Consider the following 111,022-nt stretch of genomic DNA (forward strand, 5'->3'; position numbering starts at 1 on the left):
ATTTCAGGATAGTCTGAGAATTACCACATGGCAAAAGGAAACGTCATAGACGTGAGCGGTTAATTGAATGTAAAGAGTTACAGATCAAATGAATCAAAAGACAGGAGAGGAAAATGGGAGGTTCACATAGACAGGATAACAACGTATTGAAAATCCAAAGTTAGAGCACAGACTCACTCCGGAGGAGGAAAAAAACCCAGCATGCAGTGTTTCTCATTTTTTGTTTGGTGGATGACCTTTGAGAGAGGTGTGTCTTTTGTTTCTGGGTCATTTTCAAGCCAGCAGTGCCCCTCAGTTCAAACCTGGATGATCTGAAAGTCACAGCAAGAGAAGAATCAGTATCTTGCACATAGTAGGCATTCAGTAAACATATTTGGAATGAAGAAACGAAGGGTTTTCAGGACTTAGTGTGTGTGCATGAAGCAGAAAAACAAATCAGAATCATTCAGCTGCAAAGAAGAAATGGCCTTATAGTACATACACCGCAACTCACTGGAAACCCCACTACTGACTAAAAAGATGAAAAATGCAGCAATGACTCTCTGGTTTTCTTTGGCTTATAATTCCTGAGAGCTGTTTCCTTTTATCTTGGTTTCTTTTCAAGACCAGAATGACCCTCTGAAATTCAGATCTGGATAAAAATGGTTTCTTTTCAAGACCAGAATGACCCTCTGAAATTCAGATCTGGATAAAAAAGAGATTAATGAGTTATGGCAAAGGCAAAAAACTTGAGGTCTCTCAGCTCTTATGATCTTGTCCATGACCAGCTATGAAAGCCAAGACCCCATGGGGTAGTCTTATTTTTATTCCACTTTTCTTCAAAAAATTCCAATCATGATGTCTGTGTTTAACAGAGCCAGGGATACTTCTCAACAAAGAAATATCCAAACCTTTACCACTGTCATCTCCCAATTGCATGTTGCTATTTTCTACTCACCAGAGTGCCTCTCAGGTCTGTTTAATCTAGATGTGCAGTGATAACCTTCCAGAAAAGAGCTGTGAAAAGGAAGACCAGCCTCTAGATCCCCGTCTTGGGCACCTTCTCCAGGGCCTGGCTACATCGCTGGTCTCTTTATCTTCAGTCTCTGCCTGTCCCTGATTATTCACATGCTTGTGTTTCCCAATCCTAGAAAATACCCTTCCATTTGGCTCTCCTCCACCAGACTATGTAAAGACAAGTTTTTACTTTGTATTCCAGCTTTTTGACCTTCCTTCCAGCAGCCTCTCAACCACAGTAATCTGGCTTCCACTCCCACTGTGCTAAAGACAGCTGCTTCTGGAAAAGGTTACTGAAATCATATGAAAGATAATATAGGAGGTCTTCGTTGAATTCCTCATCCTATCTGAATTCTCTGTAGTGTTGGACTCTATAGAGTACTTCTTTCCCGGCCTCTGAAATACTGCTCCTCCTCCTTATACCTTCCTGAACAGTTTTTTTTTTCCTCTTTTCATTCACTCCTAAAATTTTGCCTATTGCTGAAATGTTGGTACTCCTAGAGGGTCTACCCTTGAGTCTCTTCTCGTGCCAACACACTCCCTGAGTGATATAAAACTGATCCCTTAACTTCAGGTACTGCCTGAAAATTCCCAAATCTTCATGTCCAGGCTGCCTCCACTCCTGGAGCTCTTAAAAACAGATGCACAGCAGCTTAATTAGAAAACAAATGATCTAGGGACTTACCTGGCAGTCCAGTGGTTTGATCCCTGGTCGGGGAACTAAGACCCTGAATGCCAAGTGCTGCGGCAAAAAAAAAAAAAAAAATCCAGTACAGGAAAATCTTTATCCATTTCATCTCCACTAATCCTGACATTTCTTTGCTGAAAAATCTAATAGGAGGTGAGTCTCCATGCAGACACTACATGCCAATACCCCTTTCAGAAGATAATAAGATGGTCCTGAAGTCAGCTAGAAGAAAGCAGAGCTAGAAGTACCACATTTGAGTTTGGGGGAGGGAGTTTGAGTTTTTACTCATTTGATACCCAGACTGCAGCTGGTCCCCAAGTCCCAGCCCTCCCTATGTATGGGGAATGTAGAAGACTGGGAAAATGCTCAGGGGAGAGGGGCGACCTTCTAGGATCCCACACACAACAGTTCCAGAACTGATCTTATCCGTCTGGTTATACTCCGTTCTAGTTGAGAGTATCACCTTTCGTAGCCCAAAGGGAAACCTATGTTATTGGAGACTCCTCCTCTTCAGCAGGGCCCCTTTCAGCTCTAGGACAGAGCTGTCTCTGCAGAAGGGCTCCTATCTATGCTGGACTCATCTCCCACCATCTCCATACCTCTGCTCTCTACCCCCAACTAACCCATATGTGACACCCAGAGGAACCTGGTTGCACAGACTTCACCTCCTTTTATTAAAATCTCCATGCTTTTTTACCCTTCTGAGATCCTTTGCAACCTAACTGGACCTGCTTCGTTTTCATCTCTGGTGACTCCTTCCCTCATCCAAGCAACAATGGGCTCTTTGTCATTTTTAAACATACCATACTAAGTACTGAGTGCCAAATATGCCAGTCACTAATCCATAAACTCTGGAATACACTGAACATAAAAAGAAGGTTCCTGCTGTCACGCGACTCACGTTTTAATAGGAAGAGCCAGCAAATAAACAAGATAATTTCAGATAGTAATAAGGTGCTATGAAGACAATGATACAGGTGTGTGTGTGTGTGCGCGCGCGCGCGCGCGCGTGCGTGCGTGTGTGTGTGCGCGTGCGTGCGTGCGTGTGTGTCAGGGGGAGAGATGCGGTTAGCTATTTTAAATACAGTGCTCAGGGATAAGCTTGACAAGGTGACTTTTTGTTGGATGATGAGAAGGAGCCAGACAAGCAAAGATCCCATGTAGAGTATTTGGGGTTGTTTGACCAGCATGTGAGAAACGCTTTGAGGTAATAATTAGTTTGGCAGTTTGGCATGTCCAAGGTTCCAAAACAAAGCAGGTTGGAACTTATTACATACCTAAGAAAGGGGACAATGCCCTAGATGAGGTGGGACCAGATCACATGGGGCCTTATAGGCCATGGAAAGAAGTTTGTAAATTATTTTAAGAGCAACAGGAATCTATTGAAGGATCTTGAGTGAAGGACTGAGGAGCTCTGATTTACCTTTTTAAAAGATTCTGGCTCTTCCTGGAGAAGGGGTTTTTGATGGAGCAGAAGTGTAAGCCTTCAGACCAGTTCCATGCCTTCAGGCTTATGCTCAGGCCATTCCTAAATCTGGAATGACAAGTTTTTACTGGGTTCCAGGGTCCCAGTTCCTAGGGCCCAGGGAGCTGAGGAAGTGCCCCTTACTCTCAGCTCTTTCAGCCCAGGTCAAGCCTCGTTTAGCCATCAAAAAGAGATGGACAGGTGTCTGCTAATATCTTTACCTCATCAACTCCTCAGTGATTCTAAAAGACCGCTCTATAGGCGCTGGAGACTCTGAGGAGTATCCGACGAGGCCCTCCCCTGCCCTTGATGCTGTGGGATCACTTTTTTCAGTTCCCTCCTCCGTTTCCTAACTCAGAGAGCAAGTCTCGATCAAACTGTGATTGGAGTCCTGGGGCAGGGAGGCCCATGGGTTGGCGGGGCAGAAGACGTTTCTTCCTAAGATGAACGGGGCCACCTCGCAATTGGTAGCCCTGCCTGAACCAGAGCCACCAAGAAAGGGATGCGCCGCTGGCGCCAAAGCTGGATACAGACTACAACTCCCGGCAGACCCTGCGCGCGAACTGCCGATCCCTCCGCTACCAATTTGCCCCGCCGGCTGTGTCCACCGCTGCCCCCCAAGGGCCAAGTTCAGGTGTTTTAGGCCCCGAAGTCGGTCTTCTTATGACATATCCGGAGAGGGCCGGCTGGGAGCCCTGGAGGAGAAACGGACTTTTTAGAGGAGAAACGCGGATGCAGACCATAGAAGAGACGTCGTCCTGCAGCTCCCGATTTTCGCGCGCTTTTCGCGCGGGTGGTTGTGGGTAGCGCGCCCAGGAGGGAGAAAGGAGCCGGGGGGCTGTGACCGCGCCGCCCGCCGGGCCTGAGGGGATGGACGAGGACGATCCCCACGCCGAGGGGGCGGCAGTGGTCGCCGCGGCCGGGGAAGCGCTGCAGGCCCTGTGCCAGGAGCTGAACCTGGACGAGGGGAGCGCGGCCGAAGCCCTGGACGACTTCACTGCCATCCGGGGCAACTACAGCCTAGAGGTGAGCGGCGGCAGGTGGGGCGGCGGGACCGAGCTCGCCAGACCCCACCCCCGCCCCGCCCCTACCCCACCCTGTGGGGCGGTGGGAGTTTCCCCACCGGGAAGGGTCTCTGCCCTGGCGGGCGCCGAGGAGTGCGAAGCTGGAAGGGAGGGTATAGATCCCATTTCTCCATTTATTTTGAGGCGGGAAACAAGTCCGGAAAAGGAGTGGCTTTTCCAAGGTCACACTCCACTCAGAGGTCGTCCCCTGGTCTTCAGACCAGCGCCACAGACGTCTTGAGACTGCCCTTAAGTCCATTTGAGAAGCAAATACCATAACGATAAAAGCCGGAATGACTTGTGTGCCAAGACACCGCTGCCCAGCGCTTTAGATGTGTCGTCTTACTTGGTTCTCTCCACAACCCTTTGACTATGTTCTGTGATCCCCATTACACAGATGAGGAAGCTGAATCCCAGAGAGGTTAAGCCCAAGGTCGCCCGGTTAATGGTGGAGCCAGACTCAGTCTAAGCCATAATCTCTCTACCCTGCCGGCCCGAAATGTGGGTTACTTTTTTGCCGTATTGCCGCGACACAGCTATTTCATCAGAGCCAATTGTGCACACAAGGCTTATCTCTGGGCCCCAGATTCCTCCTCTCTCAGACGGGGATAATTAGATGGTCTTGACGCTAAACACAGTGTCTGTCTCTGAACAGAATAAAATGTAAGCTATCATTAGATTTTCCCCACCATTCTTGCGTTAACTTCTCACAACAGCTCTGTGACACGACAGGGCAGGGAGTATTAATCCTGCTGTCCAGGTATCAAGACCAGGAGGGTTGTGTTGCCCAGGTTCGTTCTGCTAATCATCGCAGAAACCCAAACAAGCATAAGCCCAATATAGAGGTAGAATTATGATGGAATATATTTGCAGTGGCCTCATGATCAAAAGTTTTTGTGATCTAAGAGGAGTGTTCTTCTGACTCATCACCCAGTAGAATAGTTAATCGCTGAGTTCAGAGGCATGGAGTTGGAAATTTGGAGTTGACTGTGTATGTGTGTGTCAGTATATGAGGGAGAAGAAGAGAGACTCTTGTTTGTCTCCAGGGTAGGACTGGATAGACTGGATTAAGGACAGTCATCTGCATCTCGGGTGACACGACTGGAAAGCTGAGGAAAGGAGGAGAAAGTAAGGGAGATTATAACTTACAGCCTCTCGATTGAAAACACACTTTTTAGAAGCCAGAGAAAGCGTTTCTGACATCCCAAGTCTTCATTTAGTCTCTCATTGAATGCGCATTGCTGAGTGTAGACTGTATTGAAGGCATTAAACTAGGCGCCTCTTTCAGATTCTTGAATATGCCTAGCTTGCTCCTAACTTTCTCCATGCCAGTCCCTCTGCCTGGAAACTTCACTCCCCACTCCAGGGAAAGTTTAAGAGCCGAATCTCCAGTTAGGCAGAGTTGATCAGGATATCTTAATGTTTGACTTAATTCACAATTGTGTTGAATTAAGATTTTGTGTTTATTCTATCTAAAGTGTTTTATTTTCCTCTTCTTTGTTGCTTTGTTTTTGGTGAAAGGCATTTTCATGTATCTACTGCTTCCTAAGAACCCCTCTGCCCAATCCCTATCCCCTCTAGTCTACCTGACAAGCTCCTGATTACCCACCCCACTTCACCCGTACATTTTGGTGATTTATCACCACTTACTACTTTTGTCTCCCTCTGTGAACCCTTCTGTGACCCCCCAGTCAAAATCAGTTGCTCACTACACTATATTCTCCCATAACACTTTATTTTCAATTCTTAAAACGTGTATCTCACCAGTTATAGGTAACAGTATCTGTTTCTCTTAGTTCTACACTTGGAGTTTTATAAGGTCAGAGTGTTTTTGTATTTTGAAGGCCTAGTATCAAGAAACTAATTTAAATACTATAGGTGCTTTTTATTTTTAGAAAAAAAGTCAAAGTAGTAATTTTGGTTCTTAAAGTTTCTCTATATTAATCGTGTTTTCGTCTAGTAGCCTGTATCCAAAAGCTCTATAATACTTGGGTGTTATACCCACACAATTCGTTAATCAAGGCTTCTAAAAGTATTCAACCTTAAGCTTACCTGCCTCAAGCAATTAAGACTTTTCACTACTTTAGGGCAGGAACACTGGGTCTTAGATTTATTAGTAGCTACCAATTTCTGCTCACTCCTTTTGGATTATTGCAGGAAATCTTTATTAGTCATTTTTATTCTGCTAGAGTCTGGTCTTAAAGAGGATCTGCACTACAGTATTGTGTTATGGTATGAGATTTGTGGCTAGTTCTTAATTTCATGTAAAGCTCAGCAATGAAGTCATAAAGTGAATCTAGCTTCAATAGCTCAAGTCTAGTGTTGAATTCTCAAATGTCACCTTTTTTGTAGCATTGCAAATTGAAATATCTGCTAAGATAGAGAGCCATACTTAGACTGTTTTAAAGATTAGGGTAAATAATTCCCCCAATTTCTACCTCACAAAACTGACAATCTCCTTTATGTTGAACACGATAGGTATTAGTTTTTATATGTGTGATTCTTTTGCCATGATTCTACTCTGTTCTTTCCTTTTCTCTGCCTAAGTGATTAAAAAAGAAACAAAATGATAGAAAGGAACTTCCACATCATCAAAGCCATGACTGGTGTTATAATACTGAAAAAGCTAATGCTGAGAAATTGAGAACTTTTTCAGTAATATTAGATTTGGGGTATAGATGAGAGATCTATATTTAGATTAATATCAATTTACCATGTTACACAGGACTGAGAGTAAGGAATTTTATACCCATTTTTGCTACCAACTAAGCTTTCTGACCTTGGGCAAATAGCCTCACTTCTCTCGCCTGTTAATACAGTATGAAAATTAGACCAGATAATCCTAAGATCTCTTTTGAGTCTAGAATTCAAGTGTTCTAACGAAATATATCCATTTTGCTGTTTTATCTTTTGCCTGCCAGGGAGAGGTTATACACTGGTTGGCGTGTTCGTTGTATGTTGCTTGCCGCAAAAGCATCATTCCCACAGTTGGGAAGGGTATCATGGAAGGAAATTGCGTTTCACTTACCAGAATACTACGTTCAGCTAAATTAAGGTAAAGCACTTTGATTTTTCAAACATTACTTTATAAGTCCTGAATTTAACTTTAGAATTTAATTTCTCTTCATTTTAAATCATTTAGTTTCATCCCATTCTAAGGTTTTTTTTTTTTACAGTTCTCACATTTTTTTCCTAGTTCTCACATTCTTTCTCTGACTTTCTTCCTCAAATTCTAACTTCAACCAAAGGCCCTGTTCTAAATCTTTTTTTTTAATTGAGTTACAATTTATAAGTCATATAATTTACTTACTTGTACAATTCAGTGATTTGGGGTATTTTTTACAGAGTTGTGTAACTATCACCACAGGCATTACAGGCATAGAGGTTTTGTTTTTGGGTGTTTTTTTTATTTTGGCTGCACCATGCAGCAGGTGGGAACCTGTGCCCCCTGCATTGGAAGCATAAAGTCTTAACTTCTGTACTGCCAGGAATATTACTAAGTCTTTTTATCTATGATTTTTTCCATTAATATTTTAAGTTTGAGAATAATTTGAAGCTTTCAGAAAAGTTGCAAAAATAAGAAAATTACAAAGACCATCCATACACCCTTGACCTAGACTCACCTTTTAGTGACATTTTACTCCATTTGCTTTATCATTTAATCTTTTTCCCTTAAATAATATATTTTCCTCAACTACTTCAATTTAAGTAGCATCCATTATAGCCCTATACCCCTAAATATTTCAGTATGTATTTCCTTAAATATCTATAGTACAGTTATCCACGTCAACAAAATTAATCCTGATACAATAATTTTCTATAATCTAACATCTCTATTCTAGTTTTATTACTTGACGCAGTAACGTTTTTTCTCTTTTTCGGCTATTCTGGGTCCTTGTTGCCGCTCGTCGGCTTCTGTAGTTGCAGCACAAGGACTCCTCACTGGGACCACAGGTGCCAGTGCCTGTGGCCTCAGTAGCTGCAGTGTGCGGGCTTGGCGGCTTTATGGCACGTGGGATCTCAGCTCCCCAACCAGGGGTCAGACCCATCCCCTACGTTTGGAAGGTGGATTCTTCACCACTGGACCACCAGGGAAGTCACTAATTTTAAGTGACTATGTAGATCTTTATAGCCTTGGGAAAATATGCATCAAATATTGCTAAATCATACTGCAAAATACTGTAGAAGTATAGATTCATACATATACCTGTAAAACTAGAAGATTTTTATTGATTTACCTGTGTGCCAGATATTATGTGCTAATAGTTTACATATCTTTATTCATTTAATCCTCACAGTAATCCTATCAAATAAATCTCATTTTAAAAATGAGGAAGCCAAGTCACCAAGAGGTTAAATTATATCCAGTGGTTATATACCTAAGTGGCAGAGCCTCTGAAGTCCATGCTGTATTACTTATGTATCAGTAAACAAATATACATTAGTGTGTCTTCTCTTAAATTGTATCTTTAATTCAACTTCAGTTTACAAAAAAAAATTAGCCTAAGCAATTTCCAACTTAAAAAGAAAGTTTCATGTGGGAATTCCCTGTCTGTCCAGTGGTTAGGACTATGCACTCTCACTACAAAAGGCCTGGGTTTAATCCCTGGTCAGGGAACTAAGATCCTGTAAGACATGAGGTGCTGCCCCCCCCAAAAAAAAGTTTTATGTAAAAATTTGTTCTGCTATTAATAGTGTTAAATATTAGTATCTGTTTTATAATTTGAATTTTAAATTCTTAATAAAGCAGCTGTCTGAGCCTCATTAAGTAGTGAGAAGTAATTTTTCCTTATTTTTTACAAGTTTTTTAGTAACTTGTGATTTAAATCAAGATTATTTTCATTCACTCATAATTTTCATATTTATTAGAACCTGAATGAAAAATTACTTTTCGTAATTTTAATTGAAACATTGATATTAATTTTTTACAAAGTAATTTTCTTTTTTGCCTTTTGAGTACCCTTAAAAATAGATGGTGTGCCACTATTGGGACATATGTTCCATATTACCATCTTTTCTCTGTACTTGGTTTTTGCTGGCAGGGTGAGTCATAGCTCCCAGTAAGCCATGCAATCAGCAGGGTAAGCAACCAGTACATTTACAACCATTCTGTCTCACAGCCATTCTGTTTTTCACTTTCAGTAGAGTATTTGTTAAATTATGTGAGATAGCCAACACTTTTTTTTTTTTTAATAAAATAGGCTTTTTGTTAGATGATTTTACCCAACTGTAGGCTAATGTAAGCATCTGAGCATGTTTGAGGTAGGCTAGGCCAAGTTGTGATGTTCAGTAGGTTTAGGTATATTAAATGCATTTTCAACTTATATTTTCAACTTACAGTAGGGTTACAGGTTATATCCTGTAACCCCATTTGTAAATCGAGGAAGATCTGTATACACATAAATAACATAAAGAGAGATGGATGACAAAGCAAATATGCAAAATGCAAAATTGGTGAATACTGTTGAATAAAGAAGTTCTTGTATACAATTCTTGCAACTTTTCTGTAAGTTTGATGCTATTTCAAAATAAAAAAGTTTAAAAGAGAAAAGGGAATGCTTAGATACATTTATGGCACATCCATATAGTGGAATAAAATCCAGCTCTTAACATTATGGAAGGACGTTCATGTGAACTGAGAGGAAATGATCTCCAAAATTATAGGAAAAAAGAGAAGTATAGAATATCTATTGTAGGTAGTATTGTTTCATTTGAGTGGGGAAAAAGTATTTAATTAGGTGTGTATTCATAAATACCCTAAAAAGTTCTGCAAGGATAAATAAGAAACTAGTAACAATATAATTGTGATTTTCTCTGGCTCAGTAGTAAAGAATCTGCTTGCAGTGTAGGAGAGCCAGGTTCAGTCCCTGGATGGGGAAGATATAATTAGTCACTAAGGCAAAGTTGGTTGCTTTAGTGGAAAAAAACTGGGAGGGAGGTGATGGACAAGGAGAGATACTTTCCATCATGTATCCTTCAGTACCTTTGAAATTTTGTAATTATGTACATTACTTATTAAAAAAAGAAAAAAAACTGTCATAGGATAGTATGATATCCATCTTTGTATAAATATTTTTGCCTATATCTTTGACTCTCTCCTTAGATTCTCATAAAAAGCAATTTTTGGATGAAAGAATTGAGTGTTTTTAAGACTTTATATTCATGTTGCCAAGTTGCCTTTTGGAAGGTAATTACTAATACTTCTAGCATATTTCACTGTATCCTTTTTGGAGTAGCATTTTTTTTTAACAGTCCTGTTGAGATATAATCCACATATCCATTTAAAATATATAGCTCAACAGTTTTTAATATATTCACATACTGACTACAATTTTAGAACATTTTCATCACCCCAAAAAAGATACCCTCATACTCATTAGCATTCACGTGTTATACCCCCACTAAATCCCCTTCCTCTGGCAACCACTAATCCACTTTCTGTCTTTTTGCCTATCTTGGACATTTCCTATAAATAGAATCATACAGTATATGATATTTCTTTGTGATTGGCTTCTTTAACTTAGCATAATGTTTTTAAGGTTCATCCATGTTGTAGCAGTATCAGCATTTTATTCCTTTCTATGACTGAATAATTTTCCATTGCGTGGATATAAACATTTTATTAATTTTTTGGTTGATGGACATTTGAGTTGTTTCCACTTTGGACTCTTATGAATAATGTTGCTATGAATGTGTACAGCTTTTTATGTAGACGTATTTCTCATTTCTCTTAGATGTATGTATAAGGATTGCTGTGTCCTGTGGTAACTCTGGTTAACCTTTTGAGGAGCTATCAAGCTGTTTTTCAAAGTGACTGTACACTAGTCATTCTATGAAGATTCCAATTTATCCACATCTTGTCAACACTTATTATCCACCTTTTTTTTTTTAAGATTTACTTATTTGTTTATTTATTTATGGTTCTGCTGGGTCTTCGTTGCTGCACAAGCTTTCTCTAGTTGAGGTGAGCAGGGGCTACTCTCGAACTGTGGTATGCGGGCTTCTCATTGCAGTGGCTTTTGTTGGGGAGCACGGGCTCATTAGTTGTGGCTCCCATGCTGTAGACCATAGGCTCAGTAATTGTGGTGCATGGGCTTAGTTGCCCTGCAGTATGTGGTATATTTCCAGATTAGGGATCAAACCTGTGTCCCCTGCATTGGCAGCAGATTCTTAACCACTGGACTACCAAGGAAATTCTTATCGGTTTTTTTTTTTTAATAGTCAAGTGCCCATGAAGTGCTGTCTCATCATGGTTTTGATTTGTATTTCCCTAATGTCTAATGATGTTGAGCATCTTTCATATGCTTTTTTGGAGTACTGTATTCTTTGTAATAGATTTTCAATGAAACAAAAACTTTTGAAAGCTGTGAAGTTTACTTTGTATTTTAATTTAGTTTAAAAAAATCACATTCATAGTTTAAGTGATATCAGTCCTGGCAATGGCAACCCACTCTAGTACTCTTGCCTGGCAAATCCCATGGACGGAAGAGCCTGGCTGCAGTCCATGGGGTTGCTAGGAGTCGGACACGACTGAGCGATTTCACTTTCACTTTTCACTTTCATGCGTTGGAGAAGGAAATGGCAACCCACTCCAGTGTTCTTGTCTGGAGAATCCCAGGGACGGGGGAGCCTGGTGGGCTGCTGTCTATGGGGTCTCACAGAGTCTGACATGACTGAAGTGACTTAGCAGTAGCAGTAGCATTAAGGCTCTTTTGTTTGTTTTCAAACACTCTGATAAACTTTGTTCCAGGTTCAGTTTAGTTCGTTTCAGTCACTCAGTTGTGTCCGACTCTGTGACCCCATGAATTGCAGCACGCCAGCCCTCCCTGTCCATCACCAACTCCTGGAGTCCACCCAAACTCATGTCAGTCGAATCAGTGATGCCATCCAACCATCTCATCCTCTGTCATCCCCTACTCCTCCTGCTCCTAATCCCTCCCAGCATCAGAGTCTTTTCCAATGAGTCAACGCTTCTCATGAGGTGGCCAGAGTATTGGAGTTTCAGCTTTAGCATCAGTCCTTCCAAAGAACACCCAGGATTGATCTCCTTTAGAATGGACTGGTTGGATCTCCTTGCAGTCCAAGGGACTCTCAAGAATCTTCTCCAACACCACAGTTCAAAAGCATCAATTCTTCAGCACTCAGCTTTCTTCACAGTCCAACTTTCACATCCATACATGACCACTGGAAAAACCATAGCCTTGACTAGACGGACCTTTGTTGGCAAAGTAATGTCTCTGCTTTTCAATATGCTATCTAGGTTGGTCATAACTTTTCTTCCAAGAAGTAAGCGTCTTTTAATTTCATGGCTGGAGTCACCATCTGCAGTAATTTTGGAGCCCAAAAAAATAAAGTCTGACACTGTTTCCCCATCTGTTTCCCATGAAGTGATGGGACCAGATGCCATGATCTTCGTTTTCTGAATGTTGAGCTTTAAGCCAACTTTTTCACTCTCCTCTTTCACTTTCATCAAGAGGCTTTTTAGTTCCTCTTCACTTTCTGCCATAAGGGTGGTATCATCTGCATATATGAGGTTATTGATATTTCTCCTGGCAATCTTGATTCCAGCTTGTGCTTCCGCCAGCCCAGCGTTTCTCTGGGCTCTGCATATAAGTTAAATAAGCAGGGTGACAATATACAGCCTTGATGTACTCCTTTTCCTATTTGGAATCAGTCTGTTCCATGTCCAGTTCTGTTGCTTCCTGACCTGCATATAGGTTTCTCAAGAGGCAGGTCAGGTGGTCTGGTATTCCCATCTCTTTCAGAATTTTCCACAGTTTATTGTGATCCACACAGTCCAAGGCTTTGGCATAGTCAATAAAGCAGAAATAGATGTTTGGGATAGCAATATGTACATTGGATTTATATGAGAACATATTAGTTACGGCTCTTATTTATTAAAAAGAAAAAAAAAAAAAAAAAACAGATACCAGCTACCAACTTTGGCTCTCTTAAGGAGAAAAAAAATGTATTGAAAGAATATTGGATAGCTGACAAAGTCTTTAGGATAACTTAAGAAATTAGGCTTAGAAAATGACCAGGAGAAAGAGAGGCTGGCTACACAACCAAAAAGCGTATCACAGAACCCATCTAATAGGTACACAGCTTGCATGGCCAGCAGTGCTGTCCCTGGATTTTGGCAATGTTTTTGTCCCTAGGAGCTGCTATTGAGCTCCATAAGAATTTACCACTTCCTCATTTCTGTGCTGTCACCTCCAGATTCAAAAACCAAACAGATATATATGATTAAGGACCTCAGGTTTTATGCCTTCACCCTAAGTTCCAATGCAGCTTACCGTTCTAGTAGAAAATCCTCAGACAAAGGAAAGAATAGAATTTCACATGCTGAGCATCCCTGTCTCCAACAAAGTCCTCTATAAGAGACTATAATTTTGTCAGCCAAAAAAATTTTAGTAATCTAGCTTTTTTTCTTTTTTTGCTGCTCTTGATAAGAATCTTTTAAAAAGACTCAAATTCTTAGATTTCAGTCAGCATGTCTGGAGTTTGAACTTCTACAGACAACTAACTGATGATTTCTTCCACCACCTTTAAAAAAAAATTACATTCATTATTCTGTAATATCACTAGACACTTAAATGAACTTTAACACTACAAAATTTCAGTCCAAGACCATACTAACATGGGAACATAAAAAAATGCACTTATAATTGTATAAACCAGAAATGTAGAGCCATAGTCCATTAGGTGATTTTTCTGGGTATGTTCTACCTTCTTAGGTATATATTGATGTTTGATAGTAGAACCACGTGTTGTAACACAAACGCTTGCATTTTATTCCTGCCCTGTAACAGTCTGGTGCTTTGTGATCAACTTCCAGAATCTAATATTGAGACAGGCTGTCTTTCCTCAGACTAGTTTTTAGTTTTGTGAACTCATCAGTCTGTTGACTAACATTTACTTTGTAATTTATATGCAGAGTATTGTCTAGGTACTACAGGGACTAAAAGAAGTAGATAGATACTGGAGAGGGCAATGGCACCCCACTCCAGTACTCTTACCTGGAAAATCCCAAGGACTGAGGAGTCTGGTAGGCTGCAGTCCATGGGGTCGCTAGAGTCAGACATGACTGAGCAACTTCACTTTCACTTTTCACTTTCATGCATTGGAGAAGGAACTGGCAACCCACTCCAGTGTTCTTGCCTGGAGAATCCCAGGGACGGGGGAGCCTGGTGGGGTGCCGTCTATGGGTCGCACAGAGTCGGACACGACTGAAGTGACTTAGCAGCAGCAGCAGATGGTAATACCTGCATAGTCAAAGATATTTTATGTATTGACTGTTAAGTTCTCACAGTGATTCTGGGAACCAAAGTAATTTCATAGCACTTGAAATGGGGTTTTTTTGTCTCTCTTTTTTAAAAAATAAATTCAGGGATTTTAATGTAGATTCTTAGGTATAAGTAGAGTGTCTCCTTTTCTTACCATTATGTGGATTCATTTTAAATTTGCTTTTTTCTGTTTGTTTAGTTTAATACAGTTTTTTAGTAAAATGAAGAAATGGATGGACATGTCAAACCTGCCACAAGAATTTCGTGAACGTATAGAAAGGCTAGAAAGAAATTTTGAGGTGTCTACTGTAATTTTCAAAAAATTTGAGCCAATTTTTTTAGATATATTTCAAAATCCATATGAAGAGCCACCAAAGTTACCACGAAGCAGGAAGCAGAGGTGAGACACTTTATCCTCATATAATTGACATAGAAATTATGATACAAACTTATTAAGGGCATTTGCATTTTAAAAGTCAACTTTTTAACCCCATTTAATAAACCATGGTTGTCTGTCCTTTGTGAATGGGATTTTATATGTAATTTGACTGCTACTTGGTGTATTTGCTGTTTCAATTTTTAAGTGACAAACGTAAAATGATATTTAGTAAGTTAGATAAAAAGTACGTTCCCCCCGCCCCTTTTTTAGGAGGATTCCTTGCAGTGTTAAAGAGCTCTTTAATTTCTGCTGGACACTGTTTGTTTATACTAAGGGTAAGGTGACACTTTCACTTGCTTTGTATTTCTGTTGTGGGAACTCGGTGCTATTTGACATGGAAGGTTCCTGGGTTTTATGTCTCTTTTTTCTTGTAAAGGTAATTTTCGTATGATTGGAGATGATTTAGTAAACTCTTATCATTTACTTCTGTGCTGCTTGGATCTGATTTTTGCCAATGCCATTATGTGCCCAAATAGACAAGAGTTGCTAAATCCATCATTTAAAGGTGAGACCTTATTTATTTTTGAAAACTGATAATCAGTTTTTAGAAAAAGAGTATTAAAAGTTGATCATATTCTTTTTTCCATCCATTGGTTCTTACACCCTGTCAAAGTAGGTTTACCATCTAATTTCCAAACTGCTGACTTTCGGGCTTCTGAAGAACCTCCCTGCATCATTCCTGTACTGTGTGAACTGCATGACGGACTTCTGGTAGAAGCCAAAGGAATAAAGGAGCATTACTTTAAGCCATATATTTCAAAACTCTTTGATAGGAAGGTACTGTACTTACATTTAAATGATTCAGCTCCTGTGGGTCAGCAGTAGCAGCCTCCAGGAGAAAACCAGTATTTTAAGCAAGTTCTTAACATTATAGTACTCGGGCTCAAGTTCCCAGGTTTCAGCCTCTGCTGTGATGCAGTCCTGGCCAGTGATTTTCTGTGATGTGCAGAACTGAGCTGTGGAAGAATGTGACCAGCCGTATGTCCTGTTAACTAAATGCACAGCCAGAGGCATCTGTAGGAGGTTCTGATAGAGAATTAATGAAGGACAGACATCAGAGTAAGCCTAAGGAAAAGCAGGAGGTCAGAGTAAGCTGGTTTATTGCCACAATTTGAATACTGTTTACACAATTTGTTATTTACTAAAAGTAGGATGATATTTAACAGCTGTAGCTTTAATTCCATACAAGTAGAGCAAGAGTCCCTGAAAGGATTAGGTCATCACTAACTGGGTTCTTCTCTTACGTATACTTTTGTATCTAGTCTTATCTTTCAATAAACAAATATTTATGTGCATATACACAATTTTTATATTTCTGTGTGTGTGTATATACTCAAAATATCTCTTTCTAAAACTTTAATCTCCAGCAAAGTAAACTTTAAAGGAACTGAAGGATTTTGTCTGTTGTGCTCTGTAGAAACGGTGCACTCCTGGGTATGGTGACCATACATCTTGGTTTGCCTGGGTTATCTGGGTTTTGGCTGTTGGTGTGGCATAATTACTAGAATGTCTCCTTTTTTCACTTCAGAAGTATCCTGGTTTGAACAGTGGTTCTCTTGCCCATGGGCCACAGACCGTTTATTTGGCCTGTTTAGGATGTTTTACATTTTTATTTTGTTCAATTTTTAGCTGACACATGAAAACCTTTTATGTGAAAATTTTTTAAAAATCAGAATTGGCAGTGTTGGTAACTACATAGGTAACGATTGTCAAGCTCAATAATGGCTACCTCTTAGGACAAGGAAGTGTGCTTTCTGCCCTCTTCATTTATATATGTTAAACTCTGACCCCTGAAAGCATTTGAGTTTACAATCCCTGATGTTTGATAATCTAAGAATAGTGTGGATACACAGACAATGTGAATAACAGTGTAATTTTCCTTTCTCACCAGTTGTTGTTGTTAGTCACTCAGTCGTGTCTGACTCTTTGTGACCCCATGTAGCCTGCCAGGCTCCTCTGTCCATGGGGATTCTCCAGGCAAGAATACTGGAGGGGGTTGCCATTTCCTTCTTCTCACCACTAACAGTAGCTATATTGTTTTCATATCTTTTGCTTGTCTGACACATACCATCATTCAATAACTGTTAGTTTCCATTCTTTATAAACAATCTTTAAAATTGGACAGCTTTCATCAGAATCGTTTGGGGAATTTGTTAAAACTGCTGCCGTAGTTCAGGCTTTGAGATCTGTCAAGTCTGCCTTTTTAACAAGTTCCCCTATATGATTGTTATGTCACTAAAATTTGGAAACCACTGCTATGGGTAGACTAACTTCAAAGTATTTTGAAATCCTGACGTTAAATGTTTTTTAATATTCGCATACTAAATAGGAGGTATTGGTCTGGAAAAAAATGTTTAATAATTCTGTTTTGTGTTTGTGTGTGTTAATTTAGATAAATGTAATGTTCTTGTGTGTATGTTAATATGCTTACTTACATAATGTCACAATGACTTTTTCTTCCCAGATTTTAAAGGGCGAATGCCTTCTGGACCTTTGCAGTTTTACTGATAATAGGTAATTATCTAGTACTAAAAGTATCAGGCATATCATATTACTGTCAGTAATGATTTGTTACAGTTGGTTAAGGGATATGTTGTATCAAGTTAACAGCTCCAAATTCAAATTCAGGTTTCTTCTGCATTGGTGGAATTCAGTGCGTGTTATTGCTAAGCCTTGTAGTCTTAAATTTATTTTCAGAAACCATTGGCACTTAAAATATCTGCTCTCCTGAGAAACTCATAAACAGACCCAATGACTTCTGTATTTGAGTTTACATTCTTTCACTAATCAAATATTGGCACATTCAGAATGTACTTATATTTCAAGGCCACACACAATTGTTTCCTCAATGATCAGACCTTAATTAGGTTCAACTAGTTTTCAGATTAAGTACAGATTCTTTTCAGTCACCTTGCAAAGTAATTTATTGCCTTTTATGTGAATGTGAAGAATGTTCATGATCAGATAGAAACCTCAGATATTGTTAGATGGGCAGAGTTAATAAAAACTAAAAAGTCATGAGCTTTTCCATGCTATGGAGTCAAAATCTATAAGATAAATCCATTGTGTAACTTAGTTGTATCATAGGAGCTTAAAAGAATTCTCTTTTCAGCAAAGCAGTGAACAAGGAGTACGAAGAATATGTTTTAACTGTTGGTGACTTTGATGAGAGGATCTTTTTGGGAGCAGATGCAGAAGAGGAAATTGGAACCCCTCGGAAGTTCACTGGTGACGGCCCATTAGGGAAACTGACAGCACAGGCTAATGTGGAGTGTAACCTTCAACATCATTTTGAAAAAGTAATATAACCTAGCCTGGCCTCAGTCTTGAATGGTCTTTTTCTGTGTGTGTGTGTGTGTCTCTACTAACAGCAGAAAAGTGAAGAAAGTGAAAGATGCTCAGCTGTGTCTGACTCTTTGCAAACCCATGGACTATACAGTCCACGGAATTCTCTAGGCCAGAATACTGGAGTGGGTAGCCTTTCCCTTCTCCAGGGGATATTCCCAACCCAGAGGTCGCACCCAGGTCTCCTGCATTGCAGGTAGATTCTTTACAGCTGAGCTACAAGGGAAGCCCAACAGCAGAAGCATCTTTCAAGTTAAATCTTGAATTTCTTCTACTAATTCATATTTCCCATGAAAACTTTAAAGAATAATTTTCAAAACTATAGCATATAGTATTTAGGTCATTTCTTGCTATTTTTCATATTTGGGTATTTTCCCAGAATGCCTGGATTTTCAGTAGACTGTGTCTTTGGATGTGAAGACATACTTTTTTCCTGTTTTTCCTTTGTACCACTTTAGCTGCTGCTTTCTTGCTTTAAAATTTGCTTTCCTACCATATGCTTTTCTCAAACATCAGCCATATTATTCTGGGTTTGATTGTTTATAGCCAAGGCTTAATTCTCTGTTTATGTGTTAGGTGGGTTAGAGTATAAGGTCTGCTAGAAAACTCATAGAAACCTAAGTTTCAGTCCCAGCACTTCCATTACCTTTGTCAGCTGTTTCCTTGCATGCAAAATGAAAATGTGCATGTTATATTTCAAATGAATGTTATGAAGATAATGAGATTGTAGAGAGAAAGCACTGTGGAAAAGTGTTATTCACAGGTAGGATGTTATTAGCATAATATTGCTAAAAATGTGGTAGGTAACCAGAAGAGGGAGAAAAAGTAACCTACTAAACATGAATAGAGAGGATGGTATCTGTACTAAATTAAACATGTAATTTAGTAATTTTTAATGTCACATATTTTTCTTTTCTGTCAGAAAACATCATTTGCACCTTCTACCCCACTGACAGGACGGCGATATTTAAGAGAAAAAGAAGCAGTCATTACTCCTGTTGCTTCAGCTACCCAAAGTGTGAGCCGGCTACAGAGTATTGTAGCTGGCTTGAAAAATGCACCAAGTGAACAACTTATAAATATTTTTGAGTGAGTATGATACTATTTTTTTCCAAGTTTTCCTCTAATTTTAAATTAGATTCTGTAGTTCATTCTGTTTTCAGTACTTCTGAATTCTGGAGATAATGGATATACATCTGACAAGTTTTACTGTACCATTTCAATCACAAAGTGTATTGACCTAAAATCAGGTAGAAGTACTATGAAAAATTATATATAAATTTTACTTCATATTATTATAGACTTTGAAGATTAAACGCATCTTAATGGTTATGTAGCTCTAACATTCCACTCTGGTAACACCCCTAATTTATGCATTACTGTTTTTGTTTTCTTTTTTAAATGGATTCAATCTAAATGTCCATCAAATGGAAGACTGGTTACATATTGATTGTACAGCCATGAAATGGAATTTTATGCAGTTGTTGGAAAAAAAGAGACACATTTTATAGTAAAGATGATAAAATGAGGCCAGACCAGAGAAACTTATTTCCTAATACCTAATGAAATAACAGAATAATAAAAATCAGCAAACTATCAGCAGCAACCAAATGAAAAGAAGGATATTATTTCATGCTATAATTTTCCAAAGCGATGGTCAAGAAAGGAAATGGATGCTCCTAGTATGCCCCACCCCCAAGAAGCATTAGTGAAGGAAAAGGGTTTGTTAACAGGGTCTTGAAAATGCTCATTGAGTGAGTAGGCAGATGGGCAAAAAGTCCTATTAATAGAAACTCCCCAAGTGAAAGTTCCTCTATACCACCAAGATAGCAGCAGAAATATGAAAAATCCTTAGGGCCTTCCATTTTCTGAGGTTCCTACCTGATTTGTGGTGAGATCCTCATAAAACTGGAAGGTATCCCTGACCTAGGTATAGTGAACCCTGGAATGGGGATATTTAACTAAATCTCAGAAGAGAAAGCAAAGCCCTGGTCTTCAACAAAAGCTGAACCTAGCACCATCTGTGTTGTACTCCCAGTCCCCAAACCTCAGTCTATAGAGAAGTGGACAGAACATTCATCCCCAGCTTCAACCACAGCTCAGAAGATAAACAGATGGCAGGGAAGGTAGGAAGACTCATAGCATCTGACCTACCCTCATAGTATTTGAATAAATAGATCTGGACCGAGCTGTGCATTTAGCATGAACGAGTTAAAAAGAAATGGCAAAGCAACTATGCAAACTTTTTAAAATCAGTACACTTATTTATTTGGCTGTGTTGGGACTTAGTTGCAGCATGTAGGATCTTGAGGCATTGCAGTACATGGACTCTCTAGTTGTGTGTGGGCTTATTAGTTGCTCCATGGCATATGGGATCTTAGTTCTCTGATTAGGGATCAAATACTGCAAGACAGATTCTAAATACTGGATCACCAGGGAAGCCTCTGTGCAAACATTTTAAAGCACAAGAGAAGGAAGGAAGAAAATGTGGAATGCAAAAGACAACCTGGAAATAAATAAATGGAAAGACATTTCGTGTCTATGGATTATAAGATTTAATATTGTTAAAATGTCCACATTGCCCAAAGCAATCTACAGAATCAGTACAATCCCTATCAAAACCCAATGACATTTCTTATAAAAATAGAAAAAAAAAACTAACATTCATAAGGAATTTTGAAGGACTTCTAATAGCCAAAATAATCTTGAGAAAAAAGCTGGAGAGCTCACACATCTTAATTTCAAAAACACATTATAAAGCTATAATAATGAAATCAGTATGATATTGTTATAAAGACAGACATGTAGACTAGACATGGAATAGACTAGCATCCCAAAATGCAGCTTCATGTATATCATCAACTGATCTTTGACAAGGGTGCCAAGACCACACTATAGGGAAAACTGGATATCCACATGCAGAAGAATGAAAAAAGACTCATTTACATATACATAAGTTACTTTAGATACCTATTATAGGTGGAATCATGTAGCATTTGTGTTTGGCTGGATTCAGTTAGTAGAACATCTTCAAGGTTCATCCATTTTGTAGTATATAATAGGATTTTAAGGCTGTATATATATATAGAAATATATATACAGCATTTCTCTATATATTTCTATATATAGAAATAATGGAATATTATCTATTATATATTATTTGCATAAATAATGGATATTTTGTATATATATATATGTGTATGTATATATACACACACACACAGTTTATCTATTCATTCATCAGTGGACCTGTAGGTTGTTTCCACATCTTGGCTGTTGTGAGTAATGCTGCAGTACACTTGGGTCTCTTTGAGATATCTCCATGGAAAAAAATGAAGATGGGATTTTGTCTTATGCTTTATACAGAAGTTGACTAAAAATGGATTAAAAACCTAAACATGAGACCTGAAACTATACAGCTAGAAGAAAAAATTGGTGAAAAGCTTTGCAACATTGAAATAGGCAGTTATTTCTTGGATATGACATCAAAAGTATAGGTAACAAGCAAAAATAGACAAATGGGACTACATCATACTTAAATATTTCTGTATAGCATTGGAAATAATAGGATGAACGGCAGCATACTGGAATGCTTGCTTGCTTCTGCATGCTGAATCATGTCTGACTCTTTGTGACACCAAGGACTATAGCCTGCTAGGCTCCTATGTCCATGGGATCATCCCGGCAAGAATAATGGAGTGGGTTGCCATTTGTTTTTCCAGGGAATCTTCCCAACTCAGGGATCCAACCCGTGTCTTCTGTGGCTCCTGCATTGACAGGCATATTCTTTACCACTGAGCCACCTGGGGAGCCTTACTCAATTAAAAAATAAAAGTGTTAGTTTCTTAGTCATGTCTGACTCTTTGCAGTCCTTTGGGCTGTAGCCCCCCCAGGCTCCTCTGTGAAAATCTCCAGGCAAGAATACCGGAGTGGGTTGCCATTTCCTTCTCTAGGGAGTCTGACCCAGGGATCAAACCCAGGTGTCCCACTTTAAGGGCAGATTCTTTACCATCTGAGCCACCAGGGAAGCCCTATACTAGAATAGGAGAAAATAATTGCAAGCTGTATATCAGAAAAGTTAGTAGCCAGCATATATAAAGAACTCCTACAACTCAAAAAAAAAAAAAGGCAAAAAACACTTCATTTTAAAAGAGGGCAAAAGACTTGACATTTCTCCAAAGAAGACATACAAATGGCCAAAAAGTATATGAAGAAAATTCTCAATGTTATTAATCATGAGATAAATGCAGATGAAAACCACAGTGAGATATCACCTCATAGCCATTAGAAAGACCACTATCAAAAAAACAGAAAATAACAAGTGTTGATGAGTATTAGAACTGGTGTTCTGTTGCTGGGATTGTAAGTGGTGTAGCTGGTATGGAAAATAATATGGAGATTTCACAAATAATTAAAAATAGAATTTTTATTACCTAGCAATCCCACTTTTGGGTATATTTTCAAAAGAGTTGAAAACAGGATCTCAAAGAGATATTTGCACACCCAAGTTCATTGCAGCATTACCTACAAGAGTTCTAGAGATCTACTGTAATGTGTACATAGCTAACAAAACGTACAGTTAAAAATTAAGAGGGTGAGTTTATTATTTGTTTTACCACATAATGAAATAAAAAAGACAGCCTAGTTTGAAGAAAATATAACTCAAGAAGCACAGCTTTGTATTAGAAGAACGCAATAAGAACAAAGTGTTTTTGCCACGTATGCTACCTGCCTTTCTACACATGATGCTGGTCCATTTGAATATGGGATTGAGAATTCTGAACCCTATGCTTGTTATTTGGCTTTGGGCAAGTCACAGTCTTTCTCATAAACTTGGATTTGTCATTTCTGAATTAATACCTGTATTCTGTGGTTGAATGATAGGAAGGTAACAGAGTTAATATAATAATATAAAAGTAACAGAGTTAATTGCTTCTCGCCAGATATCTTCCTTTTTGATGCTACATTTTTTTTTTAACTTGTTTTGATTTTGGTAAAAATTACATGCAATTCATTTTTACACCACAATATATACCTAAACACTGCCCCTTATCTAGTTTTTTAAATCAGGTTTATTGAAGTATAGCTCAATTGGTAAAGAATCCACCTGCAATGCAGGGGACCCCCGGTTTGATCCCTGGGTTGGGAAGATCCCCTGGAGAAGGGAAAGGCTACCCACTCCAGTATTCTGGCCTGGAGAATTCTATGGACTATAGTCCCTGGGGTCTCAAAGAGCAGACATGACCGAGCGATTTTCACTTCACTTTACTTGAAGTATAATTTATGTATGAGAGTCATCTTTTTTACTGTACAGTTGTATGAGATTTGACAAATGCATACAGTTGTATCATCACCATGATGATTAAGACATAGAAGAGTCCCTCCAAATTTATGCCCCTTTATATTCAGTCCCTACACCATCCCCAGCCTCTGGAAACTGTCCTTATAGTTTTGCCTTTCTAGAATTTCATATAAATAGAAGCATAATATAGAAGACATAGACTCCACTAATGTTGAAATTCTAAAACAGTATGCCAAATGGTTATATTTAAAGGCTGTAGACTAGTTTGAAATATCCTATGTTTATATATCCAGGTTTACAACTTAAAATAGGACTTTGGTCACTAAAATCCTGGCTAATTCTTGAAAGAAGACATGTTAGTAGTCTGGGGTTTTTTTCCTGGTTATTAGATTCCTTTTGTGTTTTATAGGTCTTGTATGCGTAATCCTATGGAAAATATTATGAAAATAGTGAAAGGAATAGGAGAGACTTTCTGCCAACACTATACTCAATCAACAGATGAACAGCCAGGATCTCACATAGGTAAGGAGACAAAACTGAAATTGATACAGCATTGAAAGTAGACTGTCCCAAGAAAAATAGAAATCCAAGTTTTTCCTTCCCTGTAGTTTTTAATATATCAGATTTAAGTTTATATAAATTTTGTTCTTTAGTTATTAACAGCTACATTTCATTTTAGCACGTTTTCTTTTTATTTGCCCTCATAGACTTTGCTGTAAACAGACTAAAGCTTGCAGAAATTTTGTATTATAAAATATTAGAGACTGTAATGGTGCAGGAAACACGAAGACTTCATGGAATGGACATGTCAGTAAGTAAATTCACTCTACCAGCCGCTGGCAAGTTCCATAAATCCTAAGCCTGGAAGCTGTGTGTTGAGAGGCTCTGTAGTTCATTGTAGGTGGTTCATGGTCAGCAGTTAATGGCACATTTAGCCATAATGACATATTAATTGGCCTTCATTGTCTTTGGCACACTCAGTACTAGCCACCTCTTGGCAGAAATGTGGAACATGTAAAATTTGTTTTTGGTACGCCATCATCATCTTTCCCCTTCAGGTCTGTTGTTTGTCTTTCATTCCTAGTTAACTAATGTTGAAACCCCCCCACCCCCTGCAACTATTAATCCAAGTGATAACTTAAATATGTGGCCATACCTCTCAGGGGTTTTTAAGGAATAAAATGTTAGCAGCTTTTTTTTTTAATTGCTCCATTTTCTTTGGACATTTGATGAAATTGGATCCCTCTCTCCAATAGCTCAGTAAAGAAATTTTTCTAAAAAGTTAATCCTAGCATGTGATCTTTGTTTCTTCCTCCTCCACTCTCTTGTCACTTTTGGAGCCTTCTGACCGTAATTTCCAGTAAGAGCAAGTTGATGTTTGGGGGTGCTGCTTTAACTGTTAAAATAAAATTTCTTTGTGTTTGCACCCTGGAAGCTTTCTTCTGTGTTGGTTCCCCATTTTTACTGGATTCCATGTTTTTATTTTTCACGATTTACTAATATTTGATGGAGCATAGGCTCCCATAATCTCCTAAGAAAGAAGTAAATTTTCAGCTTTTTATTTTGAAATAATTATAGATTCACAGAAAGTTGCAAAAGTAGTACAAAGGATCTCATGTATTCATTTGTCCCCAGTGGTTACATTTTATATAGTATGATACCAAAACCAGGAAGTTGGAACAATGTATGTCGCTCCCTTTACCATTGTATCACATGCGTAGATGAGGTAACCACCACCAAAATGAAGATACAAAATTGTTCTGTCATCATAAAGATCTCCCTCATGTTACTCCTTTTTAAGTGACACTTGCTTTCTTTAGCCACTAATTTGTTTTCCCTATCTATACTTTTATAATACTCTGTGAGTTCATTTCGTTTATATTTGTTGAGGTTTATTTTATGACACAGGAATGGTTTATCTTGGTGAATGTTCTGGGCTCTTAAAAAAAATGTGTGCTGTATTTGGGTGAAGTGTTCTGTAAATGTCAATTCTGTCTTTTTGGTTAATGGTATTGTTAAATTCTTCTATATCCTTGCTAATTCTTGGTCTAGTCCTGTCAGTTAGTGAGAGGAGATAAGGGTATTGAAGTTTCCAAATGAAACTAAATCTATCTATTTCTCCTTTCAGTTCTGTTAGATTTTTTTTTTTTAATTCATATATTTTGAAGCTTTGCTGTTTGATGCATAGACATTGAGGTTACTGTCTTCTTGGTGAATTAATCATTTTATTATGACAGAATATCCCTCTCTTGAGTCTGGTAATTGTCTTTGTTCTGAAGGCATCTGGCTGATGTTTATATATAGCCACTCCTGCTTTCTTTTGGTTAATGTTTGTATGATATAAGCATATGTAGTTTTATTGTGCTTCACTTTTTTGTGCTTCACAGATAGAGAGTTTTTAATAAAAGTTTGTGACAACACTGTGTCAAGCTTGTTGGTGCTGTTTTTCTAATAACATTTTCTCACTTCATTTCTCTGTGTCACATTTTGCTAATTCTTGCAGTATTGCAAACTTTTTCATTATTATTGTATTTATTATAGTGATATGTGATTAGTGATCTTTGATGTTTTATTGCAAAAAGATTACGATTCATTGAAGCCTCAGATGATAACATTTTTTAGTAATAAGTATTTGTAAATTTTTTTTAGACATGATGCTATTATACACTTAATAGACTATAGTATAGTGTAAACAGCTTTTATATGCATTGGGAAACCAAATAATTTGTGTGACTCACGTTACTGTGGTATTTGCTTTATTGCATATTTATTGCAGTGGTCTAGAACCTGGTATGCCTATATATATTTTTCTACTCTTTTACGTTCATTCTACCTGTATCATCCTTTGAAATTAGTTTCTTGTAGGCAGTGTATAGTTGAGTCACGTTGTTCTGTATACTATGTCAGGGTCTTTCTTTTAACAGATATTAGCTTGCATTTAATTGTTTCTATGTTAAGGGCATAAATCTACTATTTTATTTTTTGTTTTCTGTTTTGTTGTTTGTTTTCTTTTTCCTACCTTCCCATGGATTACTTTGAGCATTTTCAGAGTGTATACCTTTGTATTAAATTTTTTTTAGTGGTTACTCTAGGTATTACACTATACATACATAATTTCACAATCCACTGTTATAAACATTTTATTGACTTAAGTGTGGAAACCTTACCTTGCTTTAAATTTCTTTTTCAAAACTGCATGAATGTTTTATTTTAAACTCATACTTGATTAATAGTTGTCTGTATATAGGATTCTAGATTGACAATCATTTTCTTTTCTGATTTTGAAGGCATTGCTCCATTATCTTCTAGATCCCAGGATTGCTAATTAAAAGTCCAGGGGCATTTTAATTCTTTGTCTTAGTACGTGACCTGTTTTTACTTTCTGGAATCTCAATATGGGAGTCTTTCCTTGAATGTTGGATTATTCCTCAAATGTTAGGTTATACCCTTGTCTTTCAATTGGAGGAATTCCTCAAATGTCTACTTTTTGAATGAGTCACTAAAAATGAGACATTAATAAACCCTTATGTCGATAAAACAGTTTGGGTCAAAACTCTTGTGCACAAGAGTGAGAATAAAAGTCCAGAAGCCTCGAGTGATCATGTAGTATAGGGACCCTCAACTGTTGGTGTCTTTAAAACTTATCTGGAGTATTTTGACTTGTCTAGAGAAGTATCTGCTAATCTCTTGCCTGGCTATTGGTGTTATGGAGCAGAACACAGAAGGGAAAGTTGGTCTCAAATTCAGTCTGCAGGCTTTCACCTAAAACCACAGTCTCTTCTATACCTGGTGTTCTGAGCTCTGATTCTCTCTAGTTCAGTTTTTGTAGAGACTAATTCTCTAGACTAGAGGCCTATCATCTGATTCCTTAGAGTGGATGTTGTGTGGGAACCTGAAGAGTTCTATGTTAATACTGTGAACTTGCAGATCACCCATCCATGTCAGCCCCTGCCTAATAACCTCTACTTTCCATTCTGCCTGTGCCTTCAGTTGCTGTGTTTTTCTCAGGTTGTATGGAGCAAATTCACTTAAATGTCTCTAGTCAGGCCCTTATGTTTGACCATCCTGCTTTCTGCTGGGTAATTTGTCATTCTTTCATCCACCTTCAGTTTACATATACAGTTTGTGGTTATAGGTAACTCCTTGTTTTATCCTAGGTATTTTCTATTTCTTATTCTCTTTGTTGATTTGGAGTGGTATTTTTAAGAAGGATGGCAAAAATACTATTTATAAAACTGAAAACTTATGTTAAATTTTAAACTCAGTGGTAAAATAGGACTTTATCTTCTTAGTAAAATGTTTCTTTCTCTGAACTTCTAAAAAGTCTTAGCTGTGATATACTATACCTTTGATTTTAGTGTTTGATTAAAAAACACTGCCCTCATGTTGAGAAAACAGGTGACACAAAACTCATGTAAGTAAAGGAGCCAATTCTTATGTTTGTCTCTTTGTGGGAATATTAATTATTTTATTATTTGCTCCAGTTTCAAAGTAGATTTTTGTTTATGCCTCATTTACATTTAACATCTACCACTGACCAAGATTATATCTTACAAGAAAACTCTTTTATCAGTTTAAGAACTTGGAGTCTTATCTATATTAATCTAGTAGAATGGAATATGCTCTTAGATAAGTTATAATATGATTTATAACTTACGTAAGTTATTTTTTCTTGTTTCTGTAGTCCTCTTTATATAATGGCAGAGGCTAAAATCCTATTAAACTGTGGTCTTTCTCTTCCCCAAGGTTCTTTTAGAGCAGGATATATTTCATCACTCCTTGATGGCCTGTTGTTTGGAAATAGTGCTCTTTGCCTACAGCTCACCTCGTACTTTTCCCTGGATTATTGAGGTTCTTAATCTGCGACCGTTTTATTTTTATAAGGTGAGATGAGAACAAAGTTTTGTTAATGCTTTGCCTCACATAAACATTCTGTTTGTATTAGTGATGAAGAAGTGAACTGTAGTGATGTCTGGATAATATTTCCAGAAGTATTCTGAAAACATACTGCTTTTGGGGTGGAATCAAGGACAAAGAAGAGAGGGAGAGAGAATATCAGTAAACTAAGCCTATCTCACAGCTTCAGACATCACTGAATTGCAAGTATGGCCAGGAACTAAGTACTTAACTTTGAGTTTTCTGTATTATGAATGAAAAATCATAATCCTGTTAAATAGAGGCATGATGAAGAACAGAAATTCTTTTCTCCTAGGAGAAAGAAAAATCTAAAATTAATCACACTCCTTCCCCAAATTTGAGTTAATTTACTGTGGAGAAATCTTACTTCCCCTTTTTTTCTGCTGAAACCTTTTTCTTCCCTTTTTTTCTGCTGAAACCTTTTTCTTCTAAACCACAGAGGGCACAGCTACAGTAACACTTAATGTTACCTAATTTCTGAATTTAAGATTGATGCTATTATTATACTTGTTGGTGTGGTTTAGTTAATATTTTGTCACCTATGTTACTTTCAAACTTCTGATTATGGAGAAGTTAGTTTGGGACTTCCCTGATGGTCCAATCCAGTGGTTAAGACTGTGCTTCTACTGCAGGGGGCATGGGTCAAGGAACTAAGATCCTGCATGCTATGTGGTATAGATAGATAGATACAGATAGATAAGCAAGCAAGCCTAATGTTGTAGAAATGCAGACCACTGAAAAGCTTACCCATTTGAATTGCTGACTGTGGAATTTAACTTCTTTTTAGTTTTGTGGCGAAAATTGCTTTTCTATATTTAATGTTTATGTGAGTATTTCAGATTTTTCCATTAGGAAATATATGTAGTTTTATTTGAGGAAAAAGTTTAGTTTTTGCCCTCACCTAATAGAAATTCATTTTTATTTGTAACACCCTTTTTTTCATTCTAGAAGTTAAATACGTTAGTTTTTTAATCATAAATAATACTCCCTGAAGAAAAATGAAAAGTATATACAATTGTAAATATTAAAATCATACATTATAATCCTAATATAAATGATAATTGCTGTTAATATTTTTGTATATACGCTTTCAGAGTTTGCTCTAGATGTTTATTCTTATTGAAAGTTAGTTGCTCAGTCATGTCCGACTCTTTGCAACCCCATGGACTGTAGCTGCCAGGCTCCTCTGTCCACGGAATTCTCAGGCAAGAATACTGGAGTGGATTGCCATTTCCTTCTCCCGGGAATCTTCCCGACCCAGGGATCGAACCCAGGTCTCCCACATTGCAGGTGGATTCTTTACCGTGTAAGCCACCAGGGAAGCCCAAATATTCTTATTAAAATGTAACTATAGTGTATAAAGGCAAATTTCCTTTTATATATGTTATTCATGAGCTGTTGGGAAGAATAGTCTGAGAAAGGAAATCGAATTCAAAATAGCACTGGCTTGGAAACCCAAGACCTGACTTCTACTGTTGGACTATTGACCAGTTTTACCTATCATTGCTTCAGTTTTCCATATACAGAATAAAACATGAAAACCAGAAATGTATGTGAAAGTATTTTTAAGATCTTTAAAACTTCTTTATAAATTAAAATATATTAATAAGCCACAGAATTATGATTCAAAATGTTCTTGGTTCTGTCATTAATAAGACCAGAGCTAGCCATACATGTAAGCCTGGTCTAGAAGTGACTACTTGAGACCATATTACTTTCTCTGTTTTCTCTTCCCCAGGTTATTGAGGTGGTAATCCGCTCAGAGGAGGGACTTTCCAGAGACATGGTAAAACACCTGAACAGCATTGAAGAACAGATTTTGGAGAGTTTAGCATGGAGTCATGATTCTGCGCTGTGGGAGGCTCTCCAGGCTTCTGAAAACAGAGTTCCTACCTGTGAAGAAGTGAGTTAGGGCAAGGCTAATAATCCCATCATTTTATGAAATCTCTTTATTGAGACATGATCCCATACTGTATAGTTTACCTATAAGTATACAATTCAGTAATTTTTAGTATATTCATAGATATGTGAAATCATCACCACAGTCAATTTTGAAACATACCACCTCAACAAGAAAAACTTTAGGTATCACTTCCCTACCACCTGCACCCCTACAGCCACTCGCACCTGTCTTTTTCCTGACCCTAGGTAACCGGTAATCTACCTTCTATCTCTATTGATTTCCCTTTTCTGGACATTTCATGCAAATCATATAATATGTGGTCCTTTGTAACTGGCTTCTTTTATTAATATAGTGATTTTCAAGGTTCATCCATGTTGTTATATGTATCAGCACTTCATTCCTTTTTATGGCTTAATAATATTCCATTGCATGGAAATATGTGTATATACACACACACACTGTTTTGTTTATTCATTTATCAGTGGATGAACTGGTGGTGTTTCCACCTTTTGACTATGGATAATGCTGCTATGAACATTCATGAACAAGTATTTGTATGGACATGTTTTCATTTTTCTTGAGTATATGGCTAGGAGTAGAATGGCTGGTCATATACTAACTCTAAGTTTTTGAGGAACTGTCAAACTGTTTTCCAAAGTGGCTGCACCATTTAACATTCCCACCATCAGTATATAAAGATTCCAATATCTCCACATCCTCTCCAGTGCTTATTATCTGTCTTCTTGATTTCTAGCAATCTTAGTAGGCATGAAGTATTATCTCATTGTGGTTTTATTTGCATTCCCTGATGGCTAATGATGTTCAACATTGATTCAAGTGCTTATCAGCCATTTGTATATCGTCTTTGGAGAAATATATGTTCAGATCCTTTGCCCATTTTTTATTTGGGTTGTCTTTTTAATATTGAGTTATAGGAGTTCTTTACATATTTTAGATATACTCCTTTATCTATTATATGATTGGTAAAACCTTTCTGTGGGTTGTCTTTTTACTTTCCTGATGATGTCCTTTAAAAAACAAAAGATTTTAATTTTAATGATGTCCAATTTATTTATTCTTAGTTTTGGTATCAGAGCTAAGAAATAATTAATCTCATCATTTAAAATTTTTCAAATACAGAATTTCATAAAGAATTAAACATTTTTCATTAGTAGTATTTAGAATAAAAAGATCAAAAGCTTCTGCCTAATACACTCAAATTGCACATTGAACAGTTTGGTATCATGAGAAATTGAGTTTTCTCCCTCCATCTCTGTGTTATTTTTTGACTCCTGTCTACATCCTTCTTTGCTTTTTTGTGGCTACTTATACTTCAATTAACCATCTTGAATTTTTCCCTAATCTCAAACTACTAAAAGAACTATTTAAGACTAGGAAGAACTGAAAAGAAAATGATTTCTTAAATACTCTCTTCCATGCTTCTGTTGTCTTTACAGCAGACTGTGGTTAATTGGACAGTCTTCAGTATTCATCAATTTTTCTATTACAGGATCCATTGGGGAATGAAAAAAACTATGACCTTGAAGGAAAAGGATTTGAGTTGAAGCCATTTCTTTAATACCTAGTAGTAGTTTCTCCTTAGGCAAATTTCACATTTTGAGCCTCAATTTTCTCAGTCCCTAAGTGAAGAACAGTAGTGCCCACCTGATAGGTTTACTTCCAGTGGTCAGTAATCTTAAATGATATAAGGTTAAGTAAGATGAACTCTTTACATAACTTAATATTAACTATTGAGCATTTTATACAAGTTGGTATATTTTGTGACGAGAGAAAGAAAGGGAAATAAAACAGTAAAAAAGTTAAGACTTTTTTCTTACCCTTTCTGTTATGTTTTGATCAGTGGGTTTATCTGTATGTAAAGCAGAGGGGCTTTGTTTTCTTCAGGTTATATTCCCAAACAATTTTGAAACAGGAAGTGGAGGAAATGTACAGGGACATCTTCCCATGATGCCAATGTCTCCTCTGATGCATCCAAGGGTCAAAGAAGTTCGGACTGACAGTGGAAGTCTTCGAAAGGGTAGGTTGACCATTGGTAAAACAAAGGAAAAATAACAAAGACTTTTTTTGTTAGAGAAAATTTCAAGTTTTGCCCTAATATGTTATTAAGAAACCAATTTTTTTTATAAAGATTTGAAAGGGGAATAATGTTTATGCCAATACCCTTTGTGGCTATTTATATACTTTTTTATATTAAAGTAATAAGGTTTCCACTATGATTCTGAATATAATTATTTTTTTTAATTGCAATATCAGTTATTATAGAAATCATATTTTGGCCTTTTTATAAATACATGCAATTTTTCCTCAATGCTAATAGAAAACTACTTAAACTAAGTACTCATCTTTGCAAATGTGACAGAAGTTATATTCTTTCTCTATGTGTGACTTGATATAAAAACGCCTAAAGCAGAACAAAGAACTTGTTGGGATACTTAAGTTCATTTAATGAATTACTTATCTGTACTCTTAAAATAGTTATTTTGAGCCTTACTGTAGGAAAATTTTAGTGCATTCTTCTTTATTTTCTCTTGTGATGTACCAAACTGATGTGTGTATCTTCTGGACTATATAACTCTTTAAGTTTTAAAAATCAGTTGAACCCTTCTGACCACAGAATATCCCTGAAGAAACCTCAGATGAATAAATATTCAGGTTACTTAGTAAGGTAGCTCAAGAACCATTTCTGAACTATAATTGTGTGTGTGTGTGTGTGTGTATATCTTGCTTTGCATGTAGTGTAAGTTCACAAAAATATGCAAGCTGTGCATGCAAAACAGTCCTCATTAAACTATAGGAATAATCAGGACTGTTTTATGACCTTTAAAAAATTGTCAAAACTAAAAACTTCCTTGCTGTCAATTATTGGTATTTATCAAAGAAGTGAAAAAATAGTAAAAAAAAAAAAAAATACTTAATATATGGTTGGTTTAGTTGCTAAGTTGTGTCTGACTATTGAGACCCCATGGACTGTATCATGCCAGGCTCCTCTGTCCATGGGATTCTTCAGGCAAGAATACTGGAGTGGGTTGCCATTTCCTTCTCCAACTTAATATATACTATGATTAAAAACTTTGGAAACATTGAGAATGGAAGTGTTTTGTTTTTTAAAAACTTAATAATGATGCTTGCCACTTTCTTCGTATATAACTTGTGATACTGAGTGAGCTTTTTTCCTGTGCCTTGGTGAATTTTCATGTTCCTTTCACACTAAAGGAACAGCTTTCAACACTTTTATCCTTTGCTCTTTGAGTGTTGTGAGATTTTTTTTCCGAGTTCCTTTAAAGTGAAGTTTTTTGCCATTGTAACTTCCTGTTGGATGTCTTCATGCTGTTCATCATAACAACTTTGCATTTATATTAATAAGTCTCATCTTCACACAGTTATTCTGGCTGTATATCTAATCTCTTGAACAGCAGCAGTGTCAACATTCTTAGGGTCAGCTATTCTATAATTTCACTGACAATTTTAATTTCACTTTCAGCATTATTACTCTTCATTTCTTTGTTGCACTTTTTTTTTTTGACAGTTCCCTCTTTCATTTATTTTTGTAAAATGTGGATTTATCACTGGGAAACAAGGAGGCGAGGTAACTATATGCTTTATGCCCTACATGAGTTGAACAGCAGATTTGCCCTGACCCATGACTGACAGACTTTGAAAGAAGTGACAGGATTGGTCACCAATCATGATGCACATCTATTATTTACATAATGATTTGTGGGAAAAGTTTGTAGTTTATGCAATTACAGTTAATATACCATGGCAACAGAAATTTGAAATTTGAACCTTTTTGTTAAGGCTTTTGTTAATTTAACTATGTTGTGGTAACTGAAATTCATGTATACTTTAACTGTACAAAGCATGAACTTTGTGTGTAGCATATATGTATCTGACTATAATTTATATATTTATGTTATATGTGTGTGTGTTACCTGGAGAATTCCATGGACAGAGGAGCCTGGCAGGCTACACTCCATCGCTTTGCAAAGACTTGGACGTGACTGAATGACTGGCACTGTGTGTGTGCAGCCTAGCTAGAGATCTCAGAACTAAGATCATGAAGAATGGTCACTAAAATGATTTTCTCTCAATGGTGGGATTTTAAATGTTAACTTTTTCCTTATAGTTTTTGGTGTTGTTTGAATTTTTCAGTGAGCTTTTAAAACCTGAAATATAATTCACATACCATAAAATTCACCTTTTTAAAGTATGCAATTAACAGGTCTGTAGTAAATTCACAAGACTATACAACCATAGTTGTATATATGCCATTGTATACATGCCATCTAATTACAGAACATTTTTATCACTCCCAAAAGAATTCCTGTATCCAATAATCACACTTTATTTGCCCCTCTACCAAGACCCTGCAACTACTAATCTATGTCTCTATGGATTTGCCTATTGTAGACATTTCATATAAATGGAACTATATAATATGTGACCTTTGTGATTGGTTCTTTTTCAGGCATGTTTTCAGGTATATATATGTTGTAGCATGTGTCAGCACTTCCATTACTCTTTATGGCTAAATAATACTTGGGTCCAACTCTTTGTGACCCTGTGGACTATAGCCCTCCAGACTCCTCTGTCCATGGGATTATCCAGGCAAGAATACTGGAGTGGTTGCCATTTCCTTCTACAGGGGATATTCCTGACCCAGGAATCAAACCAGCCTCTCTATGTCTCCTTCATTGGCAGGCAGATTCTTTCAATACTGAGCCACCTAGGAAACCCTGAGCAAAGGTTTTTGAGCTTAATATGCATTACCCGAGAGGCAGGGTTCCCAGAGATGGGCCATTATGGATAATTTAAGCTTATAGGCAACATCCCTTTAGTGACTAACCTGCAATAAAGGTTCCTTCCTATTATATGGCAGTGGGATTTTGCAGTGAAGTGAGATTAAGTTCAACTCCTAGTACAACAGAGAAAGTAGGAACTTAACTGATGGACGTTTGGGTTATTTCTACCTGTTGGCTTTTATGAATAACACTGATGTGAGCATTCAGGTAATATATTATTTTTATAATTAGAAGAAAAAGTTATTTTCTTGTAGGGGTTCATGCAAGAGAGTCAAATAATAGAAAATCCTTAGAAAACAATAATATTGAGCCTTGACTGTAGTGGGGGAAAATACAGTTTATTAATTTGTATACTTACTAAATTTTTATTGAATGTCTACTGCAGCTTTTCCAATACTGTGCTAGGCAAAGAATCATTTCAAGGGGTTTGCTGCTAACTTGGTGGTTATAACATGCATTTTCCCCCTTGAAATGTCAGCTCTGAACATTCCTACTTAGCTTCAAGGACTACATCGGTTTTCTTAGAAATAAGACATAAAGGTAGACTTCTGTTAAGGGCAATGGGCTACAATAGAACTTCCCACTTGTTTGCTAAGGCTGAAAGTCAGAGCTGCTTTCATAACCCCCAGAATTAAGAAGAGATTTTTATTAAACCATAACTATTTCCCCAGTTACCTCAGAAATCCAGAGAGTTGTCAAATTATTACCAGAGGTGATTTTTCTACCTTATAAACATGTTTTGAAAATAGATGACATGGCTGTTACACACTAATGCCTCAAATTAAACAGTCATAACACTTCTGCTCATCTTCATCTTTTAGTGGGTTTGTAAAAGATGATTCTGTGTCTACTAAATCAGAAAGCCACAGCTACTGCCTTAAACTGTTTGAAGTGTAGATATGTGGGAAGAGAGAAAATTGTGAACCAAATCACTGATTTTTCCTTTTTATCAGGAGGGGACAGAAGTAAGTTGGACTACTTTTCTAATTTAACAGTCACTGTATTCTACCTCTCAGCTTCTACTTTCCCCATAATATTTTGGTTCTTTAACATAGGCAGAGGTTTAAGAAACTAGGGAGGTTAGCTATTGTAATTTTAAGATTTATTTCATTCTTCTCTCTCCCACTAGATTTGATATTGCATGAGGACAGAGGCTGTTATTTTAGCATAGTAACTCAGTATCTAGGGCTTCCCTGTTGGCTCAGTGTTAAAGAGACACTGAGTGTCTGTGCAGGAGACACAGAAAATGCGGGTTCAATCCCTGGGTCGGGAAGATCCCTGGAGGAGGGTATGGCAGTCCACCCCAGAAATCTTGCCAGGAGAATCCCATGGACAGTGGAGCCTGGCAGACTACAGTCCATAGGGTTGCAGAGAGTCAGACACGACTGAAGTGATTGAGCACAAGTATAGCACAACTCAGTATCTGTTGAACGAGTGAGTAAACCTGATTTTTTCTGTTTGAAATACAAGTCAAACTGTTAAAATTTTTCTCTTTATTAGATATGCAACCATTGTCTCCGATTTCTGTCCATGAACGCTACAGTTCTCCTACTGCTGGGAGTGCTAAGAGAAGACTTTTTGGGGAAGACCCCCCAAAGGAAATACTTATGGACAGGATCATTACAGAAGGAACAAAATTGAAAATTGCTCCTTCTTCAAGCATCACTGCTGAAAATATATCAATTTCACCCGGGCATAGTCTTCTGACAATGGCCACAGCCATAGTAGCAGGGACAACAGGACATAAAGTTACAATCCCATTGCATGGTAATATTTTGATGCATTTTTTTTTTTGAAATGGATAAAAATTTAAGAAATGTCTTACTGAATTATATCACATGGTCTTATTACTCCTGTATTTTCTCCTGAACCTGTATTTTTTTTCCTCTAGGAGTAGTTTTAGGTTCATGGCAAAATTGAGCCTTTCTTGCCATCAATATCCTGCACCAGACTAGCTCATGTATTACAACTGATGAACTTTCATTGTCACATCATTATCATTCTAAGTCCATAGTTTACGTTAGTGTTCACTCTTGGTGTTGTACATTATATGAATTTTGCAAATGTCTAATGACACATATCTACCATTATACTGTTATACAGAATAGTAACACTGCCCCTTTAGTTTTGTTTTGAATGTATAGAGGCTTTCCTCATTTTATTTCCTCATTTTATTGCACTTTGCTTTATTGAACTTTACAGATAACTTTTTTCTTTTTTTTTTAACAAATTGAAGATGTGTGGCAACCTTGTGTTGCCGTGTGATGATTAGCATTTTTTTAGCAACAAAGTATTTTTTAACTGAGGTACATACAGTTTTTGAACATAATGCCCATAACACACCCTATAGACTGCAGTATAGCAAAAGCATAATTTTTTTATGCCTCGGAAACCAAAAAATTCATGTGACTCATTTTATTATGATATTCACTTTATTGTGGTTCTCTGGAACCAAACTCTTAATATAAACTCTGAGGTATACCTGCACAGTTTTTTGAATTTTCGTATTTTATGGATTTACTACTCTCTTTGTTAGGACTTATTTTACCTGAGTTTTACAAATGAGTGCATTGAGCAAAAATTTTGTTTAGTGTTTAAAAACATCTCCTTTAGACCACAAAAGAGAACAGTATTATTGTTTCAGAGCAGAAATAGGAAACAAGAATATCATAACCTAGAATTAGTATTTTTGTGGCTTTCTTCTTCTAACATTTCGCACAGATAGATAGTAAACAAGAAGAGGGAGGGAAGGAAGAAGGAACGAACCAAGAAAGAAGTATTGACAACTTTTCTGGGACACATTTCTAAAACTAAGAACTCTTGCTTGTACATTCAGGTATTGCAAATGATGCTGGAGAGATCACACTGATACCAATTTCCATGAATACAACTCAGGAGTCCAAAGTTGAGAGTCCTGTATCACTTACAGCTCAGTCATTAATTGGTGCTTCTCCAAAGCAGACCCATTTGACCAAAGCACAAGAGGTACATCCAATTGGAATAAGCAAACCAAAGAGAACTGGGTCCTTAGCACTGTTTTATAGAAAGGTATGTGTTTTTATAGCATCTAAAAAGATCTCCTTTAATCAGTACAATAAAGATTGAGTAACAGGACAGCTTTGGCCTTTTTTTTGTACGTGGTAAAATATACATAAAATTTACTGTTCTAACCATTTTTAGGTGTACAGCTAAGTATCATTAGTACATCCACGTTGTTGTGCAGCTTCCACCACTGTCCATCTTGAGAACTTTTTCATCTTCCTAAACTAATTCTGTACCCATTAAAGAGTAACTCCTCATTTCTCCCCTTAACCCCCAGTCATCATTCTAATTTCTGTCTCTATGACTTTAGCTACTCTAGGTACCTCATGAAAGTGAAATTATACAATTTTTGTCCTTTTATGGTGGGCTTATTTTACTTAGCATAATGTCTTCACAGTTTATCCACATTTTTGCATGTGTCAGAATTTCCTTCCTTTTTAAGGCTAATATTCCATGGTATGAATATACCATGTTTTGTCTATCAATTCATCTGTAGATGGATATTTGAGTTGTTTCTGAACCTGCCTGCCAGCGCAGGAAACAGAAGAGACGTAGGTTCAACCCCGGGTCGGGAAGATCCCTTGGAGGAGGGCTTGGCAACCCACTCCAGTATTCTTGCCTGGAGAATCCCATGGACAGAGGAGCCTGGTGGGCTGCAGTCCATACGGAGGCACATAGTCGAACAAGACTGAAGCGACTTAGCACATGCATGTAGCTTATGGTTATTTTGAGTGAGTAATGCTGTTATATTGATGTGCAGATATCTAAATTTCTGCTTTCAGTTCTTTTGGGTATAAACAGAAGTGGAATAGTAATTCTAAATTTAATTTTTGAGAAACTGCCATACTATTTCCCATGGTGGCTGCTGCTGTTGCTGCTGCTAAGTCGCTTCAGTCATGTCTGACTCTGTGCGACCCCATAGACAGCAGCCCACCAGGCTCCCCCGTCCTTGGGATTCTCCAGGCAAGAACACTGGAGTGGGTTGCCAACTGGAGTGGAATGGCAACCCACTCCAATATTCTTATCTGGAGAATTCCTTGGACAGAGGAGCCTAGTGGGCTGCAATTCATGGGATCGCAAAGAGTCAGACACGACTGAGTGACTAACACTTTCACTTAAAAGAACATTATGATCTTGATGAGCTGTGTTTGGACTCAAGTTCATAGAATTTGATTCCATTTCCTGATATGACTTAGGTTTCTTGCCAACTTCATTTGCATAACTTTAAGAAAGCAGTTGGAATTTACAGGAACTCCACTGTGTTATATTGCTTTGAAAATTGAAAGTGAAAGTTGCTCAGGCGTGTCTGACTCTGCAACCCCATGGACTGTAGCCTGCCAGGTTCCTCTGTCCATGGAATTCTCCAGGCCAAAATACTGGCTTGGATAGCTGTTCCCTTCTGCAAGGGATCTTCCCAACCCAGGGATCAAACCCAGGTCTCCCACATTGCAGGCGGATTCTTTACCATCTGAGCCACTTTAGATTGAGTTTATTGTGGCACAAGTACATCTTAGATCTTATGTATAAGTTTAAATTACTGAAGATTTATTATTAAGATTTTGGGGATACTGTGGGGAGTCTACACAATTTTTATCATAAATCTCATTTGTTACCTGTAAGATTTGACTAGTCATTATAATCCCTAAATTGTTTTAGTATTAATGCAGAGATTTAATGTAGAAACAATTTCTATCCTGCCTTGCTTTTATAAGTACCTTCAAGCTTCTAATAAGACAGACATGTTAATCAGATATTTGTAGCCAAACATGCTGCTGCTGTAAAATAAATCCCAGAATTGGGAGATATCTCTCCAGTCCACTCTATAACTAGTAGCTATCTAGCCCATTCTTAAAAATTGTAAATGAAAAAAAAAGGCACTGTTTTTTTGTTTCTTTCTCTCATTGTGATTAGAGTTTAAGGCTTAAAATTTTTAAGAAATTCATTTCTTTTTCAGATTATTTTTTGATGCAAATTTATTTCCTCTATCTAGTCTTTCTTAGAATATTTCTTGAGACATGTGCTCTTTTTTCCACCTCCCACTACCTTTTCTACTCTATCTCACCATCCCCATTCCTGCCCACTTGTGCGTAATGCCTGTTTTTAAAGGAGAGTTACAAATGTAGTATTTCCCCCATTCATTTCCTGTTTTTAATTTTCAAAATAACAAATTGCTGCCTTTGATAATGAATCTAAGATTGACAGAAATAAGGCTTTATAAATTTTTAGTTCTGAATTTATTTCAGAATCTAGCCTGTCCATTTCCTTTCATTTAATTATAGCTTACTTAGAAGCTGCTGCTGCTAAGTCGCTTCAGTCGTGTCCGACTGCGACCCCATAGACGACAGCCCACCAGGCTCCCCTGTCCCTGGGATCCTCCAGGCAAGAATACTGGAGTGGGTTGGCATTTCCTTCTCCAATGCATGAAAGTGAAAAGTGAAAGTGAAGTCGCTCAGTCATGTCTGACTCCTAGCAACCCCATGGACTGCAGCCTACCAGGCTCCTCCGTCCTTGGGATTTTCCAAGCAAGAGTACTGGAGTGGGTTGCCACTGCCTTCTCCTACTTAGAAGCTTAAAAAAAGTTTTATTCTAAAAGGGAATTGAGATGTTCATATCTAATAATGAGTTCAAAATAACCATTTCTTGAGTAAATTGCAGCTGTTATCCATGCTGAACTCAGTGTGATACTGGGTGTCCTATGCCTGAATAGAATTTACTATGAATTTTTTGTTAGAATTAGCAGCCTTTCAGAGGATGTATATCAGATTAGCTTCAGAGAAGTCATTGGGTTAGCTTTGTAAAAGATACTTAACAAGTAGTAGTACCTAATCCTTCTAGCTGGGGCTATATCTGTTATCTTCTCCTATCATGAATGTAAAGTTCCAGCATGTTTCCCACTGCTCTGACCCCAGTGGTTCCTATTTATTTCTTGACCAACTAGACCAGAAACAAAGGGATGGAATGCAGAGAATGAGTTTGTTATAAAATGAATCACTGGTGGCTTTGGAGTCAGCTTTATCTCTCTATCAGATTAGTGTATTAGGTAGTTAAAATTAATTTTAAAGCTCTAATTTGTAAATTTTTTTCCCTCTCAAAAGATATTTTGATGTAAAGAATGCCTTACTCTTTTATTTTTTCTCCTGAATGTTTAGATTTAAAGCCTTAGTTCAAACAGAATAGTCTAGTTTAGGAGTATCACAGTAAGGTTACCAATTCTTAAAATAACAAAACAGAATGCTTTTTGAATGATCAGAAATCATTTTAGAATCTTTCAGGACCTTTGAGTCATTTTCATTAGTATCAGTTCATACAAAGACTCTGTATATAAAAGATTAAACTGAACTGAATTTACATTGAACTGAATTTACTCTGATATGTTTAAAAACAACTTGACAGAGACAGACAAATACTACATGATCTCATTTATATGTGGAATCTAAAAAACAAGCTCATAAATACAAAGAGCAGGTTAGTCGTTGCTAGGGGCGAGGGAGTGGGTGAAATGGATGGATGAAGGGAGTCAAAAGGTACAAACTGGAAGATATAAGTAAATCATGGGGCTATAATGTATAGCATGGTAACTATAGTTAATAACACCATATTGCATATTGAAAGTTGCTAACAGGATAGATCTTTAAAGTTCTTATCACAAGAAAAGAAATTATAAGTATGTGGTGGATGTTGACTTATTGTGGTGATCTTTTCACAGTATGTGTCAATAGTGAATCATGTTGTACACCTGGAACTAATAATGTTTTATGTCAGTTGTATCTCAATAAACATCAACAGTAAAATCTGGTGTCTCATTTACTTAACATTCCTTTCATGTGCTCATAAAAACAATGTAGAATATAGGGGAATTTTTTTAATGATTTTGCTCTCAGAGTCATTTTTGAAGTCAAACATTTTAGTGTATTATGTGACATTTTAGGCTTTCTAGCCATTTTACCTGAACCAAAAAAAGAGACTTCTGATTTCTTAAAAAGTTATATATTTATAATGGTCATAATGCTCATAAATCAAGCCATTTAGTTTTAGTATTTATCACTTTACATAGTTCACAGCATAGATAGAATAGCACAAAGCATCTTTTCCCAAAAATTGTTTAGGCTAGTTTTACAAAGAGAATTTTGTTTTAATATATTTTATTTAGCCACAGCAGTGAACTGATACTGTAAAATAGGTATTTTATGTAATTTAATGCATCAGCAGCCTTAGGTGTTTATTAATCTTGACCAAAAGCCCATCTTCATGGTAAGACATAAATTTGAGAAATTATTGACTTGTTTTTTTGCATCAATGTGCTATGTTTCGTCTTAGGTCTATCATTTGGCAAGTGTACGCTTACGTGATTTATGTTTAAAACTGGATGTTTCAAATGAGTTAAGAAGGAAGATATGGACATGTTTTGAATTCACTTTAGTTCACTGTCCTGATCTGATGAAAGACAGACATTTGGATCAGCTCCTCCTTTGTGCCTTTTATATCATGGCAAAGGTAATGTATAAGGTGGGGGAAGCTCCTTGCTGTCCTTACCTATATTTGAAGCATGAGGTGAAAATCTGTTGCATTCATTAGTTTACCTTAAGTGCTATAAGCCAACAGTGCCCACCTTCATTAATTAGGTGGTAAATTCCAGCTAATGCAATTGCAGGCCATTTGTAGTAAAGTGGTTCTCCACACTATTAATAGAGAACCATTTCCATCTCCACCCCTGTAACACCTCTAATCTTATACTTTAAAGTAATAATTCTAGATCATTACGTTTTAAGTGAGTAACAGAGACTCAGAGCTGAAAGTAACTTGGCCAAAATTACACAATTAGTGACAGGCTGTGATCTCCTGATTCATAATTTGATGTAAAATAGCTTCTATACTATATTCCTTTTTAGTGATTTATTCCATTACCTCAGAAGAGCATTTTATTTTCTGGTTGCTACAACATGTTTTAAGTCATAAAATGGCATATCTTTCTTGTTTTAAAAATTCTAATGTGTCTATAACATTCATCTGTAACTTTGGTCTTGATCATATTGGCCACAGATCCTAGCAGATGAGCATGTTACAACCTAATTTTTCAGCTTCTTGAGGCAAAGGACATGTTTTCGAACTCATTTGTGACTTCCTTTTCACATTGCCTCTTTAAAATCTCTATACAAAATATGTATTAATAAATATTGTTAATTAACCTTTTTTTAAGTTATTACTATTTTTTAATTATTTCTCTTAAGGATACCAGAACTCTAAAAACCAGCCATGGGTTTCTAATTTAGAGAGTTAATTTCCTTCTATGGTTACAATTTTTATGCATTTATTCCGGAACCACTAGATAAATACAACACAAAAGACCACATAGTTATTCCCCTTTTATAGTCACATGCTACATTGGCATCCATACCAATAATGCTTTATATTTGTATTCTCTTTCCACTTTTAAAACCACACCTATATGCATATTTCATTTATTTTACCATTCTAAGAATCTCCAGGGAATTACCCAGGAGTCCATTGGTTAGGACTTTATGGTTTCACTCCTGAGGGCATTGGTTTAATCCCTGGTGGGAACTGAGATCCTGTAAGATATACAGCAAGGCCAAAAAAAAAGGAAAGAATCTCCGAAGTCCGAACACTAATGACAACAAAACCCAAAGTTGTCCCAGAACTGATAATACCGCTGGGTTTCCCAGCAGAAGCAAACTGCTTTGAGGCATGAAACACTCAACCCTTAAGCCATTCAGTATTCACATAAGTAAAACCCTTACTAAAGTAGAACTAAAAAAATCAAAAATTATAAAACATTCAAGGAAATGAATCAATATAAGTATGTCAACAGATAAAATTTAGAGCAGGTTAGATATTGAAAATTTTAGTTAATGAAATTATTGACCTCAAAGTAGGCAGTTAATATGTTTAAAAGGATTTAGTGTATACAAGAAAATTCATTTTATGAATAAAGACCAAGTTACTTTAAAAAGGACCCAAAAATTAAAAAAAATTTTTAAATAAAAAGGACCCAAAAGATGTCAAAAAGAACTGAAGGAAACTTGGAATGGAAACCCAGTGAAATTTGGATGGAAACAAAATTCCAACCCAAAAAGACTCAATAGATTAGAATACAGATCTGTGGAAATGAAAAAGCAATGTATCACATAGAGATAGAAAATACAAAAAAATTAAGAGACAGAGTGGCAAAACATTTTTTTCTTGTTCCCTTTTTCTTTTGTTCTCTTGTGATTTGATGACTAACTTTAGTGTTGTGTTTCATTTCCTTTTTCTTTTTATCTGTTGTAGATTTTTGATTTCTGGTTACTATGAGGATTTGCTATAGCAATCTATGTAGAAACAAGATTGTTTTAAGTTCCTCATCTTTACAAGTGCATTTCCAATATCCTGCATTTGTATTATCTCCTCATAATTGCTGGTTTTGATATCATATTTGTGTATGGATAATTTCCTACCTTTTGTGTGTGCTTGTGTATGTTTGCCTTTACGGGTGAGCGTATCCATTTGTAATTTTCTTGTTTCTAGTTGTAGCTTTTTCTATTTAGAGAAGTTCCTTTAGCATTTGTTGCAGAGCTGGTCTGGTGGTACTGAGTTCTGTTAGCTTTTACTTGTCCATAAAACTTTTGATTTCTCTGTCAAATCTGAATGAACACCTTACTGGGTAGAGTATTCTTGATTGTAGGTTCTTCCCTTTCATCAGTTTAAATGTATCATGACACTTCCTTCTGGCCTGTAGAGTTTCTGCTAAGAAATCAGCTGATAAACTTATAGTTCCCTTGTATGTTGTCATTTTTCTCCTGTTGCTTTTAATATTTTTTCTTGGTCTTATTCTTGTCAACTTGATTACTGTGTGTGTCTTGGCATGTTCTTTCTTGGATTTATCCTGCCTGGAACTCTGCAATTCCTGGACTTGAGTGAATGTTTCCTTTCCCATGTTAGGGAGGTTTTTCAGCTATTATCTTTTTGAACTTTTTTTCATATCCTTTCTCTCTCTCTTCTCCTTCTGAGACCACCCCTATAAATTCTCTTCCACAGCAGTGATTCCCACCATTCTGTCTTCAGGTCACTTATCTGCTCTTCCGCCTCAGTGTTCTGCTAGTGTATTTTTCATTTCAGATGTTTTATTGTTTATCTCTGTTCTCCAGTTCTTCTAGGTCTTCGTTAAACGTTTCTTACATCATCTTGATCCTTGCCTCCATTCTTTTTCTGAGATCCTTGATCATCTTCAGTATCATTATTCTGAATTATTTTTTATGGAATGTTGCCTATATCCACTTTTAAATAAATACGTAAAAACTAATAAAACTGAAGACTACAGGAGAGTCAGCAGATCTGAGTTTTCTTATGTTCTTTTTTATAAAGAAAGGCATTTTGTGGTTTAAAAAAAATACATTTTCAGTAGAGTTATACCATAACAATCTTAGTGCTTTTGATTAATGAAACTATCTGCTGAGTTCCCACAGGCCACAAAGCCTGAACTTTTAAGGTAGTAGAAGTCATAAATGGTAGTGGTTTTTAGTTATGGAGTGGCCTGGGGTTAATAGCTTTCTGCAAGACTGCTCTCAGTGCCAACTGGTAATTGAAGTTTTTGTTTAGAGCCATTTTTCTTTTAAAAGCAATTGATGAATGAGGTTTTTATTTTCCTTAGGTAACAAAAGAAGAAAGAACTTTTCAAGAAATAATGAAAAGTTATAGGAATCAGCCCCAAGCTAATAGTCACGTGAGTTACATTATTTTTCCTCCTGTCCCGAAATAGATTTGTACTATTTCTCTGCTGATAAGTCATATAAAAGGTAAACTTCTTTTCTAGGTTTACTATAGATATTTGGTTTTATGGATACCATTAAACTTGAGACAATTTTAATCAAAAAAGTTTCAATAGAAGCCAAAAATCTTGCTGTTTCTGACTAATCTACATATTTGCATGTACTTCTCACACATTCTCTTATTCCATGTGTCCATTTGTTGAGTGGGGATGTTTTTCACTAGAAAATCTAATGAAAAATATTTATAATAATAATATTCTTTAATTATATGAGATTTGATTCTCTGATGATATTTAAATCCAGTGAAATTTGAAGATATATTAAGTCAAGTTTCTTTTTTCCATTTGCTAAGAATCTTAATGTTTGTATCTTTGAATTTGAATAGATGTCAGTCATTTTTTATATAATAGCCCTGGTAAGAATTCTATACAACATTTCAGTCATGGAAATATAAAATGTTAGCATAGTGGCCTGGCACATGGTAAGCATTTAATAACTGTTAGCTCTACATGATTTTTATTGTTGTTCTGAAGAACACAGGATTAGTTTACAGTAAGGCTTTGGCCGTTCAACAGCCTGATTGCTCTAAAGGAACATATTGGCCTCCTCTGTGGCCCCAGTGATCTGCCATCTTAGACTAGAAGAGAGAAAATAGTAGCTGAGATAACCCTGGCCCCAGTACTAGTATCCGTACCCTTCTGTAGGAGAGCCCCACAGGTAGTTTCACTTCTTTACTGAAGCCCCAAATACACTGCTAGCAGTATAGAGATACTAGAAGAGCCAAGTATAGGCATTTCTTATATCCTGTGATAGACTAGAAGAGGCCTGGTTTCTGGGCCTCTTCAGAAAAATCGTTCAGGAACAGAGCTTAGAGAGGTTCAGAACATCCCTAAGTTCATTAAGGCAAAGTTAATGTGGGTCAAAATTGGGTCAGGGGATTTCCCTCATGATCCAGTGGTTAAGAATCCACCTTCCAATGCAGGGGACATGGGTTTGATCCCTGGTAGGATAATTCATATCCCACATGCCGTGGGGCGGCTAAGCCCATGCACCACAACTAGAGAGCCCACAATCTGCAACTAGTGAGCCATGCACTCTAGAGCCCATGCTTTGCACCAAAAGAAGTCCTGACACGCTGCAGCTAGAGAAGGCCAGCATGCCACAACAAAGACCCAGCGCAGCCAAAAAAAAAGTCATGCCACAGCTTCCTAAAAATTCTCTCAATACCATTATCCATAGGATGAGGGAGAATGGGCATGCTTTTCAGTTACCCTGGAGGTTAAAAACAGTTTAGGAGCAGAGAGGAGAACACATTTTCATGTGCCCACCTGAAAAGACTTGGTATGGGATTGGAACAGGAAAGCAAGCCCCAGAGAGATCAAATGAGTCTCACGTAAGGAATTAAAGGGAGGAAGGAATAGGCTCAGATCTTTTAAGTAGCTTTTAATTGGCAAAACTTGCTCATCAGTGTTTAGTTGCTGCTGACTTAATTCTTCTAATTTGTAACCTCCTAAATGGCATATTTCAGGTGGTAGGCTCTGCTTAATAGCTCCTCTTCTAAGATGTTTGCAGTAATCTACAGGCTTAAAGCTCAACATTCAGAAAACTAAGATCATGGCATCCGGTCCCATCACTTCATGGGAAATAGATGGGGAAACAGTGGAAACAGTGTCAGACTTTATTTTTGGGGGCTCCAAAATCACTGCAGATGGTGATTGCAGCCATGAAATTAAAAGACTCTTACTCCTTGGAAGAAAAGTTATGATCAACCTAGATAACATATTCAAAAGCAGAGACATTACTTTGCCAACAAAGGTCTATCTAGTCAAGGCTATGGTTTTTCCAGTGGTCATGTATGGATGTGAGAGTTGGACTGTGAAGAAAGCTGAGTGCCGAAGAATTGATGCTTTTGAACTGTGGTGTTGGAGAAGACTCTTGAGAGTCCCTTGGACTGCAAGGAGATCCAACTAGTCCATCCTAAAGGAGGTTAGGCCTGGGTGTTCTTTGGAAGGAAGGATGCTAAAGCTGAAACTCCAATACTTTGGCCACCTCATGCAAAGAGTTGACCCATTGGAAAAGACTCTGATGCTGGGAGGGATTGGGGGCAGGAGGAGAAGGGGACGACAGAGGATGAGATGGCTGGATGGCATCACTGACTCGATGGACGTGAGTTTGAGTGAACTCTGGGAGTTGGTGATGGACAGGGAGGCCTGGCGTGCTGCAATTCATGGGGTCGCAAAGAGTAGGACACAACTGAGCGACTGAACTGAACTGAATAACATCTTGCCCTTAATTATCACCCTTACAGACAAATACTTTTTAATTGGCTTGATATCTTGCTCTTCTTATTTTTGTTTTGCTTAACCTGTGCCTGTTTGTGACTCAATAGTCCTTTATTTCCCTTATGACCTATAGGTCTATAGAAGTGTACTATTGAAAAGTATTCCAAGAGAAGTTGTGGCATACAGTAAAAACCTGAACGGTGATTTTGAAATGACAGATTGTGGTAAGTTGCCCAATTTAGCATTCTATATGTAGTATACCTTTGGTTATATATTTGGTTACATACTACAGTGGGTGTCTTGGAGTTACTTATGTAGGTGGGGTGGATAATGCATGTGTGTTTTGAGAAGAAACAAGTGACTTTGAAATAAGTATGGGTCAGGTACCTCCCTCCACAGAGATTGTGTATAGAAACTATTAATTTATCCTCTGTTTAATTGTGTTTTAGAAGTTTCCTAGTATACTTATACACACTAATATTGTATATACTTGTACACATTTATTGTATAAAAGACACAATAAAATTCAAAACTAAATCTGAATGACAGGAAAAGTAAGACAGCTGTCAGTGATCTGCCCGGGAAGACAAGGAAATGTCCTGTTCATTAATAAGTGTATTTGATATTCTGCCACCATCAGCAAGGTCACCTTGTTCCACCATCATGCTAAGACTTAAGACTCTAGTAATTTTTTTTAAAGAAAGAAGAATCAAATATTTGGTATTCATATGTTGATAAATTATGAAAAGGCCTCTTCTGCCTATATCCTTTTTCTTGTCTCATCTTTCCATTACTTAACGTAGACGTATGTGTGCATGTGTACATAGGTACTGTAATTTATTTAATTCCTCAATGTGAGGCATTTAGGTTGTTCTAATTATATACAGCTTTGTGAGGAACATCATTGTAAATTGGTCTTTGGTCCACATCCTTAGAGCAAATTCTTAAAGAAAATTGACTGGGTCAGAGACATTTTTTAAATTACCCAAATATCCATGATCATTATGGTGTCTACTGGGATCTTAAGTTTTAAGGTCTTAATGAAAAAATGCTTTAATGATAACGTCCTAGAATATGATCCTATTTAAGGCCACACAGGCCAAATTCAATTCTTTTTGTATAGATATAGACTAGAGATCTCTTCAAGAAAACTGGAGATACCAAGGGAACATTTCATGTAAGGATGGGCATGATAAAGGACAGAAATGGTAAGGACCTAACAGAAGCAGAAGAGATTAAGAAGAGGTGGCAAGAATACCCAGAAGAACTATACAAAAAGTCTTAATGACCTGGATAACCACGACGGTATGGTCACTCACTAGAGCCAGACATCCTGGAGTATGAAATCAAGTGAGCCTTAGGAAACACTGTATTAATATGAACAAAGCTAGTGGAAATGACAGAATTCCAGCTGAGCTGTTTAAAACCCTAAAAGATGATGCTATTAAAGTGCTGTCAGCAAATTTGGAAAACTCAGCAGTGGCCACAGGACTGGAAATGATCAGTTTTCATTCCATCCCAAAGAGAGGCAATGCCAAAGAATGTTCAAACTACAGTTGTGCTCACTTTACATAGTAGCACGGTTATGCTCAAAACCCTTCAAGCTAGACCTCAGTACGTGAACCAAAAACTTCCAGGTGTTCAAGCTGGGCTTAAAAAAGGCAGAGAAACTAGAGATCAAATTGCCAATATTTGTTGGATTATGGAGAAAGCAAGGGAGTTCCCGAAAAACTTCTACTTCATTGACTATACTCAGGCCTTTGACTATGTGGATCACAACAAACTGGAAAATTCTTAAAAGAAATGGATGGGACTATTAGACCAACTTACCTGTCTCCTGAGAAACATGTATGTGGGTCAAGAAGCAACAGAACTGGACATGAAACAACTGACTGGTTCAAAATTAGAAAGTAGTAGGACAAGCCTGTGTATTGTCACCCTGCTTATTTAACTTCTATGCAGAGTACATCATGCAAAATGCTGGGCTGGATGAAGCACAAGCTGGAATCAAGACCGTCAGGAGAAATATCAGCAATCTCAGATATGTAGATGATACCACTCTAATGGCAGAAAACAAAGAGGAACTAAAGAGCCTCTTGATGCAGGTGAAAGAGGAGAGTGAAAAAGCTGGCTTGAAACTCAACATTAAAAACAAACTAAGATCATGGACCCAGATTGCTTTGGCAATTATGGGTCTTTTATAGTTCTCTATAAGTTTTAGAATTTTTTGTTCTAGTTCTGTGAAAAATGTCCTGGGTAATTTGATAGGGACTGCATTAAATCTGTAGATTGTTTTGGGTAGCATGCCATTTTAACAATATTCTTCCAGTACAAGAGCATGGGATATCTTTTCACTTCTTTGAATCATCTTCAGTTTCCTTTATGAATGTTGTACAATTCTCAGTATATAAGTCTCTCACCTGCTTGATGAGGATTATTCTTAAGTTTTTTGTTGTTGGGTTTTTTTATTTTTTGGATGCAATTTTAAAAGGGATTGTTGGATTATATTCCCTGTTTTGATATTTCATTGTTAGTGTAAAGAAATGCATCTGCCAATCTTCTTATTTTAAGTATTTCTAATTCCCTCAACATAGACTGATTTTTAGGATTAGGCATACTTAATAAATGACCACTGTTTTCATCAATAAAAACCTACTTCTGATGTCAAGTATGTTAATTATCAAAGCATTGGTCTTTGATTGAGATATGCCTAATAGAAACCCTATTTATAGTAGCCACCTGTGGAGAAAGAGCTCCCTTGTTAAAAAACCAACTGGATACTCGGCCTGTGCATTCATTATCATGTTAGCAGAGCACCCCAGACTAGCATTCTTGATTAGAACACTTGAGAGATCCAGATTATAGCTTAGTCTAAGTGATACAAACATAATGCTCAAGTAAATTGAAAACTTTACAATACTTCCTCTGAGACTTGGCTTAAGAATTTTTTTAAAAAAAGATGCATGTGCGGTGTTTCATACAAGGCCTTCTCACAGTAAGGCCTTAGTAAGTAAGTAGTAATTATTATTTTGTTTATAAGTATAAAATATATTTTATTAATCAGTATGGCTCTTTAAATGTCTTTTTTTTTTTTAAGCTAATTTTTCTAAGGCCATATTCCTTACATAAAATCCTTTAAATGTTGAAAACTAGGTCAGACACACAAAAACAGTTAAATCCTCTCAAGTGACAAAAGTTCTGTTTCCATAGGAGATGTATAAGACTGATAACTACAAATTGATAATTAAGTGACTTTATTGACATTAGAACTATTTTACGGTCACCAGATAGACAGCCAAATGTGGGTAGAGCACATTTTCCTTTTAGATTGTCTGTGTAAACAAGGTTTCCTTGGTTTTAGATTACAATGAATGCCTTTTAGAGCTTATGAGAAACTGCCAAAATAGTCTTAAAGCACTGTAGTTTTAAACTGGTGTGTGCTCGGTGACTTTTGCATAACTGGAGCTCAAGGGCACCGCAGCCTACACACTTTTACAGTGAGGAGCGCAAGAGGATAAGGAGGAACGTGGTAGGAGAAATACACAACAAATACCAAATGCTTACTCCAGGGAAGTGCTGCTGTGCTGGTCAACCCCATCACATCTCAACATGACCCTTGAATTTATAAATAAATTCTGATCTTTCTTACTTTCATCCTAATTTTGCTTCTTTACTTTCTCCAGTTTCAGATGGTAAAAACTCACTGTATGTGTTTCTTCTCAGACTGAAGGCTAAGGACTATATGCAAAGAAATCAGCATCAGTCACTTGAGCAGCTCCTCTAGGAGTGAAGGATGGGGTTTCATTAATACGTGCATTCTAGACAGTTATGTGTGCCCATCCTCTGAAAACACGTCCCCTGAGAAATGCATATCTACTGTGCTCTCAGTCTCTTTTCCCCTGAATGCAATTATATTGTCCTGGGATATGAAACTAACCACGTATTATGGTTGCATTTGTTGGCCACCTGCAGCCCTGGAATAATTTGCCTTGTCCCTTCCCACTTTCACTTTAGATCCTTTGAAAATTCTGAAGTCAGAGATCCAGGCTAAAAATTTCAGCACATTTCTCCAGAGTTCTGCAGATAATATCTCCTTTTTTCTAAGAGCTTCTGTCATTCACTGATAGTTTTTTATGAAACCACATTTTAATTGCTTGACAGTGTTATATAATAATTCAGAAAAGACATTCTTCTTATTCATGAGAACATTAGGGAAAATTATGAATCCATATGTAGTTCATTGGTTCATTTCACAAATATATGTCAAATAAATACCATGTGCCTAAATTTATATTAAGCAGAGATCCCTTCTACCCTCTCAGGGAAAACAGATTTGAACCATTTATAGCACCAAGCAGGAAGATCTCATTCTCTTTCCCAGTCTTTCATAAGTTCTGCCTGCCAATGTATATGTTGTAAGATGGGTCACCAGGCCTACTGAAGCTTTAATTTCTGAGTGCCAAAGTCCTTAAAGAGGTGAGAATGTAGAAATCTTTTTCCAGCTTAAAGGATAACTGACATCTTGTTTTCTGTTTTGAAATGAAAAAATGCTAAATAGCTAAATGTTGTTCTTGTTTATGAAGAACTAAAAGACCTTTTAGAACTAACACCCCAAACAGATGTCCTTTTCATGATATGGGACTGGAATACTAAAGTAGGAAGTCAGGAAACACCTGAAGTAACAGATTTTTGGCCTTGGAGTACAGAATGAAAGCAGGGCAAAGGCTAATAGAGTTTTGCCAACAGAAAGCACTGGTCATAGCAAACACCCTCTTCCAACAACACAAGAGAAGACTTTACACATGGACATCACCATATGACCAGCACCGAAATCAGATTGATTATATTCTTTGCAGCCAAAGATGGAGAAGCTCTATACAGTCAGCAAAAACAAGACCCGGAGCTGACTGTGGCTCAGATCATGAACTCCTTATTGCCAAATTCAGACTTAAATGGAAGAAACTGGGGAAAACCACTAAACCATCCAGGTATGACCTAAATCAAATCCCTTATGATTATACAGTGGAAGTGAGAAATAGATTTAAGGGACTAGATCTCATAGACAGAGTGCCTGATGAACTATGGACAGAGGTTCATGACATTGTACAGGAGACAGGGATCAAGACCATCCCCAAGAAAAAGAAATGCAAAAAAGCAAAATGGCTGTCTGGGGAGGCCTTACAAATAGCTGTGAAAAGAAGAGAAGAGAAAAACAAAGGAGAAAAGGAAAGATATAGGTATCTGAATGCAGAGTTCCAAAGAATAGCAAGGAGAGATAAGAAAGCCTTTCTCAGCGGTCAATGCAAAGAAATAGAGGAAAACAGTAGAATGGGAAAGACTAGAGATCTCTTCAGGAAAATTAGAGATACCAAGGAAACATTTCATGCAAAGATGGGCTCAATAAAGGACAGAAATGGTATGGACCTGAGAAGCCGAAGATATTAAGAAGAGGTGGCAAGAATACACAGAAGAACTGTACAAAAAAGATCTTCACGAGCCAGTTAATCACGATGGTGTGATCACTCACCTAGAGCCAGACATCCTGGAATGTGAAGTCAAGTGGGCCTTAGGAAGCATCACTACAAACAAAACTAGTGGAGGTGATGGAATTCCAGTTGAACTATTTCAAATCCTAAAAGATGATGCTGTAAAAGTGCTGCAGTCAATATGTCAGCAAATTTGGAAAACTCAGCAGTGGCCACAGAACGGGAAAAGGTCAGTTTTCATTCCAATCCCAAAGACAGGAAATGCCAAAGAATGTTCAAACTACCGCACAGTTGCACTCATCTCACACCGAGGGAGCCTGGTGGGCTGCCATCTATGGGGTCGCACAGAGTCAGACACGACTGAAGTGACTTAGCAGTAGCAGCAGTACATGCTACTAAAGTAATGCTCAAAATTCTCCAAGCCAGGCTTCAGCAATACGTGAACCATGAACTTCCAGATGTTCAAGCTGGTTTTAGAAAAGGCAGAGGAGTCAGAGATCAAATTGCCAACATCTGCTGGATCATCAAAAAAGCAAGAGAGTTCCAGAAAAACATCTATTTCTGCTTTATTGACTATGCCAAAGCCTTTGACTGTGTGGATCACAATAAACTGTGGAAAGTTCTGAAAGAGATGGGAATACCAGACCACCCGACCTGCCTCTTGAGAAGCCTGTATGCAGATCAGAAGGCAACAGTTAGAACTGGACATGGAACAATAGACTGGTTCCAAATAGGAAAAGGAGTACATCAAGGCTGTATATTGTCACCCTGCTTATTTAACTTCTATGCAGAGTACATCATGAGAAATGCTGGGCTGGCGGAAGCACAAGCTGGAATCAAGATTGCCAGGAGAAATATCAGTAACCTCAGATATGCAGAGACACCACCCTTATGGCAGAAAGTGAAGAGGAACTAAAGAGCCTCTTGATGAAAGTGAAAGAGGAGAGTGAAAAAGTTGGCTTAAAGCTCAACATTCAGAAAATGAAGATCATGGCATCTGGTCCCATCACTTCATGGGAAATAGATGGGGAAACAGTGTCAGACTTTATTTTGGGGGGCTCCAAAATCACTGCAGATGGAGATTGCAGCCATGAAATTAAAAGGTGCTTACTCCTTGGAAGGAAAGTTATGACCAACCTAGACAGCATATTAAAAAGCAGAGACATTACTTTGTCAACAAAGGTCTGTCTAGTCAAGGCTATGGTTTTTCCAGTATTTGTGTATGGATGTGAGAGTTGGAGTATAAAGAAAGCTGAGCGCTGAAGAATTGATGCTTTTGAACTGTGGTGTTGGAGAAGACTCTTGAGAGTCCCTTGGACTGCAAGGAGATCCAACCAGTCCATCCTAAAGGAGACCAGTCCTGGGTGTTCATTGGAAGGTCTGATGTTGAAGCTGAAACTCCAATACTTTGGCCACCTGATGTGAAGAACTGACTCATTTGAAAAGACCCTGATGCTGGGAAAGATTGAGGGCAGGAGGAGAAGGGGACAACAGAGGATGAGATGGTTGGATGGCATCACCGACTCAATGGACATGAGTTTGGGTAGGCTCAGGGAGTTGGTGTTGTTCAGGGAGGCCTGGCGTGCTGCGATTCATGGGATCATAAAGAGTTGAACATGACTGAGCGACTGAATTGAACTGAACTGAAATGCTGTTCTTGTTTACTCACTTAGTTCAACTTTTTTTTTTTAATGTTCTGTATAACAAGAATTTCTTTTCCATGGGGATGGATCACTTCATGGGAAATAGATGGGGAAACAGTGGAAACAGTGTCACACTTTATTTTTGGGGGCTCCAAAATCACTGCAGATGGTGATTGCAGCCATGAAATTAAAAGACTCTTACTCCTTGGAAGAAAAGTTATGACCAACCTAGATAGCATATTGAAAAGCAGAGACATTATTTTGCCAACAAAGGTCCGTCTAGTCAATGCTATGGTTTTTCCAGTGGTCATGTATGGATGTGAGAGTTGGACTGTGAAGAAGGCTGAGCGCCGAAGAATTGATGCTTTTGAACTGTGGTGCTGGAGAAGACTCTTGAGAGTCCCTTAGACTGCAAGGAGATCCAACTAGTCCATCTTAAAGGAGATCAGTCCTGGGTGTTCTTTGGAAGGAATGATGCTAAAGCTGAAACTCCAGTACTTTGGCCACCTCATGCGAAGAACTGACTCATTGGAAAAGACTCTGATGCTGGGAGGGATTGGGGGCAGGAGGAAAAGGGAACGACAGAGGATGAGATGGCTGGATGGCATCACTGACTCCATGGATGTGAGTCTGAGTGAACTCCGGGAGTTGGTGATGGACAGGGAGGCCTGGCGTGCTGCAGTTCATGGGGTCGCAAAGAGTCGGACACGACTGAGTGACTGAACTGAACTGATAACAAGAATAACCTACAACTGCTGTAACTAAGGAGAAGGCGATGGCTTCCCACTCCAGTACTCTTGCCTGGAAAATCCCATGGATGGAGGAACCTGGTAGGCTGCAGTCCATGGGGTCGTGAAGAGTCGGACACGACTGAGTGACTTCAGTTTCACTTTTCACTTTCATGCATTGGAGAAGGAAATGGCAACCCATTCCAGTGTTCTTGCCTGGAGAATCCCAGGGACGGGCGAGCCTGGTGGGCTGCCGTGTATGGGGTCACACAGAGTCGGACACAACTGAAGTGACTTAGCAGCAGCAGCAGCTGTAACTAAGCCAGTGTTTACTGTCTTACAACAGTGTCCCCCAGGATGGTAGCAAGTGTCATGGAGAAGAGGGACTGTGCATAGAAAGTTTGAGAAATATGGAATTAAAGTGAACGTATTTTTTTTCTAATTGCAAAACTTCCGTAAGCCTTTATTATACTAACGTGTATTCTGAATTCCTAAGAGAAGGCTATAATATGCAGCATTTTTTCAACTTACTGATCACATAGCTTTTTCTGCCTTACTAAGATCCTGCAAAAATAACGGGAGTAAAAAAGACATCCAAATGGGGACCAAGATTCCCCAGGGAGATTCCCTGTGGGCTGCCTGACTCTTGGACCATGTCAGAGTTTTCTTATTTTCCTAAGGTAGAAGCATAGTAGTAGTAGTAGTGTTAGGTGCTCAGTTGTGTCCAACTCTTTGTGATCCTGTGGACTGTACCCCACCAGACTCCTCTGTCCATGGGATTCTCTAGGCAAGAATACTGGAGTGGATTGCCATTCCTTTCTTAAGAGGATATTCTCGAACCAGAGATTGAACCTGGGTCTCCTGCATTGCAGGCTCTTTCTTTACTGTTTGAGCTACAGGGAAAACCAAGGTGGCAACATTCTTCTACTCATATTCTCAATGTTTGCAGGCCAATGTATTGAGAATGAGACATTTTTTTCACATGCTGAATTCTTTTTAATTGCCGGTAGTTTTCTTAGCTGTGTACAAGAAGCTCAGTTTAGGTAAACATCAACTCAGAGCTAGGTGATTCTTGTTAGTACAAGTAGAAGATGTTTTGTAATTCTCTCCCCCCAAAAAAAAGAACAGGATAAAGTTCTGCCTGGTGTCACAAGCTACCCTAGAGTTACACTAAAAAATATGAAAGCACCTTGGGGCAAGCAATAATTTTATAGCTGAGGATGATGCCTATAGACAGCATTAAGTTCCTGTTGTGCATGAGAAAATAAGGCTTTTTGAACACTTGTCACCTGCCATGTATTTGCAGAAAAGTAAACATAAGCAATTCACCTTGCTTCTTCCTTAACCTCTGAGGATACACTTTACCTTTTAGAGTCTTTCCACCTTTTCCAAAGAGCCAGTAAGAATATCTGCAGTCCTTTTTGTTATCTGAAGCTCAGGATTTACCACTGTTACCCATATTCTGAAGCTCAGTTTAGGCAAATTTCAACCCAGGGCTGGTGCCCCTCTGAGAGTCACCGGTGACAGTGGGTTCAAAGGAATGGTTGTGAAAACATTCTTGCTGAAGTGATATCTAGAGAATAGAGCACCCATTTAAGTTTACATGTTTGTATTTCTCAAGTTTCCAATTTATCCATAATATAGGTAGATTTCTGAACTTTTCTAAAATAGGTCATTGTCTTACATAAATATTTAGGTTTATTTGATTTTTTTCGCTTTTATATTGTAGAGAGAGTTGTGTTTCAGATCCTCAAATTATAGATTAAGGTACACCTATCACAACATTGAATTCTTTTAACAGACTTGGAAGATGCTACAAAAACACCGGACTGCTCCAGTGGACCAGTGAAAGAGGAGAGAGGTGATCTTATCAAATTTTACAATACAATATATGTAGGAAGAGTGAAGTCATTCGCATTGAAATACGACTTGTCAAATCAGGACCATGTGGTACGTTTTTTACTTTACTACTTTATTAATATCTGTTCTCATAATTGGTTTACTCTGAGTTTATTTTGGTAGATAAGTATTTCAAAGTTAAAGCCTTACTGATACATTTTACAGGAGAAAACATGCTAGTGATTAATCAGCGTGATTAAGGCTGTGATAAAACAGACTAGAGAAAATTATGGAAATTTCATCCATACTGTGATTATACATTCCTAGAAATTATGGATGCATATGGGCAAGGAGTCAATGGGAACATGGAGCAATGAAAACAATTCTGGTGGTTTTTTCCCTTGGTTTTGATTTCTGTTGTTATATTTCTCAGAGAAATGTTTTTCTCAAGATAAAGAGAAAAGGAAATAAATAGGCTTAAGTCAATAATAGAAACAACGCTAAGAAATTTTTATGCTGTATCTAGATTTGACACTACCAGCAGGCCTTTGTAAGTGTTATCAGTGTATAAGCTGATGTTGGTTCCCAAAAGAGCAGACTTCAGTTATAAGAAAGAGGAACCGAGTAGAAGCTGCATTCAGGCAGTAGCTATATACGTGTCTGTGTCTTTACATTTCTTTCCTTGTCCCTTTCAATGAATATGAGCTGACTATCCTCAGAGGCCATGACTACTCATTCTCCTCCCTCAGTTCCACACATCCCCCCACCATGTGCTATACTGAGGATATCTCTAACATCAGCTAATTGGGAAAAAAACAAAACTAGTTTTCCTAGCTTCAGGTGAAGATGATGAATGAAATAGTAATTAAGGAGTCATCCCCATTTGTGCTTGGAATAGAACATTGTATAGATTATTAAAAGTACAGTTCTTTCTCACTTTATCTCTGAGTCCTTTGCATTTCAGCATAAAGTCTTATACTTTGTACTAGTAACTCAGTCAGTAAAAGAATCTCCCTGCAATGCAGAAGACGGGAATTTGGTCCTATGGTTGGAAAGATCCCCTGGAGAAGGAAATGGCAAGCCACTCCAGTATTCTTGCCCGAGAAATCCAATGGACAGAGGAGCCTGGTGGCTATAGTACTTGGGGGTCAAAAGAGTTAGACATAGTGACTAAACCACCAGGCATAAAGTGTTAACCATTTTATTAAGAGATTTGTTCCTTGTTGGACTCTTCTTGCTGGCCCACAGAATACTCTGTCTCTCTTATTCTCTGAGCTACTAATCTGGCTGTGGGTATATATATGTGGACTCTTAAGACTCTTGAGACACCTTTGGTGATCAAAGGTGCATGGAGATCAAACCAGTCAACCCTAAAGGAAATCAACCCTGAGTATTCATTGGAAGGACTGATGCTGAAGCTGAAGCTCTATTAACATTGGCCACCTGATGTGAAGAGCCAACTTATTGGAAAAGACCCTGATGCTGCAAAAGATTGAGGACAAGGTGCGGAGGGGAAGACAGGACGAGATGGTTAGCTAGCATCACTGACTCCATGGACATGAATCTGAGCAAACACCATGAGATAGTGAAGGACAGGAAGCCTGACACTGCAGTCCATGGGGTCACACAGAGTTGGACACAACTTAGCACCTAAACAACAACAATGTATGTGTGGAGAGAGATCCTTATTGCAAGTGTTAGGACATAAGTTATTCTTTGCCTCACTTTCTGAGCATGGCATGAAGTTCCTATTCTCTTGGCTTACTGCTTCTGGGGTCTTACTCAGAATCCTTCAGGATTTCCTGAAAGATCCAGACAAATAAATTTGAGTTTATCCATTAGTAATTGTTGAAAAACAAGGGTTAATGAATCATTTAAAAATTTTTTTCAGCCATAGTAAGTTCTTATGGTATAGTTCAGTTCAGTTCAGCCGCTCAGTCGTGTCCGACTCTTTGCAGCCCCATGAATTGCAGCACGCCAGGCCTCCCTGTCCATCACCAACTCCCAGAGTTTACCCAAACTCATGTCCATCAAGTCGGTGATGCCATCCAGCCATCTCATCCTCTGTCGTCCCCTTCTCCTCCTGCCCCCAATCCTTCCCAGCATCAGGGTCTTTTACAATGAGTCAGCTCTTCACATGAGGTGGCCAAAGTATTAGACTTCTAATTAGGAGATACCAATAAGAATAAAAACATGGTACAGGAAAAAAAGTTCCATGTTGATCCTTCACCCTTATGAGGAGGAGGGGAGTGTAGAATAAAAAATATGGTGGGATTTAAAAAAAGAAAGAAAACCTTTCATCTGATAAAAGCTTTGGTGGTGGTTTATTCACTAAGTCATGTCTGACTCTTGTGACTATGTGGACTGTAGACTGCCAGGCTCCTCTGCCCATGGGATTCTCCAGGCAAGAATACTGGAGTGGGTTGCCATTTTCTTCTCCAGGGTATCTTCCCTACCCAGGGATTGAATCTGGTCTCCTGCATTGTAGGCAGATTCTTTACCAACTGAGCCATGAGGGAAGCCCTATAAAAGCTTTACTTTTATGTTATTTCAGATGGAAGCTCCGCCACTCTCCCCTTTTCCACATATTAAGCAACAGCCAGGCTCCCCACGCCGCATTTCCCAGCAGCACTCCATTTATGTGTCCCCACACAAGAATGGGTCGGGCCTTACACCAAGGAGTGCTCTGCTATATAAATTCAACGGCAGCCCTTCTAAGGTAACGTGCTCCCAAACTTTACTCCAAAATGGCAATATCCATGTTAAAAATTGGATTCCAGATTTCCAGTTAGTAATCTTTAATCATACCCCAATTTTTTGCAAAGTTACTGCAAATAAATACAAACTCTTACTATGGCAAGTTTCCTGTGTATCCAGTTGAGGGAGTTTAATCTGTTATGACTGACATGGTATTGGGGGAGTTTGCAGTGTATCCAGTTGAGGGAGTTTAATGTGTTATGACTGACATGGTATTGGGGGAGTTTGCACCAAGAGCACAGTGTTTCCCTGCTCAGGCACCATCTTGCGAAGGACCAGTAAGGCAGCACCTGCAAGTGGTCAGATATGGGGACACTGTAAAGAAAGATCTTGGAAGGGAAAGTTCATTTGGTGGATGGCGCCTGGGATAGGGAAAAGTCTGAAAGCAGAGGCCTCTTCTGACTTACACAGACAGCTCTGTGGTCACCTCCATCTTTAGTCCCATTAATGATGATGATCCAATGGGGACATGATTGCTGTTTGCAGGTAATTTAAGGACTATCAAGTAGATGTGTTCATTGTATCTCCAAAAGCCAGAATGACTACCAACTAGAAGGAGTTGTAGTGGGATAGGTTGTAACTCAGTCCAAATACGTGGCAGCTCCTTAACTCATTAGTTTCTTAACTCATTTAGATCCACAAGCATTTGTTACATTCCTGCCATACTTAGCAAATAAAGTTTACTGAGATATACCTCACAGACTTGCATTACCTCTTCGTAGAAGGACTTTTAGAAGACATTCTTGGATAAAATCAGAAATGGGTCTAATTGAATTCTAAGGCAGTAATTTCAGAATCATAGGTCAGAATCTGGGGAGCTTGTTGAACACAGATTTCTGTCCTGTAGACTTACTGAATCACAGAGCTCCAGCAGGCAGATTCCCTGGACAGTGTTGATGCACTGTGTTCAGGAACAACTTCTCAAAGGCTGTTTTACAGTAAGACCAGCAACATCAGCATCACCTGGGAGCGTGTGAGAAATGCAGAATCTCAGGCCTCACACCAACCCTACTGAATCTGAATCTGTGTATTATCATTCCCCAGATGATTAGTAAGCACATTAAAGTTTGAAAAGCAGTGCTTCAGAAAAAAGACCTCAAAGTTGATGAAAGTTTGTTTGATTTATCAGAATCACCTGGAGGGCTTGATAAACTAGAGATAACTGGGTCCAATACCTAGAATGGGTGATTCAGTCGGTGTAGGGTGAGGCTTGAGAATTTGCATTCCTAATAAGCTCCTAAATGCTCTGCTGCTTGTGGTCTGATGTCCACATTTTAAAAACTATTGCTATAATGTAAATCCAATTTTTAAAATCACCTGAAAAGATTAATTCTAATCACCCTTAATAACTTGACCTAGATTCAAAAAATAATCCCTTCCTCCAGTGTTTAGCTTTGGATAGAGGATAAAGGGTAGGAAAAAGCAGTTAGTTTAGTTCTTTGCTGCTATTTCCCCCCTTTCCCCTTTTACTCACACATATCGTCTGTTTTTGCAGAGTTTGAAAGATATCAACAACATGATAAGGCAAGGTGAGCAGAGAACCAAGAAGCGAGCAATAACCATCGATGGTGATGCAGAATCACCTGCCAAACGCCTCTGTCAAGAAAATGATGATGTTTTACTTAAACGACTACAGGATGTTGTCAGTGAAAGAGCAAACCACTAGCACCCTTCTCACTTCTGTGGTAAAAGCACTCTCAGGTTGTTTTGCAGCAAGCTGGGGCTCTGTCTTCAAAACAGTCAACCCTGAAGGTAGTAAACATCACTGAGTTACAAGAAAAGGTACACCAAAGTTAAGTGGATTTTTTTTTTTTACTTTTATCCAAAATGTAGTTGACAGATGTATTTTGAGTTGGATTGTAAAGGAATGTTTTTAAGTGCACTTAAAAAGGAATGGTTTTAAGTGCATTTAAAAAGGAATGGTTTTAAGTGCCTTTTAAGCATATTAATAGTCATAGAATTGTTAAAATATTTGTTCTCTGAGTTTTTCAGACAAAGTAAGGAGAAACCTTATAATTTTTAAGCTCACTTTTTAAAATAATCAAATGTCCTCTCCTTCTGGGCTTTGTCATAAGAGGGTGAATAATCTATTTTTGGTAGGTATGCTTTGAGATGTTTGTGCTCCCAATTTAATATTGAGTAGGGGTTGCGTCCCATGGCATCTAGGCCAGAGGATGATGTAGGAGCCTGTCTCTGACCCAGTGTGCTAACTCCACATCCAGGTACCACTGTGGGTTGTCCAGAGGCTTCTCATGCTCTTCCTCTCCTTGAGCAGAAGCATGTTTGTACTTAAACCCATGCACTGCCCGACTCCTTGCTTTCCAACCTTAAGCCCTCTTAGCCTGGTGTCACAACCTAATAAAAGAGCTACTTGCTCCTTTTTAAAACTATTATTACTTTGTTTTCCAAACCATTAACTTAATTATATATGATTATATCATATAGCTCTCAAAATAGGAAACTGCTTCTCAGGCCAGTAGAGTAAAATACAGAAAAGAGCTGTTAGAGACTAAACTTCGTATTAGTGAGGTAGCAGCCATGATAATATGTAAGATACTATTTTTGAGATCATTATAAGATTGATCATTCTCAACGTCTAATTGATTCCTTAAGAATAGTTGAAACCTTTCTCAAAACCATGTTAATATCTTATAATTATGCCTTATAATTATACTGTTCCATCCATGACACAGCTGCTTATCACGTCCCGCTCTTTGCTCTCTGTATCATCAGTGCATTATGAGTTTCCCATTAGGGTCTGATCACTGGCCCCTTAAGGATGTTTTCTAGGGCTAGGGGTGCCACTTTACAAAGAATCAGCTGTTCAATATTCACTTTTCTAGTGTGTTTCCAGAATCTGGAAGGAGGTGAATAAGCCATTCTTAATTAATTTTGAGAAAATTTTATCAAATGTATGTTTCTTAAACTGCAAACTGTATTTTTTTTAATGCTAAATATTTAACTAGTAAAAAGTGAAACTGGCTCAGTCATGTTCGACTCTGCCATCCCATGGACTGTAGCCTGCCAGGCTCCTCTGTCCATGGAATTCTGCAGGCAAGAATACTGGAGTGGGTAACCGTTCCCTTCTCCAGGGGAATCTTCCCAACCCAGGGATCGAACCCAGGTCTCCTGTACTGCAAGCGGATTCTTTACTTTCTGAGCCACCAGGGAGGCCCATTTAACTAGTAACCCTGGCTAATTTGAATTAGTCTAAAATTTGGCTATTAACTAGTATCAATAATTATGATTATTAGGAATTTTATTTTTAAATTTTAAGAAGAAAACTGAGTCTGGTCACATTTTGCTTTTCTTAAAATTACATCATTTTTTTGTGTAGTATCTACACATGTTACAAGCCAAATACCATCAAGTCTGTCTTGAATCCTTGTATATATTTTTATGTAGCTATAACTATTGTGTCATTATTAATGTGCAAAATGTAAATGAGCATTTGTACGTTGTCTTTATAAGAAAATCTGGATGTGTTTCTATCAGTTTTCTAGACTGTATATTCATGTACATAAAATGGTTAATAAAATATTGGTGTTTTTGTGAGATTACTGAATAAAACCTATCAGTTGAGTTCAGTCGCTCAGTCGTGTCTGACTCTTTGTGACCCCATGAATCGCAGCACGCCAGGCCTCCCTGTCCATCACCAACTCCCGGAGTTCACTCAAACTCACGTCCATCGAGTCTGTGATGCCATCCAGCCATCTCATCCTCTGTCGTCCCCTTCTCCTCCTGCCCCCAATCCCTCCCAGCATCAGTCTTTTCCAATGAGTCAGTTCTTCGCATGAGGTGGCCAAAGTACTGGAGTTTCAGCTTTAGCATCATTCCTTCCAAAGAACACCCAGGACTGATCTCCTTTAGGATGGACTAGTTGGATCTCCTTGCAGTCCATGGGGCTCTCAAGAGTCTTCTCCAACACCACAGTTCAAAAGCATCAATTCTTCAGCACTCAGCTTTCTTCACAGTCCAACTCTCACATCCATACATGACCACTGGAAAAACCATAGCCTTGACTAAACGGACCTTTGTTGTCAAAGTAATGATCACTGAGGAAGGCTTTCTTATCTTTCCTTGCTATTCTTTGGAACTCTGCATTCAGATGCTTATATCTTTCCTTTTCTCCTTTGTTTTTCTCTTCTCTTCTTTTCACAGCTATTTGTAAGGCCTCCCCAGACAGCCATTTTGCTTTTTTGCATTTCTTTTCCATGGGGATGGTCTTGATCCCTGTCTCCTGTACAATGTCATGAACCTCAGTCCATAGTTCATCAGGCACTCTATCTATCAGATCTAGTCCCTTAAATCTATTTCTCACTTCCACTGTATAATCATGAGGGATTTTGTTCAGGTCATACCTGAAGGGTCTAGTGGTAGACCTTTCCCTACTTTCTTCCATTTAAGTCTGAATTTGGCAATAAGGAGTTCATGATCTGAGCCACAGTCAGCTCCCAGTCTTGTTTTTGCTGACTGTATAGAGCTTCTTCATCTTTGGCTGCAAAGAATATAATCAGTCTGATTTTGGTGTTGGCCATCTGGTGATGTCCTTGTGTAGAGTCTTCTCTTGTGTTGTTGGAAGAGGGTGTTTGCTATGACCAGTGTGTTCTCTTAGCAAAACTCTATTAGCCTTTGCCCTGCTTCATTCTGTATTCCAAGGCCGAATTTGCCTGTTACTGTAGGTGTTTCTTGACTTCCTACTTTTGCATTCCAGTCCCCTAAAAGGAAAAGGGCATCTTTTTTGGGTGTTAGTTCTAAAAGGTCTTGTAGATCTTCATAAAACCATTCAACTTCAGCTTCTTCAGCGTTACTGGCTGGGGCATAGACTTGGATTACTGTGATATTGAATGGTTTGCCTTGGAAACAAACAGAGATCATTCTGTCGTTTTTGAGACTGCATCCAAGTACTGCATTTCGGACTCTTGTTGACCGTGATGGCTACCCATTTCTTCTAAGGGATTCCTGCCCACAGTAGTAGATATAATGGTCATCTGAGTTAAAGTCACCAATTCCAGTCCATCTTAGTTCTCTGATTCCTAGAATGTCGACATTCACTCTTGCCATCTCCTGATTGACCACTTCCAATTTGCCTTGATTCATGGACCTAACATTCTAGGTTCCTATGCAATATCGCTGTTTACAGCATTGGACCTTGCTTTTATCACTAGTCACATCCACAACTGGGTATCGTTTTTGCTTTGGCTCCATCCCTTCATTCTTTCTGGAGTTATTTCTCCACTGATCTCCAGTAGCATACTGGGCACCTACCGACCTGGGGAGTTCCTCTTTCAGTATCCTATCATTTTGCCTTTTCATACTGTTCATGGGGTTCTCAAGGCAAGAATACTGAAGTGGTTTGCCATTCTCTTCTCCAGTGGACCACGTTCTGTCAGACCTCTCCACCATGACCCGCCCGTCTTAGGTGGCCCCACAGGGCATGGCTTAGTTTCATTGAGTTAGACAAGGCTGTGGTCCTAATGTGATTAGATTGACTAGTTTTCTGTGTGTATGGTTTTAGTGTGTTTGCCCTCTGATGCCCTCTGGCAACACCTACTGTCTTACTTGGGTTTCTCTTACCTTGGACGTGGGGTATCTCTTCATGGCTGCTCCAGCAAAGCGCAGCCATTGCTCCTTACCTTGGACGAGGGGTATCTCCTCACCGCCACCCCTCCTGATCTTAAACATGGAGTAGCTCCTCTCGGCCCTCTGTGACTGGATGCAGTTGTGCAGCCGTCTAGAATCTGTATCTCTAAATATCTGGTTTATATCTTTTAAATGTCTTAATGTAATTAAATGTAACATTAACAGTAAAACTTGGTGTAACAGTGTAACTAATTAACATTAAAAGTTAATATTCTCAGTGCTTTCCAGGAGCCAGGAAGAGAATGGGGAGTGAATTGTCTGATTGACAAGTACAGGGTTTTCTTTTGAGGTGATGGAAACAATTTTATAACTTGATATAGGTGGTGATTGCATACCATTGTAAACTTACTAAATGACAATGAATTTTACACTTTAAAATAGTTATTTTTATGTTGGGAGAATTTCACATCAATTGAAAAATGCCTTACGCACATATAAGAAGCAGAATTGTGTCAGGGTCTTGAAAAGGACCAAATTACCATACGAATTAAGGAAAAGTCTTCCCTCTTCGGAGTGCTTTCAGGTATATTTATCCATTTGAGACTCAAAGCTTAAAAATTCTTTGCTATTTAAGATATTTTTAATTAATTTTTAAAATCAATTAATTTACTTAGCCACATTGGGTCTTAGTTTTGATGGCAGGATCTTCACTGGGTCATGCAGGATCTTTGATTTAGATGCACAGACTCTCAAGTTAGGGCAGTTGAGCTCAGTAGGTACTTCCCATTTTATAGGATCTTAGTTCCCTGACTAGGGATTGTACCCAAGTCCTGCATTGCAAGGCAGATTGTTAACCACTGGACTATCAGGGAAGTCCCAAGATATTTTTAATTAACTTTTTAAAAATTTTGGCTGTACTAGTCTTCCTTGTGGTGAGCGGGGGCTTAGTTGCCCTGCAGCGTGTGTGCATGTGTGGTCAGTTGCTCAGTCTGTCCATCTGACTCTTTGCAACCCCTGTGTCATTGGAAAATGGATTCTTAACCACTGGACCCCCAAGGAGGTCCCTCTAATTATGTGGTTAGATTGTTTAAGTTTAAAAAAAAAAAGTTTTTTAAAGATGGTAATATTCCTGCTTGTTTTTATTTTGTTACTTACACTACTTTCACCCCGTCAACAAACCTAATTGGCTGTTTACTCTATGCCTGGCCCTTTGCTATGTGCTAGGTATGTGTTGGAGAAGACCCTTGAGAGTCCCTTGGACTTCGAGGAGATCCAACCAGTCCATTCTAAACGAAATCAGTCCTGAGTGTTCATTGGAAGGACTGATGCTGAAGCTGAAACTCCAATACTTGGGCCACCTCATGCGAAGAGTTGACTCATTGGAAAAGACTCTGATGCTGGGAGGGATTGGGGGCAAGAGGAGAAGGGGATGACAGAGGATGAGATGGCTGGATGGCATCACCGACTAGATGGACATGAGTTTCAGTGAACTCTGGGAGTTGGTGATGGACAGGGAGGCCCGGCGTGCTGTGATTCATGGGGTCGCAAAGAGTCAGACACGACTGAGTGACTGAACTGAACTGAGGGATGTAAAAGTGATCCAGGCATAGTTCCTGTCTTCAAGGTATATTTGTAGTCCATTAATATAATGGTGTAAGTATAGCAGTACAGTACTACACAGAGAGGTATGGTGTTAGCACAGAGCAGATGATTTACTCTGCCTAAACAGGTGTGTCAGGGAATGTAAAATCACTCTAAGTAGTAGTGTTAGTTGCTCAGTCGTGTTTGACTCTTTGAGATCCCATGGACTGTAGCCCACCAGGCGCTTCTGTCCATGGGATTCTCCAGGCAAGAATACTGGAGTGGATTGCCATTCCCTTCTCCAGAGGATCTTCCCAACCCAGGGATCAAACCTGGGTCTCCTGCACTGCAGGCAGATTCTTTACCATTTGACCTACAGGGAAGACCAAAATCACTCTAAAGCGGGGGCCAAATGGTAATTTAGTCCTTAGGGATGACTACTGCCAGGGCAGTAGAAGACAGCACAACCAGTAGAAAGTCCCAGAGAGATGGAAGTACTGTAGGTTTAGGAATTGCAGATACTTCAGCGAGGTTGAAAGAAAGTGTACATACTCAAAAGTGCAGTGCAAAGAGGGCTAGAAAGGGGCCTTTGTTAGTTGGGCTCTAAGCCAGGTTAGGGAGCTCAGGCCTGGTCATTTCCAATGGTTCTCAACATTGGCTGCAGCTGGGGAGTTTTAAAAAACACATCAGTGAATGGGCTTCTCCACCCAGAGGTTTCTGATTTAATTGGTTTGGGGAACAACCTAGCTTTAAGATTTTTAAATACTCCCTCAGTTCAGTCAGTTCAGTCTCTCAGTCGTTTCCGACTCTGCAACCCCATGAATTGCAGCACGCCAGGCCTCCCTGTCCATCACCATCTCCTGGAGTTCACTGAAACTCACGTCCATCGAGTCTGTGATGCCATCCAGCCATCTCATTGTCTGTCGTCCCCTTCTCCTCCTGCCCCCAATCCCTCCCAGCATCAGAGTCTTTTCCAATGAGTCATCTCTTCTCATGAGGTGGCCAAAGTACTGGAGTTTCAGCTTTAGCATCATTCCTTCCAAAGAACACCCAGGGCCGATCTCCTTTAAAGTGGACTGGTTGGATCTCCTTGCAGTCCAAGGGACTCTCAAGAGTCTTCTCCAACACCACAGTTCAAAAGGATCAATTCTTCGGCACTCAGCTTTCTTCACAGTCCAACTCTCGCATCCATACGTGACTACTGGAAAAACCATAGCCTGGACTAGACAGACCTTTGTTGGCAAAGTAATTAATCACAATGGTATGATCACTCACCTAGAGCCAGACATCCTGGAATGTGAAGTCAAGTGGGCCTTAGAAAGCATGACTACGAACAAAGCTAGTGAAGGTGATGGAATTCCAGTTGAGCTATTTCAAATCCTGAAAGATGATGCTGTGAAAGTGCTGCACTCAATATGCCAGCAAATTTGGAAAACTCAGCAGTGGCCACAGGACTAGAAAAGGTCAGTTTTCATTCCAGTCCCAAAGAGAGGCAATGCCAAAGAACGCTCAAACTACCACTCAATTGGACTCATCTTACACGCTAGTAAAGTAATGCTCAAAATTCTCCAAGCCAGGCTTCAGCAATATGTGAACCGTGAACTTCCAGATGTTCAAGCTGGTTTTAGGAAAGGCAGAGGAACCAGAGATCAAATTGCCTATATCCGCTGGATCATGGAAAAAGCAAGAAAGTTCCAGAAAAACGTCTATTTCTGCTTTATTGACTATGCCAAAGCCTTTGACTGTGTGGATCACAATAAACTGTGGAAAATTCTGAAAGAGATGGGAATACCAGACCACCTGACCTGCCTTTTGAGAAGCCTATATGCAGGTCAGGAAGCAACAGTTAGAACTGGACATGGAACAATAGACTGGTTCCAAATAGGAAAAGAAATACGTCAAGGCTGTATGTTGTCACCCTGCTTATTTAACTTCTATGCAGAAGACATCATGCGAAATGCTGTGCTGGAAGAAGCACAAGCTGGAATCAAGATTGCCGGGAGAAATATCAATAACCTCAGATATGCAGATGACACCACCCGTATGGCAGAAAGTGAAGAGGAACTAAAAAGCCTCTTGATGAGAGTGAAAGAGGAGAGTGAAAAAGTTGGCTTAAAGCTCAGCATTCAGAAAACGAAGATCATGGCATCTGGTCCCATCACTTCATGGGAAATAGATGGGGAAACAGTGGAAACAGTGTCAGACTTTATTTTGGGGGGGCTCCAAAATCACTGCAGATGGTGATTGCAGCCATGAAATTAAAAGATGCTTACTCCTTGGAAGAAAAATTATGACCAACCTAGGTGAGTCCAAAATCACTGCCATCTGTGACTGTAGCCATAAGACGCTGCAGAAAGACACCTTGGAAGAAAAGCTATGACAAACCTAGACAGCATATTAAAAAGTAGAGACACCACTTTGCCCACAAAGGTCTATATAGTCAAAGCTATGGATTTTCCAGTAGTCATGTACAGATGTGAGAGTTGGACCATAAAGAAGGCTGAGCACCAAAGAATCGATCCTTTCAAACTGTGGAGCTGGAGAAGACTCTTGAGAGTCCTTTGGACTACAAGGAAATCAAACCAGTCAATCCTAAAGGAAATCAATCCTGAATATTCATTGGAAGGTTTGATACTGAAACTGAAGTTCCAATACACTGGCCACCTGATGTGAAGAGCCAACTCAGCAGAAAAGATCCTAATGCTGGGAAAGATTAAGGGCAAGAGGAGAAGGGGGTGACAGGATTTGTTGATTGGATGGCATCACCGACTCAATGGACATGAGTTTGAGCAAGCCCCAGGAGATGGTGAAGGACAGGGAAGCCTGGCATACTGCAATCCATGGGGTTGCCAAGAGTCGGACATGACTTAGCAACTGAACAGCAACAACAGGTGAGTACCTAAGGTGAGAATCACTGGTATATAGGTCAAGGGGGCGCCACTAAAGTGTTTTGTTTCTAATATTTATTTAATTTAGACTGTGCTGGGTCTTGGCTGCAGGGCTTCCCAAGTGCATGGAAAAGAATCCACCTGCCAGTGCAGGAGATGCAGGTTCAGTCCCTGGGTTTGGAAGATCCTCTGGAGAAGAAAATGGCAACCCTCTCCAGTATCCTTGCCAGGAAAATTCCATGGACAGAGGAGCCTGGTGAGCTGCAGTCCATGGTGTTGCAAAGAGCCAGACATGACTGAGCTTGCACACAAGGCGGGGGTGGGGCTGGGGTGGGTGGGTAGTCTTAGTTGGGGCTCATGGGCTCTTCCATCTTTGTTGTGATATGCGGGACCCAGCATGAGAACACTTAGGTGCGGCATGTAGGATCTATATCCCTGACTAGGGATTAACATAGGCCCCCTGCTTTGGGAGCACGTAATCTTAGCCTCTGGACCACCCGGAAAGTCCCAAAGTGGTTTTTTAATTTTATGTGGATAAGGACAAAATCTGATGTGTATTTTAGAGCAGCAGTTCCCTAAGTTGCCCAAAGGTAAGGATTACCTGAGACACTTGACTCCTAGGCCCCACCCTTGACCCAAGGAATGAAATCTTCAGGAGAAGAACTTAGGAATTTTGTTAATCTCTGTTTCAAGTGATATTTAACCTCAAGCAAGTCAGAGATGTTTCTGGCAGTGTTTCTCAAATTTTAAGAGCATAGAAATCACCAGGACACATGTATACCTGTGGCAGATTCATTTTGATACTTGGCAAAACTAATACAATTATGTAAAGTTTAAAAATAAAAAAAAATTAAAAAAAATGCAGTCTGGTGTTGGGTCTGAGATTTTGCTTTTTTAACAAGCTCTTACCTAACACCAGTGCTGCTAGGCCAAGGACTGTGCTTTGAATAACAAGTTTTAGAAATCTGGAAGCTATGTGGAGGACTGATTAGAGGATGTTTAGCCTGATGAGAGACAAGTTAGTCATTTTTAACTTGGTAAATTTTACCACCTTCAGGGACATTGGCAATGACATTTTTGCATTTTGGTTTGTCACAACTGGGTATGAGAGGTGGTGCCCAGTAGGTAGCTAGCAGACAGGAGCCAAAGATGCTGCTAAACATCCTACACTGTACTGGGCAGGCTCACAATAAAGAATTATCCAGCCCTAGTATCAGTGCCAATCCCTGAATTAAGGAAACTTTTACCTGGGCAGGAAGAGCTCTGTGTTTTAATGTCCTAGTAGTGGAGATAGAAAAGAAACCACCAAGGGTTACCCAACTGAGCAGGTATGGAGTCCTAGTCAGTGATGGCTTCATAAAGAAGATGACTTTCCAGGAAGGATTCATCGTAATAGATTCCAGGTGGGATAACTAATAACACACGTGGGATTATTTGGTGTTGATGATAGATCCTTAATATGTTGAAGAAAATGTTCCTGAGGTTTCAGATTCTACCTGTGTCAGTGGTTCCATCACATTTTCCCATGAATCACCTTTGCAGGTTTATTAACTATGCAGATTTAAAGTGTAGTACACAAACAGCTTTGTTAAGCATCCCAGGCTGCTATTCTTACCCAGGAAGCTCAGAAGGTACCAATCTAATGATCAGAAATACAGAGATCTGGGTTCAAACATCTGCTCTGGCACTGTCTCACCAAACCAAGTGGAACTTAATTGCTTACTCACCTCAGTTAGGTCACCATCACTTCAGGAAATAATTATGGAAAATAACATTCATTGTAGAAAACAGATTATATATAAGCAAAAAAATAAAAACTATATTCCCACCAAACAGAGGTCACCTTTTCAAATTTAAAAAACATTGTTTTTTCACATGAGGAAATTGTATAAATCTTGTTTTATACTATGATGAATTTTTCCCAGCTTCATTGAGGTATAATTTACATAGAATAAAATATACCCATCTTAAGTGTACAGTTTGATGAATTTTAGTAATTATGTATGATTGTATAACTACCACCACAATCTTCATCATACTGTGCTTTGCTTTATTGATTTTTACAGATAATTGCTTTTTTTTTTTTTTTAACAAATTGAAAGTTTGTGGCAACTCTGCATCAAGCAAGTCTTTTGGACTTTTGCAACAGTATTTGCTCCTTTTGAATTAGAGTTTTCATCTTTTCCAGATATATGCCCAGGAGTGGGATTGCTGAATCACATGGCAACTCTATTTTTAGTTTTTTAAGGAACCTCCATATTGTTTTCCATAATGACTGCGCTTCAGTGACCTCTTGATGTGAATCTTCCTAGACTTTTTTTCAGTGAATTTATTATGTATTTTTAAAGTATTAATAAAAATGGATCATATATGTAACTTCATATATCCTTTTTGGTGGTGGTGGTTTAGTTGCTAAGTCGTGTCCGACTCTTGTGATCCCATGGACTGTAATCTGCCAGTCTCCTCAGTCCATAGTATTGTCCAAGCAAGAATACTGGAGTGGGTTGCCATTTCCTTCTCCAGGGGATCTTCCCAGCCCAGGAATCAAACCCGGGTCTCCTGCATTGCAGGCAGATTCTGTACCTATTGAGCCATGAGGGAAGACTATATCCTTTTTGCAATGTCTAAGTTTTACCTCTCTGACAGTATTAATGCTTGTGTTCCAAAGGATTATTATTATTTTTTTAGTATTCATTTGTTTGACTGCTTTGAGTCTTAGTAGCGGCACATAGGGTTTTCATTGTGTCATTCAGGATCTGTTCACTGTGACGCACGGATTCTTTACTTGTGGTGTGTGAGCTCCAGAGCAGGCAGCCAGTGAATTATTTATGTTATCGTCAAACAAGGAAAGATTAGCACAGTCACTGCAGCCACTGCAGGAGGTATTCTCGACAAGATGAAGCACAACATTCTGGACCACTATTCTCAGGCCAGTGAGTACTCAGCCAAATATATCAGGAACTGCATCACCAGTTTAGTGCAAGACCAGACAAGTACTTCACTCTGGGGCTCCCCTCTGGGAGCACCCCCACTTGGCTGCTACAAGAAGCTGATTGAGTACTATAAGAATGAAGACCTGTCCTTCCAATATTGAAGACTTTCAACATGGATGAGTATGTGGGCCTTCCTTGAGACCACTGGGAGAGTTACCACTCCTTCATGTGAGACACCTTCCTCAAACACATTGACATCCTCCCAGAAAACACCCAAATTCTGGATGGGAATGTAGTTGGCCTACAGGCTGAGTGTGATGCCTTTGAAGAGACAATCAAGGCTGCAGGTAGGGATTGAGCTGTTTGTTGGAGGGATGGGCCTTGATGAACACATTGCCTTTTACAAGTCAGGCTCCAGTCTGTTGTCCAGGACCCATGTGAAGATGCTGGCCATGGACACCATCCTGGCCAGTGCTAGGTTCTTCAGTGGTAATCTCACCAAGGTGCCCACCATGGCCCTGACAGTGGGCATGGGCACTGACTGTCATGGGTGCTAGAGAGGTGGTGATCCTCATCACAGGGTTCACAAGGTGTTTGCTCTGCACAAGGCCATTGAGGAGGGAGTGAACCATCTGTGGACCATGTTTGTCTTCCCACAGCATCCCCACATGGTACTTATGTGTGATGAGGATGCCACCCTGGAGATGAAAGTGAAGATTGTCAAGTATTTCAGAGATTTAAAGCTTGTTCATAACAAGTTGGTGGACCCCCTGTGCAATATCAAAGAGAAAGAAACAGAAAAGCCAGCCTTTTAAGAAGCCATACACTGATTAGCTGATGCTACTTGTAGTCTCAAGGACCTCACTGGGACAGGTGGGTCTCTCTGAAGATTGTCTTTAGGAGGACAGAATTGTTTTTCTTTAATCTAGTATGGTTACTAGCTAAATGGGTGAACTTGTTCTTGGTGGTGCAGTGTGGAGTCTAGTCATGGAATTCAGCTAATTTATAATTTAATCAGAAAAAAAATCACTACATAATTTTGATGTTTGCCCCACAGATTCGGGGTTTTTAACTTTTTATTGTGCCTCTAACACTGTTCATGTGTACAATATACTCCCGTCAGGAATGTCTATCATTACATGCACTGATTCTCAATTGAGAGGGAGCTTGGGGCTTATGTGTATTGGACAAAACCTCTTTGGAAAGTCTTAAAAGCCTGTCTTCCTGCCCCTTGTTTTAGAATCATTGTTCCGGATCAAGGAACAAACTCAATGTCTAAAATCAGTGTAAGGCAGCAGTCCCTTTAGTCAGTAACATGTGCCATGGGACGAAAACTCTCCCTCACTGTTTTTCCCCAGCTAGGAAAACTTTGCCCAGCCGTTTTTTTCTGCTCTCTCAGTTGGCCTTTTCATGAACTCAGAGGCCTCCTTGAGAGAGGATTCGGGTGGGTGGGGCTAAAGAGAAGGCTTTTGCCTATGAACTCAGTGCCTCAAGTGGCCCAGCCTCATCAGACTCCTATCTCTCAGGGACGCTCCAGCACCAGGAGAAAGGCAGAGATCCTGTGTTTTGTTCCAAGGTCTCACTATGGTGCCTCTCTTATATACACTCATTCATATGTAGGAAGTTCATGGGGGCAACAGACACAACCAAGATTCAATGTTATGTTGAGCCAGGGGTATGGGGTCAGGGGAAATAGCTCAATTATGAGTTTAGAAACAATACCAGAGATACGTGTTTTCTGTGTCCCTAAGAGTTGACCGCCAAGAAATATATCAAGTGCTTCTACAGTCGTCTAATATCCTTTCTCCACTTAAAATGTTCTGCCCTTCTAACCTCCTGGGTCTGTGTGGTGTGGTCTGATGTTCCCAGAACATCAGGAAGTACACTTTTGCCCCGTTACCCTTCACTCCTTGTTCACAGGATGAGTCTATCGCTCTGCCTTCCATTCCCTCTTATGCCTTGATGGTCTAGATGCTGCCTTCTCCTCCTCCCAGTGTTTGTGTCTGTTTGAAGTCGCTCCTGCCTCTATTTCTGGAAAGGTCTTTCAGAGCCTGGCTCAGGCTTTAACTGCTGTGTTTGGTACCAGCGTTTCCTTTTTAGCTTTTATACGTGATTGTGCTGTCCTTCTGTTTTTTTGTTTTTGTTTCATTTTTAAAGTTTATTATTATAGATATATTTATTTTTGGCTGCACTGGGTCTTCGTTGCTGCATGTGGGCTTTCTCTAGTTGAGTCAAGCGGGGGCTGCTCTCTAGTTGCAGTGTGCAGGCTTCTCACTGTGGGGGCTTCTAATTGCAGTGGCTTCTGTTGTGGAGCACAGGCTTTAGGGCATTCAGGCTTCAGTGGTTGCAGCTCTCAGGCTCGGGAGCACAGGCTCAGTAGTTGTGGCGCATGGGCTTAGTTGCCCTGCAGTATGTGGAATCTTCTTCAACCAAGAATCGAACCCATGTCCCCTGCATTGGCAGATGGATTCTTAACCACTGGACCACCAGGGAAGTCCTGTCATTCTGTTTTAACCTAATGAATCAATGGACTTATTTTACAGTGTGATATTTTCTATTAAATCTAGTACTTTCAAGGAAAAAATAAAGATTTAAAAGGTTTTAGATTTATTTCTTTGTTGAATTTGTTTTAGATACTGGCATTTGCAATAAATTTAGTGAGTCTAATGTTTGCAAAGTTAAGAATTAGACACTATTTAATCTATAATATTATGATGCAAGTTGGCTAAAATACGAGATATTGATTACATAATGGAGTACCCCTTACTCCCTTACTTCATTTGGGTCTCTGCTGCAAGTTGGCTAAAATACGAGATATTCATTATATAGTGGAGTACCTCTTACTTCATTACTTCATTTGGGTCTCTGCTCAAGTGTCAGGTCATAGCACTTCCCAGCCTTTCCTATACTCTTACTTAGCATGTTTTCTTTTTCTTCCCAGAATGTATAATCTACTCATTTGTTATCTGAATCTACCACTAGTGAATGAAGCACCATGTAGGGGGAACATTTTTTCTGTAGTTTTCCCAGAGGATAGAATGACGCGTTGAAGGAAGTATGGACTCAACATTTGCTGAATTAGGGAACTGAAGAAAGAGGCTTAGTGATGCTTTCTCTGTTGTTGTTTTTTTTTGGTGGTTTTCTTGGCCTCTTGGCATGTGGGATGTTAGTTCCCCAAACCAGGGGTTGAACTCTCACCCCACACGCCCCCCACTGCAGTGGAAACATAGAGTCTTAACCACTGGACCACCAGGAAAGTCCCCAGGTTGCTTTTTATAATAATTATATCTCACATGTACTAAGCACGTACATACTACAATGAACAAGGGGGCATATTTGTTGTTGTTCAGCCACTAAGTCACGTCCAATTCTTTGTGACTGCAGCCACGAAATTAAAAGACACTTACTCCTTGGAAGAAAAGCTATGACCAACCTAGACAGCATGTTAAAAAACAGAGACATTACTTTGCCAACAAAGGTCCACATAGTCAAAGCTATGGTTTTTCCAGTAGTCATGTATGGATATGAGAGTTGGACCATAAAGAAGGCTGAAAACCGAAGAATTGTTGCTTTTGAACTGTGGTGTTGGAGAAGACTCTTGAGAGTCCCCTGGACTGCAAGGAGGTCAAACCAGTCAATCCTCAAGGAAATCAGTCCTGAATATTCATTAGAAGGACTGATGCTGAAGCTGAAGCTCCAGTACTTTGGCTATCTGATGCAGAGAGCTGACTCATTAGAAAGAGACCCTGATGCTGGGCAAGATTGAAGGCAGGAGAAGAAGGGGACAAGAGAGGATGAGACAGTTGGATGGCATCAACGGACTTGAGTTTGAGCAAGCTCCAGGAGACGGTGAAGGACAGTGGAGCCTTGCATGCTGCAGCCCGTGGGGTCACACAGAGTCAAACATGACTGAGTGACTAAACAATGTAATAAGTGAGTGACAAAATGTACTAAGCATTTTCTATGTGCCACACCAAATTCCCATAAAACCTTAAACAAAACTGTTTACAGAGGAAGAAATTAAAGAGAGTATGTAACTTGCCCAAGGTCACAAGATTCAAACCCAAGCACTCTGGTTCTATAGTCCCATTTTTAAAAAATTCAATGAAATCGGGGGTTTTGTGTGGTAACATATGGATAACATAAAACTGATCATTTAATCATTTTAAGTATACAGTTTACTGGCATTAACATTCATGTTGTACAGCCAATCTCCAGAACTACTTCATCTTGCAAAACTGTAACTTTATACCCATTAAACAACAGCTCCCTTTTCCCTGTCCCTCCCTGCCCCTAGCAACCACCATTCTACTTTCTGTTTCTCTTATTTTGACTACTTTAGATGCTTCACCTAGGTGAAATCATACAGTACTTTTTCTTTTCTGATTGGCTTATTTCACTTAGCATAATATCCTCTGGGTTCATGCATGTTGTAGCATGTGTGAGGATTTCCTTCCTTCTAAAGATGAGTAAATATGCCATTATGTATACTGGCATACACATTTTGTTTATCCATTCACCCTTGGATGGACTGCAGCCCAATTCTAATCTGTAAACTTTTCAAAACTGTGTCTTTTGATATTAATCTTGAGGTGACAGATTGTGGGAAGTACCAACTGTCTAAGCTTCTCTGTCTTCTGTGGGAAACATTTTTACTTCTTTCTGTTTTGGAACAGATCTTCTCACCCCCATCACACATACAGGAAATTCAACTTGTTGAAACCTTTCCATCCAAAAAGTTGCTCACAACAAATATTTGGGGATGGAGAGGGGTTGTTCAGTGGTCCAGTAACAATCTTCTCCCTTCAGTCCTTCACTTCCAAACCCTCTCTCCCAGTTGCCTCTTGGGAGCCCTAGATTCCTTGCCTTTATTACATGTTCCCTAAATTTCCTACTTTACCATCAGCTTTCACCAACATCCTGAAAATTGAGTCAGGTTGGCACTGAAAAGGGTCTTTTTCTCCAAGGAACCCTGCTCTCCTGCTCAGAATCCAGTGCCAGCTTATTCCCAGATACTCAGAGCACACTAGATGGGAGAATGTTCAGTGCCCTAAAGCTGCCTCACATGTAAATTATACTTCTAATTAGTAGGGAAAATTGATGTTTTCTCAGTCTTTTGAAAATATGTGAATAAGAGCATCTTACTGTTTTGTTTTCAGTTGTTTTTGTTTATTTTGGCTGCAGCATGTGGGATCTTAGTTCCCTGACTAAGAATCGAACCCTCATTCCCTGCATTGAAAGTGGGGAGTCTTAGCCACTGGACCACCAGGGAAGTCCCCCAAATAAGAGTATCTTAAACATTACTATGTGTATTGACATACTCTAACTCACAATATAGGAAAACACAATACAGTAAGTCCCCTACAAATGAACAAGTTCCATTCCAAGAGTGTGTTTGCAAGTCCAATTTGTTCATAAGTCCAACAAAGTTAGCCTAGGTACCCAACTAACATAATTGACTATATAGTACTATACTGTAAATAGGTTTATAATACTTTTCACACAAATAATACATAAAAAACAAAGACAAAAAATAAAACATTTTTAATCTTACAGTACAGTACCTTAAAAAGTACAGTAGTACAGTACAGCACCTGGCACAGAGGGGCTGGCATCCAGTGGACAGGCAAGAAGAGTTACGGACTGGAGGAGGGAGAGGGTGGGAGATGGTAGAGCTGAAGGATCATCAGCAAAAAGAGGAGGGCAAGCTGCAATATCACTCACGCTTGACACTGATGGCACAGGTTCTGGTTCCTTGCTGGATTCAGCTCTATCTACCCACTTGACATGAGTTTGAGTAAGCTCTGGGAGTTGGTGATGGACAGGGAATCCTAGAGAGCTGCAGGTCACAGGGTCACAAAGAGTCGGACACGACTGAGCGAATGAACCCGCTTGAAAAAATGGTCCAGTGATGACTGGGTCAAAGTGAAAGTGAAGTCGCTCAGTTCTGTCCAACTCTTTGCGACCCTGTGGACTGTAGCCCACCAGGCTCCTCCTTCCATGGGATTCTCCAGGCTAGAATACTGGAGTGGGTTGCCGTTTCCTTCTCCAGGGGATCTTCCCAACCCAGGGATTGAACCCAGGTCTCCCGCATTGCAGGCACACACTTTAACCTCTGAGCCACCTGGGAAGCCTGTGATGACTAGGTATTGGCTCTTTTTTTCTCATTGTAGATGACATGGTAGCACTGGATTACATTTTGAATGGCTGCTGCATCCTTTGTGCACTGTTCTACATTCGGCTCCTGTGCCTCAGAAACTAACAGTGCCTCCTCAAATAAGGAAAATCCCCTCACCATTTCCTGTGTCATGAATCGCTTCCATTCTTCAGTTACTACTTCTTCCTCTTGTTTCTATTCGTCCTTCCTCTGGGCCTCCAATTCCATCAGGCCTTCATTAGTAAGCTCTTCGTGTTGCACAGAAAGTTCCATTATTTTCACTTGGTGCTTCTTAGCAATACCAGCTACATCACCACTCCTTTTCGCTTGCTTACAGACATCCTGGGCTTGAAAATATTGTACTACTATACTCATCTCACACGCTAGTAAAGTAATGCTCAAAATTCTCCAAGCCAGGCTTCAGCAATACGTGAACCATGAACTTCCAGATGTTCAAGCTGGTTTTAGAAAAGGCAGAGGAGTCAGAGATCAAATTGCCAACATCCGCTGGATCATCGAAAAAGCAAGAGAGTTCCAGAAAAACATCTATTTCTGCTTTATTGACTATGCCAAAGGCTTTGACTATGTGGATCACAGTAAACTGTGGAAAATTCTTCAAGAGATGGGAATACCAGACCACCTGACCTGCCTCTTGAGAAACCTGTATGCAGGTCAGGAAACAACAGTTAGAACTGGACATGGAACAACAGACTGGTTCCAAATAGGAAAAGGAGTACGTCAAGGCTGTATATTGTCACCCTGCTTATTTAACTTCTATGCAGAGTACATCATGAGAAACGCTGGACTGGAAGAAGCACAAGCTGGAATCAAGATTGCCGGGAGAAATCTCAATAACCTCAGATATGCAGATGACACCACCCTTATGGCAGAAAGTGAAGAGGAACTAAGAAGCCTCTTGATGAAAGTGAGAGAGGAGAGTGAAAAAGTTGGCTTAAAGCTCAGTATTCAGAAAACGAAGATCATGGCATCTGGTCCCATCACTTCATGGGAAATAGATGGGGAAACAGTGGAAACAGTGTCAGACTTTATTTTTGGGGCTCCAAAATCACTGCAGATGGTGACTGCATCCATGAAATTAAAAGACGCTTACTCCTTGGAAGGAAAGTCATGACCAATCAATAGCATATTGAAAAGCAGAGATATTACTTTGCCAACAAAGGTCCGTCTAGTCAAGGCTATGGTTTTTCCAGTGGTCATGTATGGATGTGAGAGTTGGACTGTGAAGAAAGCCGAGCGCCGAAGAATTGATGCCTTTGAACTGTGGTGTTGGAGAAGACTCTTGAGAGTCCCTTGGACTGCAAGGAGATCCAACCAGTCCATCCTAAAGGAGACCAGTCTTGGGTGTTCATTGGAAGGACTAATGCTGAGGCTGAAATTCCAATACTTTGGCCACCTCATGTGAAGAGTTGACTCAATGGGAAAGACCCTGATGCTGGGAGGGATTGGGGGCAGGAGAAGGGGATGACAGAGGAGATGGCTGGATGGCACACCGACTTGATGGACATGAGTTTGAGTGAACTCCAGAAGTTGGTGATGGACAGGGAGGCCTGGCGTGCTGCGATTCATGGGGTCGCAAAGAGTTGGACATGACTTAGCGACTGAACTGAACTGAACTGATTTTTTTAAAGTCTTTATTGAATCTGCTATAACATTGCTTCTCTTTTACATTTTGTTTTTTTTTCACCACGAGGCATGTTGGATTTTAGCTCCCTGAGTAGGGATCGAACCCAAACCCCTTGCATTGGAAGATGAAGTCTTAAGCACTGGACTACCAGGGAAGTTCCAGGTTTACATCTTTGAAAGTTTGCAATTTGAAGGTTTATATGTAGGGAACTTATTATATATTTGTTTTTCAAATGCAACTCTAAAGACAACCATCCAATCCCACCCAGCTTATCAGCTCTAAAGTGAAAAGTGAAAGAAAAGTGAAAGTGTTAGTTGCTTAGTTGTGTCTGACTCTCTGAAACCCCATGCCTCTAGCCCATCACGCTCCTCTGTCCATGGAATTCTCCAGGCAAGAATACTGGAATAGGTAGCCATTCCCTTTTATAGGGGATCTTCCTGATCCGGGGATTGAACCCAGGTCTCCTGCATTGCAGATGGATTCTTTACTATCTGAGCCACAAGGGAGGCCCCACCTCCCCTTAATAAAAAATCTGAAACTATTTTCCTTGTCAATCACAGTATTTAACAACTCCCAAACACTAAAATGCCTTTAGACCTTCTTGAGATAGGGTAATGTTTTTAGATGAGAAGGATTACTATGTAACAGATACTTAACTTTGAGGAAAGAATATTTTTTAAAAGATCAAAGCCTTCCTTAACATTTGAATTAATATGTACTTTTAAAATGTGATAGATGATAAATGTATATTTATTATATGATATCTTATCATATGATAATGTAATAAATGATAAATATAAATGATAGCACACTTAGAATGGAGAAATAGACAAGTATGTATGAGACTTTATTTTGTATGGTATGCAATAGCACAAGGGTTCTTGGTTGTAACCAGCTCCATGGTTGTCAGAAGTTTGGGGCCCAAACATTGCGAACCACTAAATCAAAATGTCCGACCTCAGGACATCAACTCAGGAGTGGATATCACATAGTACAAGCATGTTGGAGGTGTGTATCAAGTCTGCTAGGGCTCCCATGACAATATACCATGGACTGGGTGGCTTAAACAACAAATTCATTTTCTCAACAGTTCTGGAGGCTGGAAAACCAAAATCAAGGTGCTAGCACAGTTGGTGTTACTGAACCAGGTCCATCTGCCCAGTGTGCAGCAAGCAAAATACTGAAACGCCAAGGTTTACAGTCAAAGTTTATACATAAGACAGCCAAGTGAAGAGATGGGGGAACAAATCTCAGATCTGCCTCCCTGAAGGCAGAAGGACTGGAGTGCTTATGGGATAAGTAGGATGGTCTAAAAAGTGAGCAGGACACTGCAGAGCCCTCCTGAGTACAAAAGCTCTTCCATGTCCCCCATTTCTCATTTGTAGGAAAAAGGTTTCAGCCTTCTAGATCTTCCCTGAGTTCCAAAGGGCAGATTCAAGCAATTACCTATTACAGAAATGAGGGAATGAAGAAACAAAGGAAAAGCAGTTAAATAGAAAAGTAATGACAAGAGTGCAGCAATATAAGAATCTCTTCCTCAAGAGATACACACAACAATCCAATACATATCTTGAGTTGTTTTTATAGGAACTAAGTCTCCCCACCCAGGTGGAGGATGGTGACTTCATGTGGAGCACAAGATTCCTGGAATATAACCCATTACCTCACCATCCCCCCATCAGAAGAAAGCTATGCCCTCTGCGGCCCTCACCCAAAAGTTGGCTTTAAAAACTGTTCCCTAAAACCCCTTATCAGAGAGTTTGGGTCTTTTGAGCATGAGCTGCCCATACCCCATGTTTGGCACCTGCAATAAAAGCTGTACTTTTCATCATTCTGAAAGTGAAAGTGAAAGTCGCTCAGTCATGTCCAACTTTTGCGACCCCATGGACTATACAGTTCATGGAATTCTCCAGGCCAGAATACTGGAGTAGGTAGCTGTTTCCTTCTCCAGGGGATCTTCCCAACCCAGGGATTGAACCCAGGTCTCCTGCATTGCAGGTGGATTCTTTACCAGCTGAGCTACCAGGGAAGCCCTTTCATCACTACAACCAGGTGTTAATAAATTGGTTTTGCTGCACAGGAGGTAAGTGGACCCAAGTTCAGTTTGGTAACAGTTATGGGATAAAAGTAGCTGGAGGTAGGGGGAAAGGTGACATAATAAATATTCTGCACAGGTGCTTCTGGGTCACATACAAAGACTTTATTAGAATATTAAGAATTGCAGTTCAGGAGACATAGATTTAGGTGAAAACCAAAAGAGTGCTCAGAAGAAGAAAATGAATCAGGCTTACATGGCAAAAATCACAAGGTTGTTAGAGTTTTGTGTTTGGGTGAGAATTGTCATTGACTCTGACATAAAGAAGCATTTGTTATTAAGGAATAGGCTGCCACGAGTTGTTTTGGGGTAAGGTCAATAAGTATCTTGCATTTCTGGCAGATGTTCTGGATGCCTGTGTTAAGATAGCAATGGTCAAAAGTTCAGTTTCCCTCCAGGCTGAGATATGCACAAGTCCTGTTTCCTCAGTGGCCTTTCAGCTCCATCTTAGTGACCTCTCTTAGCAATACCTACTCCATTTTGACTTTTCTTTCACATTTCCCCCCTTTTGATCAAGATCTTTCTTTGGGAGGCATCAATGATCAACCATCTGGTTATTTGACATCAGCATCAACTTCCCCTGTGCTGGGAAGGCTCTTCCCAGAAAGTCATGTCACACAGAGGAAGGAAAATGGTGTCTATGCGAAAGATATGGTTTTAGAAAGTTTATGGCCATATTTGAGCAACAAGGAGTAATCTAGGAAGTGAGACTTCAGAGGCACTCAAAATAATAAAAGTTCAAAAACCTTTATTAAGAAGAATCTTATTGGAGTGGTCAGTCATCTCCAGATGTCTAGCTATCATTATTCCTTTTAGTATTTCTCCAAGACCTGGTATTAGGTCATTCATAGCAATTATTTATTTTTTCATATGACTTATTAATTGTATGACATTCAGCAGTTCTCAACCTTTTTAGCACCAGGGACCAGTTTTGTGATTATTCAAGTGCATTACACTTGTGCACTTTATTATTATTATTATTATTACATCAGCTCCACCTCAAATCATCAGGCATTAGATCCTGGAGGCTAGAGACTCCTGCATTAGATGGTCCATGTGGTCTGGAATCTTGGGAAAGCCGTTCACAACAGATTTCATCTGCTTCATTATCCTGACCTTTGATTAACTTTGCTTTCAGGTCTGTAGACTTGTTGTGACATCCAGGAAGGAGACGGTTCCTTCTTTAAATGAGAAACAGGAATCTATGAGTCAACGTCCTTAGGTTTAACAGCACAAATTTAGTTAACAATACCTGTCAAGGTCCCCTCCAACAAGGTTGGAAGATGTCACTGTTAAGGTGTCATTTCCAGTAGATACAGTCACCAGTCTGTTTTTTCCTGAAGGGGTGGATCTGAGATTAAGCAAAACGAAAGTCAGTGTTTTGGACCACAGAAGCTTAAATGATTAGTCATCATAAATGTGCTGTGGTAGGTAGAGTGCAAAGACAAAAAAAAAATTTAGTTTGCCAGGAAGCCAGGAAGTACCAAGCAGTTGTTTTGGTTTTCCTGTAGCCTCCACTGTTAATTTAATTTACATCCAGTGTTTACCCATCTTAATTTCTCTGATTCAGGAGCAGTTTGTTGCCATGTTACAAGATATCAGGATAGGAAAAGTCTGACAACGAGAGGTCAATTCTTCTGAAGAAGCAGAATGGATTTCATCTACAAATGCCACAATATTTACATATTCTGTTGCTGCTGCCTTTGCATGAAAGTCAGCTAGGACTTTCCCCTTATACTCAGTCCTTTTAGTGTGAGCTTCTATTTGATGACAGACAACATTTTATGTCAGGACATATCAGACTTCTAGGAATTTCACACAATTTCTTGAACACCTAAAACACATACCCACATAGACACAACATAAAGAAGGCTAAACATTACTTATTTGACAATTCTTCCCCTACAATTTAAACATATCGAGTGCATCTAATTAGTTTAATATCTCTTCCTTTACAATGAGAGAGAATAAATCTTTGAGATCTCTGAAATATCTCTTATCTCAAGTTAGTTCTAAGTCAAAAAGAATTCATTTGGAATTTGATTTGGGGAAGTTTGTCAAAAATATCCAAAGTTTTAAAATAGTCAAATAGGATCATACATCACTATGAAACAATGCTTAGTTATTCATTTAACCAAGATAACAAAGAATTCACAGGCAAATAGGGAAGGTTGGGCTTCTCAGAGGGCTCAGAGGTGAAGAGTCCACCTGCAGTGCAAAAGAACACCTGCAATGCAGGAGACCTGAGTTGGATCCCTACATCTGGAAAATCCCCTGGAGAAGGAAATGACAACCCACTCCAGTATTCTTGCCTGGAGAATCCCATGGATAGTGGAACCTGGCAGGCTACAGTCCATGGGGTCGCAAAGAGTCAGACATCACTGAGCGACTGAACCACCACCACAGTTCTGAGCAAATCTTAGTTATCAAGAGGACTTGCATTACTTAAGTTATCATATGATAAAGACATGATTATTTTGATAAGATACAAGATGTTTGTTTTTTTCCCTAGGCATATTACTTAACGGTAAAGAAAAATCTTCCTTATTTCTTATCAAGAGCAGACAGATAGGAAAAAAATCAAAAACAAAAAACTGTCCTTTTAACAGAGGGAGAAAGCCAAACATATTACTTAAACAAAAACCTTTCATAATTTCTTATTTGAAGACCAGACCATTAGGGAAAAAAAAAAAATTATTTGTCCTTTAAACATAGAAAAACAAATTCCAGTTTTGTACCAGTTTACTTTTGATATTAAAATTCATTTAATTAAATTCATTTCAATCATTTCTAGTCTTAACCAGGCATGAAAGTCCTTTCTAAAGATTCCTTCTTCATAAACTTTCTTTTACGGAAAACAGACATCCTACTTTCCTCATATATGGAGATGTTTTTACTTATTTGTCTATTTATTTAGCTTTAATCACATATATTAGAATTTTTAAAAAATCCTTCAGCTCAATTGCTCAGTCGTGTCCAACTCTTTGTGACCCCATGGACTGCAGCATGCTAGGCCTCCCTGTCCATCACCAACTCCCGGAGCTTGCTCAAACTCATGTCCTTTGAGTCGGTGATGCCATCCAACCATCTCATCCTCTATCATCCCCTTGTCCTCCTGCCTTCAATCTTTCCCAGCATCAGGGTCTTTTCCAATGAGTCAGTTCTTCACATCAGGTGGCCAAAGTATTGGAGCTTCAGCTTCAGCATCAGTCCTTCCAATGAATATTCAGGACTGATTTCCTCTAGGATTGACTGGTTGGATCTCCTTGCAGTCCAAGGGACTCTCAAGAGTCTTCTCCAACACCAACTTAAAAATCCTTCTTAAGATTTTTAACTTCCCCACTTAAAAATCCTGAGAAAACTTTAATTTGAAAATTAATAAGAACTAAATAGCAATTATGACCTATGTTTTACATTGGCATTCTGTATATTGGCAACCTTATAAATAATTTTTATCATTTCTAGAAACATGCTTTCTCATAGAAAATTTCTCAGACTGGCATCAAATACTTTAGTTTCTCTGTAAAAAGAAGTCTATGTTCAGTAATTAATTCAATATCATCTTATTTGGAAATAGATATTCAATGAATTTAACTTAAAATTTAACTTATTACTTAATTTAGTAAAACTCTAAAGGTGTAAGTTACCAGTGAGATTTGAGAACCATTTTATTTATTTAAAATATTTATTTGGTTGCCTGGGGCCTTAGTTGCGGCACATGGGATCTTTACTTTCTGGTATGCAGGATCTTTAGCTGTGGCATGTGGGATATGGTTCCCTAACCAAGGATTGAACCCAGGCCCCGTGCTTTGGGAGCACAGAGTCTTAGCCACTGGACCACCAGGGAAGTCCCCCTGGGAAACTATTTTAAGTAATTGTTCAGTGCGTAAGTCATAGCCAACTCTTTGTGACCCCATGGATTTTAAGCAGATATATCATTGCTAAAAAGTTTGCCTAAAAACTCAACTTACTTACATTTAATTCATTTGTTCTTAACAACCATGTTTAGATCTCCTATTAAAATACTTCACTAGACATTAGATAACATCAGTCATCCTAAGTTATTTTTCTGACTGACAAATTTTGTAACAGAGATAACATGAGCTTATTTGACTTTTAGTAAACCTAAGTAGAATAAAATGTTATACTTGAGATTTTCCTGGTGATCAGGGGTTACGAATCCACCTGCCAATGCAGGAGACGTGGGTTCAATCCCTAGTCTGAGACGATTCCACATCTCCAGGGGTAACTAAGTCTATGTACCACAACTGCTGAGCCAGAGTGCTCTAGAGCCCATGAGCTACAACTGCTGAAGCTCACACGCCCTAGGGCCCGTGTTCACCACAACTAAAGAAAGATTGTGCACAGCAACAAAGACCCAGCACAGCCAGAAATTAATAATAAATAAATAAACTTATTTTTTAAAAACTCCTTAAAAAGTGTTATACTTAATGTTGGCAATGCTAACGGAATGTCTGTATTAAACCAACAAACTTAAACTAGCTTTTATTTCCTAAAGATTCACCCTAGATCACGTGAACTTGAAAAACATTTGGGTTAGGTTCTATTACATTTTTGCAAATAGACTTAATTTATATAATGCTTGTTCGTGTTAAGCCAATGCAATAGAACTCTTTTACAGATTAATTTTAGCAGCACTATCCAAAGGTAGGAAAAATACCACATATTCCCAATATATTTATATATAGACACATATGAACATGGTCTTCCCTAATAGCTCAGATAGTAAAGCATCCGCTTACAATGCAGGAGACCCAAGTTTGATCCCTGGGTCGGAAAGATCCCCTGGAAAAGGAAATGGCAACCCACTCCAGTATCTTTGCCTGGACAGTCCATGGACAGAGGAGCCTGGTGGGCTACAGTCCATGGGGTCGAAAAGAGTTGGACACGACTGAGCAACTAACACACACGCATGAACATACAGACAGATGCAAACAGAGGCCTTAAAGTTTTTGTTTTAAAACTTTTCTTAAACTGGATTTCTAGGCAAAGGCCCTTCTAGAGCAGCTTGTATTTTTATTTATTTATCTTTAGCAATTTATTTATTCACTTATTTTTATTTTTGGTTCCCGGGCCTGCCTTCCTTGCTGCTTTCAGGTTTTCTCTAGTTGCAGTGAGCGGAGGCTACTCTTCGTTGTGGTGCATGGGCTTGTCATTGCGGTGGTTTCTTTTGTTGCAGGGTATGGGTTCTAAGGCGTGTGGGCTTTACTAGGTGTAGCACGTGGGCTCAGTAGTTGTGGCACACAGGCTTACTTGCTCTGAGACATGTGGAATCTTCCCAGGTCACTTATCGAATCCGTCTCCTGCATTGGCAGGCTGATTCTTATCCACTGCGCCACCAGGGAAGTCCAGCAGCTGTATATTTAAAAGTCTTCTTCTCTCCCTTTCCCCTCCTTTTTTTTTTTTTTCAATTTTAGGAATTGGAGGGAAGTGGTCTAGATAAGAGTTCCCAGAGAGGATACAAGCCTTTGAGATAAACATGGGAGATGTGGGGAATGATGAAAAGGAATGGGTGAAATATGAACTGCCTCTAGAACTACATTTCCACTTTCACAAAGATTCATAAGGTATAACTTACTGTAAATAACACCATAGGCTGATCCACCCATCCAACTACTTTATCCTCAGTTTGCTTCTTTATATTAGGGAGATTTCTAACTGAGATGTAAACAAAAAAAAAATTATGTTTTGCCCAGGCAACATTGTTGGTTAGCTTTGTCACGTCACTATTAATTGGACATGCTAAAGGGCATGCTAAAGAGCATGTCCAATTAATAGTGCTTGAAAGGTGGATTTACATGCCTTAGTCCAGAGGATATATGTAATGGTGTGGTGCCATCCTCATTGGACCTGGCTTTAAAATGGGCTGCCATTACAGGATGGGCAGTATGGATGGTCTTCTGCTGGGGATCAAGCTCAGTGTTACAAAAAAATAAGGAAGTTCAGAAAGAGATGGATAGCAGTGAGGAGAGCTTTATGACAGATATTCAGAGGGACAGAAAAAAAGGAGATTTGGAAAGAGAGAGTTCTCAGAAGCCTCAGAGGATTTTTCTAGCTTGGAAATCTTTTGAGATAATTGTGAGTTAGTTTCTCAGGGGGAAGCAATAGTAGCAGATTCATTAATTATGATTGGAGGCCTCAAAATATGAATTGAAATACGCTTCACATTCTCTTTGTTTTGTATTATAGCTTTTCTCCAGTTGACCACACAGATAAACTAATTTTGAAATTCTCAACAAGCCAAAAGTAGACCAACAGAGTTTCAAGTCATTGCAGGCGATTTTAGTCCAACGCAAAAGAAATTTACAAGAGGAAGGCCCATAAGGTTTTTTTTTTTTTTGGCCCATAAGTTTTAAACATTAATTGATCTGGAGTTCTGAACAGTGGCAGTGCCTTTAGAAACCTAATTCCCCACAACTGAGTACTCACCAAGATGAACCATTCCCTTTCCAGATAAAGCCAGCCATAGAGGACCCCCAAATAAAGGCTCAGAACCTTGACTGTACTGGGAGGTTTGAAACTGAGAGGACTTACCCCTAAAGACGCAAGATCACTGAGGAGACGACTGAGTACAAAGTTGAATATAAGTTGAAATACAAGAGGAGGTTGGCTGTAAGCAATGAGTTTAAAAGGATTCATGAACTATGTTTACTCAGGAGCAACCCACTGAAGTCTGGCCACTCCCTCAAATGTTGTTTGAGCATCCTAACTCCCAAAAACATGGTCATTCCACCCAAACACTGAGGCACTCCTAGGAAGTCACCATAAGTGAAACTCTATAGAGTTGGCCACTCCCTGTGACTGCCTAAAAGCCATAGAACTTGTACCCAGCTCAAGTTACAGAACAGAACAGTGTTTTTCAAGGCTATGCGTGTGTGCTAAGTTGCTTCAGTCGTGTCTGACTCTGTGAACCTATGAACTGTAGCCCGCCAGGCTCCTCGGTCCATGGGGATTCTCCAGGCAAGAATACTGGAGTGGGTTGCCATGCCCTTCTCCAGGGGATCTTCCTGACCCAGGGATCAAATCTCTGTCTCTTATGTCTCCTGCACTGGTGGCAGGCAGGTTTTTTACCACTAGCATCACCTGGCTGATCTAGGTTCAAATCTCAAAGCACTTAACACATAGGTGTGGCCTTTGGCAAGTCATTTCACCTCCCTGGGCTTCATTTCCAAATTTATTAAATAACACCAAGAATCTTTGTCCAGAACCAAGTCTCTTCTTCCTGATACTAGACCTTGCCCTCCAACCCAAGGGGTAACGTACATCCTGATTGGGTCAATCATTTCAAAACACAACTGGTCCAGGAATGAAAGCAATCCAGACTTATTGAAGTCATTCCCTTACATTTGAACAGAGGAGCAGAGGCTTTCTTTTATTTCTAGATATGAAGCCATAAAGATGGGACCTCAAAGCCACTTGCAGCTGGTAGCCCTCATGTTTCCACATGATTTGCACCCTCCTTGACTTAATCTCTTAGTACTTACCCTTTGCTCACTTTTCCCATCCACATTGGCCTCTTTTCTATTTCTTTTCTTTTTTTTTTTTTTTTTTTGGAGGGAGCATCAGGAGAATTTAATAAAAACTGGGGTGAAGTCAAGCAGTTGGGTCAGGAGAGGCAGCCACCTGCTCAGGAGGATATGCCTCAAAGTACCGATCTAGCAGGGCCTCCACCTCTGCTTCCTCCGTAGTCCCACACCTGGAACCTGGAGCCATCGGCTGCTCCCTGGATCATGGCTGAGAGCACTCGGCCAGACTTTGGGCGAAACAGGCACAGGACTGGTTTGTGGAGGGCCACAGCCCGGCCCAGCTCATAGCCTACCCCCAGAGAGGGCTGGGTCACTTCTGCCACGACCACATCTGCCTGCTGCAGCCAGGCCAGGTCCCGATCATGGATGAACTTGTCGCCTCCAGCAGCCTCTTCCCTGCTCTTGTCCAGCTCGGCGGCCGCCACATGCTCGGTGAGCACCACCCCGAAGCTCCGGAGGCGAGACACGATGAGCACGTACAGTTCCCGGTCCTCTCGTCCGCCGCGGATACTCCCGCAGAAGTACAGGGAGAGAAGACCCGGCTCCCCGCGCACCAGGATTCCAGCCGCCGCTGCCATCCCGGCCGACGCAGGCCCCTCTCTTTGCTGTTTCTTAACACCCAGCATGCTCCTGCTTCAAAAGCCTTTGCACTTGGTGTTCTCTTTGTCTGGAATGCTTTTCCTCCAGACACCTACCTGCATGGTTGAGGAAGGGTTGAATCCTTCCTCTCCTTCCTGTTTCCTTAAATTTCAAGTTCTCAAAAGGCCTATTATATCCCCACTACTCAAAACTGTGACTCTATCCTCCTCCTCTACTCCTCTTAAAAAAAGTTTTTCCAAAGTACCTTCTTCTAACTTTATTCTTGTTAATTAGACTATTATTCATTGCCAGTCTCCCCCAGCTAGAATATGTTTCACTGGGGCAGGGGTTTTTGTTTCTTTGGTTCATTGTTGTGTCCCAGGTGCCAAACAAATTAGTATGTACCCAGTAAATATTAATATTGATGGAATGAATGAATGAACATATTTATAACCAAAGAAGATCAGCTAGTATAATACCTATCTAATGACATTGTTATAAGGATTGGAAATTATGGATAGAAAGTAAAGCACAAATAGACTATCTGATTCATAGTAGGTACTTAAATATGTTCAGTTCAGTTCAGTTCAGTCGCTCAGTCGTGTCCAACTCTTTGTGACCCCATGAATCACAGCACGCCAGGCCTCCCTGTCCATCACCAACTCCTGGAGTTCACCCAAACTCATGTGCATCGAGTCGGTGATGCCATCCAGCCATCTCATCCTCTGTGGTCCCCTTCTGCTCCTGCCCCCAATCCCTCCCAGCATCAGGGTCTTTTCAAATGAATCAACTCTTCGCATGAGGTGGCCAAAGTACTGGAGTTTCAGCCTCAGCATCAGTCCTTCCAATGAACACCCAGGACTGGTCTCCTTTAGGATGGACTGGTTGGATCTCCTTGCAGTCCAAGGGACTCTCAAGAGTCTTCTCCAACACCACAGTTCAAAAGCATCAATTCTTCGGTGCTCAGCTTTCTTCACAGTCCAACTCTCACATCCATACATGACCACAGGAAAAACCATAGCCTTGACTAGACGAACCTTTGTTTGCAAAGTAATGTCTCTGCTTTTGAATATGCTATCTAGATTGGTCATAACTTTCCTTCCAAGGAGTAAGAGTCTTTTAATTTCATGGCTGCAATCACCATCTGCAGTGATTTTGGAGCCCCCAAAAATAAAGTCTGACACTGTTTCCACTGTTTCCCCATCTGTTTCCCATGAAGTGATGGGATCAAATATGTTACTATTATCATTTTGCCAGTTCACTCTTTTTTTTTTTTTAACAATTCCCTGACAAACATGCAGATAAATTTCTGCATCAATGAACCAAGAAAGACTTACAAAAAAAGGAAAAAGAAAAAGACTTATGAGGCATGCAACCATGATCTGTATCTTTGGATCTGTATGTGTCTATATACACATTTTGTTTCCCAAGTTTTCCTTCTTGAGCATTATTTTTATCAGACAAAGAAATCTATATTTTTTAAAAAAAAAGAATTTTGGCTTGCTTTGGGATTTTGGCAGATGGAACAAACAAGGTCCTTGAGGAGGTTAGGTTCTGAGAGAACCAGGGAGTGGTGATAGATGGCACTGAGAACTAGCAGTGCTGGTTGAAGAGGAAGTTGTGCAGAGATGCAAAACCACAAGGTTAATAGTGCCAGGAATAAAATTGCCCAATTCAGCTGGGTGGGTGGAAGCTAGCTTGGAAGAGCAAGGAGGACTTGCTGACGGTATTCAAGGTCATTAAACAATGGGCCTTAAATTAATTGAACTTTGAATTCTTTTTTTCTAGTTCTAACTATGGTGAGATTGACATCAGAGGAGCACATGAATATTCATTTCTCTCAATAAGACCAGAGCAGAGGGCCTGTGTCTAGTAGGCATTTGTTTCCAGGTTGTGGAATGCCTGGATGAAACAGAATCACCAGGACCAAGTGGAAGTAAAGCAGCAAACTAGAAACCATCCAAGTTTTGGAGTCAGTTCTGAATCTTGAGTCTGTCACTTACCAACCATGTGACCTTGCACAAGAAACCAACCAACTTGTGTAAGATTTAGGGGCCCTATGAAGTAGATTAGGGGAAACATAATAGCTATGGCATATATCATAGTCTTTAATGAGCAAAAACAAATAGAAAATTAATTTCTCAAAAGCAACTGCTTTGAACAAACCCAACTGATTAAACTTAAAACCCTGCTTATATCACCTTCTACTGTCCAAGAAACCTTGCTGTCAGGGCAGGTTTTCCCACAAGTCTTATAAACACAAATTTTCAAACAGCCACGTTCAAGTTTAAATATATATCTTTCACATATGTTACTTGTCTCTTTGACCCCCTTGCCCTTGTGGTTTTGGTTTCACAAGTCTTGAAAAACATTCTTTACTCAAAATATTCTGGGGTTTAAAGATATGTCTTTTGGGCCCCGGTTCTTCCGTCCTTCCGTGCAGAGGAGGGCAAGGTCACCTCTCTATACTTTCCCTCAGGGTTCTATGGGATAAGGGAGCAATTGAAAAATTTGGGTTAACTAATATAAAATAATTTTGTATCAGAATTCCCATTACCAAGCAATGTTGGCAATTGAGTAGGAGCAGGGGCTTCAGAGAAAAGCTAGATTGCCCCCTGTTTAAATTCAGGCTTCATCACTCCCTAGCTGGGTGACTTTGAGCAAATCACTTATTTCTCTGTACCTCAATTCCTTACATCTTAAAGTTATTGTGGGCTTCCCTGATATTTCAGTCAGTAAAGAATCTGCTTGCAATGCAGGAAACCCCTGTTCCATTCCTGGGTTGGGAAGATCTGCTGGAGAACAGATAAGCTACTCACTCCAGTATTCTTGGGCTTCCTTTATGGCTCAGCTGGTAAAGAATCAGCCTGCAATGTGGGAGACCTGGGTTCGATCCCTGGGTTGAGAAGATCCCCTGGAGAAGGGAAAGGCTACTCACTCCAGTATTCTGGCCTGGAAAATTCCATGGACTGTATGGTCCATGGGGTTGCAAAGAGTCAGACACACCTGAGCAACTTTCACTTCACTTCACTTAAAGGTTACTGTGATGCTTAATTAATACTTGCAAAACCCTTAGAACAGTGCCTGGCACACAATGAAGTTCTAAGTGTTTGCTAAAAATATTTGGCTCAACTGCTAGACCACTGACAGGTTCATGCTGCTTGATCATAATCTGCCTCATTCAACCTTTATCTCGTAGATGGGTCTACGGTTGGGTTGATGGGCAGGTGTATTGGCTTTAGTAGCAGTAGTAATCCTTTACAAGTAACTGGACAGATCAAGATTTATAGGTAAGTTTGGGTCCTGCTCCAGGGTGGCAAGAATGAAGGCAAGATGCTTGCCATTTTCATAGGCAGCTACCACCAGGTAGTAAAAGTCCTTGAAGATAAATTTTAATTTATCAGATTGTCCACTTCCTTTCCTCTGGGCAGGGAGTTGGGATGGAGTGAGGGGTGAGATTCTTTTGGAAAGAAGTCTGACATCTGCTGGTGTGTGGAGACTTGAAGATAGGCTAAGAGTTCATGGACAGACATCCCCAAGACCCTCTAATTGGCCAGCAATACTCCAGAACTTGTTAATGCAAGCTGACAGCTTTACATCAGGTTTTAATTCATTCCAGCATCTTCCAGTTCTGCTTCCTGCCCACTTTTCTCTTAATCAAGATGAGGGCAACCTTATGGCCTTTCAGGTTTCTTTTAAGTTTAGCGCATCTAAAAAAAAAAAAAAAGTTTAGGGCATCTGAAATACGGCCAAGGGTAAACCTGGGATAGTCTGAAGTTCAGTTCACCAGAATAGCCTCTGCTCTGGACTGTAGCAGCTTGTACTGGGCACACTCTTTGCCGGTTCCCCCCCTTATTAGCACTACCCTCACTTTTCCTTCTACTCACTCGCTTTACCGTAAATACCTGGTTGCGGTTTAGGTCCATTGGGCGGTCATTGCGCCTGCGCAGGGGCTGGGGGGTTGGGGGACTGAAGTGGGCGGCCTGTCTGGCCTCAAGGCCTGAGCTGTCAGTGCGCCTGCGCGGTCGGCCTGCAGCCTGGCAGTATTAAGCGGACTCGCGGCCGGCGACGAGCTGCGAGTGCGCTTGCGCGCGGGTCGGGCGCCGGGGTTCTTGAGTGTGCTGAGGCGAGCTGTGTGTGCGTAACCATGCAGAGTGCCGACTCCCAGAACACCCCCAAGCGGCCCCGGCGCGATGGCAGCCCAAGAACGCCGCCAGACTCCCCTCTCGCAGACGCAGAGACGTCCCCGAGCCACGATCTCGACCCGGACTACCGAACCTGGGGCCCGGAGCAGGTGTGGTCCTTCCTAAGGCGCTGTGGCTTCAGCGATTCGGAACTGCTGAAACGCTGCCGAGGTATCATAGCTGGGTTGCTGAGGGGCCGCGGGGCTGGCGACCCGTGCCCGCGACAGCCGGGCCTGAGAAGAGGGCGCCCTGAGGCGGGGGCCTCTAAGAGGGGCCAGAGCGGCCAAGGGAGACCGGACGCGGGAGGCACCCGAAGGGGTGGACTGAGGCGGCGGCGCCGAGGAGGGAATGACCTGAGGCGGAGAGCGAAAACCTGAGGCGGCGAGCCCCCGGAGAAGGGGACCCGAGGGAAGGGAAGGGCAGACTTGACACGTGGGAGGCATCCGAAAGGATGGACCTGTGGCGGCGGCGCCCAGGAGGGATGACCTGAGATGGAGAGGAAGGAGAAATGGGGCGTCTGGGGTTGGGGACCCGTAGGCAGGGGGCGGACTTTGGGGGTTGGGACCCTGGAGGAGAAAGAGGGAGCAGCTGGTCTAACTCTGGTGGGCTTCTTCAGGAACTTAACAACCCGGCGCCGGAGAGGCGAGTCTCGGGTCCCTTTTTTTTAGAAGAACCTAAGTGGGAGGGTTGCTGTCACTCATGTTCACCAGGTTCAGGACACCCCTCTGCTGATGCAGCTGCATGAACACTAGCCACGTTAGATTATGTGGGGATGCTCGAAGGGGCTGCCCAGGTGGCGCTAATGGTAAAGAACCCGCCAGCCAATGCAGGAGACTTACTAAAATGAGACGCAGGTTCCATCTCTGGGGAGTCGGAAAGATTCCCCTGGAGGAGGGCATGGCAACCTACTCCAGTATTCGTGCCTGCAGAATCCCCATGGACAGAGGAGCCTGGCGGGCTGCAGTCCATGGGGTCGGAAAATATCGGGCATGACGGAAGCAATTTAGCACACACTCTCTGAGTGCTTGAAAGTTTGTGTTTCCTCCGCTCCCCTCCCAACCGGGAGTTTTTCTAACGGGGAAAGAAAATTTTTGTTAATCTCTTAATCCTCATCGCCTACCGTACCATCCCGGTAGGACTCTACGGGCTTGGTGCCTGTACTTGCAGAGCTTGGTGAAGATCATGTTTTGTTATCCAAAAGCAGTTTCCCTCGCTAACTCTAAACTCTAGAGTGGCTCAGTTGACCTCTGAACTCCCAGGAGCTTGCAATTTGGCTTGTAGGTTATGAATTTTAAGCAACTTTATTGGCTCAAGTTCAAACATCCATCCACTTGAAATCTACTGAGCTTCCTGTAAGCGATGTGAAGCTTAACCTCTGCTTTACCCTCTGAAGTGTTCAATAGGAAAGTGGGTGTGATTTGCAAATTCAGAAAACTTTTGCAGTTTGAGGGTGGAGCCCTGTTTGCTTAGGCTGGGGACTAGGGTGGGAGGATCTTTAGTGGTTCAAGTCTTAAGAATAGCTTGATGGATGTTGCACCTAACTACAGCCAGACAATGTCTTGTTAGACTGAGGTCACTTCTCCTCCAAAGGTTCTGGTTATCTCTGCTTGTCCCTTCTTTATCCTATAAAAAAAAAAAATCTTTTTTTTGAGCCACTTGCAGATTTCTGAGATCAAAGCATTCTCCCTATTGCAAATAATTTTTCTCATTAATTAAAGTCTGTCCCTAAGTTTAGATTTTTTTAAAAATTGAAGTATGGTTAATTTACAATGTTGTGTTAGTTTCTGGTGTACATCAGAATGATTCAGTTATACAAATTGTGTGTGTATGCTATGATCATTTGTGTCTCTTTGTGACCCTATAAACTGTAGCCCTCCAGGCTTCTCTGTCTAAGGATGCACGAACACTGGAATGGGTTGCCATTTCCTATTCCAGGGGATCTTCTCCACCCAGGGATCAAACCTGCATCTCTTGTGTCTCCTGCATTGGCAGGTGGAATCTTTACCACTAGCGCCACCTGGGAAGTATGTGTGTATATATATATACACTTGAGATGTATATATATACACCTGAGAAGTATGTATATATATATACATTTATTTATATATGCATGCATGTGTGCATGGCTTCAGTCGGGTCTGACTTTTTGCAACCCTATGGACAGTAGCCTGCCAAGCTCCTCTGTCCATGGGATTCTCCAGGCAAGAATACTGGAGTGGGTTGCCGTGCAATCTTCCCAGCACAGTGATTGAACCTGCATCTCTTATGTCTCCTGTATTGGTAGGCGGGTTCTTTACCACTAGTGCTACCTGGGAAGCCATATATACACATATAGAATGTAGTTCCCTGTGCTATACAGTAGGAACTTGTTGTTTTATACACAGTAACTTGTGTACAGATTAATTTTTATTTGACAAACTAAGCACAAGGTGCTGGGTCCCTTTCCTCATTTTGGAATATGATTTACAGGAATTTAGAAGCTGTGATCCATGTTTTTTAACATGGTATATTTGAGATTCAAAGGTCACACAACTAGAAAAAAACAGAGTTGGATTTTAAGATTAGGTCTTTGAACTCCAGAATTCATCCCAGCTATATCTTAACAAGTATTCTCATCAAAATACGCTGAATTTCCCTCAGCAATACAGGAACAAATAAACCAATAAGAAAAGAAAAGAGAACATATCCAAAGTTATAAAGTCAGCTAAGAGCAAGGAAAAAAACACCCCAGTAGGAAAATGAGCAAAACACAAGAACAAACAGTTGACAACCAGCTTGTAAACACAGAAAAAGATATTTAAAGATTGATAATAGAAATGGGTAATCTAATAAAGTTGATGAAAGTATCAATTTGTTTAACCCTGGACAGTTTGGAAATACCTTTTGCTTACAGGGAATTTCACTTGTAAAAATTTATAGAAATATTTGTACAGTGTCCAGAGAAATATATTCAAGAATTATTCTTCTAACCACTAGTTATAAAGAGCAAAAAAATAGAAATTTTCTACTGGACCAGGCCCTGCTCACCTGACACCTGAACGTTCATGCTTTGATCTAACTCACCCTAGCCTTGTAAGGGCAAGGTTGGCTGTAAACTTGGGGGCCCAGAGTCACCTTTGCCCTCCCACCAACAAACCCACGTGGGAGGTGCTGAGTCCTGAGTGTTCAGCATCCACACTATGTGACCCTGAGCTGGCTCCATGGAATTTTCCAGGCAAGAACACAAAAGTGGGTCTCCATTTCCTACTCCAAGGGATCTTCCTGACCCAAGGATTGAACCTCCATCTCTTGGCAGGAGGATTCTTTACCACTTCGTCACCTGGGAAGTACCTTGTTGCCAGTACTTGTTGCCAGCTGAAATCTTGGCCTTCTCTGCCTACTGAAGCTGAATGAAAAATATGGAAACAGAGTTTGGAGGAAATAGAAAAGTGGCTTTTATTCTCAGCTGGCGGAGAGGGGAACACAGTAGGCTCCTGCCTGCAGAACTGTGCCCCCACCCCACCCCCGCTCCACGAGGAGTCTGGGGGCTTATGTAAAGCAAGGGCTTGCACTCAGGAGTCAGTGATGAGGAATAAAGGTGATAGGATCTTGATTTCTTCCTCTTGTATTGTTTCAAAGACAATCATAAGCTGGCATTAGTAACCCAGTGATTGAGTCTGGCAGTTCAGTGGCTCTGTGGCCTTCTTTCTGATATGTAACTACAAGGTGAAGGGTGTTGTAAGGGTAAACACCAGATAGGGGGATGTATTTAGCATAGAGTCAAAAGAAAATAGGTGAGAAGTGTAGCTCCTGCAGAGTTAGGGGGCAGAAAAGCAAATTCAGACATTCAGAATTAGGAGCAAAGTGAAAAAAACTAGGAATGTTGAGACCTGCTCACTATTCCTTTATATTTGTTCTCAGGAAAGGGAAAGAGAAAAACTCATTGTCCTTTTCACTGCAACATACTGGATGCTCTAAAAATCTTGATCTGAGTAAATTCTGATGGATCCAAACTGAAAGAAATGAAAAAGCAAATGCTGTAAATATTGAAATCATTTATTTTTTTCTCTGTTTTCTTCCATAGAGAAGAGAATGTCAGGTTCGTTACTGCCCTTTCCTGAAGATCTTGGAATAAGGTGAGAATGATAAAATTCACATTGTATCCAAGCACACTTAAGACCTTTTGATTCACATTTGAAAGACAAAGCCCAAGATCATTAGTATTAACTGTCCTCATTTTAAATTTGTAGGGTTTTAAAACAGAATACCATGCCTGCTGTTTAACAGTTGTTTTTGTTTTTGCTGTGCAAATCCTGTGTTTAGTATTACTAATGATTCCTGTTTAAAAATTTTTGCTGACAAACCTTCATGAAGTTTGTAGTGACCAACTTTTTACTCTCAAGTTCAGAATAATTGAATTATTCACATCAGAAAATGTAGAACTGATAGGAAAAAACATTAGCAAGCAAAATGCAGTCCTATCTTGAACGTATTTCTAGGTTTTTTCTAAAGGTGTCTTAAGACTGAAATGCTTCCTTGGTGTTAAAGACACTGTCCAAAGAAGTTTGGCATTTTTCATTTGAATGATATGGGACAATTTATTTAACCCTTCAGTTTCTGCACCTGTGAAATGGATACCTGTGTGACAATGTGTGTAAAGTAATTAGCACATGATAAACCCTTCATAAGTTATATGTATAGGTTGAGGTCTGTATGTATGACTGGAGATTCCAGGATCTAGATCTAGGTCTGCTTTAAAGATCTAGGTTGAGGATCCAATATCTAAATATTCCTTAAATAGAGACTTTATTTCTATTGGAATTGGCAACAGTAGTAAAATACTGTCTTTTTTCTGGAATTCCACTTAGTTAAGTGTTGTTTGTGGGAACAGTAAGCAAAGAATCAAAACAAAGGATTATACTTGAGTTACTTTGTGCATTGCTGCTTAGTAGTTGGTAAGGGAAGTAGATTGAGGGAAGAGATCACTTTAGGACTTTTAACAGACTTCATTCCTCCAAATTCCCTCTTACTACCTATTTCTTACGTATAGTAGTTGCTTACTATTTGAACTGAATGGATTTTTCTAGTAGAGTTTTGCTTTAAAAGGGAAACGTGTAGTTTGTGGATCCAAATACTATTGATTTATTCAGCAAATATTTGTGGAGGACCATTATGTGTTAGGCATTCTTCCAAGAACTTGGGACACATGAGTTAACAAAATAGTACAAATTCCAAAAGGGACACTATATATCACGTCTTTTTGTGTCCATCTCTTAACTCTGACGTGGGTTCTGCAGGACTCCTTATAACTGTGTTTTTCTATACAGCAGCCGCTAGCTATGTGTTAAAATTAATTAAAATGGAAATTTTAATTTCTCAGTTACACTGAGTCACAGTTCATTTCAGTTCATTCACTCAGCTGTGTTCGACTCTTTGTGACCCCATGGACTGCAGCACGCCAGGTCTCCCTGTCCATCACCAACTCCCGGAGTTGACGCATAACTCATGTCCGTTGAGTCGGTGATGCTATCCAATCATTTCGTCCTCTGTCGTCCCCTTCTTCTCCTGCCCTCAATCTTTCCCAGCATCAGGGTCTTTTCAAATGAGTCAGCTGTTCCTATCAGGTGGCCAAAGTATTGGAGTTTCAGCTTCAACATCAGTCCTTCCAATGAACATTCAGGACTGGTTTCCTTTAGGATGGACTGGTTGGATCTCCTTGCAGTCCAAGGGACTCTCAAGAGTCTTCTCCAACACCACAGTTCAAAAGCATTGTTATAGCCACGTGTTCTGGGAAACAAACTCACTCAGAAGGACAATGCAGATAGTGAAGTGCAGATTGCACTGGTGGGCCCACGGCAGAGTCTCCTCTTAGCCAAGGACCCCAACCAGTTTTTGTGAAAACCTTATATACCCTAAGTGTAAGTGCCCAAACCCACCTCCCCAAATTCCCTGAAACTAGTCTGAACAAAGGAAGAGAAAGATACAATCAAAGGTAACCCGTGATTCATATGCCCTAAGCCTAGGTAGTTAACAGTGGACAATTATCAGTAGGCCTGTGGTCATACCCCAATAAGCATAATAGAATTTATGATTCTATTTGGTTACACAGATAATTAGGGTATTCTTTTAGGCAATGGAGAGTCTAGGTATGAGCCCTGGGGTTCTTCCATCCGGGGGGTCTGGTTTTCCAGTTGCTGTGTCGTTTCCATATGTACTGGGCATATAGCTCAAAGTCCACAGTCTGGTCCAACATGGAGTCCTACTTTTAAGATGGAGCCTGTTCTGTCTGTTTCCTCCTTCAGCATCAATTCTTCGGCCCTCAGCTTTCTTTATAGTCCAGCTCTCACATCCATACATGACTACTGGAAATACCATAGCCTTGACTAGACGGACCTTTGTTGACAAAGTAACGTCTCTGCTTTTTAATATGCTGTCTAGGTTGGTCATAACTTTCCTTCCAAGGAGTAAGCATCTTTTAATTTCATTGCTGCAGTTACCATCTGCAGTGATTTTGGAGCCCCAAAATATAAAGTCTGCCCCTGTTTCCACTGTTTCTCCGTCTATTTGCCATGAAGTGATGGGACCGGATGCCATGATCTTAGTTTTCTGAATGTTAAGCTTTAAGCCAACTTTTTCGCTCTCCTCTTTCACTTTCATCAAGAGGCTCTTTAGTTCTTCCCTTTCTGCCATAAGGGTGGTGTCATCTGCATATCTGAGGTTATTGATATTTCTCCCAGCAATCTTGATTCCAGCTTGTGCTTCCTCCAGCCTAGCGTTGCTCATGATGTACTCTGCATATAAGTTAAATAAGCAGGGTGACAATATACAGCCTTGATGTACTCCTTTTCCTATTTGGAACCAGTCTGTTCCATGTCCAGTTCTAACTGCTGCTTCCTGACCTGCATATAGGTTTCTCAAGAGGCAGGTCAGGTGGTCTGGTATTCCCATCTCTTTCAGAATTTCCCACAGTTTATTGTGATCCACACAGTCAAAGGCTTTGGTGTAGTCAATAAAGCAGAAATAGATGGTTTTCTGGAACTCTCTTGCTTTTTCGATGATCCAGCGGATGTTGGCAACTTGATCTCTGGTTCCTCTGCCATTTCGAAAACCAGCTTGAACAACTGAAAGTTCACGGTTCATGTATTGTTGACACCTGGCTTGAAGAATTTTGAGCATTACTTTGGTAGCATGTGAGATGAGTGCAATTGTGCGGTAGTTTGAGCATTCTTTGGCATTGCCTTTCTTAGGGATTGGAATGAAAACTGACCTTTTCCAGTCCTGTGGCCACTGCTGAGTTTTCCGGATTTGCTGGCATATTGAGTGCAGCACTTTCACAGCATCATCTTTTAGGATTTGAAATAGCTCAACTGGAATTCTATCACCTCCACTAGTCATACTTCAGGTGCTCAGTAACCATTTATGACTGGTCGTTACCATTTTGGACAGGGCAGATATAGAATATTTCCATTTTGACAAAGTTCTCCTGCTCAGAGCTACCTTTGAGGATCCCACTGGGATCAGCTGAAGTTGTTCACATTAGTACCAATACAACTGATTAAGTATTTTCCCCTTGTTTCCTGTTTTACCTTTCCTAACCCTCCACTCCATTTCCCAGGATTCACATCCCAAAATAAATTACCTGTATGCAGGCTCTTGTCGTAGGCTCTCCTTTCTATGGGGAAATCAGTTTAGACAAGTACTCCTGTATTTCCTCATGATTAACTGATGATTGTAAAAGGTTTTTCTAAAAAAATATTAATAACAAACATTGTCACATAAATGTATACATCAGTTGTAAGAAACATTACATTTCAGAAATGATGAAATACAGAAATAAAATCTTCTTGTAGTCTATCCTGGCCCAAATCTTTGTTTAAAGTATTTATTTGGGGACTTCCATGGTGGTCCAGTGGTTAAGAATCTGCCTGCCACTGCAGGAGACACAGACTGGATCCCTGGTCTGGAAAGATGCCATGTGCCTTGGAACAACTAAACCCATGTGCCGTAACTATTGAGCCTGTGCTCTAGAGCTCAGGAGATGCAACAAGAGAAGCTATTGCAGTGAGAAGCCTTCGCACCACAACTATGAGTAGCCCCCACAACTAGAGAAAACATGCTCAGCGAACAGAGCAGCCAAAAAACAAAAGTATTTACTTTATCATAACTTTTGCCAAAAGAAAGACATTTCCAGGTTTTGGGTGGCTTTTTAATATACTTTAATCAGTAATTTTTTTAATTAAAATTTTATTGAGGTATAATTGACATGTAATATTATAGTCATTTCAAATGTATAATGTAATGATTCAGTATTTGTATATATTGAAAAGTAAAAGAAAAGAAAAGTGATCACCATAGTAAGTCTAGTTACCCTCTGTCACCATACAAAGTTACAAAGAAATTTTTTTTCCTATGATGAGAAATTTTAAGATTTACTTTCTTTGGAATTCCCTGGCAATCCAGTGATCAGGACCCCGCACTCTCACTGTCGAGGGCACAGGTTCAGTCCCTGGTTGAAGAACTTAAGATTCTGAAAGCTGCGCAAGGAAAAAACCAACACCGAAAAAACAACAAAAGTTTACTCTCACCAGTCAACAAAAAATTAGAATTCCATATAAAGGAGAAATAGAGAATTTTATTTGAGCCAACCTGAAGATTATAACCCGGGAGACAGCCTTTTAGAAAACTCTGAGGAATGTTCTGTCTGTTAGAAGTCAAAGACAGTCATGTACATTTTTGAGATAACAGATGGTACATCAAAGTGACGCACTGAAATTTTACATACAGTTCACCAGAGATTCATACTCCAGATCTGCACATAGGAGTAATGTGTCACCATGACCTTTACAGGGTTAGGAAAGGAAAAATTCGTCTTCTAACGAGTTACATTGTTTACATCAGAAGGAAAAACAGCATTTTTTTTTTTACACTCAGGCCAGCATTCTCACCTTTGAAGAGGTCTGGTTAATATGTAATCCAGATACACACTGCACATTAGAGAGGGCCCAGCACAAGCAGGGAACAGGTTATACTTAAATTTTCTTGCCTTGCCTTAGAATATAAAATGTATTTTATCATTTGGCAACTTTGAAACATGTACTGCAATATTAATTGACTATAGTCATCATAATGTTCATTACACACCCATGACTTATTTTATAGCTGCAAGTTTGTACCTCTTGAACCCCCTTCACGCATTTTGGTCACCTCCTCATGATTTCTATATGAATACGGTAGCTTCTTTTTGTGGAGAAGGCAATGGCACCCCACTCCAGTACTTTTGCCTGGAAAATCCCATGGGCTGAGGAGCCTGGTAGGCTGTAGTCCATGGGGTTGTTAAGAGTCAGACAGGACTGAGTGACTTCACTTTGACTTTTCACTTTCATGCATTGGAGAAGGAAATAGCAACCCACTCCAGTGTTCTTGCCTGGAGAATCCCAGGGACGGGGGAGCCTGATGGGCTGCCGTCTATGGGGTTGCACAGTTGGACACGACTGAAGCGACTTAGCAGCTTAGCAGCAGCTTCTTTTTGAGTTCTAATTAAGTAATGAATACTGCATATCAGTTGAGGGAAAGACTAGGCAGTGAGGTTGGTTTAGGTTTGGTATTGTTTTATGCTGTGATTCTTGGTTATGCTGTGCTGTGCAACAGTGCTTAACCTTTGTCAATTATAGCTCTGCCTTTAAGTACTTCTTGGGCCTGGCCTTTTTCTGTGCTTGTTACGTCAAACAGCTGAGGAGAGGGGAATAGTAAACACAAAGCATGCTGCTTTAATGGTTTATCAGCTGTAATGATGCTTCTATACATTTTAGGAAAATTATTCTTAAATTCTGTAGTTACCCTGAGTTTCAGGGTACAACATAGAGGTCAATTATAGTTCTTCTGGTTCCAAGTCTATTTAAGTACTTTTAGCAAACAATTTGGAGAAGGCAATGGCATCCCACTCCAGTACTCCTGCCTGGAAAATCCCATGGACGGAGGAGCCTGGTAGGCTGCAGTCCATGGGGTCGCTGAGGGTCGGACACGACTGAGCAACTTCACTTTGACTTTTCACTTTCATGCATTGGAGAAGGAAATGGCAACCCACTCCAGTGTTCTTGCCTAGAGAATTCCAGGGACAGGGGAGCCTGGTGGGCTGCCGTCTATGGGGTCACACAGAGTCGGACACGACTGAAGTGACTTAGCAGCAGCAGCAGCAGCAACAAACGATTTACATTTCAGTCTGATTAGCTAGCGGATTGATGAAACCTAACCCCTTGCCTTCTGCTTCAGCCAGGTATCAGGCTGACATGCCTAGACCATTTAGTAAGTGTAAATGGAGACTAATTAATAAGTGTAAATGAAGCAGGAAAATTAACTACAGGATTTTGAGCTGTTAAATTCCTATTCTTTCTCAGAATTTTAGTATTATGAGTAATTACTGATAGAGGAAGATAGGGAGGTATAAATGAAGCTAAAACCATAAATATTTGATTCATGCTTAAGTCATACCTGTACTCATAAGTCAAACTTGGACCTTTGAAACTCGTCACTATAGTGAATTTTAAAAGTATTCATGATCTTGTTTTTTTTTTTTTTTTCATTCATGATCTTGTGACTGATCACCACCCCTGCCAAGAAGTTTTGTATTATTCTGCATTTCCTTTCATTGTATCCTAGATACTTCTTAATTGACATAAGCGACAATTATATCTCTTTGAAAGTTACTTTGATATGACAGAGACTCAGATTGTCAAAAAAATGTAGTTGTCCTAGATGTGACATCTTTGCCCATTTAGGTAGATGACTTTGTTTACATACCACAGGGTCACACTAATAAACTTCTAGATTCTTATACTTGAAACACTGCTGATGGGACAGATATTCACTTGGACATCAATAGTAATTTCTATAACACCTGTAATCATAATTAAAATTCTGTAGTTCTTGAGGGCAGGGACTGAGTCTGTTGTAACCTCAGTGGTGAACACACTGTTTAATCCCTCTGCAGCCCTGTGAGGGAGATATTAATAGTATTATCTCTGTGCTATAGATGAGAATATCAATATACCAAAAAAGGTTAAGTGATTTTTTCAAGGTCATGTAGATTCCATGAGAAGATGTGAGCCAGTTCTGCCTGATGCCAAAATCATTTTTCATTATCACTGTACTCTACTTCAAAGAGACCTGGCTATCTTGAGATTTCACTTACGTAAATCAAGCAAATTTTAGGATCATTAGGGTAGATGTTGGCATTGGTTAGGTTTAAGTAAGTTTGAAGTGTATATTGAACATTCAGTGATGCAGATATGGGAAGTGTTGAAATCTGAATTTACCAAGAAAGGAGGATTAAGGGCAAAAGTCTCATGTCTCAAAAGAAAAGGAAGGAGAGGGTTTCTAGGGAGGAGTATGTTTGAATTATTAATTGTCCTTTTAATCTGACTTCTATTCTAACAATCTAAAGTTGATTATATATTCCAGGATTATTATTAAGCAAATAATGACAGATTTGCTTATCCTGTTATAATTTTAGTTCCTATGGGAAGAAAATGAAGCTGCTTAATTGTATCCAAGATACAATGAAGGTAAGAGAAATCTGAGTTTATTATTATTTTTTAACATAAAGTGATATAATTCAGGTATGTAGAGGTCATTTTTAAAAGAATGGAAAGAAAGCTCTTTTCAGTAATTGGATTGAGAGTAATGGGTTATTACTTTCCTAAACTTTCTGCATTTTCTAAAATAACCATAGAGTATATAAGTCAAGAAAAGCTAAAATATTTTAAGCACATAGAAAGTATACATAGGCTACTGCCGAGCTTGTCAGATCTTAACATTTTGCTTAATTTGCTTCAGATCTTTTATTTCTAGAACAAAATATTAGAAACAATAGAAGGCCTCCTTTGTATCCCTCTTGAATTCTGTTTCCATCCTTTTTTCTCCAAGAGTAAGCACCATCCTGAACTTGGTGTTTAATCATTTTCTTCAATGGTTTTTGGATTTTTTACTACATGTATATATCCATAAACAGTGTATAGTACAGTTTTACATGTTGTTTTTAAACACTGCTGCTGCTAAGTCACTTCAGTCATGTCTGACTCTGTGCGACCCCATAGACAGCAGCCCACCAGGCTCCCCATCCCTGGGATTTTCAGGCAAGAACACTGGAGTGGGTTGCCATTTCCTTCTCCAATGCATACAAGTGAAAGGTGAAAGTGAAGTAACTCAGTCATGTCTGACTCTTAGCGACATTATATACATGGAATTTCATTCACAGTAAGTAGCCTTCTAATGTTGTATTTTTGAGAGATATTCATACCAACACATATAGCCCTACCCTTAGTCATAGAATAACAGTTTTTTCTTTTTTGCTATCTGGGTCTTTGTTGCTGTACATGGGCTTTCTCTAGTTACAGCTATTCTTTGCTGTGGTACACAGGCTTCTCATTGTCGTGGTTCCTGCTGTTGCAGACCATGGGCTCTGGAGCACTCGGGCTTTAGTAGTTGTGGCACGTGGGCTCAGTAGTTCCAGCTCCCAGACTCCAGAGCACAGGCTCAGTAGTTGTGGTGCACAGGCTTAGCTACAGTATGTGGGATCTTCCCAGACCAGGGATAGAACCGATGTCTCCTGCATTGGCAGGCAGATTCTTTACCACTGAGCCACCAGGGAAACCCTAGAATAACTTTTACATTAACATTACTTAATCAGTTTTGGTAAACATTTTTATCAAATGATGGGTCAAAGAGTAGGTATAGGCCTAAAAATTAGTTGTTTATTTTTCATCCCCCAGCCCCTTCCAGACATTTTAAAAGCCGTGTTTTTCAGACTTAGTGTCCCAAGAATCATTTTAAAAAGCAATCAACTGCCTAGCTCCCATCTCAGAAATTCTGATTATGGGAACTTACTTTAGATACCTAGGAATGTGCATTTTTCACAAGCTCTTCAGCATAGTTCTAATACCATAATTAAAGAAATTTTTTTTTTTTAAAAAGGAAACATATTTCTTGATTGGTTAGTGATAAGAAATGTACAACATTGCTTACCCTTTGACATCTATAGGGTAAGGAAACTTAGTTTCAGATCTGGAAGAGGGGACAGGGTTGTCATTCTCCTTTTACCAAGTCACCATTTGTATTTTTCGTCAGAGGTATTATATGCACTGAGTTATCTTAGATCCTATGACCATTTTACTTCTACAAATTAGTCTGCTTATTTTCCATTGAAAATCACATTTGAAAATTTGCTTCAATTCCACAATAACATCCTTTTAGAGATGAAGTAGTGATTCTTAGAGTAAATTTATTTAATTCCAGCCCTTTTTTGAAAAAGTTACCTATTATTAAAATACTTCATTTTCATAAAGAAGTAAATAGAAGGATCACTTCCAAAGATGATATCTAAATATTTCGTCCTGCAGTTGGAAGACAGTTACTGTCCTCCATTCTCTTGTGTCCCTCCTCAATAGCTGCAGCTTGGGTGGTCTCTTCAGGCAGGGCAGAGATAAGATGAGTTTTCTTTATTAGTTGAGATCATCTCAGATAATCTGAGGTCACTTTTTCACAATTTGCTGCAAAAAATCTTTTCAAAGTAATTTTCAAGTCAGTAGTTTCATTTATTCCCTTTTATTTATTTTCTATTTTTCTATTTTTCATGGAAAGCAAAATTGTTTAACCTCATGTATGAACTATAGTCACTGAAAATAGTTCTTAAAGCTACTAAGTGCTTGAGTCAGTGAGTCACTGTCTAGTAATGAAATTGATACCTTTTTGACCTTGGTTCCATCAGCAGTACAGTTGAACAAAAAATTGATTTCTACCCTAATTTGACATCTACCTTTATTTCTTTTTAAATAAAAACAGCTTTAGTGAGATAGAACTCACATACCTTACAATTCACTGTTTATTTTTTCATTTTTATTTTTTATCGAGATGTAGTTGATTTACAATGTTGTGCTAATCTCTGCTATACAGCAAAGTGACTCAGTTATACACATATATGCATTCTTTTATTCGTTCGTTTTAAATATATGAGTCATTGTTTCTTAGAAATTTCATAGTCATCACCACAATCTATTCAAATTATGAGTTCTTTATATATTCAGGATATAAGACCCTGATATTTGATACACTGTGCAACTATTTTCTCTCATCTTCTGGATTATCTTTTTATTTTTATTTATTTAGGGCATGTTGAGGAGCTTGTAGGATCATAGTTCTCCAACCAGGGGTTGAACCTGGGCCCCCAGCAATGGAAGTTTGGACTCCTAACCACTGGATTACCAAGGGATTCCCTATCTTTTTACTTTCTTAATAGTGTTCTTTGGAGCATGAAAGTTTTAAATTTGGATGTAGTTCACTGTATCTATTTTTGCTTTTGTTTCTTACACTTTTGCTATCATATCTAAGAAACCATTGCCTAGCCCAGGATTATAACCTCTATTCTTGAGTCGGTTTTCCATGCTAAATTTAGTTCAGTTTGCCTCTGAAGCCAGAAATTATATAATAGTGAAGATGAAGTACAGTATTTGACATAGCAGGCACTAACTCCAGGACCCAGCATTACTCACTGGTGGGTGGGCACCAGTCCCAGGATCTCCTGGACCCCGATCCTCCCACACACCAGAGGGCAGACACAGGCCCCAAGACCACTGCAGCCCCACAGCCTACCCTGTCAGGACCCAACCAACACATTAGCAGCCCAGCAGCAGTCCTGGGGCCCTACCTCCTGGCCCTGCCTTACAGCAGGCTAGCTCCAGCTTTGGGACACCTTGGGTGCCACAGCCAGTGGTCCTGGGATTCAGGCCCACCCATCAGCAGGCTGACATCAGCTTCAGGACACCAAGGACCCTGTATCCAGAGACCTTGGGACCAGCTACACCCACCAGTGAGCTAGCACTAGCCTGGAATGCCCCCTGAGCCTGGCCCTGCCCACCAGCAGGCTGACAACAGCCCTGGGACCCCCCAGGCCCTGGACTCACTCATTAGCAAGCCAACACAAGCTCTGAGGCACTTTGGACTCCTCAGCCAGCCACTATGGAATTCATCCCCACTCACCAGCAGGCCAGCACCAAACCCAGGAACCCCGCCTCACAGCCTGTCATCTC

The 111,022-nt window shown here is 39.6% G+C and overlaps 2 protein-coding genes and 2 pseudogenes across 4 annotated transcripts in view; 3 read left to right on the plus strand and 1 right to left on the minus strand.

Moving 5' to 3' along the window:
* Positions 1 to 3,924: 3,924 nt before the first annotated feature.
* RBL1 (RB transcriptional corepressor like 1) lies at positions 3,925 to 64,358 on the plus strand. The gene is made up of 22 exons (XM_027558600.1): positions 3,925 to 4,175; positions 7,135 to 7,268; positions 14,699 to 14,899; positions 15,149 to 15,213; positions 15,315 to 15,443; positions 15,555 to 15,715; positions 17,403 to 17,452; positions 18,051 to 18,237; positions 19,206 to 19,372; positions 23,995 to 24,107; positions 24,293 to 24,396; positions 28,332 to 28,469; positions 30,241 to 30,405; positions 32,311 to 32,443; positions 36,729 to 36,995; positions 38,065 to 38,276; positions 42,588 to 42,764; positions 45,919 to 45,990; positions 48,452 to 48,542; positions 57,977 to 58,125; positions 60,569 to 60,733; positions 62,267 to 64,358. Exons 1-22 carry the CDS (start codon positions 4,020 to 4,022, stop codon positions 62,435 to 62,437), a joined length of 3,207 nt encoding a protein of 1,068 aa, XP_027414401.1. The 5' UTR covers positions 3,925 to 4,019; the 3' UTR covers positions 62,438 to 64,358.
* A 9,220-nt stretch (positions 64,359 to 73,578) lies between these two features.
* On the plus strand, positions 73,579 to 74,910 carry LOC113902779 (annotated as a pseudogene).
* Positions 74,911 to 91,245: 16,335 nt separating this feature from the next.
* Positions 91,246 to 91,778, minus strand: LOC113902874 (annotated as a pseudogene).
* Positions 91,779 to 95,817: 4,039 nt separating this feature from the next.
* The window catches only part of SAMHD1 (SAM and HD domain containing deoxynucleoside triphosphate triphosphohydrolase 1), a 67,367-nt gene continuing 52,162 nt past the window's right edge, over positions 95,818 to 111,022 (plus strand). Inside the window, exons 1-3 of one of the 3 annotated variants that reach the window (XM_027558601.1) lie at positions 95,818 to 96,134; positions 100,027 to 100,078; positions 107,452 to 107,503. In XM_027558601.1, coding sequence (XP_027414402.1) covers positions 95,927 to 96,134; positions 100,027 to 100,078; positions 107,452 to 107,503 — 312 coding nt within the window. In that variant the 5' untranslated portion in view covers positions 95,818 to 95,926. The remainder of the gene's footprint in view (positions 96,135 to 100,026; positions 100,079 to 107,451; positions 107,504 to 111,022) is intronic. The other 2 variants (XM_027558602.1, XM_027558603.1) reach the window with 2 other exon arrangements.

This window comes from Bos indicus x Bos taurus, chromosome 13, assembly GCF_003369695.1.
Source record: "Bos indicus x Bos taurus breed Angus x Brahman F1 hybrid chromosome 13, Bos_hybrid_MaternalHap_v2.0, whole genome shotgun sequence".
NCBI classification, from domain to species: Eukaryota; Metazoa; Chordata; class Mammalia; order Artiodactyla; family Bovidae; genus Bos; species Bos indicus x Bos taurus.

Coding starts and splice junctions, on each gene's coding strand:
- RBL1 (XM_027558600.1), top strand. CDS start 4,020: ATGGACGAGGACGATCCCCACGCCGAGGGGGCGGCAGTGGTCGCCGCG. Junction 15,716..17,402: donor CAAAACTCTTTGATAGGAAG/GTACTGTACTTA, acceptor TTTTCTTCCCAG/ATTTTAAAGGGCGAATGCCT. Junction 30,406..32,310: donor GAGTTCCTACCTGTGAAGAA/GTGAGTTAGGGC, acceptor TGTTTTCTTCAG/GTTATATTCCCAAACAATTT.